A 136,424-nucleotide genomic window follows, 5' to 3' on the forward strand; every position below is an offset into this window, starting at 1 on the left:
TCTCTCGGCTCCATCTGCAATGTAAACACCATTACGTTTTAATTATCTGTTTGAAGAGGAGATTTCAGAGTGAATCCCGCAGGAACCTGGCCGGCAGAACAATGGGAATGCCGCAGGAGGGGAGAGGGAGGCACCCAAAAGCGCCGGCAGGGACAGGGCTGAAGGTCACAGCCATAAATCCCACAGAAGTGGGGCTGGAAGCTGATGGAGCTCCTCTCCAAGAGGGGTTTCTCCAGGTTTATTTGCATTTAGGGGAAGGGAGGTGCTGGCAAAGGCTCTTCCTGTGCCTTTGGTGAAGGATTTGTCTCCCATTCCCCAAAAAAGGGGACTGGGAAGGGAAGGAGCATGCTGCGGTGAGGGAATGGCAACGCCTCGGTTGTCATGGAGCCCATCCGAGACTCGATGAGGGCTGAGCTCCCCCAGGCAGCGCCTCTGCACACCCCCCACACCCCGGGATTCCCAGCCTTTCCCATCCCTTTTTCCCCTAAAAGGCCCCTAAACTTCCCCTCCCACACCCCTAAAGCAGCCCTGTGTTCCCCCTGTCCCGCCCTGCAGAGGGAACCGGGGCTCTCTGCGCTCTGCTGGGTTTCCTTCCCTCTCCTCAGCCTCAGGGCCGGCTCTCCACACCCAGGATTTGCCAGGATCCCCTTGGGCTCACCCAGGGAAGGGAACAGGAGCGTTCAGCCTTTGGCACAGGTGAGCAGAGGTGTGAAAAGGAATCCACGAAATGGAAAAGCTGCCAGAGGAGAGGGAGCGGAGCCGGATCCAAACCAAGACAGGAGGGAACTGGGGCAACACCTGAATATCGCCTCTCTTATTTCTTAAGCTTGACATAAACCCAAACTCTTGACCCCATTTTCACACCCCTGGCCCAGCTCTGTTTGTCAGCCTCACCCTGTGTTTAAAGTTCTGCATTTTCCATCCTCGCCTGGCTCACAGGAGAGGCAGAGCCCTGCCGTGCCAGAGCTGGGGGCTCCATCCCAGGTGGATTCCCAAATCCATCCCCCACCACAGGGAACACTCGATGCTCCAGAGCTCTTCTCCTCCTTCCCGTGCCCCAGGAGAAGGTCCTGGAACATCACAACTCCCAGGTGACCACAACACCTGAAAACTCAGGGATCCCAGAAGCTTGGGATGGGCCCTTCTGCTTCCTGCAAAGCCACGGAGCTCGGAATTCCTGAGGGAGGGATGGCGCTGGGAAGATGCAAGATGAGAACATTCACACCCCCAGGGTTCCCAAATAAAGGAATTGATTTTTAATAACTCCAACCATCTCTTCAGCTATCATTAGTCTCCTCCTCAGCTTTGTGGCGCTGGGCATGGAGAATATGAGGATGTGAAGAATTAACTGAATTAATGAGGGTTGATTATTAATGTTCAGAGCTCAATAAAAGAGAGAGAGAGAGAGAGGGAAATAAAACTCACCCAAAAATGAGCTGAAAATAAGGGCAATCTTTCATTCCTCCAAAATGATATACGCTGAGTTATTGCTGTGCTTCAAGCTGAAGCACCAAAGGAATGGAAATAAATCCCTCCCATCAGCTGGGGAGGACCTGGGAAACTCGCTGCGAGGAAATGTCCGAGTTGGGGCAGAGGACGGGGAGGTGAAACAGGAGCTGGAAACTCATCCTGAGCTGCTTTTGGGCCTGGCCTTGGAAAACTCTCAGTCCCTGCATCTCCAAAGGATCTGGTGTCATTCCTGCCCTGCCCGAGGAACCCTGGAGCTGGGACACCAGGGCCGTGAGGAGAAGCTGTGCAGGCGTTCAGCCCCTCCACAGGTTGTAAAATCACCTGTGAGTGGGTATTTGATACTCCCAAACACTCAGATATTTGAAAATCCCAAATTTCCCTCCATGCCAAAGCCCAGCTGGCAGGAAAAGCCGAGAGCCAGAACCGCAGGAGCTCCATGGGTGGGATGGCCCGGGATTGTTGGGATAACGGCGGTGGATGTTTCCTTTCCCACCTGCTGGCCCCAGGAACACTGCGGGAGCGAGCCCGGCCACAGGACCGCCCTGGCTGCTCGCTAAATTCCACTTGGAGTCTCTTCTGCAGTGATAAAGTGTCTGAAAGGCAGCGTGGACAGAGCTTGGATTTCCCCATCGTCACTGGGCGCTGGAATCTGGGAATGAACAGAGTTTAGAGCTCGCCGGGAGAGCCGGGACGGGCAGCGGCTGCTTGGGGCAGCAGGACAACTTTTATCGGAGCTCTTCCAGACCTGGAGCCCTCTCTAGTGCTTGAAAGGTTGGGGAACAGCAGCAGTTAAATGCTTTGCTATTTTAGCCCTGGGCTCACTTAAAAATTCCAGGGTTCCGTGTTTCCTTCATTGGCCCAGTCTGGGGAACTCTGAGGGGTAAAATCCTGATCTCAACGGCCCTACAGCCTCAAATCCTGTGGTGTTTTTGTTCCTGCAACTTCCAGGCTTCTCCCCTCGGCCTTCCCTGTGTGTTTTTCAGAGCCCTGAAAGTGCCCTGGGATGTGGGAGGTGTTGCTGCCCATGGCAGGGGTGGGATGAGATGGGATGTAATCCTTTCTAACCCAAACCATCCCAGGATTCCATGCCTCTCCTTACCCTCCCTCTTTCCGTCCATTTGTAGATATTTTCGGGTGAGAAAGTGCAATTTTTCTGCAGGGAGAACTCTTCCTCGTGGTGACCAAGGGAGGGACTGTGGGCCCTGCCTGTTCTGTAGGAAATGCCTCCCTAAGCCTGGGAACCCAGTAAACAATCCCAGCAGTGGAAGGATCCCGGAGCTGTAGAGATGCAGGAGTGCTGACAGAGGCTCAGCCTGACCCATTTATCTCCCAGCCCCTCTCAGCTCATTCAGCAGCAGCTACAGGAGCACCTCGCAAAATTGGAACCGGGGAATTTAAATGATGGTCTCTGCTGCCTCTGCTTTTTAATTTCGCATCCCTGGGATGCTCCCGTCCCCGCTTTGGAGTCCTCTTTGTCTCCAGTGATGGATTACAGGTGTCTGCCCCCACTCCTGGCCCTGCTGAGCAGCCGGGAACTGAGATTTAGGAGGTGCAGAGCAGCCAGGGCAGGGCAGAGGGAGGGAAGGGGAACGTCGGGGCACAGCAGGGGCTGTGCATGGGGGTTATGGATCACGGATCCCCAGGTCCATGGGAAGCAGCGGATCCAGCACTGCCCGGGTATGGGTGGGGCTGGGATGTTCCAGGGACACTCCTGGCCGTGCCCTGTCCCCGCCTGGCACTGCTGGGGCTGGATGTGTCCCCACGGGCCCCCCAGTGCTACCTGTCCTGCTCCTGACACTTCCCCGCCATTCCCACAATTCCTGAGTAATTCCAACAGCTCTGTGTTACTGTAATCCACATTTTCTCAGCCTAATCCTCCTCCTGTGGAATTCCAGGAGTTTGCTGATGTATTCCTGATGGTGCCTGGCTGGGGCAATGTGTGTATCCCAGCAGCTGCAGGGATTTGGGAGCAGAGGGAGCAGGGAAGGAAAGAGCTCCTCCAAATCCTTCAGCTCCTCACTTGGCCGCCGTGAATGAGATATTTAAATGTTTCCACGGCAACAATCAAAGAGGGGGTCCTTGTGAGGGTGTGTGTCTGAGTAATCCCAAAGGGGGACTTTAATTGGGACCAACCCCAGCTTTTTAACTGGGTTTCAAATAGAAGAGAACTAAAAAAAAGGAGAAGCTGCCAGAACATTGAATAAAGGAGGGGGGAAAATAAAAAAACCCATGAAACAAGGTGGAGGGAGAAAGGGGAATCAAAAGAATAAATTTACTGTAACTGGTGAGGGATTCATTAGGGTTACAGCAAAGCAGGGTTCAGTTCCCCTCCCATTGACAGGAGGGAGTTTGATGTAGGTCCAGCCTGAAAGGCAGCGAGGACGTCCCTCCCTTTTCCCCCTCTCCTTTTTCCCCCTCTCCCTGCTCCCAGGGCACCCAGCAGCTGGCTGGGAACTGCTCCTCACAAGGGAATGAGGTTTTCTTCTTCCCTCCTCGTGTTTCCCTTTGTCCAGCCCTCAGATTTTACCTCCCCACTGCAGTTTTGGGGCCTCTCCAGGCCCCTAATTAGCAATTAGCGATGCTAATGGTGAAATTGAGGTGGAATGAAGGACAGGAGCAACCTCAGGGTGAGCAAACTTGGGGAATTCGGGAGTTGGAAACACTCCTGGAATAAGGGCAGTGGGAGAGGAATGGTTGGGAGAGAAAACTTGGCAGGGCACGAATGAAATTGTGCCTCAAAGAGCTGAACCCCATGGTCCAGGAGGTCTTTCCCAATCTCCTGCTCCTGTGTTTGATGCTTTTTGTATTGAAATGAGGTGGCACAGGGTGGGAATGGCAACGCTGGGAGAGCTCATCCTGTGCCCACGGAGCAGCAGCAGGGCCTGACCCCCGTGTAAGGAGCCAGGGTGACTTTTTTGTCATCCGAAATTAATTCCACACGGCTGGAGCTGCCAGAACAGGCACATGAAGGAAGGGCCACTGATCCCAGATGCCAGGGCCGGGCTCTGCTGTTCCCTGCAGACAGAGCCGGCACGGAATTAGCATCGGGAGAAGCTGGGAGGAGTCCAGCAGAGGAAGGGAGTCACTCAAGGTCCAGTTTTAGGGTTATTTTTAGATTCTACACATTCTCTCCATGCTCTAGGAGGGTCCTGCTGCCTCCCTGAAGGCCTCAGAGCTCAGGTTTGGGGGTCTGGCATTATTAACAATGCCCTTTTGAGAAGCTGGGAATGCCCACGGAGGTGCAGAAATCAAAGCCTGAGCAAAACCGGCCCAGCCTGGTGTGACCCTGCAGGTCTGGCTCTGTTAAACCCGGCCTGGGAGGGAAGTGCTATACCCGTGGTGTGTCCCAGGTGGCAATGCCAGAGCAGGGTTCTGAGCCCCTGGCACACTCTCAGGGGCAGCTGCACCTCATGGGCCAGAAATGAGGCCAGGCCGAGCTCAAATCATTGCATTTTGTCACCATTCCTCCCTTCCCACACGGATTCCTGCTTCTGGATCTTCCATTTCTCAATTACAACCTCTCCAAGCTCCAGGAGAACCCTTCTCTGGCTTCTCCCCCAAACCAAACCCCTCCTGCCAGGCCTCCCCCTCGCTCCCCCATCCCTGCCCCCTCCCTGAGGGAGAACAGCCGGGAAGGAGATGTGGAGCTGGAGTAGATTCCCCCCATGGAGTGCACCTTGAACTGAAGGTTGGTCATTGAGGCACCTGGAAGCAGCAGCGTGAAACAATCCTTGTGAGGGCTGCCCTGAAAAATGGAGCAGGAGATGAGGAGTGATCGGGATGCAGGAGGGAGCTGCAGCTCTGAGCGTAAAAATGATTAATGGCCAATGCCCGGCGTCCTTCGTGCTCCTGGTGAGGGGGATAATGGCAGGGATGGTGCGCCTCCAGGAGCTTCCCAAGGCCCCCCGAGCACGGAATAAATTGCCGTTGTCACTTTTGGGAAGCTCACAGAGGGAGATCGGCAAAGCTGAGGGAAAAGAACAAAGGACTGAGCCCCAGGAGCCCGGCCCTGCCTGGGAGAGCTGGGCCTCTGCTCCACCCTCACCTCAGCAACGCGGGCTGGGAGTCCCGAAGGATCTGTGGGTGGCTGATGGCAGAAGGGCCAAGGAGGGCTCTGTGAGGGGCAGATCTGGATCTGTGGGTGGCTGATGGCAGAAGGGCCAAGGAGGGCTCTGTGAGGGGCAGATCTGGATCTGTGGGTGGCTGATGGCAGAAGGGCCAAGGAGGGCTCTGTGAGGAGCAGATCTGGATCTGTGGGTGGCTGATGGCAGAAGGGCCAAGGAGGGCTCTGTGAGGGGCAGATCTGGATCTGTGGGTGGCTGATGGCAGAAGGGCCAAGGAGGGCTCTGTGAGGGGCAGATCTGCAGGGCTGGGCCCGTTTTGGGGAGCCCTGGGGGCTGGGCTGGGCTGCCAGGCAGGTACCTGCCCTCAGGGTGCTGCGTTGGGCTCAGGAGAGCCAAACTTTTCACTTTTTCCTGAATTGGATCCCATTTCTCACAGGAATGCTGCAAAGCAGCCAATCTCTTCCTGCTTTCAGTTCTCTACCTGCAAAATAAAAGTGTTTCATTTCCAGTCTGCCTTGGCTGCTTAAATGGGGCCTTGGCTACTGAAATGGGGCCTCGGCTACAGGAAGTGGGGCCTCGGCTACTGAACTGGGGCCTTGGCTACGGAACTGGGGCCTTGGCTATGGCTACAGAACTGGGGCCTTGGCTACGGAACTGGGGCCTTGGCTACTGAACTGGGGCCTTGGCTACTGAAATGCCAATCCTTTGGGGCAGGCCCTGTGTCCCGCTGTCCCTGTGCATCACAGAGCTCCAGGATGTGATCCTGCAAAAACCCCGCTGCAGATCCCTGGAATGGGAAAGAGGGAAACACCTTCCTGGGCTCCTGAAAAGTTGGGAAAAGGAGTCACTGGCAGGAGGCTGAGCTTGAGGATTGGTTTCGCTTCAGCTCCTGGGATGGCTTTGCAGCAGTCACCGGGTGCTTTAATTTTCTCTCCTATTTCTGAGCATAATTTCTATTATTTTCTGTCTGGTCTATGCAAGACAGACCTCGGGATGGATTTTGGTACCTGCACTCTGTGACTGAACATTTCCCCGTGCCATGGGACGCTGATTTCATTTGGATTTCTAATTTATTTCACAATGCCATGGCATAATTAGAATTATTAAAGTCGAACTGCTCTCTGCTGCCTGTTTCCATTAGGCAAAGCAGCTCAGGCTGTCAGGGCTGTGGGGAGGGAGGAGAAGGTTTGGGTTTTACCACCTCCAAATCTTTTGTCCTCCGTGACCTTTCCCTTTTTTTTTTTGCTAAAATCAACGTCAGTGCAGAAAAACAGAAGGGGAAAATCAGCCTCTCTTCCCACTGCACCAAACATTCTGTCTGGGGAAAGGTTTTTCCTCTCCGAGGGTTCTGGAGGATGTGGGCTGCCCTTTCCCAGCTAAATCAGCAGCCCTGCTGTGTTCTCCTTCTTTTTCTCCCCTTGGCACATGAGTATTTCCATGTTGGCTGTACCAGATGGAAAACGAGGCTGGAAGTCCAAGTCCTGTTCCCATTTAGGGCCAGAAGGATGGGATAATTCCTAATGGAACCCTTGGAGTTGTTGACAGAGCTGTTCCTCAACAAAAAATAGTGAAAACCACCCGGAATTTAAAAACCCAAGGACCCTGAGGCACAGCAAAGCGCGCTGGTAAATCCTGCCCGTGAGATGTGCAGAGTTCTACAGCGGCCTTGGACGGAACTGGGAAATTGGAGCTTTTTATTGGAATAACTCAACCAGGCCAAGTGAGAGCCTCCCAGGGGATCAGCAGGACAGAATTTCCCATCTAGGGAACCAAGCAGCTGGATTTCCAGAGGGAGAACCATTCCTACAGTGGAACTGGAAACGTCGCTGTGGGGAAGGGAAGGGAAGGGAAGGGAAGGAAGGGAAGGGAAGGGAAGGGAAGGGAAGGGAAGGGAAGGGAAGGGAAGGGAAGGAAGGGAAGGGAAGGGAAGGGAAGGGAAGGGAAGGGAAGGAAGGGAAGGGGAAGGGAAGGGAAGGGAAGGGAAGGGAAAGGGAAGGGAAGGGAAGGGAAGGGAAGGGAAGGGAAGGGAAGGGAAGGGAAGGGAAGGGAAGGGAAGGGAAGGGAAGGGAAGGGAAGGGAAGGGAAGGGAAGGGAAGGCCCTTCCCCAGCTCCCTCAGCTGCTCTCCCACCCTGCCCTGCCCATTCCCACCATGGCCCCTCCTCTCCCTGACTGTCACAGTTCCCTTCCTTCCACCTCGTTTTGCTCCAGCTCCCTGGTCCCTCAAAGAGCTCCTCTGGATGAAACCCATCCCCTCCTTCTGTTTACGACCGAGTTTAACAAAACCCGGCTCCTGAGCCCTGGACACGCGGCACTGCCCGCGGGAAGTGATCGATCCCTGAACTTTCAACCCGGGCTTTGAAGCCCGCGCTGGATTTGCATTCCTGGGGAGTTTAAAGCCGGGAAAGGCGGCTCTGGAGCTGCCCAGCCTCTGCCCTTCCCTTCCCTGGGCTGAGCGGTGCGGTCTGACCGAGCTCGGAGGTGATTTATGTATAACCAGAGCAGCCTCCAGTGGCTGGAGCCGTGGAACTTTTCCAGCCGGGCTTTCATCCCATTCCCACGGGGTCCTGCAGCCCCCGGCCCCGCGGGACCCCTGCTCAGACCCTGCCCGTGCTCCCAAATCATCCGAATGCGCCAAGGAGCGGAGGGTGGGCTCAGGCGCTGGGGGGTGACACAGCTGGCAGGGACAGGAGGTGGCAGGAGCCCTCTGTGACCCGTCTTGCAACTGGAGGCTTCCCAGAGGGAACAGCTCCGAAGGAGGAGGCAGAGTTTGGGGTTGGCCTTTAAATCCTCCCCTGTGCCTCGGGGATTCCTTCTCAGCAGGGATTTTGCTGCCCAGGCCCCTCAGGACCCCCTCAGGGACCTGGCGGTGACCGGGACCAGAGCAAGGCGCAGGTGACGGTGACACAAAGCCCGGGGGGTGTCTGTGTGTCCCCCTCTGGCCCAGCCCCAGGCTCTGAGAGGCCTCGTGACTCCCCGGGCAGCAGCTCCAGGAGCTCCTGAGAGCGGATAAATCCTGCAGGGAGCAGCTCAGCGCTGCTGTCCACGGAAAAACGGGGACGGGGGAGGAAAGAGGTCCGGGCTGTGTCCCAGACAGAGAAATCGCTGACGCTGTTCCTCGATGCAGCTGCCCGGGCGTCTCAAAGCAGCTGAAATTTCATTATCCGAGGAGCACTCCCCGGCTTTGTTGGGGCCTTCTGGCCGCTTTACAAAGCAATTCCAGCACTATTATTGGAACAAAAACAGAACAACCACTAATCCTCCGCTTAAATGACCGGCGAGCTCCCTGCAGGCAACGCTCTGCCAAAACATTTATCCACCTCATTTTCTTTCGTGTGGGTTTGTTGTTTGTTTTTTTTTCTTTTTTTTAAATTCAGATTTAACCTTTTGTGCCGGGCTTTGTAGGCGCTTCTGTTCAGAGGCGCATTTTCCACACTGCCGGGAATGGAATTCCCTGGGGCAGGGGAGGGACAGGGCTGCTGCTGTCCACACTGAAAGTGTCTCTGAGAGCTCAGAAATTTCCTTTCAGTGCCTGTTTTTTTGGAGGAGTGTGGCCAGGCAGAAGTGAAAAGTTCAATTTTTCTGCAATTTCTCAATTTTTCACCCCGTTTCCCAGGGTTCAGGACAGGTTTTTCCCAAGCTGAAGCATCCCAGAGCTGCGAAATCCCGTTGGCTCAGTGAGGACACAGAAGCAGCCCCCACCCAGGACCTCCCTGTTCGATCCTTCTGGGATAATCCCGGGATTATATCCCGGGATAAACACAGGTTCAGCTGCAAAAAACCGGGAGAATTTCCTGCTTTTCAATCAAGCAGGAGTGGGGGAGGGCACGCCACGAATCTCGGAATGTGTCACTCAGCCTGGAACAGCTCATTTCCATCCTTCCTCGGGTTGTTTTTCCCACCACACTCCCACTTTCTGATCTGAGTCAAACTTTTCGCTGGGAAGGCAGCGCTTCAAAGGGAAAGGGAGCATATTCTGCCTGGAAAATGTTTAACTGAAACATTGCAGCACTTGTGAAATGAATGGTGGCGTTTAGAAGCTGTCAAAACAAAAAAGCTTCAATCCTGAATTCCTTTTTTTTTTTTTTAAATTTCTTTTCCCCCTGGGGAAAAAAAAAATCCCTGACTTTGACAGGAATTTGTAAATTGTCATAATTGTCCCCTGCCCATGGAACGAGGTGATCTTTAAGGTCCTTTCCAAGCCACGCCATTCTCTGATTTGTTATCCCCCATAAATCCAGGGTTTATTTTCTTTGCAAACCGAGAAAATCTCACCGAGCCCTGGATGTGCAAAGGGAGCGGGGGACGAGGTCAGCTGTGAAAAAAACCACGAAGAAACATGGCCTGGAGACAGCTGCAGATCCCCGGGGAGGGAAATCGAGTCCTCAGCACCGCTTCGGCAGCTTTTCCTTCTCTCCCCTGCGCGCCTGTGGCTCGGGGAGGGAGGCGGAGGAGGGAGAGCGGGGCTTGGGGGAGGATTTGGGGACGTTGTTGTTGTCGCTGTCGCTGCTGCGCGGCCACGGGCGCTTGTGCGGTGTCCGTGGCGTGTCCCTCGGTCCTCCCGCGCCCCTCCGTGCCCAGCCTGGCATTAAACAACCCAGCCTCTGGCCATGTCATGCCTTAAAATAGATGTTCCTACATCAGCCTCCCTCCAGCGGCGGCGGCAAGCAGCGAGACATGGCCGACTGGAGCTGATCCCGCTCCGATCCCGCCCCGATCCCGGCGCCGCATCCCGGCCCTCGCCAAGGTACGCTCGGGGGTGGCCGTCCCCTCCCCGCGGGTCCCGGGGTGTCCCTGAGCCACGGAGCTTCGGCACAGCACCCTCCTGCATCCCACGGGACCATTCCTGCATCCCACGGGATCATTCCTGCATCCCGCACCTCTCCCCGCATCCCACAGGACCATTCCTGCATCCCACAGGATCATTCCTGCATCTGGGACCGCTCCCCGCATCCCACAGAACGTCCCCTCCCTCCCAGCCGGGCACAGGGGCCGGGGGAGCAGCGAGCGAGCCCCCGGATCGCCTCCCAAACAAGGGGGACAGCCCCTGCCTGGGAGGCGCCAGGAGCGCTCCAGGGGCTGTTCCCGGCTCGGGATGTGGGGCAGAGCCTCTCCCCTGACCCCCGGGAAGCCGCTCTGGGCCGGGGTTCCAGCGGCTGCACCCCGGCCTGGGTGGGGACGGTTGTTTTTCCAGCCAGCTGTGGTGATAAGAGGGGCTGGAATTCGGCTGCCTCCAGCCCTCTCCATGATCCAGCCGCTTTTTCCAGCCCCTGCTGCTGCTGTGCCCTGGCGCTGCCTGGGGCTGGGGACGTGTGGCTGTGCCGCAGCCAAGGTCACTTAGGGTTTAAGGGCCCCGGCACTCGGCCCTGCCCGGCGCCTTGCCCGGGTGGGCTTTGCCAACCTCAATTCCCAGCCTGGAGGAGCCCAGGTTGGATCAGAGCAGGGGGAATGAGTCGGGCTGGCACCTGGCCCTGGGGTGTGAGCTGTGCTGGGGACCGGGGGTGACACTTGGGCAGGGCTGGCCCGTCCTGCGCAGGGCTCTGAGCTGCGGCCCTGGAGCAGGGAAGGGGCAGGGGGACACCCTGGGTCTCTCTGGGCTTCCTCCGAGCTCCCCCATGCCCTTGCCACATTTTCCTCTGCGTTGCCAACAAATGGGGGCTGGAGGCTCCTTCCTTCTGCTCCGCCGGCCGGAGCCTCGGGGCAATGTCACAGCGGAGGGACATTGGGTCGCTGTGCCCCCCCAGCCCCAACTGGGCAGTGCTGGGAGGGGAGGCTCCGGGGCAGCTCCGGGGCAGCAGCAGCGAGGTGGGACAGAATTTCTCCTCCTGAGGGAGGGGCAGCAGCGAAGGCAGCACAAAAAGGCCTCTCTGACCACATCTGGCAGCAGGAACCGCTGGGTCGGGCTGCCCGGGGGGGGAGGGTCCTTGCAGATGTGTAACAAGCAGTGAAGGTTTGAGAGCAGGGCTGTGTCCTGGAGCAGCTGCTGGGTAAAAGGAGCTTTCTCGTGCCCTGCAGTTAACTCTTCTCACCCCAAAGCGGCCCTGGATGTTCCAGAGCAGCTGCAGGGCCGTGCCCATGGAGGGGTTAACCCTGCCCCGCCCTCCCTGCAGGCTCTGGAGGAGGCTGGGCCCTGGCCAGGCTCCTGGTACCATATGGAATCCTCCACCTGTTCGGGGGCTTTTCCTCCCCAGCCCTGGTGCCGTGCCCAGACCTGGCCGCCTTTCCTCGCCTGCCAGCGCAGGTTGGCAGCGCCAGCCCCGAGCTGGCACCGTCCCCTGGCAGCAGAGCCACGGGAGGGGTCCTGTGCAGAGCACCTCCTGCCAAGGTGGCCGCAGCCCAAAGTCGCGGGGCTGAAGCGAAAGCTCGGCCTGTGGAGGCTCAGGGTTCTGGCTGCTCCCCAGCCCTGGCAGCAGGAACTTCTCCCCAGCAGTTTTCCTTCTTGGAATGCTCGGCTCACAGCGGGGAGCAGCGGGTTGGTGACCTGACATCAGCAGGGGGAGACCTGGCTGCTCTGGGCCGGTGTTTCCACAACAGGGATGGAGTTGTGAATCCCAGAACCCCCGAGGTTGGAAAAGCCCTCCGGGATCATCGAGTCCAAGCTGTGCCCGATCCCCACCTTGTCACCGAGTGCCACATCCAGGTGTTCCTTGGACACCCCCAGGGATGGGCACTCCAAAATTCCCTGGACAGTTCCAAGCCCTGAGCACCCTTTCCACTGAGAAATTCCTGCTGCTGTCCACCCTGAGCCTCCCCTGGCCCAGCCTGAGGCCGTTCCCTCTCCTCCTGGCCCTGTTCCCTGCAAGCAGAGCCCGACTCCCCCCTTGCTCCCTCCTGTCAGGGACTTGTGCAGAGCCACAAGGTCCCCCCTGAGCCTCCTTTGCTCCAGGCTGAGCCCCTTTCCCAGATCCCTCAGGAGTTCTCCAGCCCCTTCCCAGCTCCGTTCCCTCCCCTGGACACTCCCCTCGCTGAGGGGCCGTTTCTCCTGACAGCCTCTCCACTGCTTCCCAACAGGACCGTGGGTGGCAGCAGCAGCAGAAGTGACCCCCAGGCCCCTGTCCGGCCTCTCCGCCCCCACAGGCATGCCGTGTGGGTCTGGGCAGCTCCCATGGCTTTCCTGTCCAGGTTCTACAGGAACAGCAGCAGGTCCCCGAGCCGGGCCCCGCGGGACGAGCGCGGGAGCCACCCCATCCTCAGCGTCTTCGAGCTGGAGCGGCTGCTGTACACGGGGAAAACGGCCTGCAACCACGCCGACGAGGTGTGGCCAGGCCTCTACCTGGGCGACCAGTAAGTGTGGCAGGGCACAGGGACAGGGGTCATTTTGGGTACATGGGGAGGTGGGGAAGGTGAGGGAGCACAGGATGTGATGGGTGAGGGAGCACAGGATGTGATGGGTGCAGAGCACTGGGACGAAGGAGGAAGGAGGTGAGCAGGGCTGTCTGTGCAGGGAGGTCACAGCTCTGCTGAGCTGGGGTGGGCACAGGTGGGGTGTCCACAGAGCCAGGGCTGGGAGATCGCCTTAAAACCCAAAAACCTCAAAAATCTGTCAGGTTTTTGCCTCCAGCTCTCTCAGCCAGAAATGTTTGTCCCAGGCAGCCTTTCCACCGTGCTGGGACACTGTTCCTGGTCTGAAGTGTCCCCTCCCTGCTGTCCCTGCAGAGATATCGCGTCCAACCGGCGGGAGCTGCTGCAGCTGCGCATCACCCACGTGCTGAATGCCTCTCACTGCCGCTGGCGCGGCGGCGCCGAGTACTACGAGGGCACCGGCATCCGCTACCTGGGCATCGAGGCCCACGACTCCCCCTCCTTCGACATGAGCCCCTACTTCTACCCCGCCGCCGACTTCATCCACCAAGCCCTCAACGAAGGTCCCTGGGGAAGGTTCTGGGAGAGGAGAGGGAGAAAGGATGGGGGGAACTGCCCTGGGAAGGGGGGGAGCTGGGGTGGTGTCCTGTGGAGTGGAGGAGCTGCGCTGGGAATTCCACCATCAAACAGAAGTTTCTAGGCTGGGATGGTGTCCCCTGGATGGGATCACCCCAGTGGTGTCCCCTGGATGGGATCACCCCAGTGGTGTCCCCTGCACAGCATCACCTCCTCCCCAGAGGGCACAGGCTGGATGAGAGCACCGTCCCCCCAGGTCACAGTTTTTGTTCTGACCTGTTTCTGGGTCTCTTTTGGGCTCTCAGGACACGCTGACACCCTTTGCCATGAGGTGACCTCGGTGCCTCACAGCTGGGACCCCTCATGCCCCGCAAGGTGCTGCCCACCTGAGCCAGGGCTCCGGGTGCTCCGTGGCACAGCTGGGTGCTCAGCAGGTTTTTAACTGGGATGTTTTGGCTCTGCTGTGACGCAGCCGCTGTGTCCCCCCAGGGAGGATCCTCGTGCACTGTGCCGTCGGGGTGAGCAGGTCCGCCACCTTGGTCCTCGCCTACCTCATGATCCGCCACCACATGCCCCTGGTTGAAGCCATAAAGACGGTCAAGGACCACCGCGGGATCATCCCCAACCGCGGCTTCCTGCGCCAGCTGGTGGCCCTGGACAACGCCCTGCGGCTCAAGAGGAGCTCCTGAGGGAGGGCGGGCGCTGTGGGGGCTCTGCCCGCCCGGCCCCGTGCCCGCCCAGCTCGGGCTCTGCCCATGGGTCACCTGCAGCCCCCCCAGCTCAGGGCGTCCCCAGACCTGCGAGCCGTCCCCATGGTCCGGCCCGGGCCCTCCACCTGCAGCTCTGCCACCCAGGGAGGCCTGGCCATGGCCTCCTCCCCACCCCGCTCGCTCCAAGACGCCTCTGGAGGACTCGGCCCCACGTCACTGTCACCGGTCACTCTGTGGGCTCCAGGGAGCCTTCAAGGCTTTGTTGTCCCCCCGGCATCTGCCCAGGCAGTCGTGTCCCTCCCTGCCAGGACACTGCAGCTCCATGTGTCCCTGTTGTGTGTCCCGTGTGTTTCTGGTGATGTCAGTCAGCTCTGGGCTGTGGGCCCAGGCAAACTCCTGTCGTAGTGTTTGGGTGTTCCCCATGCCTCGTGTCACCCTGTGGAAATAAAGGCAGTGCTAAGGAAGAGCCTGGACACCCCTGGCGTGCTTGGGGACAGCTCAGGCTGGGATCTGTCACAGGACTGCGGGACAGAGCATCACCCGAGTGCTCGGGGTCCACGTGGACCCGAATCCCCCCAAATTCTCAGTCCAAGGATCAAATCTTTGCCTCCACTCAGTGCCCAAACCTGAGCCCCCGCTCAGTGCCTGTCCTGGGGTTCCCACTCTTTTTCCCAGCAGTGGGGACCAACTGCGGCTCCTGGTGGGAAGCAGAGCCGGGCTGGCAGTCCCAGGGTCACCGTCCCACACGAGGTGGCCGCATCAGTGTCCCAAAGGCAGCTCCAAGTGGCCACCCAGGCTGTGACAAACACCCCAGAGAGCAGCAGGGCTGGCTGGGCCGAGCCCAGGAGGGTGCCAAGGCCGGGAAGGAGTGGCCCGGTGGCCCGGGTGGCCCCAGGCTGCCAGCCCTCATTGTCCTCCCGCTCCCGTTATAGCTCCATTCTTCCTGCGCTTCCGGAGGGCCCCGGAGCAGCGCTGGCCTGCAGCTGTGCCGAGCTGGGATCGTGGAAACGGGGAGGGAGAGGGGCCTGGGGGCCGTGCAGGGACAGCGCCGTGGCTTGGGGCACAGCGGGGCCTGTGCCAGCACCCTGGCACCGCTGAGCTGACTGGTGACCCCGACCCCGCGCCGGGAGTCACAGAATCCCAGACTGGTTTGGGTTGGAGGGACCTTAAATCCCATCTCACCCCACCCCTGCCGTGGCAGGGATACCTCCCACCATCCCAGCCCGGCCTTGGACACTGCCAGGGATGGGGCAGCCACGGCTTCTCTGGCAATGCCATCCCAGCTCCCCCCAGGGAGGAATTCCTTCCTGCCTTCAAGTGCAATAGGGAGAGGAAAACCCTTTCCACGAAGAAATCTTCCCGAATATCCAACTTACGGTGTCCCAAACCTGACACCGAGACCCCCGAGGAGCTCCGTGCCCTCGGGGGGCTCTCCCAAAGGACTTCTGCGTGCCCGAGGATGGGCTGGGTGCCGCCTGAGTCGCCTGGTGCCACCCGAGGCAGGCGATGCCCTCGGAACGCGGCTCGTGGATGCGAGCGCAGCCCCGCCCGGGCAGGGACACGCCGGGGGTGCGGCCGCCCGGGGCCACCACCACCGGTGCCGGCGGGGCGGGGGCGGTCCGGGGGCGGCCCCGGGGGGGCTGCGGGGCTGGGGCGGGGTTTGCGGGCACGGCCATGGCCCGGCGGAGCAGCCGCGGCCCCGCGAAGCCGCCCGATGCCCCCGTTCCAGTGGTGCCACGGTGAGCGCGGGGAGGGGGCGGGTGGGTGGGCAGGGGCTGTCCCCTCCTTGCTGCCCGGGAAGGGGGCACTGACTGCGGGGGGGAGCGGGGCACCCCCCGGGCATCCCCGGGCACCCCCCGGGCACCCCCGGGCATCCCCGGCCGCTCCGTGCGGGGCGGGCGCTCGGTGCCCCCCCGCCTCCCTCCGCTCCGAGGGCTCCCGGGGTCTCGGTCCCCCCGTTCCGCCCCCGGCACGGCGCGTCCCGCTCGGCGCTCAGGGAGAAAGCACCCGGCGGAATGGATTGGCCACGCTTTGGCTGCTCGCACCAAAAAACCCCAACCTCAAACCGTCGTTCATGTGCCCGCAAAAGTGGAACAAAGTCATTTTTTAGGGGTCCCCGGACACGGCCCCGGCCCCTCAGGGTCGCGCTCGCCGTGAGGAGCTCTCAGGAACGTGGAGCTGGGTTTGCACATGCGAGGGGGGCTCGGTTCAAAGGAGAACTGGGTTATTTTTGTGCCCGAGGAGTGGAGGAGCTGCGCTGGGAATTCCAGCATCAAAGCCCTGCCCCGGCAACAAAGGCCGGGCTGGTTTAATTTATGGAAGGGTTACAGCCTTTGAAGCTAAATATAAAGCGAGCAGTGGCTTCCTCTCCTGTAACACATCCCTCGTGTGCCCTGGGGGACGTGGGGGACACGGAGCCACCGCTCCCCCGGGCAGTTGTCCCACACATGTGGCAGCGTGTGGGTGCAGGGAAATGCTCCGCAGCAGCTCCACGCTCGGCTGTGTCCAAGAAACCTCCTAAATAAGAGAGATTTTGCTTCCCGAGGCTCTGAGCAGCCCCAGCTGTCTCCAGCCTCCAGCGAGGCTTTGGGGACGGCAGGACAGAGCCCAGCCTTGTTCCCAGGCCGAGGCGTGGGTTGAGGGGACAGGGCCTGGGCACCCGACTTGTGCACTTTGGCTTCGAGCCCCAGGCTCAGAGATATTTGATAAATCAGAGCCCGGTGCTGTTAAGGGCCTTCACAGGGCTGGTGGAAAAATCACATTTTAACCTAAATGGGTTTATTCAGAATATCCTGACAGGCGGCCGCTGCCTGGGATTTCAGCTCCTCCTTCGCAGCCCAGCTTTCCCTGCTGCTGCTCACCTGGAGCTCAGGACTTTGCAGACCCCGGGAACTTCATTTGGGGGGCAGCTCCTCATCCCCCGTGCTGGACTTGGCTTCAGGGCAGCTTTGTGCAGGGATTTTTTTCAGCATCCCAGCAAAACCGAGATGGAAACTGTGTTCCATTCTCTGGTGCAGAGCCCACAGCTTTTGTGTGGGAGGAGAAGGAATGGTTTTATTTAATGACCTGCTGAGTTTCCCGTTGGTTTTATTGAACAGGAATTGGGGTGAGGGAGAAGCTCAGCTCAGCAAAACCCCTGCGCAGTGAGGGGGAGGAAACTTGTGTGGGTCCTGACTGGAAATGCTGTGGAATAAATCAAAATGTGGGGTCTGAGGGGCCAAACTTGGCTTTGCTGGAGCTCCAGGGCTTTGAGGAGGGGTTGGCTGTGGGGCTGTGGGGTTGAGGTCAGGCTGTCGGGTTTGGTGTGGGGGACAGGGCTGGGGTCACCCCGTTGGGGGGCTCAAGGCTCTGTGTCCCCAGCGCAGCTCACAGAGGGGGTTTGGGATAAATCTGTGTGGGGAGGAGGAGGAAGAGGGGCAAACCACAGCCCTGATGGGCCAAACTGTACCTGGGCTCCTTCTCCTTCCAAGAGGAGCTGTGGGAGTTCGCATGGAAAACGCTTTTCTGGCCAAACTGAAGCAGCTCCCTGTGCGCATCCTTCGCGCAGGAGTCCACAAAGGCACCGTGTGTCTGTGGCCACTTCCCCAGATGTTTGCAGATCCCTTTTTTCCCATTTTTCCACTCAACAATCGCCCCAGCCTTCAGGGGTTCTGGTTCGGGTGTCAAACCAGGAGCCAGGAGCTGGTGGCCGGGGTTGTTTCTCCTCGGTGCCCATCAGGTCCTCATCTCACGTCGGGTAAGCCGGGACTTGATCCGTTCCCCTGGAACTGAAAACACAAAGGCCTCTGTCGGGCAGGGGGGTTTAATCAAAACCATCCAGGGAAGGGGCTGGGAGGGAGAGGGGGCTGAGCTCCGCAGGGACCCCCTGCTCCAGGTTCTGGCAGCTCCTCCTCACATCCCATGGCCTCTCCCATAGCAGCAAAGGGAATTTCCCTGGAGCTGCACCCCCAGCCCGGGAGTTCCTGAAGGCCCATCCAGCAGGAATGCCCCTGGCTGAGCTGGTGAGTCCCAAAAGGGCCCTTGTGGGGTCAGAGACAGCATTTCACCCCATGGGATGGGGCAGAGCGTGGGGGCTGTAGGAGGAGAGGAGAGGTGGCTGGGGTGGTTTCTGGGGTCAGGAGCTGGGTTTTGGTGTTGTGAGCTGGGTTTTGAATCCCTTAAATGAGCCCAGAGGGATGTGCTGGGGCTCTCCAGCCCGTGCCCCACCAGCCGGTGCTCCAGCATTACCTCATGTCTTACTCAGTGGGTTTTTTTCAGAGCTGTAAGCATTTTGTTTTGTTTTGTTTTGTTTTGTTTTGGGGTTTTTTTTGGAGTATTTCTCAATCACTTCCAGCAAGGAAATGGCAAAAAATAATGAACCTTTCCTATTGTCTCTTCCTGCACCTGGTGGTCCTGGGAGCAGCAGGACCTGACAAACAAATCCTCCCTTTCCCGCTGTGGCTGAGGTGGATGACGGATTGTCTCCGGTCATTCCAGGAGGCACAGAGCGTGTGGCTCTGGGGCAGGAAAACCCCATTTCCTACAGCCCAGGCTCTCCTCTGCTGCAGCTGCGCGGCACCAAACCGGTGTCCCCAGTGCCAGGTGGCTCCTGGCCACGGTGGCTTGGCCGTGGCATCGATGGGACACGTGAACTCCCCCACCCAGCAGAGCAGATTCCTGGGAATGGCTGGAATTTGGGTGTCCCAGCTCAGAAGTGCCACCTGCCCACCCTGCTGGGGTGGTATCCTGTTGTCCCCTGTCACCATGGGGAGGACACCAGACAGACCAGCCCTGGGTGTCTCCGCTGGTGTAGGAGGTTCTGCTGCCCACTCCTGCCTGTCCCTGCAGAGCGAATTCCAGCCTCTCCTGAGGAACAGGCGGAGGGGCTGGGGGGCTGTAATTAAAGCCAGGAGCGCTCCTGGAGGAGCTGTTTGATGAGGAGCAGGGTGCTGGGCGGAAGGAAGGGGCCAGGGGAGCTGCTCCGTGGGGCACAGATGGGGCTGGGAGCTCCTCTCCTTTCAAGTGAGAGCCGAGGAGAAATCAAAGCCCTGACTCCAGGGGGGTCAGAGCCATTCCCAGACATAAAACGGGGCTCATTCTGTGCCAGAGCCTGGCTTTGCAGCAGCCCTGAGCAGTGTCAGGGGGCTGGGGCTCCGTGGGAGCCTCCCGGGGTGGCTGTGCTGTCACCAGCCCTGTGTGACACCCACGTGTCCCCCGTGGTGGCCCTGGGGTGGCACCCGTGGCTTTGCTGGGACAGGGGACTGGGTCAGCCGGTGCTCAGTGACCCCAGCGCCTCTCCCCACGCCGAGGCCGAAGCAGCCGCTTGCTCCTCCTGGGGCGATGGCAGCCGCCAACTGTTGCTGTTTTTCAGGCTGGTTTTTAGCTTCGTCCTTCCCTAAATCCCTTTCCAGCCTCCGTGTATTCCCCCGGAGATGAAATCCCGGGGCCTGCTGCTCCTGCAGCTGCTGCAGAAGGGGCTGGTGGCTGTGGAAATGCAGCTGAGCTGCTCTGAGGGGCTGCTGCTCTTCCAGGGGAGCTCTCACCTCACCGGGCACAGGACGATGTCTTAGTGCTGCTTTTTGCCCACTTGGCAAACTCCACAGGGGACGGAGCCAGCCCAGGCTCTCTGTGCTCTCTCAGCGCATCTTCTTCACCTCCTTTTCACCTAAACGCTGAATTTCTCTCATTTCTCTTCCTGCCAAGGGTGCTCCTGCAGCCTGGGGCTGATTTATCCCACTAAACCCTGTACGATGCCGCCCATCACCTTCCAGGACCTGCCCCTCAACATCTACATGGTCATTTTCGGCACCGGCATCTTCATCTTTGTGCTCAGCCTCATCTTCTGCTGCTACTTCATCAGGTGAGCCGGGGACTGCGCCGGCGGCTCGGTGTCCCTGGGCATCCCCAGATCCTCGTTTTTCCCAGAAAACCGGGACAAACCGCCGGTCGGTGCCGGGGCCCCGCAGCCCGGAGCAGGGCAGGAAGCGCAGGAAGGGGCTCCTGTTTTCCAGGGAACGTGCGAGGGCCGCACTGTGCGGGACAGGGAAGGAGCAGTGGAGAATGTGCCTTTCCCTGCGCTCCCTGCTCGGGGAGCGCTATTTTTAACCCCAAAGCCGAGGCTGCTGTTCCTGGAGGGCCGGCTCAGCCCTGCCCCGCGGGATGTCCCCCGCATCCCTCAGCCACTTCAGGGGCAGTGGGAGCGCGTTTTGGGGCCCGGCTTGGAGGAGAGGCCGTCCCGTCCTCCCCATCCCCGCGGTTCTGGGCCAGCCGCGTTTCCCCGGCCAAGGTCACGGCGGGGCCGGGAGCTGCCGGCAGCCGAGCGCTGGAAATGCGGCGCTTCCTGCCCCGTGAACGACTTCCGAAGGCAAACAATCGCCCCCGCCGCCCTTATCGCCCCCACTGCCCATTCCCGGGGCCAGCTCGGGCTGCTCCTGCACAAACGGAGCCACTGATCCCGAATCCCGGGCGGGAGGGGCGCGTTCCCCGTGATTTCAGGTGCCTCCCGAGCATTTTTGGCTGCAAAACTCACGGTGCCTTTCTCTCCCTGTCCCCAGCAAGCTGCGGCAGCAGGCGCAGAGCGAGCGCTTCGGGTACAAGGAGGTAACGCGGGGGATGTTCCCGCACCAGCCGGGCGGGGTTTGGGATGAGCGGGGACACAGCGGGGACCGGGGCTGCGCGTTCCAAAGCGCTGGGACGGGACACCCTGCCCGGAACCCCCCGGGCTCAACCCGCCCGCGCACGGCTCCCTTCAGCTCCTCCCGGGGCAAGATCCTTCCTGCAGTTAAATCCTCCCCTCCTTCTCTCCTTCAGGTGGTTTTGAAAGGCGATGCGCGCAGGCTGAACGTGCACGGGGTGAGCGGGACCACCTCTGGATCGGGATGGAGCTGGGATTAACAGGGACAACCCTCGGGACACATCCCCTGTGCTCAGGAGCAGGGCTGGGACAGGCTGGGGATGCGATGTGGGGATGTGTGCCCCAAAATCCCCCTCCCCGCGGGTGGTTTGGGAGCGGGACCGAGCTCCCGGCTGGAAACACCCGGGATTTCCCGAGCCGTGGCATTTCTGGCGGGTCCCACATGTTCGCACCCGCCCTCAGCCTCCGTCTCACCTCCCACAGCAGACCTGCGCCGTCTGCCTGGAGGATTTTCGGGTGAAGGAGGAGCTGGGGGTGCTGCCGTGCCAGCACGCCTTCCACAGAAAGTGAGTGGGGCTGGCAGAGCGGGGCGGGGAATTCCCTGCGGGAATCGGCATTGCCGCCTTCCTGCCCGCAGGTGCCTGGTGAAGTGGCTGGAGGTGCGCTGCGTGTGCCCCATGTGCAACAAACCCATGGCGGGGCCGGGGCAGCCCCGAGCCGGCATCGGGACCCTCCTGGATGAGCTGGTGTGAGCCAGCCCCGCTCCACATCCTGCGGGATCCGTCGGGATCCATCGGGATCCGTCGGGATCCACCGCGGGACCGCGGCTCCGCACGCCCGGCATTGCCCACCCCGCCTGCCCAGGGTCCCTCTGGAAGGATCCGGGGTTTCCCGGTTGGGATTTTGACCCCGCAGGCCGTGGCTTGGTTTGGGATTTGCCGCTGTCCGGGCTGTGCTCCCCATGGAGCCGGGACGGCCCCAGGCTTCCCTGCGGGAAGCTGAGCCCCAGGGCGCGGGTGGGCTCCTGTCCCCACTTCTGCTGCAGAGTTATTTTTGTACCTGAGCCCCTCCGGACCCCCAGGATCCCCACGGGGCAGAGGGATTGTACAGTTTTGTGTAAAAAAATGATTAAATGGATGATTTCTTAGTCTGTCTCAGCTGTGGGTGCTGCCAGGGGGCCCCAATAAAGGCCAAGGGGATGCTGAAACCCCCAGGTGCACGAGGAGGGGACACTGCTGGCCGTGACCCTTTAGTGGAGTGACAAATCACCCAAACTGCCCCGAACAGCATCGACGTGCCTCCCCTCCCCAGGGCCAGGACCCCCCGGCTGTGCCCAAATCAGGGCGGAACCCCCTGATCTCCCCGTTTTCACTCATTTTTGACATGTCCGAGAGAAGATGACATCAGCGGTGACATCACTGACCCCTCCAGGGCCGGGCACCCCCCAAGCTGTGCCCACATCAGGGTGGACCCCCCCCTAATTTGCCCATTCCCACTCATTTCTGACATGTCTGGGAGAACGCGGCGTCAGCGATGACATCACAATTTGCTCATTTCCCCCTAATTTGCCCATTCCCACTCATTTCTGACATGTCCGAGAGAACGCGGCGTCAGCGATGACGTCACAATTTGCTCATTTCCACCGATTTCTGACACTGAAAAGCGATAACGTCAGAGCAGCACCCCCCACGCATCACGCCGCAAAAATGACGTCACGGTAATTACGTCACAGCGACGCCACCTCCTTATTACCCCACTGCCGCTGTTCTTTGACGCCAAAAAGAGAAAGTGACGTCACGGTGACGTCAGGACCCCCCGGCGGTCAGATGGGACTGTGCAATGTCGTAACGCAGGGCGCACACGTCACGCAGCCGCGTGCCACTCCCATTCATCATCTCCATGAACCGGAAGGATCAAAAGCCTTCCTTCCCGCGCCGGGCCCCACAGTCACGCCACTACTCTAAAGTCACGGTGATATCGCCGTTCTCACCTAGCTCCCCCCCTTCCGTTTCAGCCCCCTCCGCACCACCGCCCGCCGCCCTCCCGTCCCGGTTTCTGCCCTCCCCGCCCCTCACGGCCGCTGTTCGCCGCACCGCGATTCTTAATTAGTAATGCTAATTTATTCACGCAACGCCACGCCCCCCTTCGCCCACCTGCTTTACGGCAACTGGGGGGGATTTGCGACAGCGCGCGCGCGTGGTGCTGCGGTGAGGGGAGCGGGGGCGCTCGGGGCTCTCCGAAGGGGTCCCGGGGGTTCGCGCTGCCCGCGGGGGCGCTGCTGCCACCGGCGATGTGTCTTTAGAGGGGTTTTAGGGCGGGGACGTCCCTCCGGGGGTCGTGCCAGGCCATGGATGTCAGCAGCCCGACGCGGGCGCTGAGCCCGGAGCGGGGGTCCCGGGCAGGCGGAGCCGCCGCCCGCCGCCCCCTCGGCCGAGCAGGTGCTGCTGCAGGCGCGGCTGGCGCTGTCCGAGCGGCCGGGAGCCCTCCGGGAGCTGGGCGCGCTGCTGGAGGCGGCGGATCCGCGCTGGCTCCTGGGCTCGGCGAGCCCCGCGGCGCTGGGCTCGCTGGCCGCGGCCCTGGGCGGCTTCGCGGCTCCGCCGCGCCGGGAGCAGGACGGGACCGAGCCCCCCGGGCAGGACGCAGCGCTGGCCGCCGTGGCGGAGCGAGCGGAGCGCGTTGGCGCCGTGTTCCTGCTCCTCCTCCAGAAGCTGGAAGCTGCCAAGGGTCAGGAGTCGCTGGGGATGGCCGTGGTGGGGCCCGTCCTGCGCCGGGTGCTGGGACACGCGTTCATCTTCGCCGTCACGCACAAGGACGAGAGGCCCTGGACCACGGCGAGCACTCGGGCAGTGGCTCAGGAGCTGCTGGAGCGGCTGCTCCAGGCTGCCGGCTGCGGGTCCGTGGCGGAATTCCTGCGGGGAAAGGAGGGGGATGAGGAAGGAAGATTCGGAGCAGTGATGGGGCTCCTGAAGCAGGAGTTAACCAAGTGAGTGCGAAGGGGAGCGTGGCGCTTGGAGGGTCTCTGTGTAGGAAATGCTGGGAAACGGAGCTCAGGCTCAAGAGATGCTAAACAGGAGGCCAGGAGCTTTACAAATGCCCAGCAGTGGAAGGTGCTGGGGGATGATTGTCAGTTTGCTGCCAGCTGAGAACCTCAAGTGCACGGGAAATGAGTACTCTCAGTGTTCCCTGAGCTGTGTTTGTCCCTCCAGAGACACCTGGAAGCGTAACCCAGGCTCCAAACACGTATTCTCCTGGACTCTGCTCCATGTCAGCCGGCCCTGGCTGTGCCCTCACCTGGAGCGGGTGCTGCCGCCCGCGCTGCTCCTCTCCGATGACTTCCAGGAGGAGAACAAAGTGCTGGGCGTGCGCTGCCTGCACCACATCGTCCTCAACGTGGTGAGGGAGGGAGGGCAGGGCTTGGAGCCCTTTCCGGGTGTTGCTGACAGAAGGGTCAATCCCAGAATGTCCTGAGCTGGAGGGGACCCACAAGGACCAGAGTCCAACCCCCGGCCTGGCACAGACACCCCAACAATCTCATCCCTGCGAGCGGTGTCCAAGCAGCTCCTGGGGAGCCTGGGCAGTACCCAGCACCCTAAAATCCAACCTAACCCTGCCCTGGCACAGCTCCAGCCATTCCCTCGTGTGGGTCAGGTTCCTAACTTCTCCTCCTGGCGCACGGCAGGGCTTACCCTGCGTTCACAGCAGTTCCTCACGCTCGGGGTGTCCCAGGGTTTGGGTGGGATGTGCTTTCCTTAGGTTTTAGCAGAATGTGCTGCCCAGGAACAACGCCCTGGTGTCTGTTGTTGCAGCCGGGTGCGGATCTGTGCCAGTTCAACAGGGCCCAGGTGGTGTTCCACGCCCTCTACAACCACCTCTACTCACGGGAGGCCCCTCTCATCCAGGTAGGACGGCTGGGCTTGGGTTTAACGTGCCTTGGGCTATTGGCAGCCGCGCAGTTTAAGGCAGGAGGAGGCTGAGCCTGTTGCCTCTCACAGTCCAGTCAGGCTGTCACCAGCCTGTGAGACAGAGTAGCTTGGGAGATTCCAGGAAAATGCCAGAGCAGAGGGAATCCTCCTGCCCCGTTCCAGGGCAGGTAACAGGTTTGAAGCACTCGGGCCTGTCGGGTGAGCAGCAGCGGCCGTGGGTGGTCACAGGGTTGGGATTTACTGGGTTTTGGAGAGAACACGAGCTCAGGTTCCCCATCTGTCCCCAAACCAGGCAGTGCTGCTGTGCCTGCTGGACCTGCTGCCCGTCCTGGAGCGAGGCCAGCGGCACCAGGGCCACGGGAGAGCCACGTCCCCCTGGGACCAGGTGCTGCAGCTGGTGCTGACCCACATGGAGGCCGAGCATCGGCTGGCGCTGCGCAGGGTCTCCGCGGGGACCCTGCCCGCCTTCGTCACCAGGTGAGACACAGGGGACAGGGGGATCTGGGGGCCCTGCCCACCTTCCTGAGGAGCTGAGAGCAGACCAGATGAGAGCTGTGACCCCACGGGGATGGGCCCTGGGCTTGCACCCAAGGGTATCCTCTGCCTCAGGGTGTGTTTGTGCCTCCAGACTCGGCATCCTCATTGTGAGGCACCTGAAGAGGCTGGAGCGAGTCATCCTGGGCTACCTGGAAGTCTCTGATGGTCCCGAGGAAGAAGCCAGACTGGGAATCCTGGAGACACTGCAGTGCACCATAGAGCACGCCTGGCCCAGGTACCTCTCTGGCGGGATTACACACAGAAAAGCTCTCCTGGAAGCCCGTCCTGACGTGAGTGCTTCATTCCTGTCCTGAATGTTTTCATAAGACCCAAAGCTACTTCTTCTTGAGGAAAAGGCCCTCAAATCCTAAGGGAGAATCTGTCCCAGGAAGCACTTGCTGGCATTACTGAAAAACCTGGCTCCAGAATTAAGCTGGGTTCTCTCTCTCTGGGTTTGACCCACCTTGTGCCTGTTCCAAAAGCATGAGTGGTTACAAATTAAATCAATGTGGAGTAAGCCCTGGGCTGTGCAGGGACAGCATTCCTGCCACACCATCCCGAGGTTCCTGTGTGTCCAGGGCTGTCCTGGCACCCTGACCGAGGCAGCTGCTTCCTCAGGCTGGCACCAGCCCTGCCCCACACCAGAACCAGGAGCTGCTCAGCAAAGCTGTGCTGTCCCCTGCCTCGGGAAGGGTTTGGGATGAGGTGTTGCCCTTGCAGGATGCCCTGCAGGCTCCCCGTGCTCCTCAAGGCCCTGCTGAGGCTGCTCTGGGACGTTCACACGGAGCAGGGCCCGACGCCGGCGCCCGTCAGAGCTGCCCTGCTCCACAGGGCCACCCAGTGCCTCATCCTGCTGGATCGCTGCTCCCAGGGCCAGGTGAAGGTGAGTCAGGGACTCTGTGCCAGTGCCCTCTTCCCTCTCAGCAGGATTTGGCATTTCCCCTCCCCAACATCAATAATCGATTGATCAGTGCCTCGATACCAATCGATGGGGATCAATCTGTGCTTTGCTCCACCCGAGGGCTGGGGGGGCTGGCTGACACCGTCACCCAAGCACTGCAAATGCTGCTTTTCTCCTTGCAGGTGCTGCTGGAAGGGGTGCACAGCAGCTGTGAGGAGAACCAGGTGCGGGAGTGCCTCAGGAAGGTGCAGGAGAGCAGCTGAGGTGCCTGACACTGCTCACCCCCTTTTGTACAGTAAAATTGTTGTATTTATTTAAAGTTCTGTCATTCTTGTCCCACCTGTGAGCCCCACACCTCCCCCAGACACATCCAGGCCACGTGTGGCTCCTCCAGCCTTACAGGAAGCAGCAGAGCCCCCCGGGCCAGGGCCCTTCCTGGAGCAGAGTCTGGGCTGAGCTTTCTGTGGTTGTAGAGGGGGGGATGTTCCTTTCCTTCATCCAGTTGTACAAACTCACTGCAGTTCCCTGGGGTCGGGACAGAAACCCTGCTGTTCTTGCAGAAAATGTGTGGAATATAAAACCAGGAGTCACTGAGGGTCCTGTCCAGGGGTGGAAGGTGAGGACACCCTGCAGTGCCGTTCTGGTGACACATCTGGAGCTCTGCCAGTCAGTACAAAACAGGATCAGGGAAGGTTCAGGCTGCTTTTGTCTTGGTGCTTGGCTCTGTTTCCTCTTCGTACTCTATTTCAATGTAGGGACGTTTTCTCCTGGCTGGGCCCTTCAGGGGAGTTTTCCCTTTAGATTTGGGGTGGGAGGTTTTCTTCTCTACTTCTTCCTCCTCTTCCTGCTCCTCTTCACTGCTCGTCTCCAACTTATCCATGTCCTGAGGAAGAATTGGGTGACGGGAGTGATGTCAGAGCAGGTTGTGTAACTAAACTTCCTCTTTTCCCCAAAATCGCCTCGTGGATGATCCCGTTCCACAATCCCTGGCTCCAGAGGAGCTGGGCTGGGGTCCCACTGTACAATTCTCTTCCACAACTCCGATTTGGCTGCCTCCTCCCCATCCCCAGAGACACCCAAGGCTGGAGGTGCCCATCCAGCTCAGCCTCAGTTTGCACCTGGTGCTTCACCTACCTCGAAGTCGCTGAGCTCGCTGTCCTCTGCTTCCACAAACTCCCTTTTGTCCACGTCCTGCAGGGAACAGAGGCAGGGACTGAGCACAGCAGTGCCACGACTCGTGCAAGAGCCACCGCAAGGTTGTTCTGAGCTCTCCTGAGGTGTTCTCAGCCAGCAGGTGGAGGCACCAGAGAGCACCAGGGCAGGGCTGAAAGCTTTACCTCATCATCATCTTCATCTTCTTCCCTCTCTGCATCCGACTCGCTCTCGCTCTCTGCATCTTGCTGTTGGAGGGCCTTGTCAAAGGCGTGGATGGGGAAGTTGTAAATGTCTCCATACTGAAAGGAAAATGGGGATTTTCCGTAAGCCACAGGAGGAAGATGGACTTTGGGCACGGGGCAGCATCAGACTGAGGTGAAAGCCCCTTGCCAAGTCTGACCCCACGCTCCTGCACAGAACAGGAGGGGAGCCCTCGTGTTTTGGGGCTCCCTGTGTTTTGGGGAGCCAGGCACCCCCTATCCCCCCCGGAGGCAGCAGCACAGGGGCAGCACTGTGAGCTCTGTGTGACCCTCACCGTGTCCTGCTTCAGCCTTTCCAGCAGCTCCTTCTCGATGGCATTGTCCAGCTGGGCAGCAATCAGGGCTTTCTCCTACGGGACACAGAGCAGCTGTGTGAGGCTGAGGGGCAGTGGGGACAGGGGCAGTGGCAGGAGGTGACACGGAGCCATCGCTACCTCTCGCCTGTTCTCGCGCCTCTCGATCTTCCTGCGCAGCGGGACGAGCTTCCTCCTGCAGGGAACGACAGCTCTGGGAATCTGGCAGCCTCTGGCAGCAACAGCCAGCAGCTCCAGCATTCCAAACGTGGCTGCAGCGTGTGCAATGTCCTGGGGGCAGCGTAGGCTGCCTCAGGATAACAAAGATCTACAGCTGTTGGAGAGGGTCCAGAGGATGGGGAAGGGTCTGGAGGGGCCACAGGAGGAGCAGCTGAGGGCACCTGGAGCAGCTCCTCCAAGGGGACAGCTCCGATCTCTGCTCCCTGTGACAGAGACAGGACCCAGGGAACGGCCGGAGCTGTGCCAGGGGGGTTGGGATGGATTTTAGGGAAAGGTTCTTCCCCCAGAGGGTGCTGGGCACTGCCCAGGCTCCCTAGGGAATGAGCACGGCCCCGAGGCTGCCAGAGCTCCAGGAGCGTTTGGGCAGCGCTGCCAGGGATGCCCAGGGTGGGGTTGTTGGGGTGTCTGTGCAGGGCCAGGATTTGGGGTCAGTGATCCCTGTGGGTCCCTTCCAGCTCCGGACATTCCCTCAGTGCATTTATACACCCGACTCCCTGCGGCTCATCCACGCCACACAGATCCATCTCAAACCCCTCAGGAAAACAGTGACCAGCTCCACGTCCAGCAGTGCCAGCAGCTCAGGAGAGGGGCAGCAGCTCCATAAGGCACCAGTGGTCACTCCATGGTCACTCCCTGTGTCCCTTACTGTCTCTTGAGGGTCAGCTTGCGGATGCGGATCAGGTACTGCGTGATCTTGGTGAACCTCTGCTTGCACTTGTGCCGGATGAAGCGGGGCCAGTAGATGAGGTTCTCATCGATCTCCTCCAGAGCCTTCTCGTAGTTCTTGCTCAGCAGCACCTGCGGGGACAGGGGAAGGGGTGGGTGACAGAGCAGGACAAAGCAGGGACGCTTGGGAGGGGCTGCATCGCTCCCAGAGTCACGGAGCCATTAAGGAAAAGCCCTCCAAGGTCATGAACTCCACCCTGTGCTCGATGCCCACCTTGTCCCCAGCCCAGAGCTCTGAGTGCCACCTCCAGGGATGGGCACTCCAAACCTCCCTGGGCAGCCCCTGCCAAGGCTTCAGCACCCTTTCCATGGGGAAATTCCTGCTGCTGTCCAACCTGAGCCTCCCCTGGCCCAGCCTGAGGCCGTTTCCTCCCTCCCGTCACTGCCGTGTCCCCGAGCTCACCCGCTCCCAGAGGCGCCGGGGAAACGCCGCCCGCTCGATCGTCTTCATGTAGAGATAACAGCGACCTGGAACAGGGAACAAACCCCACTGAGTGCCACACCGAGGCGTTCCCTCAACACCTCCAGGGGTGGGGACTCCAAACCCCCCCGGGCAGCCCCTTCCAAGGCCTGACTGCGCTCTCCATGGGGAAATTCCTCCCGCTGTCCCCGCTCCCACCTTTCTCCTCGCGGACAGTGGCGTACTGGCTGTTGGCCAGCGGGCAGGAGGAGCGGTTGCACAGCCCCGTCAGGTTGTACTCGTTCCGGCAGAAGTTCTGCGTTTTGGTGCTGGGAAAGAGGGGACAAGGAATTAATGAGGGAAAAGCAGCAAGACCCCACTGCCCCTCCAGCTCACCCCATCCTCTGTGACTCGCAGCGAGTGGTGGCACAGGGGGGACACTGTGGGGTTTGAGGGGTAGCCGAGCGTGTCCCTCCAGTTCCTTTCCCTGCTGGATCCCCCCAAAGCCCCACCCCGTCCCCCCAAACTCACGTCATCTTGTAGGAGCAGAACTGCCTGTTCCCCAGCATGCTCCAGACAACCTGCGAGCACAAACAGCGGGTGACACACCGCGACACCCCTCACCCGGCCCCCCACGTCCCCCGCCGGCTCCGGCAGCCCCCGGTGCGGCTCTGACGCCGGAAACCCCACAAACATTGGGGTTTTCTCCATGTTGCCCCAGCAGGGAGAGCGCGGTGCCCCAAGAAGCGCAGACACATCGCATCTGCTGCTGCCGAATGCCCGTTCACAGCCCCCGGCCCAGCTGCCCCCCTCGAGCCACCCCCGCGCCGGGGACTGGGGACCCCCGGCCACGTGGGACGGGCGCACGGCCGGGCCCAGCGGCGGGGCGGGCGTTTGACACGGGGCCGCAAGAACGGTCGGACTCACATCGTCCGAATGCATGGTGGCGGTGCCAGCGGTGCCAGCGGCGGCTCAGAGGTGCCAGTGACGGGGACAGCGGTGCCCGCGGCGGTGACTGACGGTGCTGGCGGGGCCGGCCGCGCGGGCTAGGGCGCCGCCATTACCGGAAGGGGCGGGGCGCGCGAAGTCTCGCGAGAGCGGCGGTGCGGGGGGGCGGGAAGGGGGCGGGCCCCGCTGTCATGGCGGCAGTGGCGCCTCCTCTCAGGGCGGGCATCGAAGGAACCCCCGGCACAAACAGACGCTGAGGGGCCCTGAGCAATACGTTTGGCGTGGGTTAATTCCGCACTCTGGAGCCGTGGGAGAAACTGCGGATTCTCTGCTAAACTCTTCCCTCAGAGCTTTCGAGACCCCCCGGCTGAAGCACCTGACATATCCCCATTAAATACAGTGATCTGACTGGCTTTGTTGGCTGAGTCTAAACCTTATTCCCACCTCAGTTTCTTTAGAGTTCTTCAAACGAATAAATTAATTTAATGTATGTTGGGAAGGACACACGAGCTCTGAGTAGCACAGACATAGCACAATACATCAAACTGTAGCAAGACAGAAACAAAGGTTTTTTAGCGTCCTCAGAGGAGCGGTGACATTGTAGTGACATCTTTATTGCCAGCTGCCAGCTGATTCCATGGTTCAGTCCCACAGTGGCTTCACTAAAGGCCTGGAGCCTCCAAATCCTGGTGGTTGGAGAAGAGGTTGGAAATTCAGCCTCCCACGAGTGTGGAATAGGCAGGTTTGGCTGTGGCTGCTCACACATCCGCGTTCTGTAGCCGGAATATTGGCTCCAGAGCAGGGCACGCATTCCTTGCCGTGGCTACTCCACATTTCCTGCCTCCCTGTCGCTCTCCTCCGTGAGGGGGAATTCCCGCAGGGCTTCCTTTGGGGTGTAGCTTTTGGGTTGCATGGGGCACTCCTGGCTCAGGATGGCCTGGGTGAAGCAGAGCAGAAATCACGCTTTAATAAAAACAATGATTCGTTTGAGCAGTTAACAGGAGCATTGTCACATTGGCAAAAAGCCAAAGCTGGCTTTTCCCCAGGGAATACGAGCCCTGAGCACAGGGAAGGACGCTCGAAACTTTCCTGCTTTTATCGGAGTTTTTTTGTTGCTTTTTGAGGGCAGAACAGAGCCCGCCAGGGAAGATGCAACCCCTGGCAAATTTATTCTTAATTCCCCCAAATCCCTGGGATATGAAACTCCAGGAAAGCATCCCTGACTGACCATCTTCTCCTCTGTGGCCGGGGGGCTGCGCAGGAGGCAGCAGAGCGGGGCGTAGGCCATGTTCAGCACCCCGATGATGACCATCAGCCAGGGGAAGCCGAGGGCTCGCACAATCGCCCCGCCCGTGGAGGGGCCTGCAAATTCAAACATCAAAAAGGGACAGAACGCCAGGGGGATACACCCTGAGTAGCTACACCGTGAGTAAAGCTCTCCTACCGATGGCAAAGCCCATGCAAAAGGCCACGTCGGCGATGGCGTACACGGTGCCGTAGGCAGAGGTGTGGCGCAGGTCCACCAGGTAGCCCATGATGGGCATCATGGAGGAGTCCACCATTCCTGGCCGGAGCAAGGACAGGCTCCTCAGTCCCTGCTGCCCCGGGGGAGCTGCCCGGGAGCAGCCGCAGTACCCCCAGCTCACCTATGGCAAAGCCCAGCCCGGCGTTGGGGCCGATCAGGCCGTAAATGTTGGTGGCCAGAGGGACCTGGGAGAGGAGAGAGAGGAGGTGTGAGGCCAGAAGAGCTGTGGGAGGTGGGAGGGGGGGACACAGGGCATGGAATCACAGAATGGGTTGTGTTGGAAGGTTAAAGACCACCTAACCCAACCCCCTCTGCCATGGGCGGGGACACCTCCCACTGTCCCAGGGTGCTTCAGCCTGGCCTTGGACACTGCCAGAGATCCAGGGGCAGCTGCAGCTTCCCTGGGAATTCCATCCCAGCCCCTCCCCACCCTCACAGGGAGGAATTCCTCCCCAATATCCCACCTAACGCTGCCCTCTGTCACTTTGAAGCCATTCCCTGTGTCCTGTCCCTCCATCCCCTGTAAATATTCTCTCCCTGTCTTCCCTGCAGGCTCCCTTCAGGTCCTGGACCGCCACCATTTGGTCACCCCAAAGCCTTTTCCAGGCTGAGCAATCCCAAATCTCTCAGCCTGAAGATCTGGAGACCTTTCCCAGATCTGCAAAAACCCATCCAGAGGTGCAACCCCTGAGCATCTGCTGTGCCAGGACCGTGAAAATCCCTGTGGATTCTCCTGCTACTCACACAGAGGAGGCTGATTCCCACCACAGCCATTCCAATCATGGAGCACAGCCACCTGCAAAGTGAGCAGAGGGCAGGAGTTCTCAGCCTCGAGCAGAACCTGCTGAAATTTGGGCTGGGCTGAGCCAAAATCTTTAATATCCCACTTACCTGCCCATCCTGTTAGCCAGAATCCCAAAGAGGTTGGTGCCAATGAGGTAGGATATGCTGGCAGGCAGGAATGCCATCCCTGGAGAGAGAAGGGATTAAAAAGAATGTTTCATGCCCAGAAAAACCCAGATTTGCACCAATTTTCATTCCCTAATTGCCTACTTTGGAGAATACACGAGCCAGGCCAGGCACGTGAACATCTCCTCTCATAATTTCTCCCTCTCCCACGTCTCCACATTTTCCCTCACTAAATAAAGAGGAATAACACAACTGCTTAAGTAAAAAGCTCGGGGATCATTATGTAGCTCACGATTAAATATTTGCTCTCCCTGCAGCTTTACCAGGTGTTTATTTTTCATATCCTCTCCTGCTGACAGTAAATAAAAGTGATCAGCTCCATTTCCCTGGGACAGCTTCCTTGTTGGAACACGCTGATTTGTGTTTGGTTTCCTCTCCTCTCTCTAACAGCTACAGAACATGGTTAATCCTGCGGATTTCGCCCGAATTTCCCAGAATTATGGGAGGAGACAAAATAAAGAAGCCCCTTGGGTCCGGAACAGCTTGTGGTGGGTGGGTTGGTGCTGAACTCTGAATCCAAACTGCTCTCACATCTCAGGTACCTGAACATCTTAGGGAATATCTTTGGGATTTTGTTTTGTTAAGTCACCTCAAAGCTCCTCTCGGTGACAGGGGAGCCCTGAGTGCTTTTTCCCTGCATTCTGTCCCTTCTCCCGCTCCCAGAATCCCTGGGTGCTGCTTTCACCTTGCCCATCCTTGCTCCAGAGAAGCAGCCGAGGCTTTTAGTGGCTGCCTGCCCAGAGGATAACTCGATCAGGAGCAATTCCAGCCCCCTGCTCCAAGCCTGCAATCCAATTTGGGATCTAAGTGCAGCCCGGGGCACCCCCCGGGTCATTCCTGCGCCAATTGGGTTTTATAACCATTACTGGTTATTTCTGCAGCGAACACAGGCGCTGTTATCTCCACATCCCATTTTCCGGGCAGCTGGCAATCAGCACAGCCCATCCTGCCCTGCCTGGGATGCTGGGAACGGCCTCGTTTCACTCGGAGCTGCCTCTGCAGAGCCCATCTGGCCTCCACAATCGCAGCCCAGCACGAGCCCATTGTCTGCCCTGCAGAAGATGGGCTCCCGGGGCACCCAACAGCCTCCCTGCCCCGTTACTGCTCTGCTGGGGAGCAAATTCCATACAATTTTTGCAATAACAGAGCAGAGCACACGGCACAGCCACCACTGAGGATGTTTCCAGCTGGAATTGGAGCCGTGCACAGCCTGGGATCGCTCGCTCCACAGGCATGAGGGCAGATGTTTCCTTCTTTTTATGGAGTGATATAAAAGATGATTCAATCCCTCCCGCAGTGCCCAGGCAGGGACAATTCTTGGTCCCTGGAAGTGTCCAAGGAACACCTGGACATGGCACTCAGTGCTCTGGGCTGGTCACAGGTTGGACTCGGTGGCCTGGGAGGGTTTTTCCGAATGATCCTGTGATCCTAAACTCTCTGAAGCTCAGGGGAAGAGGCTGCAAAGCTCGGGACCTACCGAGCTGCCACTGTGGGGAGCACATGGTCTGCAGCATCCAGATGGGCAGCGTGGGCTCCAGCATGGCCACCCCCATGTTGGAGAAGCAGAGGGCTCCTGGAAAAGGGAGAAGAGGGAGGAAAGCTCCATTTTAGCCCTTTTTGCTGCTGTTTCAAGCAGGCACGAGGGAGTCTTTAACCAGGGGACAAACGTCCACCTTTACCTGCAGCCACCAGGATGTAGGGGTCTCGCAGCAGGGTGGACAATGGGGTGGCTTTGGTGCTCTGCACAGGGGGCAAGGTGGGCTGGGGGCTGTGCGTGCCCTCTCCTGGTCCTGGCACAGCCCCCGGCCCTGGGCAGTGCCCACCTCCCTCACCCAGCGCCGCTCAGGCCCGTGCTCACCTCCGGGGAGATCCGGGAGGGCTGCAGGATGCACAGCTGCAGAGCTGGGGACAGAACACTGCTGATGGCTCCTTCCTGCAGGCACCACCCCTCCCAAGCACCTCTTCTTCCCCTCAGCCCGACCCATCCCAGCAGCAGAACCCTGGGATTCAGGAGCTGCTTGGGGACGTGGTTGGAGCGGGCAGGGCAGGAGGGAGCAGCAAAACTGCCCCGAGTGTGTTGGGAGGGTTTTGTCAACCCCTGAAGCAGTCAAAAGTGCAAATGCTCCCACCAGGCTGCCAGCTGGGGAGCTGCCACCGGAGCGTGACAGAGATGGGATGTGGAAAAGGAAAGGATTAAAGCAGGAAGTGTGAGAGGCACGAGGCCCACGTTTCATTTTGCAGCAGCTCTTGCACGCTCCATTATGGATATCTTGTTTTGCAGCCAGACAGGGACGGTAACTGGGGTTGTAATTTAATTAGCTCCAGGCTTCCCACTGCAAATGCAGTTCCTGCTGGCTGGAATTTTGCTGTGGCACTCAGAAGGCTCCCGTGGCCTTCGTCTGGGGGCAGGAACAAAGCACCATTTCTGCTGGCAAAGCCTGATTCCTTCACGGCACCAAGAGGCTGCACACAAGGGTGTCTTGCCAAAGAATTCACAGTTCAAAGAGCTTCACTAAACGTGCTGTTTGAGCCATGAAAGGAATCAGGGGGTTTATTAAGTAATGAGGGATTAATTCCTGCTCTGTTGCTGTGTCAGTCATCTGGAGACAGCAAACATGTGATTTAGCCCTGACAGAATAACCAGTGCTGATGGTACCACCCATCCGTGTTAATGGGCCTCTTCCTCCCCACAGACTCTGCCTGAAGCATCCATATTCCAATCTTTTCACATTTTCTGTATTTGTAGGGCTAAACCCTTTGGTTTCTCACCTCCATCCAGAAGGGCGAGGAAGGCCAGCACCAGGAAGGGCGACGCTTTCCCCACGAACTCGTACATGATGCTCCCGAAGGGTGCCCCGACTGCAAGGGAAGGGCTGGGTCACACCCTGGCAGTGCCACCGTCCCCCGAGCCTGGAGCTGCTCTGGGTCCCTGCTGGGTGTTTGGGAAGGTGTCGGTCCCACAGGGAATGGGCAGAGGGAGGGAGGGAGGGAGGGAGGGGAGCACCCAGCCCGTGGAAGGCACGGCCAGGCAGGTGGGATTGCAGGAGCAGGAGATGCAGTGGCCGTGCCCCGTTGGGAACAGGGGCTCCTTACTCAGCACTCCCAAGGCCAGGCCTCCCAGGGCAATACCCATGGCACTGCCCCTCTCCGAGTCGTCCGGGTACACGCTGGCCAGCAGGCCCAGGCCTGGGGGGCACAGGCAGAGCCCACCTCAGCCTGGGCCCACGGAGGGGGCTCCTCTCTGGAAGCCGCTGGGATTTGGGGGAGGTTCAGCTGCTCCCTGGCTGGGGTGGGTGCAATGAGAAGGAGGAGGAGGATGACGATAACCCAGCCGAGGGGAGCTGACGCAGGGACTGAGGTGTAGCCAAAAGCTTCACCTGCCACCGATGAGAAGGAGGAGCCGACGCCTTGGAGGGCTCTGGCGATGAGCAGCAGGGTGTAGGTGCCTGAGAAAGCAAACACTGCAGAGGGAGGGGAGAGCTGGGGTCAAACCCTGCAGCACAGGGCAAGGCTGGCCCCAGCTGGCACCAGTTTGAGGGCAGCGAGATGTCCTTGTCACCCTTTCCAGAGCCTGGGTGCTCTGCTCTGTCCTTTCTCACACAGAGCAGAGGAGTCTGTGCTGTGCAGTGTGGGGAGGGCAGAGGGGAGGGCGATACTCACTGACTGTGGAGAGGAACATGATGGTGAACCCAATGAACATGGGGATGTGGTATCCGATCCTGGAACGGGAACAAAGAGGCCCCAGCTCAGGAGGGCTCCTCATTCCCCCTGGGAAATGTGTGTGGGCTGGGGAGCAGCTCCTGAGGGGGAGATGTGCCCACAAGTGCTGGCCAGGGGGGCCCCCCGTGCCCCCCCAGTAACACTGCAGAGCCCACCCAGGGACACAGCTCTGCTCCGCAGCCCATCTGCCCACCCCAGCACAGCTCACTGTGTCTGCAGGAGACAAAGAAAACATGAAAATAACATTTTATCCACAGCAGACTGGGAAGCTGTGTTTGTTTATTCCGTGGTCGCTGGTATTCAACAGCATCTGCCAGCACCTGAGGAGAGCACGAGCGAGGTTTGTGCTGGGATATAAACTCACAAGCCACGTGCAGGCTGTTAGAAAAGGTAAAATTCCTGCCGTTTTCATGGCTGTATTCTCCCCCTTGCTATTCCCCCCTGCAATCCTTGTGATTCCTCAGCTCCTGGTGATTCCAGCAGCAAGCAGGAGCCGAGGAATCGCATGGAATTGCAGGAACCCCGGGGTCTGACCTACCTGTTGGTCAGCAGACCCACCCAGGGGTTGACCAGCAGCTGGACCAGAGCCTTGGAGGCGAAGAGCAGCCCCACTCGGGTGTTCTCCTGGGCCAGGAACTCCCCACCCTCCAAGCAGCCCCCGGGTGAGGTTTGGGGGGTGCTGGGGGGGTGTCCTGGGGTGCTGCTCCCCGTCCCGTTCAGCAGCTCCACGGTGGTGTTGTCAAAGGAGGAGAGCACAGGGGAGAAAGGAGGAGCCCTCGGGGCTGCAGGAGTTGGCTCAGGCAGGGCTGAGCTCACAGAGCTGTTGGCACCTTCGTACTCTGTCGTGTAGAGGAAGGTGGGGACGATGGGTACTGGAAAAAAAGCCAGGAGAAGGATTAATTTGGGATTTTCCTCCATTTTTTAGCTCGGCATGCAGCTGAACTGAGCGGTGCTGGCCGGGTGGGGGGTCCTGGAAGGTCCCCTGGGCAGGGAACCCCTGGCATCACCTGGGACTGATGGAGCAGACTGTGCCCCCAAAGAGCCCCACTCTGTAGCCCTGAGACAGACCCCACAAAACCCCACTCTGTGCCCCCAAGCAGCCCCAAAGAGCCCCACACTGCACCCCCCGGCAGCCCCAAGCCCCGTACCCACGACGGTGAGCAGGATGTTGTCCAGCAGCAGCGCCACAAACACCACCACCAGCACCAGCCTGGGCGAGGCCCTGCCCGTGGCCAGCCAGTGCTGGGACCCGGCCGGGGACATGTCCAAGGTCCTGTGGGCTCCTGGGCTCAGGGGTCAAGGCCTCCAAAAACCTGCCAAGAGAAGATTCCAGGTTAAACCTCCCTCGGATCAGGGCTTCTCCCTGGGGAACGCAACTCCTAGGGTCACTCAGTGCATCCCCAGGATCTCTGTGCCTTCCCCAAGATCTCTGTGCCATCCCCAGGAGCTGGGAGTTCTGGGATCTGGCTGCTTTTTCCAGGACCTGTGTGCTTTTTTCCAGGAGCTGGGAGCTTTTCCCAGGATCTGAGTGCCATTCCCCAGGTGCCATGTGCTTTTCCCAGGATCTATCTGCTTTCCCCAGGATCTGGGTGCCATTCCCCATGGTCTGGGTGCCCTTCTCAAGATCTGGGTGCTGTCCCCAAGAGCTGAATGCTTTTCCCAGGATCTGTGAGCTTTCCCCAGGAGCTGGGACCACCAGCTCTGCTATCAAATGACGTGTTTTCATCAATCCTGCTTTTAAAATCCCAGCTGGAGCGTTCTCAAACCATTCCCGAGGCATCTTGTACCTGCTTCAAGGCATCGTTTAAGCCTCCTCACAGAGACTCCAAGCACAGATCAAGCCTCAGCTTATCCAAGGTAATCTTGACATCTTTTATTCCCTGTTTGTTCTTTGGAGATTCGATTGAGCCTCAAAGGAAATTCATTTACGTTCCGTGCCTTTCGATTGAAATGTCAGGGCCAGACACGGCACTTCAAAGCCTCACGGATGTGATTGAGATCGAAGCTTCCACGGAAACAACACTCCAAAAATATCCCTCCGAAATTTGCATTAAACCAACCAATTGAACCCCCCAGCTCCTGGGGACTGAGTGGCAAAATGGATGGAGCTGAGTCCGAGCTCTCCCTCTTCCCAGTAATCCTGGGCTTTCCTGAAATCCCAGGCAATGGGAGTTGCCAGGCTTTCATTACAAAAAGCAAGCACTCCAAATGCTTTGTCATCACGGGGAAGTGCCACACGAGGTGGAAAACTCTCACTGCACCTCCAAGGAAATCCCAAACACCAGAATTCATGCAAAAGAGTATGAATATAAATAAATTTAAGAGAGAGAAAGCAGAGGCAATAAAGACACGTAGTTTAAGCTCTCCCTGTCCCCTTTCTCTGCTGCATGGAGCAGAGGAAAATGTTCTCTTACCCCGGCGCCCATCTGGGAGCGTGGAGCTGCTGCCGCTGCCTCGCCGAGCTCTGCTCCCCCGGGATTTACGATTCCCTGTTATCAGGAGAGGAGAGGAGCGTCCCTCGTCCCCGCAGGTTTAATTGGAACCTCACACGAGTGTCCTGGAGCTCTCTGTGCGTCAGCAGGGGTGGGCTGAGGGCTGGGAGCGGGGCAGGAATGTTTATCCTCACTCCCAGCTTCCAGCAGGGCTGATTCCTCCCCAAGCACCAGAATTCCTGCCTGGATCTGGGCACCTGGCCTGGCATTTTGGAGCTCTGGGGGATGTGGGTACCAACAGGTTGTGGTCCCTCCTCACCTCAGTGCTGCCTCTGCCCCATGGGATGCTCTCCATGGCTTTTCCCGGTGCCGTTATCCTGCCTCCAGGGACAAGGAGATCTTCCTGGACCAGGCAGGCTGGTTCCTCACAGGCAGAGCGGGATGGAAGATCCCCCCAGGCACGGCGAGGTTCTGCAGAGGCCGTTGGCAACGGGCTCTCTTTTCCTCCATCATTTCTGCTTTCTTAAACTTTTGACACTTGGCTCCATGATTTCTCTTTTAAACCCCAAACCGATACCATCCTTCATCCAGGACGCAGAGATTTACTGCAGGGAGAGGGAATAAATCCTGAACAGATTCACCTTTCCTCCTCTGGCATGTAAATCTGCCGCTGGGGCCATTTGTCTGCCTCCTGCCTGGTCCCAAAACCATTGCCAATAACGGCAGATGAGAACATCCTGCCCAGGAATTCCCTGGGTGGGCATTAGAGCAGGAGTTGAAGCCTTTAAGTGGATTTCACGAGCGGAGAATTGAATGCCCGGGCCTGGAAATTGCTTTCCCGGTGTGTGGAGCCGAGGCAGGGCATGAGCAGTGCAGCAGCACCATCTGCTGAGAGAGCCCGGGGAAGGATCCAGACTCTCCTCCAGCACGTGGGGACCTTCCTCTTTCTCTTTTTTTACTTTTTACTCCCTCTTTTTCTTAATTTAATCCTTTTCTTAATTTAATCCTTTCTCTGGAATTATTTATTCTCTTTGCTCCCTCCTCGGGAGGTTTCGTTTCCCTCAGCACCTCGGCTTGGCTGCTCCCCCGAGCAGCACAGAATCACCCAGATCTCTTTGCACTCGTATTTGCCCCAAATATTTGCAGTTCTGAGCCAGCAGGAGGGAGGGGATTGGCTTCTGACCCCGATCCGTTCTGACTCACTGCTGCGTCTTTCTCACTTTCTTTCCCTTTTTCTTCCTTTTGTTTTTTATTCTTCTTTTTCTCTATTTTTCCATCTCTTATTAGTTTTACCTTTCTCTCTTTTTCTCTTTTATTTTTCTTCTTTCCTTTCCCTTATTTTCCTCTTCCTCTTTTCTCTTTTCCTTTTTCCTCATACCTTTCCCCTTTTGACTATTCATTTTTTTATTCTTATCCATTAACCTCTCCCTCTCTTCCTCTTCCTCTTCCTCTTCCTCTTCCTCTTCCTCTTCCCCTTCCTCTTCTTCTTCCTTTTCCCCTTCCCCTTCCCCTTCATCTTCTTCTTCCTCTTCCTCTTCCCCTTCTCCTTCCTCTTCCTCTTCCTCTTCCCTTTCCTCTTCCTTTTCCTTCTCCCCTTCCCCTTCCTTTTCCTCTTCCTTTTCCTATTCCCCTTCCTCTTCCCCTTCCTCTTCCTCTTCCTCTTCCCTTTCCTCTTCCTTTTCCTTCTCCCCTTCCCCTTCCTTTTCCTCTTCCTTTTCCTATTCCCCTTCCTCTTCCCCTTCCTCTTCCTCTTCCTCTTCCTCTTCCTCTTTTTCTTCCCCTTCCCCTTCCCCTTCCTCTTCCTCTTCCTCTTCCCCTTCCCCTTCCTCTTCATTTTCCCCTTCCCCTTCTCGTTCTGTTTCCTCCTCCCTTTTCCTTTCCTTGTCCCTTTTCCTTTCTTTGTCCCTTTTTCTTTCATTTTCCTTTCCTTGTCCCTTTTCATTTCCTTGTCCCGTTTCCTTTCCTTGTCCCTTTTCGTTCCCTTTCCTTGTCCCTTTTCCTTTCCTTGTCCCTTTTCCTTTTCCTTTCCTTGTCTCTTTTCCTTTCCTTGTCCCTTTTCCTTTTCCTTTTCCTTTTCCTTTTCCTTTCCTTGTCCCTTTTCCTTTCCTTTTCTCTTTTCCTTTCCTTGTCCCTTTTCCTTTTCCTTTTCCTTTTCCTTTTCCTTTTCCTTTTCCTTTTCCTTTCCTTTTCCTTTCCTTGTCCCTTTTCCTTTTCCTTTTCCTTTTCCTTTTCCTTTTCCTTTTCCTTTTCCTTTTCCTTTTCCTTTTCCTTTTCCTTTTCCTTTTCCTTTTCCTTTTCCTTTTCCTTGTCCCTTTTCCTTTTCCTTTTCCTCTCCTTGTCCCTTTTCCTTTCCCTTTCAGGACCCGGGACAGCTCCGGCCCCGCCCCGGCCGCGGTGGGCGTGGCCAGGCGGGAGGGGGCGTGTCCTCCCCGCTATAACCGCGCATGCGCGCGCGCCCCCTCAGCAGCCGGTCCGACATGGCGGCGGTGCGGGCGCTGCGCGGGGCCGTGAACGGCGCCGGGCCCGGCGGGCCCCGCGAGCAGGCGGCGGCTCTGACCCGCGACTTCCTGTCCCAGCCGCGCCTCAGTGAGTGCGGGGGACCCGGGGGGCTGCGGGGAGGGGGGGGTTGGCCCTGCTCGGGGGCCGCGCACCGGCCGGGCCGCAGCGCTGGGCCCGGGCAGGCCGCAGCCCCAGGCTCGCCCATCCCCTCAGAACAGTCTGGGGTCGGGCTGTTAATTAACAACCTTAATTACCCCCGGCAGCGCGGGGAGTTGTGCAGCCCAGCCCGCTGGTGACACGGGCTGTCCCGTGTCCTTCGTAAAAAGCCGGCCTTTATACCGGGAACTGGAAATGGTGGCGGTGGGATGGAGTCTGTTCCTTTAACACTGAATTGAGAAATCGGGTGAAAAAGGGGAAATGCAGGACTTTGGTAAACTCCCTTTATTGCAGCGCGGTGGGGAGCAATCAGAGTGTGTGAAGACGTTTTTTCTGGAACCAATTACATAAAATGACTACCTGTGCCCTAAATAGCACCAGGACCTGCAAGGTGCTGCCCAGGAGCTTCTGGGTGATGGATCCTTTGGAAATATCCGTCAGGTTTGGAAGCCAAATCCACCATTTCAATTCCAGCCTCCCTTTAAGTCTTTACTGTGGAGCGGAGGCTTCTGTCAGGGTCGGAGCCAAGGTGACTCCATCCTCAATCCAGGTTTTTCCACGTAGATTCTAGCTTTTCCCTGAACTGGCATCAAGCTGGGGATGGAAAATGTTTCAAGTTGTTTGGTTTGTCGTGGAACTGGTTGATCCTGGTGCAAAGGGGAATTCTGAGGGGCTGCTGAGCTGCTCTTGTGGGGAGCTGGTGCTGATTGGTGCCCAGGAAATGTTTTCTCATGGACAGAGCGGGAAGCGAGAGGCTGCTTGAGAAAGAAGCGCTCATGAGACAGTCATGGGACGAAATGCTTCACTCAGGGTCAGGTTTTCCACTTGCTGTGGGCTGCAAACCCTCAGGCTCTGAGCTGATTCTTCCTCCTGGATAATGCCTGGGTGATCTCCCTGCTCAGGGCACAGGAGTGGCCCAGCTGCTGCTGCTGATGAGGAGTAATTAAGGGACAGGGTTCTGTCTCAGGGTGTTTAGAAGGATTTTAGGAGTAAAATTGAGAAATTCAGGTTTAATCCCAGCTCCCCTGAGCCCGGAGCTGATGCAGGTTGGTTTTTGCCCGTTAAGATCTCACATTGCAACAGTTTCAGCTGTTTTATTGCAGTGTAAACACAGAGCTGTTGACAGTGCACACAACACCTGGGGAGCTGCCAGGCCTGCAGCAGCCTCCGTGCCTCCCTGGTGCTGATGGAATTGGTGATCCTGGCTGGGGTCTGGATGGCTCCACTCCCCCACTTCCCCTCCTGGGGACCAGGGAGGAACAGTCCCAGCTGCTCCTCGTGACCCTGAGGGAGCTGTGACTCAGGGTTTCCTTCATCAGCAGGTCAAGTGATGCTTTTTCCCTGGGCTGGCAGCAAAATCCTCCCTTGGAATCATGGAATGGTTTGGCTTGGAAGGGCCTTAAAGCCCATCCAGGGCCACCCCTGCCATGGGCAGGGACACTTCCCACTGTCCCAGGGTGCTCCAAGCCCCCTCCAACCTGAGCAGGGAATTCCTGTGATGGCCAGGAAAACACCGGGATCACATCAGTGTCCCCTGCAGGGCTTTGTAGGAAGCAGCAAAAATGCTGGACACCCAATCCTGCACCTAATCCTTCTTGTGGAGTTCAGAATAAACAGAAATCAGACCCCAAAGCTGCTAAACCCGAGCCCGGTGAGAGGGATGAAATGGAGAAACGGGATCTGGAATATTCCTGAGGAAGTGCCTGACTCATGCCTTGTGTATTTTCCAGCTTACAAAACTGTGTCGGGTGTGAACGGACCCCTGGTTATCCTGGATCAAGTGAAGGTAAATCCCAGCTGTTAATGAAGCTTTTTGAGGGAGAGTTGACAGGAAAAGCTGGGAAAGGTGAAATCCACACTGCTGGGAAATTCCATGGAGCGATTTCGACCCATTTCTGGCTGCTGGGATAAATGGGAAGGTGGGAATTGCTCTAAGGCTGGAGGAAAGGGAGAGGTGCTGGGGAAAGAAAGGAAACAGAGTTTGAGTTTTACCAAACCCCCCAGAATGCTGTTTAAATTCCAAGCTGAGATGAACCTGTTTGCTTTGTTCCTGACCTTTCTGTTTCCACATCAGTGCTCTGGAAAAGGAAGCTGTGGACAGCTCTGGCTTCTTTTCACGCTGCTCTGGAGGGCAAACAGCTGCTGCAGGTTTTTCTACTTGTCAAATGCTGCACTGGGGCTTTCTGTCACCATTTGGGACTCCCAGGATCTTCAGAACTGATTCTGACAGCTCCTTCTGCAGCTCCAACCCTGCAGATGCTGCTTATTCCTATAAAAATAGCTTTAGCCTGGGAGATCTAATACCTTGGGAAGCAGTTTTGTTCTGATGCTAAATTATTCTTAAAACTGAGGAGTTTCTAGGCTCAGAGGTGGTGATTTTTGTTTGCTGGCTGCTGCTGTGCAGTTTAATGCCTTCCCTCCTCCCTCTTTTTCCCCTGAAGTTCCCCAGGTACGCCGAGATCGTGCACCTGACCCTGCCTGATGGCACCAGGAGGAGTGGGCAGGTGCTGGAAGTCAGCGGCTCCAAGGCTGTGGTTCAGGTAGGAGCAGGAGGCTCTTTTTCCATATTTCATTAGTCAGGGTGAGCCCTGGACCGAATCAAACCTGTCTGGTGATGAGCTCTTTTTAAATGGAGACAGTAAATCGCCTGCTTATTCCACGTGCAGATGGCATCAATAATTTTAGGGGATTTCTGACGGTGCACAGTGATTTTTTTATTTCCATCCCACTGGATTCCTCTGCTGCTGGATTAAAGGAATCCCCTGGAGTTTGCAGTATTGGGTTCCAGATCAGCCCTGTGCTATGTGGGTGCTGGTATGTCTCCTGAAAAGCTGTTTCTTGTTCACATTATTTTACCTGAAGAGCTTGGCAGAGGGAAACACTTGAGATCAAAGGAATTGCACCATGTTTGGTGGTTGTTGCTGATACAATTCATGAATTTTGTTAAAAGCAGGGTTTTGTGGTGTTTTGTGCCAGCACTTTGCTCTTGAAGCCCTTTCCAGAGCAGGAAAGGGGGCTCCAGGTGAAACAGCATTCAGGAGTTATTTTGTGAAGCTCAAAACTTCTGCCCTGGGGTTTATTTTTATTTTTTCTGCTGTATTTGCAGGTATTTGAAGGCACTTCAGGAATTGATGCCAAGAAAACCTCCTGTGAGTTCACCGGGGACATCCTGCGAACCCCGGTCTCAGAGGACATGCTTGGTGAGGATTCACACATGGGTGTGAGGAATGAACAGATTTATCCCAAATTACCTGATTTTCACAAGAGTTTATGTTTTTATTGTTGTTTCTGTAGGCAGAGTGTTCAATGGATCAGGAAAACCCATAGACAGAGGCCCCATTGTCTTGGCTGAGGATTTCCTGGACATTATGGGTTCGTTCTTAATCCTTTTCTGGTTGGGGGTAAATGCAACCCGGGTGTTTCAGCTTTCTGAATTTATATATTTGGTGTAGCACACAAGATCTAACTTAGGAGGAGCTTCATCTTATTTTTGATTGTGTGTGGCATCAAATCACCCAAGTGCAGGGACATGAGGTAGCAGAAGATTTTCTGTAACGTTTGGAAGCTGTTCTTTATTATTTATAGACTTAGTTCTATGACATCTAAAGATGAAAAGCTGATAACCTGGCGGGGTTTTAAATCATTCTTACCCCTGACATGAACATGTAACATCAGAGTCTTGGGGGGTTTGAAAGGCTCAGGTGTGATCAGGTGCAGCTGAAGATCTGTTGGTGTCACAGTGGGGCTTGTACCCCTTTATCAGGGGCTCTTTGATAAAGCTTCCAGTATGTGCAGGGAGTAACATTGTGTTCTCTTCAAAAATCCCACAGGCCAGCCAATCAACCCCCAGTGTCGGATCTATCCCGAGGAAATGATCCAGACTGGAATTTCGGCCATAGATGGCATGAACAGTATTGCCAGGGGCCAGAAAATCCCCATTTTCTCAGCTGCTGGGCTGCCCCACAACGAGGTGAGGCCTCAGAGCTGCTCCAAGCCTTGTGGGAGTCAAAACTAAATCTAATTCTGGGCTGTGGAACAGCATCAAATGCAAACCCTGGAGTATTTCTTGCCTAGATTGCAGCTCAGATCTGTCGCCAGGCTGGCTTGGTGAAGAAATCCAAAGATGTGATGGATTACAGCGAGGAGAACTTTGCCATCGTCTTTGCTGCTATGGGGGTGAGCCCACAGTGCTGGGGGAAAACGGGGCTGGAGGAATTAGGGAGGGTCCTGAGAGTGGCTGGAGTCTGAGTGGGTTTTGTGTGTACGGAATTAAAGGATGGGTGAAAATCCCAAAAGTCAGAAGTGCTGGAATCTGGCTCTGGCACAGGGTGCCCAGAGAAGCTGTGGCTGCCCCATCCCTGGAGGTGTCCAAGGTTGGATGGGGCTTGGAGCACCCTGGGATAGTGGGAAGTGTCCCTGCCCATGGCAGGGGGTGGCACTGGAGGGGTTTTAGGGTCCCTTCCAACCCAAACCATTCCCTGATTCTAACAAAGCGTGTCTGATCTGGAGAAAGTGCCTCAAACTTGATCTCCAGCCTGGAATTCCAGAAGCTGCTCACTCTGGGAGCGTAGAGGAGGCTTCCTGATGGAGATCTTTGCTGTGGGTTATTAATGAGGCCATCAGCCCTTAACAGGGTGCAGAATGTGCCAGGGCAAACCCGGAACTGAGGCCTTGGCGCTGTGCTTTAGGTGAACATGGAAACCGCTCGGTTCTTCAAGTCAGACTTCGAGGAGAACGGCTCCATGGACAACGTGTGCCTGTTCCTGAACCTGGCCAACGATCCCACGTGAGTGGCCACTCCCTGCGCTGGGGGAAAGCTGGGAAGAACAAACCAGCTGTGGGGGTGCCACTTGTGGTGGGCTTTTGTGGCAGCAAAGGTGCAGAGGAAATGCTGGTGGTGCTCCAGGTGGTGCCTGGAAGCTCCATGTGGCTCCCAAGTGTCCCTGGCAGCCCCCACTGAGGGCAGGGTTGTGTTCCAGCATCGAGCGCATCATCACAGCCCCGCCTGGCCCTGACCACGGCAGAGTTCCTGGCTTACCAGTGCGAGAAGCACGTGCTGGTCATCCTGACAGACATGAGCTCCTATGCTGAGGCCCTCAGAGAGGTGTGTGGTCATTAACATGTTAATTAATGTGTTTGTTACCAGGCTGGGTGCTGGCAGAAAGGGGTGGTGGTGAGAAGTGAGAAGCGAAGCTGCTGCTCGAGCTGTTGTGATTAATATTCATTGGAATGTTTGGGAACAGCCGGTGAGGATGAGAGTTAATCCTCGATTGGCTGGGATTTATTTCACTGGTGGCAATTCCACTCCTGGAAGTGCCCAAGGCCAGGTTGGACAGGGCTTGGAGCAGCCTGGGATAGTGGGAGGTGTCCCTGCCATGGCACTGGATGCTATTTTAGTTTCCTTCCAACCCAAACCACTCCATAATTCCATGAATCAGCAGTTTGATGCCCTAATTTTAGATTTGTCTTGTCCTGTCACACATGGCTGCGCTGACAAACACCTGAGGGGGATTTGTGGCTGCACTTGGCAGGAAGAGCTGCTCGAGGTGCCTGGTGCACAAACCCGGGGAGGCAGCGGCTGCCTGGGCGGGATCTGACTCCTTGGGAATGTTTTTGTGGCTGTTCCAGGTGTCAGCAGCTCGGGAGGAGGTGCCTGGGCGCCGTGGCTTCCCTGGCTACATGTACACAGACCTGGCCACCATCTATGAGCGTGCCGGGCGAGTGGAGGGCAGGAATGGCTCCATCACCCAGATCCCCATCCTCACCATGCCCAACGACGGTGAGTTTTGGTCCCTTGTTCTCAGGAGCAGCACTTAGAGGGGCTCCCTCAGGGCACCCTGCCTTCTTTGGGGCACACAGCAGCACAGCAGTCCTGTGGCCTTTAGGTTTCTTTAATATTTCACTTTTTGGCTGCTTCTACTAAAAGTGCTTTGCCTTTGAGGCATCAGGCTTGGTGCTCATAGCCCCGATCCAAGAGCACTCAAGGAGTTGTGGAGGGGAATAATTGATGAAGTCACCTGGTAACAAAAAGCTGCAGCTCAGTGCTAAAATGAATATAAAAGGGCTAAAAACTACTGAACTGGTTTTTTTCCACAGATATCACTCATCCCATCCCTGACTTGACTGGATACATCACTGAGGGCCAGATCTACGTGGACAGGCAGCTGCACAACAGGCAGGTGTGTGCCACGCTGCTCACAACGTGCAGAAGGTTGCTCTCATTTTTTAAGGCTTCATGGTAATCCCTGTGTGGTTTTCCCCCAGATTTACCCCCCCATCAATGTCCTGCCCTCCCTGTCCCGGCTGATGAAGTCGGCCATCGGCGAGGGGATGACCAGGAAGGACCACGCAGATGTGTCCAACCAGCTGGTGGGTAAAACATTCCTCTGGCAACAGGGGCTGGTTTCCAGCACGCCTTTGGCTGCCCAGCCTGGAAAGGCCAGGAGTGGTTGGGATCCAGAACATTCCTGAGGCTGCTTTAAAGCCTTGGCTGAGTGTGCAGTGAGGAGTTTTGAGTTTGAACAGGAATTGTGGGTGATTAGAGAGGAGGGAGCAGCCAAGCTGGGAGTGTTCACCTGGAGAAGCTCCAGGGAGACCTTAGAGCCTAAAGGGACTCCAGGAGAGCTGGGGCAGGACTGGGGCCAAGGGATGGAGGGACAGGACACAGGGAATGGCTTCCCACTGCCAGAGGGCAGGGCTGGATGGGATATTGGGAAGGAATTGCTGGCTGTGAGGGGCTGGGCTGGAATTCCCAGAGAAGCTGTGGCTGCCCCACCCCTGGCAGTGTCCAAGGCCAGGTTGGGATAACCTGGGACGGTGGGAGGTGTCCCTGCCATGGCGGGGGGGGGGGATGAGGTGATGTTTAAGGCCCCTGGCAGATGTTCCATGGGTTCCTGAGCCGGGTCAAGCCCTGTTCCCATCCCAGTACGCCTGCTACGCCATCGGCAAGGACGTGCAGGCCATGAAGGCCGTGGTGGGTGAGGAAGCCCTGACCTCGGACGATCTCCTGTACCTGGAGTTCCTGCAGAAGTTTGAGAAGAACTTCATTGCCCAGGGTAAGGATCCCAGCACCTCCCTGGCTCGTCCCAGGGCTGCCTGTGGCATTCCCTGCCCCACATCCCCGCCGTGGCTGTCCCCCCAGGGCCCTACGAGAACCGCACCGTGTACGAGACCCTGGACATCGGCTGGCAGCTCCTCAGGATCTTCCCCAAGGAGATGCTCAAGAGGATCCCCCAGAGCACCCTGGCTGAGTTCTACCCTCGGGATGCCAAGCACTAGCACGACTCCCTGTGCCCCTGCCCCGTGCAATGCTGGTTTGGTTTCCTTTTCCATGTGTTGGTGTTCCCCTGTCGCCCTCCCAGCCCGAACCAGCAGCAGGTGACACCTGTGGCAGTGTTCCCACTGAGAGCAGCTTGGAAAATATCCCTTCTCCCAAAGCCTGGATCTTCAGGAGGATGTTTAGGCCAGCTCTGAAAATGTGCAATAACTACCACGGGGTTTGGGCTTTGAACTGAGCCTTTTGTAGGGTTTTCAAGGCTGAGCATGAGCAGGAATTGCAAATCTTCACTTTGAAGCCGTGGGTTAGAAAAACGAGAGAGGAAATGGGGCTTGCAGGACAACATTGCTCTGTGAAAATGCCGGTTTTTAACCAGGGCTGCACATTCTGGAAGGGTTGTGTGAACTGAGCACACAGGGAAGTGACACTGGGGACTCTCCCAATGGCAAAGGTGGAAAAGTCCTTGTCCTTTCCGAGGACAAAGGCCAGTGAGGCGCTACCTGACAGCAGCAGGATAAAGCTTAATTACTGAATTACATTTTAAATTTTGAGTTTACAGAGTAAATTTCCTCCTTAACCCTTCTTTGGTTGAATTCTGGAGATGCCAGACAGAACCAGCAGCTCAGCAGTGTCACCACAGCTGTTGGTAATTCAGGGCTTTGTGCTGCTGCTGAAGGGGATCCTGAGAGGTGAAAACCAACCTAAAACCTGGCCCAAGTGTGCTGGAGCGAGCTCAGTGGCCTGCACTACACAAGGTAACAGGAGTTAACCAAAAAGGCAGCTTTCAGTGTGAGAAAGGATATTTTGAACCTGCTCGAGGTGTGCTGGGCCTGTGCCATGGCTGAAGCTGTTGTGGTTTGCACTCCAGGCACAGATTTGCCTCAGCCCTGAGCTCAGCATTCCCAAACTCTGCAATCTTGGCTGGGCAATTCCGTGTTGTTCCTTTTCCGACGGGTTCAGCCGAGGCTCTGGGCCCACTGCTGCTGGCACAATTCCATGCTTTTTCCAGGCTTTCCTGTAGTCTGAGCTCTGGTCTGGCTCACCAGAGCATGTTGCACCTCCCTGCACGCCTCCAGTGCCGTCTGGGAAGGTGCTAACATGACTGGAATGTGCTAATTCCAGCTTTCCCTGACGTCTCCCGTGTGCAGTTCTCTGGTTTGTTCCGTGTTCTCTGTGGCTGCAACAGCAACTTTATTCCAGTGCATTCCACCCAAAGCTGTGTCCAGTCTCTTTTTCCTGAGCTCAGGACGGGAGGGCGGAAAGCGTTGGCATGAAAATACTTTAATGTAGAGAACCTCTAAATAAATTAAATATGGAAGGTGTTGAACAAACGGGAGCTGCGGTGATTGCGGGGTTGGAAAATCCCTTTGGCTGTTCAGCAGGGCCTGGGATGATCCTGGGAATAGGAATGGAGCAGCTTTGTTGTGGACTGAGGGTCCCTGGAGCTGGGGGCTGAGGAGGAGGAGGAGGAGGGTCTGACCTTCAGCCTCGGCCGGCTTTGCAGGAATGCACAGGGGCTGTGATCCCTCTGTCCCCACATCCCTCCCTCTCCACGGGCAGTGTGTGCTGGAGGAAGCTTGGAAACCTGAAACTCCTGGAAAACGAGCTTTAGGCCCGAGTTTGGTTGGGATTTTTGATGTGATCAGCACTGGGGAGGGGGGCTCAGTCAGTGACCCCAGCCCTGTTCCCTCCCCTGGGCACTGCTGTCACCCCGGGCAGGGCCCAGGGTTAGGACAGGCCCTGTCCCAGGTGGGAACAGCTCAAGCCTGGCCCAGGGCCCTGGAAAACAGGAATAGCAAAGCCAGCTTTGGAAAGCCCGGGAATGGCAAAGCCAGGAATGAACAAACCCGGCTTTGCGTCCCCCCTCGGCAGGCCCTGGGGCTCAGCACTGCGCTTCCCCCCGCGCTGCTCAGCGTTGTGGGATGAACAAAGGCTGCTCAGGGCCGGCTGTGGGGCTGTCCCTCTGTCCGTCTGTCCCCTGGCAGTGCTGTGCCAGCTCCTGGCACTGTCCCGGCGCGGGGACAGCGGGACAGCAGGGTACCGGCTCCAAGGGCCGCGCTGCTCTCCCAGCTGCCGCCGCCTTTTCTAATTCAGCTCTTTATCCCCTAATGAGTAACGAGCAGCGCCCGGGGGCTCAGCCCTCGCCGAGGGACGGCAGCCGGTCCCTGCCACGGGCACGCACCAGCTGTCCCCTCGCTGGGGAGGGCAGGGGACAGCGCCGGGCGGGTCCCTCCCCGCCCCGGGGGCTCCGCGCCGGTGGCAGATGCGAGGCAGGGCCGGGGCCGGGCTGGTGGGCAGAGCTGCGGGCTCATTTGCACATCAAAAGCGGCTCTGCCTCCGCGCCCCCCGGCCCTGCGAGCCGTGCCGTTCTCTGTCACACCAGCCCCGGTGGGCGGAGGAGGTTTGGGGCTGGCTCTGCCCCCACGCACAGCCAGGCACCGGGCCCGTGGCACCCGGCGTTTCAAGGAGATGCAAATCGCCTTCTTGCCGCCTCGGGGCTCATTTGCGTGCGCTCATTAGGCCGGCGATCCGCGCTGCTCCTGCGGCAGCTGGAGCGGGGCTGGCCCAGAGCGGGGACCCCCGGCCGGGGGATGCTCCAGCTGGGCTCCTTCTCTTTGCCCCCCCAGAACCTCCCCCAGGTGCTTCCGGAGCCACCCTGGTCCTGCTCAACCTGCCCCCGAGGGAGCTCTGGCTGTCCCCAGGAAATGACTTTTCCCTAGGATTATCCGGCCTTGCTGCTCCTTGCTGCTCGAGTCTCCTGCAGGAGCAAGGTCTGAGATTTCCTGGTGCCCTCCCAGCATCCCGGCACGGCTCCAGTGCCAGGTTTGTGCCAGGGAGAGGGCAAGGCAGGCACAGCTCGTCCTCAGCAGCAGTTTCGGGAGGGGTTTGAAAAGAAAACGAGGTGGAACCATCACCTGCTTTAATGGCAGGAGGGGCCCAGGGCTGGGCCTTTGGGCCTCCAGGGATGAGGTTTTGACTTCCCTGGGCATTCCTAAGAATTCCCTGGGGTGTTTGTGGCCTCAGGGATGCTGCCCTCGCTCTTCCTGGTGCTGCTGAGCTCGGCTGTGACCTCTGAGGGACAGGGATGTCCCCTGCGAGTTCTCCCGGGCACAGCTGGGAGCTCAGGGCTCTCCTCCTTGCTGCTCCCTTGTCCTGGCTCCCTGGGCAGGGCTGGGCTGCCCCCCCAGCCGGGGTGGGATGCCTGTGACAGGAGGGACCCTCAGGACACCGAGCCCTCACGCGGATTTTCTGTCCCTTCCCTTCTCAGCAGTTCCAAAGGCTCTAAAAATAAACTTCCCTCGCTCCTCAGGCAGTGGGAGCACAGCCAAGATTTCCCTGGAAAGCAGCAGCAGGTGCCAGGTGCCATTTTGGGGTGCCCAGATCACCCCCCCAGCCCTGCAATGGGGCAGGATGAGCAGAGTTTCCTGAAATTAGAGTGTTTTCCCCATTTTCTGCTCCTCAACCTCCCCCTTTGCCTCTCCCTCCACGCTGTTTATTCTGGAGTTGATTTGGTTGGGAGCAAAACAGCTGAAATAGTCAAAATACAACCTTGGGTTTGTCACAGCGGCCGCGCTTCATCTCTCCCTCGGGAACTCCTCAGGATTGGGACCTGCCTGCTCAGGGGTGGTGGGAATGGGGTGAAAATCAGGCTCAGCTGCAGGGCAGGAGGGCGAAGCTGCTGGGCTCAGGCTGGGAGCGGGGCTGGATGGATTATCCCTCCCTTCCTAATCCACCAATCCCTGCTTTTCCATGCCCGGTTTATCCCAGCTGCAGAGCGGAGATAACGCTGGGCTGGAAGCAGCAGGGCCAGGTGGAAGGATGTCCCCAGAGGGGACCCTGGTGGGCCGTGATAAACGGGGCTGGCTTGGGCAGGGAAAACCCCCGGAACGCCGCCAAGCACCCGGAGAGGCTGGGGGAGTTTTAAAAAATTTATTTATAAATAAAACCATAAAATTAACCAGTAGTTTACATCAGTCACCAGAAAGAACATCCAAAAAAAAAAAAAAAAAAACCAAAAAATAAAACCAAAACCAAACAAAAAGAAAACCTGCAGAAAAATAATTCTCTGTCCAGGCTGGGGCCGGGCGTGGCCACAGCTCCCGGCTGGAGCGACACACCTGGAATGCGACGGGCACACACAGCGGAGTTGTGCAAAGGCAGCACGGCGAGGCCTCTGGAGATCACATCATAGAGCTGGGGGCACACGGGGCCGAGGGCACGCGGGGCTGGGGACAGGGACGGTGCCACCGAGGCCGGCGGGAGCAGGAGCAGGGAATTGCTGGGACGGGGCCTTGGGAAGGGCTCTGCTCCCCTCGGCACCCGGGGTTGGCTCTGGAAGGCTCCGGGCGCAGAGCCCTCGGCGCGGGGCTGTGCCTTGGGGGATGCACAAAATCCCTTCTGGCCTCGCCAGCCCTGATCCTTCAGTTTTCCAAAACATCCTTCAGCAGGTCTGGGCAAAGGCTCGGCCCCGGCTGGCCCCGGATTGCACCTGCGGGAATCGGACGTTGGCTTTTTCCAGCGGGCCAGGGCTGAGGATCGGCTGTGCCGGCACCAGGACCGGCTGGGGAGTGCCAGGACCGGCTGGGGAGTGCCAAGCCCAGCCAGGAGGACTGGGGCTCAGTGGTTTGGGGTGCTCAGGGCCGGGTGCAGAAGGCACAGACTGGTTCCCGTGTGTCACCTTTCCAGGCTGGAATGGCGCGAGGGACGCGGAATTTTGCGCAGCTTGGAGCCCTTGGCTGAATTGGCGGCGTTGGGACTCTGCAAGGCCCCCTCCCCCCTCCCCTCCCAGACCCCTGGAATGGGGCAGTGGGTAAATAATTGCAGCAAAAAGATCATTGCACTGGCACAGAGGGGTCCCGGCTGGAGCCCCCACCCCACAAACTGGACCCTACTGGTTGGCTCCCCAGTCACGGGGACACGAGGGTCACCAGCAGCGCCAGCTCTTTATCCATGGAGCCACTTGCTGGTGGCAGGAGGAAATTTTAAGAGCTGGGGTAGAAATTAAGGTGAGAGTGGTCGGTTTGGGGTTTTTGAACCAGCTTCCCTTGGCGGGATCCCGCACGGGAGGAGATAAGGCAGCCGGGGGTCCCGGGAGGGACAATCCCAGCGAGTGCGAGGGGCTGTGGGGTGAACACAAACCCCACTCCTTGGTCAGACCGTGGCTGGGACATTTCTGTGAATTCTTGGATCCAGCTGCTGTCTGGCAGCCGGGAAAAGGGACAGAGTCCGTGGGAGCTGGGAATGGTCCGGGCAGGGGGAGGGAGTGAGGGCAGGGCAGGGTGGGTTGTGCTTGGACTGGGCGGTGATTTCGGGGGGTGTGGGCTGTGCCCAGCAGGGCGTGTGCAGGTGGGGAACCTTCCTGAGGCCCTCACGGGCTGGGAGGGGTGGATGTGGCAGTGGCAGGAGGTGGCTCTGTGCTCCCACGGCGCCCTGGGGTTGGCACCAACGGAGGCTGAGGAGGAGTGGGAGCTTCCTCCGGGGAGCTGGGGCTGATTCCCGTCACGGGCAGTGGGCAGGACTGTGCTGTGCCATCCCCGGAGCTGTGCCAGGCCGGGTTCCCTCGAGCTTGGCGCGGAGCATCCCCTGGGCACTGGGCACGGATGGCAGAGAATTCCCTGGAGTCCTGATCCCTGCCCGCCCCGCCGGCGGCTCCTCGGGGGGCAGAGGGGGCAGTGCCGGGGCGGTGCCGGGGCGGGGGAGCTGCGGGCACGTCACCATTGGCACGAGTGGCTTGGTCACCTCTGGAACACGACGGGCGGCGGAGGGACAGGGGGGACACGGCTCAGCTCGGCTGTACAAGGGGCCGAGCGTTTCCCCGGGCTGCGAGGAGGGGACAGCGGCTCAGATCTCAGTGGCGATGATGTCCTCGTAGGGGACGTCGGCGCCGGGGATGTCCAGCTCGATGGGCTCCTTGCCGTCCTCCCCCGCCGCCAGCTGCTGCAGCATCTTCTCGAGGCTCTGGTTCCTCTTGTACATGTGCAGGTAGCTCTGCTGCAGCTGCTTCTGGTACTGGATCACCTTCTCCTTCTCCTCCTTCCACGTCTGCCGCTCCTGCTGGAAGCTGCAGCTCATCTGCTCGTTGTTGTCGCGCTCGGCCTTCAGCTCCGCCCGCAGCCGCTCCAGCTGCCCCTGCAGGGCCTGGGCATCGTCCCCCGCCGGCCGCGGCCCCTCGCGGGCCTCGCTGAGCTGCTCGCGGAGCACGGCGAGCTCGGAGCGCAGCTCCAGGATCTCCTGCTCCAGCAGGTTCACCTTCTCCCGCAGCAGCTCCGACTCGTTCTTCTTGCGCTGCAGCTCGTTCTCGCACACCTCCAGCTCCATGGCCTTGGTGCGCAGCGACACCTCCAGCTCCTGGGTCTTCATCTCCAGCCCCTCCATCTTCAGCCGCACCTCCTTCAGCTGCGCCTTCAGGCTCAGGATCTCCGTGGTCTTGCTGGTGAGCTCGGTCTGCGACTCCTTCAGCTGCTGCTTCAGCAGCGAGATCTCCCCGGATTTCTGGCACACCTGGGAGGGGGGGATGAGCACCTGAGTTAGGGCTGGGCCCTGGGGGAAGCCCAGGGCACCCACGTGAGCTGGGCACAGCTGGGGCTCAGCATGTGGAGACCCTGAATTTAGTTTATTTATGATTATTTATTATTCATTTAATTATAGTTACTATTTATCATTAATATTACAAACACCTACTATTAAACTTTGGAATTTCCAGCAGTTTAATGCTCTTTGCTCAGCAATACCAAGGAGTGAGTAAATCAAGCTGGAGCAGAGAGTGGACGGTTTTACTGCTCCCAAGCAGACGGCCGTGGCAAGCCTGAGTAGTTCCTATTTCCTTGTGGCAAGGCAGCTTTACTGCTCCTGGAGGGCAGGAGCTGGGAAACCTCACGCTGGAGGCCGGGAATGCCGAGGTGTTTTAATGACTGAGGGGTTTTGTGCTGTGGTTGTTCCCTTGGGTGAGGGGCAGGGTGAAGAGGGGCAGCGAGAACCTCAATCCCAGCTCTCCATGGCACAGCCTGCGGCTCTCCTGGGGTTTGATATCCCTTTCCTACAGCCTGGGATGCTCCTGCTGGGTGTGGGAATGGAAATGGGGAAGGGCTGGGGCGTTTGGAACTCTCCCCCTCCACACCCCCTTTGCTCTGGGCCCCATTTTGCCCCTCACCTCCCACTGCGTCTCCTCCAGTGCCGGGGCAAAGCTGGTCTTCTCCTTCTCGTAGGACCTCAGCTTGGTCTCCAGCAGGTTCTGCTCCTTCATGAGTTTCTCAAGCTCCTCCCGGAGCTGCTGCTTCTCCTGCTGCAGCTGGAACACCTGCAGGTGCAGCACCTGCTGCGTCCGCTGTGTTTTCTGCGAGGTTTGCTTGAGTTTGCTGTTGCATTTCTGCTTCAGCCCCTCCAGCTCCTCCTTGCAGCGCCGCTGCTTCTCCTCGTAGGCCTGGCATGAGCTGATTTCCTTCTCCTCGAAGCTCGACTGCAGCTCCTGCAGCTCCCCCTCCCTCTCCAGCAGCTTCTGCTCCAGCTCCTGGATGGTGGATTCATCCGTGGAGATGGGTGAGCGCACGCAGGTGGTTTTCTCCACAGCAGGGTGGTGGTGGGGGGCTTTGCCAGGGTTCAGGATCTTGTTACCGCCGTCGGAGAAGGACATGGCCTTGAGGCTCATCATGTTGCTGTCCTGGATGATGGCGCACTGCAGGATGTTGTGGGCAGAGCCCCCGAAGCGGCTGATGGGGCCCATGGGCGTCACGAGGGGCTCGAGCTGGTAACTGCTGCTGGTGCTGTGCGTGGGCAGGCTGGACATGGAGTTGCGGCCGGAGTCGGACAGGCCCCCTGAGCACGGCAGCGGCCGCAGCTCCTGCTCCTTGGCCTTCTCCGGGGGGTGCAGCTGCTGGGACAGGGGCCCCCCGCTCTCGGGGGACGAGTGCAGGATGGCCCCCGAGCGCGGCAGCACCGGCTTGAAGGCCGTGGGACGAGGGAGCGGCTTCTCCCCGCCCTGCGAGGGGAGAGCAGAGCCCGTCAGCACCCGCCCAAACTCCTCGCGTGTCCTCCCGCCCCTTCTGCCCCCCGGGACCACACCCCCACGGTGGGACAGCTCCGGTGTCCCCCGAGGGCTCGGGAGGATGCTCGGGAGGATGCTGCTGGCTAAACCTGCTGGGTTTGGAAATTGAAGGATCCAGATCCTTCGGGTCACGTTGGCGATCCAAATTCCCAAAAGCAGAGGGTGGCAGTGAGTGCCCCCAGCCGCCCCTCTCTTCCCTGAGCTTCCTCACGGACCACGACCAGGACAACCCTGGACCCGCTCTGAGGACAGAAGGGCTCCCGTGGGACATCCCCGCACTCCCAGGGCCACTCTTCCCTACTCACCACCTCCAGCTGGCTGGGGAAGGGCATCAGCTTCTGCGGCGTGGGCGTCCCGAAGTCCAGCCCGCTGGTCCCGGCGGGCACGCCCAGCTCCCCGCCGGCGAGGGCGGTGTAGTCCGGCCGGTGGGAGCCGTGCGACTTCTGGCTGACCTTGATGTAAAAGAAATCCTCATTCTTGCTGCTCTTGGAGCCGGACTTGTGGCCGGAGTCCTGCGAGAAGCCGAAGCGGAGCAGCCCGTCCGAGTAGCGGTTGAGCTTTTTGAGGTGCGAGGACTTGCGGAGCTTGTACTGGGACGCGCGGCAGTGCTTGCTGTGGAAGCTGTGGCCGGAGATGAGGCTGCTGACGCTGCCCATGCTGCTCCCGGCGCGGACACGGGGCCGGCCAGCGCGGCCAGATCATAGCAGAGCCCTCGGTGCGGCCGGGAGCGGCGAGCCTGGGGACACGGGGACACGGCGGGAGTGAGGAGAAGCCACCTGGGGGGTGGCAAAGCTCCCCGGGATGGGGGTGTGAGGGTGGGAACTGAGAGGAGAGACGGGGGGGGACCTCAGCCCCCTCATGAGGGACAGCGCCGACCTCTCCGTGACAGGGACAGGACGCAGGGAGCGGCTGGAGCTGTGCCAGGGGGATTTAGGTTGGATACCAGGGAAAGGTTCTTCCCGCAGAGGGTGGTGGGGCACTGACCCGGCTCCGGTTGGGATCATCCTGGATAAAGCCAGGAATGTTCTCTACGGGAGCCTTTAAAAATGGCAAAAGGGCGGAAAAGGGATTTGTGGCGGGTTTTAGGTGTCTAACAGGCGCGATCTCAACGAGCCCCCGTTCCTGGATGGATCCCGGCTCCTCAGCAGCCACGACCTCTCCCGCATCCCTGGCACTCCCGGATTCCTCTTCAATTCCCAGTGCTCCTCTTAACCTGCCCGAAAAGGGACGCCTCGAGGCTTAATTACCGTTAATTAATGCGGCCCTCGAGGGGACAAGAGGCCCTATGTGCGCTGAGTGCTGATCAGCGATCGGAGGCACGCGGGGCTCTCTGCTCGTCCGCTTTGTTGTGGGGAGAAAAAAATATAAATAAAATAAAATCCTGGTAGCCTCTGTGACACTCGGCTCTAACGGGGACGCAGACCCACCTCGATAATTAGGGGGGAGCTGGGAGAAGGGGGGAGGCACGTAAATAAAATGAGCTGGATCCTGTTTGAGCAGGAGGAGGAGAGAGGGAGCGTTTCTGCTCCGTGCTGTGCCTGGAACAGCTCAGAGCTCCCACTGGGTGCTCCAGCTCCGCTCCAGAGCTCCCCAGGCCGAGTTCTCATTGTCCAAGCAGGAATCTGGGGTTAAATCGGGGGTGGGAGAGGGTTGGGTGGTGGAGGGGGTGCAGGAACGCTGTGCCGGGGCCTCCTCGCTGCGCCATCCTCAAGCCCAGAGTCACTCCTGTTTTCCCACTCCTCTCTTTTCCCACTCCTCTTTTCCCGTTCCCTGTCACACCCGCTCGGTGCCGGCGGCTCCCAGGCAGGGCAGCACCACCCGCGCTCATCCCTCAGCTTTGGCCGCGTTCCTCTCCTCGAGGACCGGCGTTGATGAAGCGCCGGAGGAAAATCCTGGGCGGGCGGACAGACCATCCGCGCTAATCCCCAAATCCTTTCCTGGGAGATGGAGCGGAGTCACGAAGACCCGAGGCCGGAGCGGCTGCCGGGGTGCTGCTGATACGGCACCAGCGATAAACGGCTTTGGGAAGAGGCGCGGGATGAGGGGAGGGATCGCTGCAGGGACGGGATAATCGGCACAGGAGCCCCCACAGCGCCCGTGCCGGTGCCCGCGGGGGACAAAGGCGATGTGACACCGACAGCGCTGCCACCTGTGGCCACAGCGGCTCCAGACAGCGGCCAGCGGGAGCAGGGGAGCAGCCCCGGGCTGTGACCCAGCTCCGGGCGTTTGTTTTGCACCCAGGTGCGTTTACACCGCACCCGCGGCGGGGCTGGGGGGGGGGGTTGATCCCCTAAAGAGATCGCGGGGTGCGCGGAGCTGCTGCTCCGGGGGTGCCAGGCTCGCTGGATGCGCCCTTGGATTTTTGGGTGCTTGTGGGAGATGGGAGTAGCGGGGAGGCAGCGCTGGGACTTCCCAGCCTCTCGGCAGGAGGCGTTTCCATCAACCCCAGCCCTCCCACACGCGCCCGGGAGGGTTGGGCACGTTTTCCTTCTCTTTCCCTCTTGAAAATGAACACTTGGAAAGCCGTGGAGGAGTTGGAATTCATGGACAACGATGGCAAAAAGAGACAGCAGAGCTGGGAGGGCACAAGCTCCTGCTCCAGCTGTGGGGACCTCCAAAAAGGGGTCAGGCTTGTCCCCCTTTTTTTGTTCAGCCTCTCCCCTGTGTGAAATACGGTGATGCTGCGGCTCTGCAAGGAGCCAGAGGGGGTTTGCTGAGCCGCCAAACCCCGTCACTGTGGACATTCACACGCAGTAACTGCGTGGATATATCGGGGTTGGATATCTAAGGGGGTTTCGAGCTTGGCTGGGTCAGAGCAGGAACATTGCAAAGCGTAAAATGGGGAAAAAATAAATGCGAGTGACACTGGGAATGCAGGGAGTGACAGTGGGGGTGTCCCAGCTATGGGGAGCACAGCTGGAGAGGGGGAGCACAGCTGCAGAGGGGGAGCACTCGGTGCCTGGGGGGTGTGACATGGCTGGAGGTCACAAAATCACAGAATTAAAAGAAAAGACCTTTGAGATCATCGAGTCCAACCTGTGACCTAAACGTGCCCCCGCAGTGAGAGGGGATCTGCGCGTGGGGTGTGGGGCAGTGCCGGGCTGTGGGGTCACGGTGTCCCCGCTGGGCCCCGCGATGTCACCGCACCAACCTGGCTGTCCCCAGAGCCGCTCTCTGAGCCCGCACTCCGCCCGCCGAGCTCTGGGCGCTGAGTGTGATTCCCCTGAGCCGGGTTTGCGCTGTCACTCATCAATTAGCGGGCACAGAGAGCCAGAAAAGGCACGAGCCTGTCCCTGGCGCTCTGTGCCTGCAGCAAATGAGCCTTTCAAGGGTCTTTTGTCGGCACCGCGGTGGCAGCAGCACGAGCCCCGTGTCCCCTCCCTGAGCAGCACAGTGTCTGTGCTCTGCGACCCTTCCAGGGCCTTCCAGCACCCTCTGGATCAGGGAATCCCGGAATGGCCACGGCTGGAAGGCACCTGCTGAGATCACCCACCCTCAGGTGGGGAGCGCAGGGGTCCTGGGGGACAGACCCTGACAAACAGCGCGGACTGAACCCGCAGGATCGGGCAAAACACGTGGATTCACCCACTCGGGCTTGTGCAGGAAAAGGGGGAAAAAATGAATGGCATCTCATCATCCCAGTCATGCCTCCCCTGCACGTGGGAGCGCCGCTCTCCCATCGCCTCCTTCCCCACGGGTGGCAGGAATTTCATCTTATCTCCCTCAGCGCGGCGCCTCCGAAGCTTCGCCCCCTTCCCCGCCGAGCTCTCGCAGGCAGCAGCTTTCCCTGCACCTTCCCGAGCAGGTCACCCTCGCTTCCTCCCAGGCCTCGCCGTGTTACTCTGCTCCCTGCCGAGCCTGTTCTTCCCCCCCTCTGGAATGCCAGCGCTTCCTTCTTCCCCGCGAGCTCTCGCCCACTCCTTTTCCCTCCTGGATTATTATTCATCCTCGCTGTGCAGATGCTCCCACACGTTTGGGTGTTTGTTGGGAGATGCGCGGATAACACCGAGCGGCTGCCAAGAGCCCGGCTCAGGGCTCAGCCTCCTTCCTCTTTCCCTCGAGTGCTGCCAGGTGCTGTGCCCCTGTCCCACTCGGCGATTTGGGGCTTGGGGACGCCGGGAATGTGGCCCTGAGAGGGGAAACTGGGCGTTTCCATGGTGAAAAGCCCCGCAGGTGCTACCTGCAGCATCTGAGTTGTGCTTTAATGAAGGCATGGCTCAATCCGGAACCTGGAGTGCAGCATTCCCACTGAGCTGGGTTTGGGAGCTGAACCAAACCCGGACGGAGCCTCCAGGATCTCCAAATGCTGATGGACCAGGCTGAGGAGCAGGAGCCGTCCTGGGCTGTGTGAGCACCTGCCCAGCTCTGCTCCAGCTCCTGCTGCTCTCCCCGGGCCCAGCTGAGGCCTGGCTCCCCAAACCCTGCTCCCTTCGCTCCCCAAACCCTGCTCCCTTCACTCTCCAAGCCCTGCTCTTTTTGCTCTTTTTTCTCCCCAAACCCTGCTCCCTTCGCTCCCCAAACCCTGCTCCCTTCGCTCTCCAAACCCTGCTCCCTTCACTCTCCAAACCCTGCTCTTTTTGCTCTCCAAGCCCTGCTCTTTTTGCTCTTTTTTCTCCCCAAACCCTGCTCTTTTTGCTCTTTTTTCTCCCCAAACCCTGCTCTTTTTGCTCTCCAAGCCCTGCTCTTTTCGCTCCCCAAACAAACAGCAGCCGCCAGGCCTTGGAGAGCCCCCTCAGCGGACCCGACCTCGCCCCCACCCGGTCCCCGCGCCCCTCCCGGCGCTAACGGGGCTGAATTCAGCCCCTGCCCGGGCAGGCGCCGGCCGTGCGGTGCTGCATTGTGGCTCGGGGCCCCACAACAAGGCTTTCATTCACTGCCACCCATTGTCCCCGCGCATTCAGCGACATTCGCCGGGGTGGTTTTGATCGCAGGCCGGCAGCGAGCCGAGCACAAAGCGCTCACCATGTGTTCCGCCCTGATTTGCCATTAGCGGGAGGGGGGGGACACTCGTCGAGAAGAATAACGCGCCTCAATTACACGTTCCAGCCACTCGAATGGACTCGGGAGTCCATCACACTCAGCGTTCTGTCAATGAACACCGAGAGAATTCGCGCCCGCTGCTCGTTAGGGGGGCCCGCGGTGCCTCTGCCAGGGGCTGCGTGGGCTCCGTGCCAGCGCGGCAGTGGCAGCCCGTGGCTCTGCCGGTGTCCCCTGGCAGCCGGGCATCCCGCTGCAGGCCGGGAGGTGAAGGTGCGGTTACTCAACAGCAAAAAAAGGCCAAAAAAAGGGGAGGAGAAAAAAGAGAAAAAAAAAAAAAGAGAAAGGAAAAAAAAAAAAATCAAAAAAAGGGGCAATTTTCATCCCAGCAGCAGCACCAGTTCCTGCGGGAGGGTGGCTCAGGTCGAGGTCACTTGTGTCACCCTTCCTCCTGCTGGGAAAGCCAAAAATCAACGCTGAATTCAGCGCCAGCTCTGGGAAGGGCTTTGGAGGAGCTGCGGACACCCAAGGAGGGATCGAGGCGCGGATCCCGCCCGGATGTGTCAACAAGCGGCTGCACTGGGCGAGCAGGGTGGAATCATCCCCGGCAGGGCAGGGTGGAATCATCCCCGGCGGGACGCGGGCGGCGCTGGGGCGACGGCTCCGAGCCGCGCTGGGGGAAGCCAGCGCCAGACCCGGAGGGATTTCTCCGGTTGCCGGTGAATCACACCCAGGACGAGCTCTGGGGTTCACCCCCCCGCTTCCACCCCAATCCCCCGCGGGGAAGGGCAGCGCTTCCCCGGGGCCGAGCGGGGAGAGGCTCCCGGCCCTGCCCGGGGACGATTGCTCAACCCACAGAAATCGGTGTCGGCAGCGTCCCGTGACTTCCCGCAGCTGCTGAGCCTCCTGTTTGCTCCCTGCAGCCTGAGCCCGGGCCCAGCAGCAGCAAATCCCGGGCCTAGAGAAGGGATCTGTTCTTCTCCTCTGTGTCTCACAGCCCCAGAGGGACGGGGAAGGGACACAAACCCTTGGTGCTGGTGGCTGAAATGCCCCAAGCGCCGCCAGCAGCTGTTTGTGCCCCTGGGAGCCCGCAGGGAGTCACAGCCCTTGGGAAAGGTGGGTGTGAGGAGGGGGCTGGGCTGGGGAATGGGACTGGAAAAGGTTCTGCCCCCAGAGGGTGCCGGGCACTGCCCAGGCTCCCCAGGGAATGGGCACGGCCCCGAGGCTGCCAGAGCTCCAGGAGCGTTTGGACAGCGGGATTTTGGGGGGTCTATGCGGGGCCAGGGCCTGGTTCAATGATCCCTGCGGGTCCCTTGCAGCTCAGGACATTCTGTGATTCTACGATTGATCCTCAGGCTCAGGATGTCACCAAATGCTGAGTGACGAGGGACTGAACCTCCCTCGCTTCACCTCTCCCACCTGCCAGCCCGGCCAGCCGTGGAATGGTGTCCATAAAAGCTGTTTTGGGGATCTGCTGCTCCCAGGCCAGCCCTGGAGCTGACCCTGTGCGTGTGCCCTGAGCGAGGAGGGATTTCTGGAGCTCCCCAGCTCTGCCCACAGAGCTGCAGTTTGTGTCAGAGAGCTCCAGAGCCCAGAAAATCCGGGCATTATCGGGAGCTGGGCTTGAGAAAGCCCTGGCCCCTCTCCTGCTGGCCCCGTGTCCCTGCCTGACCCCGGGCAGGGGCAGTTCCCAGCCGGCCCCATGGGATGGACGCTCCCTCCCGGATGCAGGCAGGGCAGGGCAGCCTGGGAATATCCCAGGAGCTTGGTCCTCCCTGTTCTGTCCACCTCGGCTTGGTCTCCAGCTCTTTCCCATCCTCCTGACACCAAAACTTGCGTGAGTAACCCTCAGCCTGTGCCGTGCCCAGAGAGCAGAACCCGAACCCTTTCTCCCTCTGTTTTGGGTTAAATCCACTCCAGGCCCCCAAGCCCGGCTCCACCACGTGCCAGACCCTCCCTGTGCCACCCAGAGCTCCCCAGTTCCATTCCCACTCCCGTCACCGGGATTTGGGAGCTCTCAGTGACTCACGCAGCACCCACACGAGTCACATCAGTCATGCTCCCGGCACAAAAGGAACGCGTGTGAGACACCGTTAAATATTCCTGGGGCGGAGAGAAAGATCCTTTCAGCTCCTCTAATTCCTCCCAGCATCTGGCTTCTCGCACTAATGAGCGGCTGAGACGGCAATTAAAGCCCTGCTAATTGGGAGCGCAGAAACGCTGCTCCCTGCTTTGGTCTTTTGCAGGTTTGGGGACACCTGAAGGGTGACAGTGGCACCACCTGCAGCCTGGGCAGTTCGCAGCCCTCCCGTGCCAGGCACCCTCGATCCATGGGGAACAGCCACCAGCACAAGGGACAAGTTTTGGGGACAGGTTTTACCTCCTGGGGATGCTGTGGGGGACAGGGACCCCCCTGTTCCCCCAGGGGACACCTTGCGGGAGGTCCCATCCCTGGCAGGTGTGGAACGGCCCCTCCTGCCCGGCCCCCCCGGCGCGGTTTGGGATATTTTGGGAGCCGTCTGGGGCTGGCAGGTGGTGCCGGGGTGGTGACAGCTGAGCACGGCTTTCACTCGGGAGCCGCCAGGCCCCTGCTCACACTTCTATTCCCGACCCTGCTCCGCACAATCTGCCGGGCTGGGAGCTGAAATTCCCGGCTCCAAGGGGCCACTTTGCCTCGGGCAGCTCCGGGAGGGTTCGGGGATGAATCCCTGAATTCCTGCCCGTGCAGCACCGGGCTGGGTGTCCCACACACCTCCCACGCGCTGTCCCCGGGGTCTGCTTGATGGAAAGGCTTTGTCTGTCCGGCTAAAAATAGCAGGAACTTCGTGCAACTCGAGATGAGCCCGAAATACTTTTCCTCCCAGCTTTCCGCTCGCACGGGCTGTGCACGTGGCTCCATCCCTGAATTATGGATAAAACCGGGATGAGGGACAGCAAACCCACTTCCCTCAGGGTGGAACAAGGTGGTGGCACCGAGGGCTCCTTCCACAAGCCGCCGAGTTCCCCAAAATTCCAGGAAATACCTGGGCCGAGGCTCTTTGTGCTGCACGACTCCCCCAGGCACACGGAGGGGAGCAGCATCCTCTCCATGTACAGGCAAAATTTAGAAGCGGCGCTCAGGCTGCCATGGAGACAGGGCTGTGTTTGCAATCTCCGCGCTTTTCATTGTCTCTCCCCCTCTCCCGAGCGGCTGAAAAGCAGCCAGGAGCAGCAGGGCTGGCATTGTCCCCCTGGCACTGTCCTCCTGGCACTGCCCCCCCCCGGCATTGTCCCCCTGCTCCTTGTGGCCACAGCACCCAGCCCACCCCCCTGGGTCCCCTCTCTGGTCCTTCTCCCCCTCTCAGTGCCACTTTGGGCACCTCCTGGCCATCTCTGGGGACCAGAAAGCAAATTTTGGGCTGCTCTCGTCTGAACCTCGTTGGGTTCAGACGGGCACCGTGAGGGGCACGGAGCTGCCCTCTGCGGTCCCCTCCTCCTTGCCCATTAGGAATGGCCAGGAAGGGGGGATGAGGGCTGAAATTGGGCTGGTTTGGGGCTTTTTCCTACAGTCAGGGGCTGGAGGCTGCCTGAGAAAAAGGAGGGGGAATCACTGGCCCTGGCAGCAGCTGAAACCCCCAAACCTCTGACCCAGCCTGAGCAAAACTGTGAGGGTCAGAGGGAGAACGTCCCTCAGGTAGGGCCTAAAGAACCTCCTCAAACTAAACCCCACGCCACATCTAGGCTTGGCTTTACTCTGATTCCTCCTGAGCCATTTGTGGTACCAGTTACACCCTGCTTTGTCTAAATTTGGGGATTTTTGTCGCCTGCCTGGTGCTCAGAGCTGAGAAAAGGCAACTTGTGCTCGCTGACGGGGAGCCAAGCTCAGTCCTGGCTGTGAGCAGCATCTGCTGCCGCTGTCTCCTCAGCTGCAGCTCCTCTCCCGCTTCCCAGAGTGTCACATCCCCTCCTCGCTCTGCTCAGAGCTCCAATGCAGCAGAAGGGGGAAAAAAAAGGCAAATTCAGTCCTCGCTTCCTATTTTCCTCTTCCTCTCTTTCCCAGACTTGGCCCGTGGTGAAATCCACCCCTTGAATGCCTGGCTGCCAAACAGAGTGATTCTCCCAACAGGGAAATGTGCATCAAAGTTGCAGGGAATATTCAATTAACCTTTAAAGGAGCTCTTCCCTAAGTGGCTCGAGGAGATGTCACTTAATCGCTTCGAGAACTGAACGCAGGATTTGGGAGGAGCAGGAGGAGACAGCTCTGGCTGCCGACAAAGGGGGCAGTGAGAGATCCAAATGTTCCTTCCAGCCTGGATCCCGAGCTGGAACCTCTGATCCTGGCTTGGGCAAGGGGCCAAATCCACGGCTCTGCGTCCAGGAAAGCTGGGAGAACTCCGAGGGAACATCTTGGGATGGCAACACAGACCCTTGGGAGGCTTTTCCTTTCCCAGCTGCATCCTCTCCCTCTCCCAGGCCTCGGGGAAGGATTCTCCCTTCTCCAAAAGTCAGTGGCTCGCCCATAAACAATTAAAAATGCCCTTCTGGAAGGAGCTGCCTTCCACTGAGGCCTGGTGCTGCCACGAGGGGATAAATGGGAATATTTTAGCCCAGGAGGAAAAGTTCTGGCTGTGAGGAAGAGGAGGAAGAAGAGGAAGGCCTGGCTGGGAACGCTGCAGTGGAGAGGAGCCGGTGGCTGCTGCAGAAATCCCAGCAGTGCTTGTACAGCTCCTTCCCCAGGATTTGGCTCCCCAAATCCAGGCCACATCTGGGCGCACTCAGGGCTTCCCATGAAAAATTCAGGAATCGCTGGAGCATTCCTGCTCTTGGGGGGCTTCTCCCAGTGAAGGGAGTGAGCACAAAACCCTGGCAGCAGCGGAGGAGCAGCGCAGGGAAAGCCTCTGTGACCCACGTGCCAAATCTTTGCACATTCCCGGCTATTTTTAACTAATCCCACATGGAAACCCTGCACGGAGCTCCTGCTCACTCCCGGCCTCGCTCCTTCCCTGCTGTTCTGCCTGACCCAGCGCTCTGCAGCCTCCCCAGAAAGCCCCTCCAAGGGCAGCTGGCAAACGTGGAACACCGAATAAATCAGGCAGGGGGTGGATTTCAGACCTCCCAAGAGCCAGGAATATTTATAAACACGAGAATCAGCGGTCGGGGGGGACAGGAGAAAAAACCCTCCAGGTTTCCTCCTCTCAGGGCCAAGCTTCTCCTAAGCGCTGCAGGATTAAGGTGCCACAGCTCTGCCACAGAGCCATGTGGGGCCACAGCCGTGTCTCTGCCAGGCTGGGCTGCTCCAGGAGCAGTTTTAGGAGCAGTTTTAGCAGCGGTTTTAGCAGCAGGTTTAGCAGTTCCCGGAATAGCTGCAGTGCTACTACGGTTTCACACTTGGCCACGCAGCGCAGGCACCGAGCTCTGCCGGTGGCCGTGGGTGACTCGGTGTCCTAGGAAGGGACTCTGGAGCTCGGCTCCGGCTGTCAGGGATTTTTTGGGATGGTTCCAAGGATCAGATTCCTGCCCCGGCCTCGGCTGGGCCTTGCTGCCTGTTGCGGCTGCTCTGCGCTGCCCATCTCTGCGTGCCGCGGATGCCTCACCTGAGCCTCACCTGAGCATGACTGGACCTGCCCACTGCAGACAGAGCCTTCCCAAGAGGGGGGAAAGAGGGATTTGGGGCCCAGGAGACAGAGCAAGGGGTGCAGGAGGAGCGGCAGCTCCCCGGGACAGATCCCCCCCCTCCACAGCGGAGCACCCCCCACTGCCGCCGTGGGCTCTCCGTTCTGCACGGGAGTCCTGCCCTGGCGGTCCCCACGGCCGCTCCGGGGCTCCGCAGGGCCGCTGGGCTCTTCTGGAGCTCTCATTTTGCTGCCTGAGCCTCGCCTCGCTTCGCCTCCCCCCGCTCGGCAGCGCTGCCTGCCAGGGAACGGTGACTAACGGGTGGGTGGGACAGAACGGCTCCGGCCCGATTTAGCAGCGCTGCCGTGCCAGGGAGGGGTCACCCGGGCACAGCTGGGGGCTCCGAGGGCGAGGGAGTCCCGCAGAGCGAGCCGGGAGCATCCCCGGAGCCGCGATTTTGTTCCCGAGTGCGCTTTTGCAGCTGCCATTAATTGCCCCCGACGCTGATTGCGGCGATTTTGCACTTCCAACTCTTTGTGCCGCTGATTAATGGCCCTGGTGATTAATGGCACGGGCGGAGCGGCCTCGCGGCCCCTGGAAAAGCCGGGCTGTGGGCGCGGGGGTGAGCTGGACACGCGGAGGCGTCCGAGGGGACAGCGGGTGACACCGGCCGGGACTGGCGTGGGAGGCTGGGCCGGACAGGAATCCCTGGCAGGGCTTCCCAGGGCAGGTTAATCAGAGTCTGGAGCGATGGTTGATAGCGGAGCCTCAACCAGGAGTTTTTTCCCTGCTCGTTTTCCGCTCGCCGCAGCCTCCGGTGAGGAAAACGAGGTCTGGGGAGGGATTTGGGCAGCCATGGGAACTCCTGCGGGAACGCTGCTCCCAAAAATGGGGCCGGTGCTGATCCCTCCTGGCTCCCCGAGGCGCACGGGGGGGGAGGAGGAGTCGCGGGCCCACAGAAACCCCCTCACTGCCCTGGCCGAGGAGGTGCCCAGGACTCGGCACTGCTGGAAGGGGCTGCCAGGGAACCGGGGGGTGGTGGCAGAGGGGGACAGCAGGAAACCAAGCCCAAACTCCCCGGGAGAGAGGGACGCACAGCAGGGATGCACAGCAGGGATGCAGCGGTGCCACCAGTGGGATCGAGGGATGGGGGCACATCCCTGCCTGTCGGGGGGGCGGGAATCAGCACTGGGGGTCCCACACACCCCCGGGCCCTCTTCGGGGTCTCGTGGGAAAGACCCCTGAGCCAGGAGGAGAAGCCCAGGCAGTGTCCGGCCCCTTCGGAGATGTCACAACGCTCAGGCGGCCCAGCAAGGACGGGAATGCCCCGTGCCAGGACCTGTCCCCACGCTTGGTCCCCTCCCTGGAGCTGCAGATCTGTCCGTGAGCCCTGAGTGTCGCCGGGGGTGCGCGGTGACAGCCCCGCGCTGCTCCCGCCGCGGCCGTGGCCGCTCTCCAGCGCTGCTTTCCCAGGCGAGCTTAATCCCCGGCTTTCCAGGAGCTGCGCGGGCACCCGCGGGCGCTGCGGGGCCTCCGGGCAGCGCTGACCTCCCGCCCGCGCCTTCACCCGGCTGCAGAGCCCGGCACGGAGCGAGGGCAGCACGGCCAGACCCGTCCGCATCCCAGGAAAGGCCAAACCCCTTCCAGAGGCGCCGGGATGTTGCCGCATCCAGGTGCGGTTGGCATTTCCCGCACGGGTCCCCGGTGCCCACGCCGGGCGCAGCCCCTGCGCTTGTTCATCCCCCGCCACCCACCCGCGCCTGCCCGCGCAGCTCCAGCGGCAAAAAATTCCTGCAGGAGCAGGAAAAAGAAAATCCCCTTTTCCGGGATGGCTCCGAGCTGATGACAACAAACCAAAGGCATCCGCTCCTTCCCTTCCCGTCCTTCCCGGGCCCTTCGGGGCTCTGTAACCCGAGGCAGCCCGCACCGAGGTGCTGAACAGGCAGAATTTTCTCGCTGCCGTGTGAAAAGAAGTTTTCCAGACTTCAGAGGGAACCGAAAAGCCAGAGCTGAGCCCCGCGGGAGCCGCGGGCGGCTCGGAGCGGGCAGAGGGATGGGAGCCGGGGACGGGGGCGAGTCCGGCCGCTCTCCCGGGGCGATCCTGACCCTTTGTGCCCGAGCCCGAGCCCTGTCCCGCGGTGCCGGGGGAGAGGGGCGGTGCGGGCATCCCCGGGGCCGCTGTGCCCAGCGGGGGGGGGTCACCCCAAAGCGATCTCACTGAGGGGAGCCCCGACCGCGCATCTCAGCCCCTCCGGGTCCCTTCGGCCCCCCGGTGCCCCGTCGGTGTCCCCGCAGCTCCCCGGGCAGCGTCCCCCGGTGCCGCCGGCGCTTCCCCCGCGCATCCCCGCCGTGCCCCTGCCTGGAGCCCCCCGGGCACGGCCCCCCCGGTGTCCCCCTCGTGCCGCCCGTGCCCACCTCGGGTGGCCGCTGGCTCCTCGGCGCGCGCGGGGCTCCGCGGGGCTCCCGGAGCCGGCCCGGCCGCAGCATCCCCGGCGCGGCGGCGGAGGAGGAGCCTCGACCCCGCGCCCGCGCACCGGGCCCGCCCCGGCGCAGCCCCCGGCTTTGTGTGCCGGCCCCCGGCCCCTCCTCCGCGCCCCCGGCCCCTCCTCCGCGCCCCGCGGCCGGGGCTGGGGCAGGGGGGGTTCTGCTGCTCGCTCTGGGGCAGATGCTGAGGGAGAAGGGAGAGGGGCGCGCGGGTGGATTTGGATTCTCCCGGCGCTGGGATCGGGTCTGGCGCCTTGGGAAGCTCTGCGGGAATGGAGCCGAGAGCCCGGGGGGAGCAGCCAGCAGCGGGGAGCCCGCCCGGCCGGGAAAGGTCCGGGCTGAAGTTCCGGTTTTGCCTGATTCGGAGCGAGGACTTTGAGCGGAGGCTCCAATATCCCGGCCTGGGGTGAGCGCCGGGGTGTGCCCGGCTCATGCCACAGCCGGTCCCGGTGGCACCAACAGGGACACGTTCCCAGGGCCTCTGAGCACGGGGAACTCACTCGGTGGGGCTGGGAACTGCTGGGCCAAGGGGCGGATCTGGGGGGACCTGACCCCTCCTGAGCTCACCCGGGTGCGAGGGATGCTCTGAAGGAAAACCCCGAACCTCTCTGCTGAATCACCACAGGCTGGGCCCCGATTTCGGTAGCCCAAGCCGGTTGTGCTTGGCCACAGGTGAGGCCCATCCTGCTGCTGCACATGGGATGTTCCAGTGCCAGGAGGAATCCGAGCGGGCTCCGTGGCGTTCCTGTTGCTCCAGCCTGGAACCGGGCTGGAGGTGCAGTGACGCTCCCACATCCCTCCCTTCCCTGCACATCAGCCCCTGGGGGAGTTCGTTCGCCTCCTTCTCCCTCACCTGCTCGGGAATCTCTTCCTGCCCCGAGTTTTCCTTTCCTGCCTGCGCCGCGCGGGGCCAGCGGCGCTGACGCAGCGCTCAGGAATTCTCCGGGCAGCCGGCGGCACATCTGGGCTTGTCCCGGGCACGGAGCTGCGGGGCTGCGGCCGGGTCAGGTATGCGGGGAGGGAGGGTCCCCCGAGCCGGAACAGGATCCCCTGTTCAGCACAGGATCCCCATCCCGGCACAGGATCCCTATCCCAGTACAGCATCCCCATCCCGGCTCAGGATCCCCACTCCAGCACAGGATCCCCATCCCAGCACAGGATCCCCTGTTCAGCACAGGATCCCCATCCCAGCACAGGATCCCCGTCCCAGCACAGGATCCCCGTCCCAGCACAGGATCCCCTGTTCGGCACAGGATCCCCATTCCAGCACAGGATCCCCATTCCGGCACAGGATCCCCATCCCGGCACAGGATCCCCATCCCGGCACAGGATCCCCTGTTCAGCACAGGATCCCCATCCCAGCACAGGATCCCCATCCCAGCACAGGATCCCCATTCCGGCACATGATCCCTATCCCAGTACAGGATCCCCATTCCGGCACAGGATCCCTATCCCAGCACAGGATCCCCATTCCGGCACAGGATCCCTATCCCAGCACAGGATCCCCATTCCGGCACAGGATCCCCACTCCAGCACAGGATCCCCATCCCAGCACAGGATCCCCATCCCGGCACAGGATCCCCACTCCAGCACAGGATCCCCATCCCGGCACAGGATCCCCATTCTGGCACAGGATCCCTATCCCAGCACAGGATCCCCGTCCCAGCACAGGATCCCCATTCTGGCACAGGATCCCCACTCCAGCACAGGATCCCCGTCCCAGCACAGGATCCCCATTCCGGCACAGGATCCCCTGTTCAGCACAGGATCCCTATCCCAGTACAGCATCCCCATCCCAGCACAGCATCCCCACTCCAGCACAGGATCCCCATCCCAGCACAGGATCCCCATCCCGGCACAGGATCCCCATTCTGGCACAGGATCCCCGTCCCAGCACAGGATCCCCGTCCCAGCACAGGATCCCCATTCCGGCACAGGATCCCCTGTTCAGCACAGGATCCCCATCCCAGCACAGGATCCCCATTCCGGCACAGGATCCCCTGTTCAGCACAGGATCCCTATCCCAGTACAGCATCCCCATCCCAGCACAGCATCCCCACTCCAGCACAGGATCCCCATCCCAGCACAGGATCCCCAAGACCCGTGTCTGCTCCAGGCAGGAGGGAATGGGCTGGGGAGCGCTGGAGTCCCAGGACGAGCCGGCACAGCACAGAGTTCCTGGCAGCCGTTCTCTCCCCAAAATCCGCCTGGGAAACCCCGCTGGGCGCAGCCAGCCCTGCACGCACACAGGGAGAGGGGGGCGAGTCCATCAGGACCCCCGGCAACGAGAGGATTCCAGGCCTCAGGGACAGGGACTAAACCACACCGGGCTGGTGGGTGCCCGTGCGGTTCGGATGGTGTCCCATGGGATTGGGATGGTGTCCCACGGGACCGAGATCCCGTCCCATGGATGGAGCTCCAGCCTTTGGCACGGCTCAGGAGCGCAGCCAGGGCCGGGCACCGGGATTTGCTCCGCTCCCCCGTGGGAGCCGGGCCAGCAGCCCAGGAACGGGCGGGAGGCGTGACCCAATCCCGGCCCTCCGCTCCCGGTGATTGCCAGGAGCGGGAATGGTCCTGCGGGGGTGGAGCGGCGTTGGAGCCAGGCACGGAGCGCAGGCTGTGATTTATGGCGCTGCGCTCGGCAGACGAGATCCGCCCCCTGCCTCTGCTAATGCCGGCTCCTGGCAGCTCCCGCGGCCTCTGCTGAGCTGAGCAGCGCTCCCACAATCCCGCGGCTGGAATCTGCTATTTTGGGAGCTCCGAACTGAAGGGAGGAAGAGGAAGGAGAGAGGAGAGGGAGAGGGAGAGAGAGAGGAGAAGGAGAAGGAGAAGGAGAAGGAGAAGGAGAAGGAGAAGGAGAAGGAGAAGGAGAAGGAGAAGGAGAAGGAGAAGGAGAAGGAGGAGAAGGAGGAGGAGGAGGAGAAGGAGAAGGAGAAGGAGAAAGAGGAGAAAAAGGAGAAAAGAGAGGGGAAAAGGAGGAGGAAGAGACGATGGAGGAGGAGGAGAAGAAGAAAGAGAAGAAGAGGGAGAAAGAAGTAGAAAGGGAAGGAGGAGGAGGAGGAGGACAAGGAGAAGGAGAGGAAGGAGAAAGTGGATTTATGTGAGCACAGAGAGGGTTTAGCTCAGGGGGAAAAGGCACAGAAGACGATGATTCATTTTCAGCAGAGTTCGGTGTTTCTATGGTAAGTCACAGCCGGGGAGGCCCAGCCAAGGAGGGACCCGCACCAGCTGGGCCAGCGGCCGGAGCCGCAGCTTTCCAGGAATCCTCTGGGCTTGGGCAGGGCCAGGAGCTCAGGAGCTCCGCCACCATGGGAGGGCAGAGCCCTGCGGTGTCCCCTGGCTGTCCCTGAGGATGTGCTTGGCTCCTCCTGGGCTGGAATTCGCCCTCCCCGGCTGCCCCATCCCATCCCATCCCATCCCGGTCGTGTCCACACTCGCCCTGGGTGCCGCGTCCTCCCCCGCAGCTGGCTCCGACGCCGCCGTGCTGCTTCACCTCCCGAGTCACCTGGAAGCCTTCCCAGGGCAAGGGAGCCCCGGAGAGAAACTGGAAAGGATCGTGGTGGAGGTTTGGGTTCTTGAGCGTGGGGCGAAGGCCAGGCTCTGAAATGCCCCCCAGAATCCTCTTGGATCTCCCTGTGGTGGGAGCCGACCCGTTGTGAAAATCCCCCTGCAAACATTCCCAGCTTTTAAGAGAGCCTAGAAATCCGTCCAGCAAAACCCAACCAGAAAAATTCCCAATAATCCACTTTTTGTACTTTCGCTGCAAAGAGGGGGTGGAACACCCGGGATTTGCTTTCCTGGAGGGAGCTCGGGCAGGGAAATGTTCCCCGGCCTCGCTCACGTCCGGCGCCTCCAGGAGCGGCCCAGGTGAGTCCCTCCCTCATCCCTTCCACCCCTTCCTTAATCCCCCTGGACACAGCCCTAAGTGGATTTGCATGGATACATGGAATAAAATCCCTTATATTTAAGGATAAAGAAAAAAGCAGAAATGACAAAGCCAGGATTTCCCCCCCCCTCCCTTTTTTCCCCCCTTTTTTTCCCTACTGCCAGATTATTTACAAATCCATTGAAATTGGATAGAACTCGGTCCATGCTCGTTTGCTGTTCGGGAGGGAATTACAAGATAATCAGATCAGTGATAAAAGCGAGAAGTAGGTGTGTATTTAATGACTTTTTCCCCCCACAGAGCCATGAGGGAAGATTGGAGGAGCAAGGAAAGGCTGGAAAAGGAAACGGAGCCCTGAGAAGCAGCTCTGGTTCCAACCCCAGCCATTCGAGCAGCAGAAAAAAAACCCCAAACCTTCAAAAGGTCATGAGAAAATCCAATCCCATCCCAACTCAAAGGCAGATTGATATTTCCTCTTCCACTTCTGGGATTCATCCCTGCCTTTCCTATTAAAATTAATGCTGGGAGCGCGTCCCGGCTCCTGGGCAGCTCCTCAGCCTCTTCCTTTGATCGGTGCTGAAGCAGAGACAAGCCCCAAACACGTCCCCAGAGCTCAGAGCAGCGTCGGCTCTGCGCTTTGACAGAGCAGCTTCCTCCGGAATGGGAACAGGGATGAGCTGGGTGCTCCCCGGGATCGCTCTGGAGACCCCCGGCACCCCTGGGAGTGTTCCCCATCTAATCCAGCTCCAACCCAACCAGGAATTCCTCCCGTCAGAAAGAGGAGATGGAAAATTTGGGGCAAAAGGCAAACGCAGAGCCCGGATGTTTTATCCGTGAGAGGAAATGCTCCAAATGCTGCTCCAAAATCGTGCTCCAAATGCTGCCCCTGGTGTGGGGAGGGAGCTGAGGGGTGGAGCAAAGGGGGAAGGTGAGGAGGGGTCCCAGAGTGCAGGAGGGAGCTGGAGTCACACCTGGGGTGAGAAACGGGAATATCAGTGGATGGAATATCCCAAAATCTGTGTGTCCCCATCCAGGCGTCACATCTGGGGTCAGAAACGGGAATATCAGTGGATGGAATATCCCAAAATCTCTGTGTCCCCATCCAGGCATCACATCTGGGGTCAGAAACGAGAATATCAGTGGATGAAATATCCCAGCCCTGGTGCTGTTCCAATCCAGGGGCTCTGGAGCAGAAGTTTTCTCTCCTTTTCCTGCTCAGCCTCCTCCTCCTCCTCCTCCTCATCCTCCTCCTCCCATTACTCACCACTTACGCAATGTTTACCTCCCAACCAGTTGGGCAGCAGAAAACTGCTCTGTTCTGCTGGAAAAGCCGAGCCTGGCTGACTCTGCCCACCGGGGATTCCCCCCCTGGAAGCCACAGGCCGCCTTCCTTCTCCTTTCCAGGGAAAAGGGCCTGGATCCCCCCTGGGCTGTTCAGTTCTCTCCCCAGCTCCGTTTCCTCCTGCTCCATCGGCCTCCAGATCCAAACCCTGCTCAATAATTCAGCAGAGCTGCTGAGCTCCAGCAGTAAATAATTCATCCTGGAGTTGGAGGAGGGAATTGTGCTTCCATCACCCTCCGGAGCGGGGCCGGGGCTCCGCCAGCGCCTCCCAGGGCAAAGCTTCTCTCTGATCCAGGGTGCTCCCGGTGGGAAACGCGGCCGTGCCGAGGGCTTGGGAGGGAGGAGAATCCCACCAAGGGTCCCTCACTCCTCCCTGTCTGTGGTTTCCTGAAGGCCTCACCCCAGAATTCCCAGGAATGGGGGGAAAAGGGGAAAGCGTGGGGGTGTGGGGGGTGGAATGTGCCCCAGGAGGGACAGCACCCCTCCAGGACAGCCGACATTCCTGATTCTCCCCCTTTCCCTTGGGATATTTGGGATCTTGCCGTGGGTTGGGCGGCCTGGGTGGGGCTGGGGGAGGATTCTCGGGGGAAAGGGGCCAGGGTGGCCGTGGGGGGGTCAGGGCTATGTGGAACCCCCGGTGTTGGTGTTTTCCAACCCCTTTCTCGGCCCTGTCTCCCGCAGGGAATGGTGCTCCAAGCCCTTCTGCCTCTCCTGGAATATCCTGCCAAGAGATTTTGGGCAGCAGCATCCCCCAGTCCTTCCGCCCCAACCCACACCAATCCCTGGAGAGGAGCACATCCCGCTGGCATCCCACGTGCGGAGCAGGAAGGGAGATTTTCCCTGGGTTGTTTTTTTTTTGGGAATGTTCCCCAGGGAATGGCTCACACCCTCCCAGGACCCCCTGAGCCCCGGCGGGGTGACGCCGGTGTCGGCCCAGCTGCCACCGTCCCCACCCGGCTGCAAATCCCGGCCTTTATTGTGATAATTCCCAACGCTGAAAATCAAATTATCCCGGCCCAGATAAGGCCGAGCCCCACACTGGGGAGGAAGGATTTGGGAAAGGAGCCCTTTATCACCGGGATGCAGAGGAGGAGGGACAGGGAATGCAGGGATTTGGGGGGGTTTGTGCAGCCTGTGGAGAGCGGGATTGCAGCCTGGGAAAACAAAGAGGGCCTGGGCAGCGTGAGGGGATAATGAGATTTATTCTCCTTTTTCACCCCCATTTCCTCCACTCTCAGCCCAGTGTGAGCCTCCAGCTGCATTTCTCACCCTCCCTGAGCCAGGAGCTCCCGGCACATTTTTGGGAATCAGTTTAACTCCGACTGCATCCAGAGTCCCGCAGGCAGCAGGAAAAGGGTTGGGATTGGGATTGGGGTTGGGATTGGGATTGGGATTCTGCCCCTCTGCCCCCTCAGGTGAGGCTCCACCTGCAGAGCTGCCCCAGGGAGAGGGGCACAGGGAGGACCTGGAGCTGCTGGAGAGAGCCCGGAGGAGGCTCCGGGATGGGATCCAAGGGATGGAGCAGCTCTGCCAGGAGGAGAGGCTGGGAGAACTGGGACTGTTCACCTGGAGAAGGGAAGGCTCCAGGGAGAGCTCAGAGCCCCTTGCAGGGCCTAAAGGGGCTCCAGGAGAGCTGGAGAGGGACTGGGGACAAGGCATGGAGGACACAGGGAACGGCTTCCCACTGGGAAAGGGGAGATTTGGGTGGGATATTGGGAAGGAATTCCTGTCTGGGAGGGTGGGGAGGGTCTGGGCTGGAATTCCCAGAGGAGCTGTGGCTGCCCCTGGATCCCTGGCAGTGCCCAAGGCCAGGTTGGAGCAGCCTGGCACAGTGGGAGACATCCCTGGGTTGGAACTGGATGAGTTTTAAGCCCTTCCCACCCCATTCCCAGCTCTCTCCGTGCGGGATGAAATCCCAGTGCCGCTGAGCCCAGCAGCCCCAGCCCCTGGAGCACCCGCTGAGCTGGAGAAGAGCTCTGGAAATGAGCTTTCATCCCAGCTCAACCACAGGATGTGGAAATTGGGTTAAAAGGCCCCACGGGGATGATTCGGGGGCTGGAGCAGAGCTCGGAGCGGGAGCATCCCGAGTTTCCTGTGGGAGAAGCGGGAGCTGGAGCCGGCAGAGTCTTTTTGGGGGGGGTCTGGGAGACTCCGGGGTTTGTTTACTTCCCTCGCCCGGCTGTGAAAAACCCATTTGGCTGCACTGTTGCAAATCCGAAGCCCTTAAAGCGACTTAAATCACTCCTAAACAGGAGCAGTAATTCCGGGATTTATTGAGCCGGGGGCTGCATAAACACGGATTTGAGCCGGTCCCACTAAATCAGAGCAAAACCCCGAGCAGATTTAATTCCCTGCTCATTCTCCAGAGCCCTTTAAGCTGGTTTCTGGTTGATTTAAGCCCAGCCTGGGCCGGGGGAGGCAGGAGAGCTGACACTCCCATCCCTGGGAATGGGGCATCTCCCAAAGTTCCTGTCCCAGCCCAATCCCAACACACCCGGACCTGCGCCTTTATTAAACAAACCAGGCCCAAAATCTTCCAAGGAAATGCCGTTTTTCCCCCCAAAATCCCATTCCAGCAGTCCCAGCTGCCGGGGCAGGAGGCTCAGAGCTGCTTTTTGGGGGATGCCAGGGGTGGGCAGGGTGGGGAGAGGGCAAGGAGGGAATTCCCGGCACCCGGAGAGCGCCCAGGGCAGTGGGATGATCCCATAAAACGGCTCCTGGGGTTTGGATTCAGGGGGAGAAGCGGCTCAGGGGATGTGTCCGGGAGCTGTGCTCCGCTCGGGATGCCACAAAAACAGGGATCTGGGAACTTTTTAAAACCTGGATAAGTGGATTTTTTACTCTGGGTAAGTGGGGGTTTTATTTACCCGGGAAAAATGGGGGAGTTTTACTGGGGAAAAGTGGGGGTTTCACTCTGGAAAAGCGGTTTTTACTCTCGAAAAGTCTGGGTTGTTTTTTTCTATTAACCTGGAAAAGGGGCTTTTCACTCTGGATAAGTGTTTTTATTTTTACTCTGGACAAGTGGGGTTTTTTAATCTGAGGAAGCGGTTTTTTACTCCGGAAAAGTGGCAGCTTTTCCCTCTGGACGAGCAGCTCTTTACCCTGGAAAAGCGGATTTTCCCCCTCTGGCTGAGCGGTTTTTTACTCTGGATAAGCGTTTTTCCCCTTGTACACCTGGGAGCAGCGGGAGCCGCGGGTCCGCCCGCGCTGCCTTTCCTTGTGCAGGCTCTTCCCGGCTGGAAGGAGCTGGGACGCAGCTCCCGGGATCCCGGGATGCAGGACCCGCCTCGCCCGCCAGAGGCTGCTGGTGCCGTTTGGAACGGCCCGGAATTCCAGCCCCATCCTCTCCCGGATTCTCATTCCAAGGGATTCGCGGCGGTGCAACAGAGCCGGGACCGCGAGGAAAAAGTTGTTTCCCCCTCCAGGAGTGTGAGCGGCGGGTGTTCCCCAACGGAATGCTGCGGACAATCCCCGATCCCCTCCCGGGATCCCCCGATCCCTTTCCAGGATCTCCTCAATCCCTTTCCAGTATCCCCTGATGCTCTCCCAGGATCCCCTGATCCCATTCCAGGATCGCCCGATCCCCTCACAGGATCCCCTGATCCCTTTCCAGGATTCCCCGATCCCTTTCCAGGATCCCCTGATGCCCCCCCAGGATCCCCTGATCCCCTCCCAGGATCCCCCAATCCCATTCCAGGATCCCCCGATCCCTTTCCAGGATCCCCCTGATCCCTTTCCAGCATCTCCTTGATCCCTTTCCAGGATCTCCCCGATCCCTTTCCAGGATCCCCCAATCCCATTCCAGGATCCCCCAATCCCATTCCAGGATCCCCCAATCCCCTCACAGGATCTCCTCGATCCCTTTCCAGGATCTCCCCGATCCCTTTCCAGGATCCCCCAATCCCATTCCAGGATCTCCCAATCCCCTCCCGGGATCTCCTCGATCCCTTTCCAGGATCTCCCCAATCCCTTTCCAGGATCCCCTGATGCTCCCCCAGGATCCCCTGATCCCATTCCAGGATCCCCCAATCCCCTCACAGGATCTCCTCGATCCCTTTCCAGGATCTCCCCAATCCCATTCCAGGATCCGCTGATCCCATTCCAGGACAGATTCGGAGCAGTGACCTCAGCAATGTCCCGTGGCTGCCGTTGTCCCTTTCCAGCCTCGGGGACCCCAGACCCAGCAGGGGCCACCTCTGCTCCTTCCACGGGGATTTGTGGGATCACTCTTCTGGGGGCGAGAGCCCCAGATTCCAAACGCCGCTGGATTTGGGCTGATTTTCGCCATTTTCTGCCAGGTAGGGCCGGGCTGTAATTGCCGGGCCGTGGTTGATGCATTGCCATAGTTACCGTCGGCTCCGCTCCCTCAATGACGGGGGCTCCGTTCCTTCTCAGGTGGGAATTCAGCCCTGGAAACGCCGGATTTGTCCTGCCAGGGATTCGTCCTGCCAGGGATTCATCCTGCCGGGGATTCATCCTGCCGGGGATTCGTCCTGCCAGGGATTCATCCTGCCAGGGATTCATCCTACCAGGGATTCATCCTGCCGGGAGCCAGGGTGCTTTGGCAGAGCAGTGCTTGGTGTTAATGAGTTTTCCCCCCAAGTTTTCCGCCCTCCCTTCTCCATTTCTGCACGCTTGGATCCCGCTTTTCCTGTTATCTCCAGAGGTTCCTGGGCAGAACCCACAAGCAGTGGGGTTATGGATTCCTCCTGCCCGGCAAGGAGTTCTTTTGGGGTTTTTTATGAGGTTTTTATTCCTTCAGTAATAAATCAAACTCCTGGTTTCGCTCCTGCTCACTCCCTGCCCTTGAATTCCCCCCTTTTCACCTGAGCTGAATTTTCATGGAGGTGTTTAATGCCCCTCTAATCCCTGGATTCCCAGGGGGGCACGAAAGCAGCTTTACAAACCCATAAATCCAGAAGGAGAAAGTGCGTTTTTATTATTCCTGTCGCCGTGAAAGTCCGAAAAAACCTGGCCTGATGTGAAGCATTCAAGAACAAATTTGCCCAGTGGTGCCACTTCCCGTGGAAAAGCTCTTGGAAAGGGATTTCCCGGGATGGGAGGAGCATCCCGAGGCTGGGGATGTCATGCAGGGGTGTCAGTGGGGGTCACCCAGCCGGGCTGAGGGGTCACCCAACCGGGTTTGGGGTCTCTCATATGTATTTGGGGTCACCCAGCCGGGTTTGGGGTCACTGTGGCCTCTGTGCCGGGCAGAACAGAGCCCCTGTTCTCCACCCCTCTTCCTCTGCCCTCCCGTCTGCCCTTCCTCGGATTCCGCCCCGTCGGGAAGAGCCTTTCCCGGGATCTCTGGGGGGTGCTGGCGCTCGGCCCAGGGGCAGCCGGGGTTTTTGGGAAGCCGGGAATTGCGGGAATTGCGGGATTGGGCCGGGAGCAGCGCTAGATGGCAGGAGTCAGTCGCGCGCAGGGAGGGATGAGCTCCTCTGCCCCTGGAATCGTGCTCCGGGCTGGAATTCTGCCAGCTCACCCCGAGGATGCGCTGAAGCGGCCAAAATCCCTCCTCCAGCCGGATTCCAGGACTCCGCATCCCGCCTTTGCCTCAATCCGTGCTCGAGGATGGGGGGATTTGGGAGGCTTTGCAAGCCGGGGTTGTATCCACGCGGAGAATCCGGACTGGGATCCGGGACGTGCTCGGGCTGCTGCTTGGGGTGGGGGTGCTGTGGGTTTGGGATCATCCGGGGCATGTTTTAGTCGAGATCAGTAGCTGGGAATGCCTGGAGAGCCTCAGCTGGGCATTCCCGAGGGTTGGAATAACAGGAATTTTCACAAGCAGCCCCAACCTCCACTGAGCTGTCCTTCTGCAGCTCAATAAATTTAGGGATTCAATCCTCCCCTCTCCAAGTTGGAGAAAAACCAGGATCCAGAGTGCTGGATCCAGGGCCGAGTGCATCTGAGGCATCCCCAGCCCGTTCCCTTTCCTCCCCAGCCCACGGCTCAGCCAAGCATCCATTTGAGAGAGGCCCAGGGAAGCGTTTCCATTGCTCTGAGTCTCGTTAGAAGTTCTTCCTGGCTGAGGCTCGGCTTTTAGGGCTGCTGGCAGCAGCTGTCACTTTTCCCAACCCTAATGGTGCTCCCTCTGGAGCCTGAGCCGCCGCTCCGGAGCTCTCCGTGGCGTTTGTGTGATTTTATCGGGCCCCAGAGCAGAGTGAGAGGCAGCTGATGCAAAATCAATCTCTGGAACACCTGAAAGACAGCGGAGATCGGTGCCAAACGTTGTAGCGACAACAGAAGAAACGATTCCCACTCCGGTTCCTCGCCGTGGGAATCTCTGCTGGGATGGGGATGAGGAGCGGAGGAGATTGGAGGATGAGGGAAACAGGGAGAGGGAAAAGGCCGGGCTGGGCTGGGATTTGGGGGAAGAACAAACCCCAGAAAGCTGCTCCGGGGAGGCTGAGATCCCACAGGGATGGTGCAGAGGAGGCACCAGGCGGTGATTGCTCCTTTCATCGGTGATTGCTCCTTTCATCGCCGCACAATCGCTCGGGAGCTGATCTGGCCTCTCCTCCCAGCCCTGGGAATGAGGGGAGACATCCCAGTGCTCCCAGTCCAGGCTCTGCCCCCTCTGGATGCTGTCTGGTCTCTGGTAATGGTAGAACAAGATACTCCCAGTTCCCAGAGCGAGAAACATCCCCCAGTCGAGGCAGCGTCAACTTCCATCGCTCCAAGCTCTTCCCAAATTCCCAGATATTTCACCAGGGCCTAAACCAACACCTGGTACCCGACCCAGGCATTCCAGCTTCCCCCAAACCTCCTGGGCACTGATATTCCCAGAGAAAACCAAGCCAGGACGGTTTGGAACCCTCTGATGGTGGAGGCACACATGGAAAACCTGAGGGATGAGATTAAAGCCGACAGGAATCTCACTGCGGATTTGGGATTATCCCCGCTGCTGAGGGGGTGTTGATTCCCAACAAGGCACATTTTTCCTCTGGGAAGGAATTATTCCCACCACAGGCTCTGATCCTGCTGTTTCCCCACGAGATAGGAAGCTCTGAGTGCTGCTCTGGTCAAAGGGTGATGGAAAATCAGGGAGCAGCCACGGAATCACTCCTTTCACACAAAATGTTATCCCGAAGGTCCTCCCTGAGTGCGGTGCGAGGCGGATCCCTCAGCGCCTCCCCAGGGACCGCCCCGCTCCCGGAGGTGCCGGGTTCAGGGGGGACGGACGAGCCTGAGCAGCCGATTCCTCCTGATGCGCTTCTGGGCCCGGGAAACAGCCGCTGGAGCTGCCCGGGGACAGGGCGAGGGGCTCTGGGGAGGTGACCAAGTCCAGCGAGTGTCCCCACGCCAGGGACAGCAGCTCCGGGCCCGCGGGGTCACCTGAGCTGCGCCGCTGTGGGGCCGGATGCTCCTCAGCAGATCGGGTCCCTGATGTCTCTGCAGTCATTACCCCGCTCCCAAAGCACCCCAGGGTCACCGGGTGCCGGGGCTGGGAGCCTGCCTGTCCCCTGGCTGATGTCACCGTGTCACCTCCCAGCCGTGCCGGGGGATCCCTGCCCTGCCCTGCCCGCGTTTGCTCCGCGCGGAGCTCAGCGCAGCCGAGGCAAAGCTGCCGCTGCTCTGATTGACTCCCGGATCAATTAAAGCAGCGCGCGGGCAGATGGAGGGCTCGGATCCTGAGTTTTCCCCCCCGATTCTCCTCCACTCTCGCTCTCCAGGGGCCTTTCAGGTTAATTGTCCTGATCTCTCGCTGCCTTTTTGCGCCGGCCCTCAAGGACTGCCCTGCAAATCCTGTCCTCCGCGCGCGCCGCGGCGCTGAATCCGGCCCGGGAGGAGGAGGAGGAGGAGGAGGAGGAGGAGGAGGAGGAGGAGGAGGAGAAGGGGAAGAGGAGGAGGAGGAGGAGGGAGGGAGGGAGAATTGATTTGCTCCATCAGGCAGCAGCAGCGGCTGCTGCCACTGTTTAATTCTCAGTTCAAGCCCCGTGGAGAATGCAAACGGCTCCGCTGCTCGGCCAATTTACAGCTCTGACAAGCTGCTAAACAACGTCTTTGTTAGCGCCGGGCGGCCCCGGGCTCTCCGCGGGTGGCGGGGGAGGCACAGGTGAGCAGCAGGAGGAAAAGGAGGAGGAGGAGCTGGAGGAAGAAAAGGAGGAGGAGGAGGTTGTTTCTTTTGTGCATCCCTCGCTGCTCATCCCTCTGACCGCGCTGCCTCTCCCAAGCAGCCCCTTCTGCCTCCAGAACCCATCCCGCCCCTTCAGAGCCCGTCCTGCCCCCAAAAGCCCCTTCCGAGGGGTTTTGGAAGAGGTTGAGGGGTGGGAATTGGCCTCGCACGGAGCTGGAGGTTGCGATAAACGAGGGCACTGAGAGGGAGCTGCAGGCACCAACCACCCGCACAGCTCTGGGAGTGAGCTGCGAACCGACCTGAACTGAGCAAAACCCAGGTTTAGGTCACTCCTTTGGGATTTGGAGCGTTGGAGAAGAACGTGGATGCTCGGCTCAAGGAGGAATCCTCCCAGCAGCCACCCAGGGAGTGAGGAGGGAGGAGCTGGGGAACCGTCCCACACTCGGGGCCGATTTTTGGGACATTTCACACCATTTTTACACAAAACCCTTTTTCCCCGAGGCGCCAGCACGGGAGCATCCAGGCCTGGCAGAGTTCCCACTAATCTGGTCAGGCTGCGCTAATCCCAGGCTGGAACCAGGTCCTGGTACCGAGTTTAAGTAAATGATCTCCCTGATAATGACAAATCAATTATGGGTGCTCCCCACGAGGAGGACCCAGCTGTTCCACAAAGCACCGAACCTGCAGCAAATGTGGCCAAAAAAACTCAGGAATAATCCGAGCACGGAGACAGCAAATGAGTGAATGCTCGTCCTGCTGCTGGTGCAGCACAAAAGAGAAACAAACCCAGAATCCTTCCTGGGGTTTATTAGGAGATTTTATTAAGAGATTTTGCTTCTTTTTACTTTTTTTTTTTTACCAGGAGTCTGGCTGGGAAGCGCGGTTTGGGCCTGGGATCTGCTCCCAGCTCACAGAGCTCAGCCCTGAGCTGGGGCTTGGTCTAGGGAAGCTGGGGAGGACTGGGAGGGTGCTGTGACATTTGTGACATTTGTGACATTTGTGACATTTGTCATCCTGGCAGGACACGCTGTCCCATGGCTGGGCTGAAACAGATCCATGGGGAGGCTGGAGAGGGTCCGGGAATTGCTGCCAAGGACAGGGATCCTTTGCCTCCGGTCTGATGCTTTTCCAGCACTGGAGGTGGCTTTAGGGGCGTCCCCTTGTGCCCCCCACCCTCCCCCTGCCCCTCTGGGGGCTCAATTCCTGCTGTGCCATTTGGGTGCCAGGTGGGCGTCCCTTATTTGGGGACATCACTGGTCCTGGCAGCGCTGATGGGACTTTTCATCAAGCGATTAAATTAAAAAAAAAAACAACACAAAAAAGGGCCCAGCTTGTTCGGAAACACAAAGGCGGCAGCCGGCATTAATTACTGTGTGCAGCTTTGGAGTGTTTACTCCGGCTTTTCCCAGGGGGGATAATTAGGGAAGAGGCTTTTCAGTGCTCCACGAGGCACCAGGAGACGCTGCCACATCCCCTGAACCCGGCCGGACCCCCCTGGATCTGACAGAGGATCAACTCAGCGAGGGGAGAGCAGGGACTGATTTCTGCTCTGCTCCGAGTTCAGGCTCTGGGATTTCCCGGATGGATTGACCCCCGTTAGCTGAGATCCAAATTAGCTGCCCGTGATCAGGGCTGGAGCGGTTTGCTCTGATCAGGAATTGGGATCAGGGCTGGAGCGGTTTGTTCCGAGCAGGAATTGGGATCAGGGCTGGAGCCTGATCAGTTTTTCTCTGGAAAACCCATTCCCGCAGAGATCCTTCACAGGGTTAAACCTTGAGGCAGGAGGGATCTGAGCGCAAAAAGCCGAGTGGTTCTCAGGGTTTGGGTTTGTTTTTTTTTAATTACCGTCCTCCGGCACATTTTAATTTGAGGCATCAAAGGTGTGAGGAGACAAAGCCGTGCGGATCTGGAGCCGTACCTGCGGTGGCCGCGTGTCCGTCTGTCATCTGCTGGGGACAAACAAACCCCCCCTGCTTTGTTCTCCGCCGGCGTTTTGTTCCCTGCATTAATTTCTCCCCTAAAATAAAAAAAATAAAAAAAAAAAATCCACGAGATTTGGCTCTTTGCAGAAGGGGAAAAAAAATCATATGAAAAGGTGCCGTTTGGGGGATTAAAAAGAAAATACCTCTTTTCTTTCAACTAAATTACAAAGCACTTGTGCTGCTTTGTATCTGAGGAGCCGGAGGAGAGGAGCAGGTGGGGTTTGGCGGCAGATTGGAGGCGGAGACGGAATGGCTGAGCTGTGCTCGAAAGGAGCGGGAAGGGAGGCTGGAAGTGTGGGAATGTCACTGCTGGGGGTGACTGTGGCTATCCTGAGGCTCCGACACGCGGCTGGTTCCACTCCTGGTCCTGAGCACAGCCCGCACAGCTCCCGGAGGGGAGGATTGTGGAATTTCGGAAGGGAATGGTGGAAAAAGCTCCAAGGTCAGCGAGTCCAAGCCCAATCCCCACCTCGTCCCCAGCGCAGAGCTCTGGGTGCCACACCCAGGGCACCTCCGGGGATGGGGACTCCAAACCTCCCTGGGCAGCGTTTAACAGCCTTTCCCATGGAGAAATTCCTGCGGATGTCCCACCTGGCCCTCCCCTGGCACAGCTGAGGTCGTTCCTTCCTGTCCTGGGAGAAATCAGCGGATTCAGCCCCAAACCGAGGTGCTGAGCTGCGCTTGTGCCCCGCCGGACTCCCTGACCTCCCTTTGCTCTGCTGAGCCTCTCCCGAGCCTCTCCAGAGCTTTTCCAGGGGCTGGGATCCCGCGTTTCCCCCGGAATGAGCCCGGGGCGATGTTCGTCACCCACCCCAGCAGCTGCTGGCTCAGGTTTGGCTGTGCTGAGATCCCGATGCTTCCCAGCACATCCATCCCATGGAACGGCTTTAACGGGAGCAGAATCCAGGCCTTTGGGCTCGCAGTTCCCACCGCGCTTCCCAGAGCGGGGCCCGATCCCTCCGAGCCTTTCCCACAGCACGGAGCGAGGCCGAGCCGCTGGAATTCCGCCAGCGCCGGGATGGATCATCCCCTTTATTGCTGTCAAGGTGCTCGTAAGTGCCTCCATCCATCATTCCCGGCGTTTTCCGAGCTGGAATGAGCGCCCAGGTGCCGATCTCAGCTCCCGGAGCCTCTCCACGAGTCCCTTCCTTCGCTGCGCTCTCATTTCCTCCCTCCCGTTCTGTTTTAGTGCCACCTTAACGAGCGCTCCTTGCAGAGGGGACCACGAGGCCACGGCCAATTAAGCGGAATTAAGGAAATTAAGGAAAGGCCCCTGTCAGGTGTCCAATTCCAGCAATAAAAGGGATTCCAGCTGGAGTGGCCGGCTCCAGGAAACTCCCCCCTGCAGCCAAGAGGCGTTCGGGGCTCTCGGAGGCGCGAGGAGGGAAGGGGAAGGCTTTGAGCGTCGCGCGTGGGATGTGCTTAAAATTCCTCCTGGAAGGGGTTGAAGCTGAAGAAGGGGAGATTTCGGTGGGATATCGGGGTGGAATTGTTCCCTGTGGGAACAATGGGGTATTTGGGATATGGGATTTGGGATTTGGGATACGGGATTTGGGAGGCAGGATGTGGGATTTGGGATGCAGGATTTGGGATCTGGGATGCGGGATGTGGGATTTGGGATGCGGAATTTGGGATTTGGGATGCAGGATTTGGGATCTGGGATGCGGGATGTGGGATGCGGGATTTGGGATGTGGGATTTGGGATGCAGGATGTGGGATGTGGGATTTGGGATTTGAGATTTGGGAAGCAGGATGTGGGATCTGGGATGCAGGATGCGGGATTTGGGGATTTGGGATGCGGGATTTGGGATGTGGGATTTGGGATGCAGGATTTGGGATGTGGGATGTGGGATTTGGGATCTGGGATGCGGGATGTGGGATGCGGGATTTGGGATGTGGGATGCGGAATTTGGGATTTGGGATGCGGAATTTGGGATTTGGGATGTGGGATTTGGGATGTGGGATGTGGGATTTGGGATGCAGGATGTGGGATGTGGGATTTGGGATTTGGGATGTGGGATGCAGGATGTAGGATTTGGGATGCGGAATGCGGGATCTGGGATGCGGGATTTGGGATGCGGGATTTGGGATGGGGGATTTGGGATGTGGGATTTGGGATGTGGGATTTGGGATGCGGAATTTGGGATGGGAGATGTGGGATTTGGGATGTGGGATGTGGGACGCGGGATGTGGGATGCAGGATGTGGGATATGGGATGCAGGATCTGGGATGCAGGATGTGGGATTTAGGACATGGGATGCAGGATTTGGGATGCAGGATGTGAGATTTGGGACACGGGATGCAGGATTTGGGATGCAGGATTTGGGATGCAGGATTTGGGATGCGGGATCTGGGATGCAGGATTTGGGATGCGGGATCTGGGATGCGGGATTTGGGATGCAGGATGTGGGATGCAGGATTTGGGATCTGGGATGCAGGATTTGGGATGCGGGATGTGGGATTTGGGACGTGGGATGCGGGATTTGGGATGCGGGATGTGGGATTTGGGACGTGGGATGTGGGATTTGGGATGCAGGACGTGGGATTTGGGATGCTGCAGGATGTGGGGACTCTGCGGCGGAGCCGGCGGTGATTATCGATGCTAAACGCGGAGCATCCCCCGCCAGCCGAGCCCTCAGATCTCCGAGCCATCAAATCCCCGCCCGAACCTCATTGTTCCGCAAGAAACGCTGGAGAGGAAGGGGAGAGAAGAACCGGGATGAAAGGATGGAAATCGCTCCTGGAGCTCCTCACCTCCGCCTCAACCTTTCCGCTTTCATGTCGCGCCTGATTTGTTTTGATCGCTCCGAGCCGGGCTCGGTTTGAATCCGATCCCGGGGAATTCATGGAAATGAGGAGCCGCTAATGAGCGGCGGAGCAGCTGCTGGAGGGGGAACGTGGCTCCCCAGGGATGCGGGATTTGGGATGGGGGATTTGGGATGTGGGATGTGGGATGCGGGATGTGGGGTGGGGGATGGGGGATGTGGGATGGGGATATGGGATTTGGGATGCAGGATCTGGGATGTGGGATGTGGGATTTGGGATGCAGGATTTGGGATTTGGGATTTGGGATTTGGGATGTGGGATGTGGGATGTGGGATTTGGGATGCGGGATGAGGAATTTGGGATGCAGGATTTGGGATGTGGGATTTGGGATGCAGGATATGTGATTTGGAACACGGAATGTGGGATTTGGGATGCAGGATGCGGTATTTGGGATGCGGTATTTGGGATTTGGGATACAGAATTTGGGATACAGGATTTGGAATGTGAGATTTGGGATGCAGAATTTGGGATGAGGTATTTGGGATGTGGGATGTGGGATTTGGGATGTGGAATTTGGGATACAGAATTTGAGATAGGGGATTTGGGATGCGGGGTGAGGGATGTGGGATACAGGATTTGAGATTTGGGAAGCAGGATGTGGGATCTGGGATGCAGGATGTGGGATTTGGGATGCGGGATGTGGGATTTGGGATGTGGGATGTGGGATTTGGGATTTGGGATGTGGGATTTGGGATGCAGGATTTGGGATGTGGGATGTGGGATGAAGGATTTGGGATGTGGGATTTGGGATGCTGCACTCAACTCCCAAATGCTGCGACCCCAAAGCGGTGCCAACGGGACCTTCAGCTCCCGGGAACCAGGGCCAGACACCAGAAGTGTGGAAAATCCCATGGGAAACTCATCAAAACAGCAGTTTTTAAATCAAGGTGTTTCACATTTTGGTGTAGAATTGAGACTTTTTTCTTTAATATCCTGATTCTCATGGAAAAAGGGGTGGAAATCCCATTCCTACAACTCCCGAGCTGCTCCACGTGAGAGCTCCAAGAGGGGCCAAGGGATTCTTTTGGTTTAATTTGATTATAATTAACCCCAGACCCATCCCTGGGAAGGCCTTGTGGTGTTGGGGTGGCATCCTTGCATGAGGAGCCCCAAATCTTCCAGGAAAAAGAGAGGAAAACTCAAGTTTTATGGTAAAAAAAAAGAGGAAAACTCAAGTTTTATGGGAGAAAAAGCCCAGTTTGGAGTATGTTGGAACCATTTTCCCCAAGGACGCTGTCCAACATTAAATAGGAATTAAATTCAGCTTTCTCTCAGTGCGGTATTTCAAATAAAAATGCATTTTTACCCCTTTTAGGGTCTTTTTTTCCCTTCTTATTTTAATAATTCCCCAGTTCCTTGACTGTCAATGCACCCAAATGGAAAGAAAAGCTCATTTCCATAAATCCATCCATTAAATCCATCTCAAACGAACCCATTAGGAGCAACCTTCATCCAATGTTTATTTTGAGGAGAAAAACCCCAATTTGGGGCATCTCCCACTGCTGAAAAATCCCCTTTCGGGCTTGTCCTTCTGTCGAAATTGTCTTTTTTCGGTGCAGATGTTTCCAATTTCTCCCCAATTTGCTGGAATTGTCCCTGATGAGCATTCCTGCCAAACAAAAAAGGTTGGGAAAACTCAATTTTCCCCAGGAAAATGAACAAAATCTGTTCCCGGCTCGCGCAAAACGAGATCGTTCAAATCCGGGGGCCTCTCCCAGGTTCTGGCCTTCCAAAGACATGGATTTGGGAATTCTTTTGGGGCCAAACAGCCCAATCTGGCAGCTGGGAGCACTTCCAGCCTCCAAGAGACCTGGGAGAGGAGTCGATGGGATCAGGCTGGGAATGGGAATTATTTTCCCTGGAACGCCGTCATTTTTCCCGGGATTTTGGAGCAGAGCCGTTACGGCAGTTTGGGGCTTTAACTGGATTTTTGGGTGGGGAATTCGGTGGAGGAGGTGACAGCCCGGGGACTCTGCAGCCCGAGGGCATCACCTGATGATGTCGCCTGATGATGTCACCTGAGGGTGTCGCTTGATGACGTCACATGATGACGTCACCTGATGATGTCACCGGAGGGAGTCACCTGGGGGGTGTCACCTGATGATGTCACCTGATGGTGTCACCGGAGGGTGCCCTTGACTCCGCCCCTTCCCAGCGGGAGGGAAGCGCCGAAAGCCGGCGGGGAAGTTTTGGGAAGCTCTGGGGAGAATTTTGGGGGAGGCCGCTGAGCTTCCACCCCGCCACGGCTCCTTTTTGGGGTGTCCCTGACAGTCCCGTGGCTGTTTCCCAGCTCTGCGAGGAAACAGAAGGAAAAAGGCTCCGTGGAATTCCCTATTCCATGGGAGAGATGAAGGCGTTGGAAAAGGCAGATTTGGGGAATAACCTCGGCGCCTGCTTTGCTTTTATTTCTTTATTTTATTTCTTATTTATTTATTTCTTCTTTATTTCTTCCTTTTATTTCTTTCTTTTCCTTCTTGCACTGCATCCAAAGTGGGGAGAGCGCGAAAAGAAAAAAGTTAATTTATTTAATATAAATAAAGCAGCCAGAAATTCGGGCTTTCGGTGCCGCCGAACATTCCCAGCACCCATCTCCACATTCCCATTGCGCCGGGCAGGGGTGGGGGCTGAGCCGCGGCTGCTGCTTCCCGCGAGGTCTCGAAACACTCAATTAATTCCGATTTCAGCAGACAGCTCTGTGTTTGTTAAATTAAAACCAGCTGGTTATTGAAAGAAACGTATTTATTGGGAATTAGCAGCCGTGTGCCGGATGGATATTTCCCACCTCGTTGTCAGGGCTCAGACACAAAGCTGTGGTTAATAATCATTTTTTTTCCTCCCCCTTTCAATTATCGCGGGTTGGGGGGGGGGGTGGGGATCATCCCATTAATTCCGAATTAAACGCGCATTTGGAAAATCTCAATTCCGAACGCTGCTGGCGTTGCTGGCGTGTTCCAGCTGGCTCTGGGGAAAGATATTCTGAGATTTTCCACTGCTTGGATGATCCAGGCAGGGCCGGGACCGCCGGCGCCTCAGCTCTGCCCTCTCCAAGCCGAGCCAGGTGTGGGCCCGCCTGGGGACCTGCTCCTCTGCTCCTTTCCAACGAAAACTTCCAGGAACCTCAATGTTTAGAAGAAAATGGGGATAATTGGGTCTTCCTGGAGCAGGCAGGGAGGGCCATGAATGATTTAGAGGGAGCTGGATGGCGATCAGAGATTTCTCCTGCTCTGCCTCCTCTCCTCAGCTTTGCTGAAACATTTATTGCGGCTTCCTCGAGTGCCCAGCACCGGGCCGGGCTCGGTTTTTGAAGAAAAGCTGTTTATCCACACCGAATTATGGGATGGGGGAAAGGAAGAACTTCCCACTGGGAGCCCAGATCCAAGATTTGGGGTGATGTTGTCTCGCCCCTGCATCCCATGGGGTGTTTTGGGGTCAGAGCGGTGTCAGGGCAAGACGCGGCCTCGTTGCTTGTGCCCTTGGATGGGTTATTCCCTTTTCTGAGTGCCCTTGGATGGGTTATTCTTTTTTTTTTTTTGTCTTTGGATGAGTTATTCCCTTTTTTTCCGAGCCTCAGCTCCTCGTCCGCACCACGATCCTGCCCTGCTGCATGAGGCCTTTGTTACCCGAGCACAGGCACCCTTTGAAAGGCGGCCCCGGTGCCCCGGGGAGCGGGGTTTGTGTCTGGCTGTCCCGATTTCCCCTCAGTGGTGCCTTTTTTCCCTGGAATCCGAAGGTGTCTGCGCGCTCTGCCCGGCTCCAGCGCCCGGGGCAAAGCCTGACCTTTGCTGCTCCCTCTCCGCTCCAAGGAGGGGGGAAAAAAAAGGGGATTTTTGTGTGGAAAACAACTTGTGAGGAGCGAAGGAAGAACAAAAACGCTCTGAGGGTTCGCTCCGGGCTCTGGCTGAGCGGGTTGAGCGGGGAGGGAGCCTCGGCATTCCCGGATCTGTCCCGGATCCAGCAAATCCCATCCCCCGGGAGCGGTGCCAGGGTGGGGCCGGGGCCGTGGTGGCTTCGCGGCGGTGGCATTGAGGTGGCATTGCGGTGGCAGGGACGGAGGGGCCGGGCAGAGGGCACCCCGCTAGGTGGCAATGCTAATCTGTGCCGCAGCCCCGCATTTTGGGAATGTGCCGCAGCCTGGGATCCTTGGAATGCTGTGCCCTGGCCCTGGCAGGACGTGGCACCGCGGGAGGGTCGCGATGGGTGAGGGAACCCCGGCGCGGGCACGGAGCTCTCCCCCCGCACGGATTCTGCTCCCGCTGAGGGAACGAGCTGCTCTCCGCATCCCAACGATCCCAAGGATCCAGGAAAGGCGTTTTCCAAACCCAGCAGGGCTGGGATGGCGCCGGGGTGTGCACAGACTGCGGAGCACCTGTGCCGGGTGTGAGCTCTGCCCTCCCACGCTTCCCCCCGGCGACAGCGACATCCCCGCGTCACCGACAGCTCCGGCGACAGGGAGGAGCTGCAGGTCCTTCCTGGGCTGATCCCGCTCCATGTGCTTTGTCAGGATCCTTCCTGGCCTGATCTCACTCCATGTTCTCCTGCAGGATCCTTCCTGGGCTGATCCCGCTCCATGTCCTCTGTCAGGATCCTTCCTGGGCTGATCCCGCTCCATGTCCTCTGTCAGGATCCTTCCCGGCCTGATCTCACTCCATGTCCTCTGTCAGGATCCTTCCTGGCCTGATCCCACTCCATGTCCTCTGTCAGGATCCTTCCTGGCCTGATCTCACTCCATGTCCTCTGTCAGGATCCTTCCTGGCCTGATCTCACTCCATGTTCTCCTGCAGGATCCTTCCTGGGCTGATCCCGCTCCATGTCCTCTGTCAGGATCCTTCCTGGCCTGATCTCACTCCAATGTCTCCTGCAGGATCCTTCCTGGCCTGATCTCACTCCATGTTCTCCTGCAGGATCCTTCCTGGCCTGATCTCACTCCAATGTCTCCTGCAGGATCCTTCCTGGCCTGATCCCACTCCCACTGGGAATTTCCTTCCCCTCCTGCTCCCTCCTGCCTGCCCCATCCTGTCCCTGCTGGGGACATGGATGAGAGGTGGCCTTAGCTGGACTCGATGATCTTAAAGGCCTTTTCCAACCTAAAAGACTCCATGATTTCCTCAGGGAATGGGGTTCCTGCAGGATTAATGCCCCATGGGGTGGTTGCCTTCCACCAAAATCCTTAATCCAAAATCCTTGCGCACCAAAATCCTTGATCAAGGCCAGCAATTAGGTTTGAGAACAATCAATAGAGATCAATAAACAGCCTGTGATGTTTGCTGGAGTCATTTATGCTCCTCGGCCGGATTGTTCCCACCAGCCAAAGAACAGAGCCATGGAAAGCAGCCCCGTGGATCAGGATCAAGCCTGAGGCTGAGGCTTTTCCCAAACCCTGGCTCTGCCCTCCCCACCCTTCACCCATTCTGTGTTGTTTCAGCCCAATCTCCGAAGGAAAACACGGGCCCTGGCATCAAATTTTAAGAAGGGAAGCATTCCCAGCAGCGAGGGACTGCTGGAGAGGCTGCCTGGAAGGCGAGGGGGGGAGGGAGGGAGGAGGGAGGAGGGAGGTGCCTCCCACCCCCAGTCTGGTCCCTGCCCTTATCTCCGGTTTTATGGCACCATCTGCAGCGCTGCCTTTAGATAAGGGAGGAGATAGCGAGGGGGTGGAAAGTTTAGAGCCTCGTTTTTCTTCTTTCAGGCAAAGGCAAAGGATATAAAATGAAGAGTGAGCCGCCAATAAAAGGAGAAAGTTTTATTTCTTTAAAAAACCACCCAAAACCCCAACCGTGGCTGCCTGCGCTGGTTCCCACGGCCTCAGCACCGGGATAACGAACCGCAAACCCCATTTGAGCAGAGCCAAAATCCTGGAATGCTGCTGCCGTTCTGCTCGGGAATCACGCCAGGTGGGGCAGATCCCTGCCTCCCTTCCAGCCGTAAATCCGGGATAACGGCTCTGGATTATCCCAGTAAATCAGGGATGCTCCAGTAGCTGTCCCAGTGCCACCATTCCCATCCCAGCTGGGGACACTCCTGGCTGAAGGAACAAAATAATCAGTCCCTGCTTGGCTGTCGGAGCCACGGGCAGGTCTGGGATGAGGCTCGGCAGATCCAGGAGCGCAGAGCAGCTCCATGGACGTTCTCTTCCCCTTTTTCCCTCTGGTTTACAAATAAAACAGCCACAGAAATGTAAAAAGCAAAACTGATTTTTTCCTGGTCATTCCGGCCTGTGCCATGGCTCAGGCTGATTTAACGGTCACAGGGACATCCCTTTGTTTACAAATCAATATTTCTCCAAGGAACAGCAGGACCTGCCATAAATATCCTCATAAATATCTTCATAAATATCCTCATAAACACCTTCCCAAACACCCTCACAAACACCTTCACAGACACCTGAACCCGATCCACAGACTCCCGTGGTGTGGATCCCACAAGGAGCCACAGCACGGCTGTGCCAGGCGGGATTTTTGGGACTGGGGGATTCAGGGTGGCCTGGACAACGTTAAAATTTAAAAAAAAAAGGCCCAGGGAAAGCACAGTCCTGCTTATAGTTCCTGATTCTGAGCGTGGGAATCGCCCCCGCTCGTTATCGAGGCCGGAATGGGATGGGTTTGGGAAGTACAGGGAATTTCTTTGCACTTGCAATGGATAATCCAACACAGATAAATTTACAGCTAAATAGGAACACTCCGGGGCTCTTGAGTGGGATCGAGGCGGTGCTGGAGCGGGCAAGGGGAACTCCAGGGCTCCGGCACTTCCAGGAACCCCGTTGGATTTGGGAATGTGCTGGGCCTGGCACAGCTCCCTGCTCCTGCTGGGAAATCCTTTGGGATCTGGATGGTTTTAACCCCTGGAAGTATCCAAGGCCAGGCCGGACGGGGTTTGGAGCACCCTGGGATGGTGGGAGGTGTCCCTGGGTGCAATTTGAGGTCCCTTCCCACCCAAACCATTGTGGGATAATTCTGTGCTTGGGGTTAAATGGCTCAAATTCAATCCCAAATCTCCACCCCTGCCCTGCCTGGGCTCTGGGACTTTTCCTTAGCACAGGGAGGTCCCAGATGTCCCCACTGAGGTGGCAGCAGCCCCTCCATGGCACGAGGGAACCCCAAACCCACCTGTGCTGAGCAAACAGAGCCCGGAGAGGGAAGAAGCAGCACTCCCCTGGCAGCAAAACATCCCCATCACGCAATTATTGCTAGAACACGATATCTTATGATCCTTCAGAAATAAAAAAAAAACCCGAAACCAACAAAAAAACCACCAAAAAACCCCCAACCCTGCAGAACAAGAGAGGAGGAGGCAAAGTGAGCAATCAGGGAATCATTCTCCGCGTAAATTGCCCTGGGGAAAGGAACGTGTCAGAGCAGATTGAGGGATGGTGTTATCCCAGGGGAGGCGAGCAGACACGGAAACAAACCCAGCCAGGGAAGCCGCGGGAGGATGGGGGAAGACCCCGCTGGGTCCTGCCCTGCTCCCCCCGCCCCTCCGCTGCCCTTTACTAACAATAAATCCCTAAATAGCACGAGGAGGGTGGATAAACGGCGGCGAGGCCTTCAGCGAGGGGAGAATTGGTGGCTGGAGAGCCCCACGGCTCCGTGCAGCGCTGCTGGGCTGCCCCCAGCGCTGGGCTTTAATTTGTCACCGCACACCGAGGTGTGCCAGCTCCTGGCCCCCGGCCCGGTGCCCCCATGCTGTCCCCAGAGTGGCTGGGAATTGCAGGTGTTCCCTATAAATCCCTGAGGAGTGATCCAGCCCTGAAATCAGCACCCAACTCCTGCTTCAGGGCTGGGCTTGCCCTTGCCAAGAGCTGTTTTTCCCCTTTCCCAATGCCCCCTGGAGCAGGGAATGGGGTCAGAGCCCCCCCGGGATTCACGCCTGAGTTGCAGGAGCTCCGTCTTCCCGGAAAGTTGGGATTCAGCTGGAAACCCTGGAGCAGGGAATGAGGGTCAGAGCCCCCCAGGCTCCATCGCAGCTCTGTCCCACCTGTCCAAGCGCTCCGGAGCTGGAGCAGAGCCTGGGCCCTGACAACAGATATTTAATGATTTCCCCGAGGGCGATGCTCAGGCAAACAGGGTTCGTCATTTATTTCCGTGGATTTCCTGGAGTATCATTAATTTCCCAGGATAAACTCCATTAGGAGAAGGCATTAATTTCTGGGATATAACTTATTCACAGCTCTGCAGACAGGGATTCCACCGGTTAAGAATTACTCAAATATTGATCTGGACATTTCTAATTAACTTTGCCCGTGTGTTAATGCACACACGCCCCCAAATTGATTTTGGACGGGCCCAATAATGAGATTTAATACCTGAGGTAACGCATATTTATGTGTTTAATTATTAGATTCATTAGCAGTTTTAATAAACGCTCTCGGCTCGGGAGTGAAGCACCGCACTTGACACCTGTTGACTTTCCCCGTCGCTGTCTCAGCAGAGGAAGGAGAGACAAAAGCCCTGCCTGGGAAGCAATTAACACCTTGTGTAATTATTAATACATTCTCCGTGCCTGCAGCGTGGTTGGGTTGGAAACCGAGGCCATCTGTGAGAAACACAAAAATATCTGACGGGTTCCTCGCTCCTGGGGGGGAGCAGGGAGTGCGAAATCCGTGTGGGAAGCAGCAGGAGGATGGCACGGAGAAGGACTGGCAGTGACAGAGCTCCTGGGGGGCTGCGGGAACGGGATCCCAAATTCCCATTGCGTTCCCAAGGCAGACAAGGAATGGGGTGACCCCAGCGTGGGGATGCTGGTCCAGGAGGTGGGCTGAGGTGGGGGTGTTCTGCCCCAAATCTTGGCCTCTCCTTCCCAAATGTCCAGGTTTTCCTGCAGCATCAACCTCGGAGCGCCCCTGTCCTCACCCAGATCCAGTCCTGGAACGGTTTGGTTTGCAGGGACCTGAAATCCCACCTCAGATGGGACTTTCCTTGTGCAGGAACACCTTCCACAGTCCCAGGCTGCTCCCAGCCCCGTCCAGGCTGGATTTGAACAATCCCTGGGATGTGGTATCCCCCAAAAATGGTGGAACTGGGCCCTCTTGGAGCTCTGCAAAGCCCGCCTGGATCCCCTCTCGAGGTATCCCAGGAACCATCCCCTCTTCCAAGCTGGAATTGCTTCCCAAGTGACTGAACCAAAGTGACCTTTCAGTCCGAGCCACTGCCCCGATTTATTTTGGGATCCATTTCTATTTTGCCATCCTGAAGCCACAAATTTCCTGCAAAAACAACCCCTTTCCCGGCCATCAGGGGAGATTTATGGTGTTGTATCCCAAATCCATCACAGGAACGGCCTCATCTCCCCCCCTCCGATGACTCCAGGCCCGAGATGTGGCCGCTAATAACCCAAAAACCCATTTTTGAAAGGTTTGTGTCCAGCTGCTGCCACCTCATCCCGACATTCCCCCCTCCTTCCCGTGCCCGCGGATGCCTGGGCGGCCTCGCAGCGTTTCCGAGCACTCAGTTATAATTTGGTGCTGGGACCATTGGGAAATTGCCGACAATTTGGATGAAAATGGTTGGAAAATTGCAGTGTTTAGGCCCATTTTGCGGGGCCGTGTGTGCAGAAATTGCAGAGGAAACACTGGAAGAGGCCAGGTTGGAAACAGGCACTGGAATGCTGCGGGTGCCAGCATCCCCCCCAAGCCGTCCTGGGTTTGTAAATAAATGTGTAAATCCGGGTGAAGAAATTGTCCCTGAGGGAAGAAGAGGACAGGGGAAAAGTGGGAAAGGGGAATGGGAGTCCCTGGGGGGCTGTGTCTGATCCCACATCATTCCCAGATAAAACTCAGCTTTGTCAGGCTGGGCCCAGCACTTGGAGCTGCTCCGGCATCTTTTTGGGAATAAAACATCCCAGGGGTTGTTTAGGTGTTTGCTCACTGACAGTTTGTACATTTCTCCCAGGACTTTATCCCAAATTTTGCCTGTTGGGATTATCGGTGCACCTCAGGGAGGACAAGAAAGTCTTGGGGTTTTTCCCACCCATTTTTAATGATTCCATGGTTCTCCAAAAGGTCTCTTCCAACCCAGACAATTCCATGATTCTATGAAAGATCTTTTCCAACCCAAACATTTCCATGATTCTCCAAAAGGTCTTTTCCCACCCAAACAATTCCTGATTCTGTGACATCATCACTGCACAAAGAAACTGGAAGAGAAACCCAGACTCATGCAAAGCTGCAGCTCACCTCTTCCCAAATCCCGCTTTCCCCCTTTTCCCAGATCCCTCTTTCCCTGCTCCCAGGAGTCCCATGATGTCCATGGTGGGTTTTGTTCCACCCCAAAACCTTGCCGAAGCCCCAAGAAATGGGACAGGTACGTGGGGAAGAGCGGGATCCAACCGCTGATGGAATTAGAGGAGTTCTCCCAGCCTGGTTTCCATGGCCGGAACGCGCTGCTAATTAACGAGCAGACAAACAGCAGCCGGGCTCTCATTTGCATAAATCTGCATTGTCAGCCTGGGAGGTAAACAATGGCAGCACGAGGTGGATTCGTTCCTCATTCAGTGGGAATTGCAGCCTCGGAAATCGGAGTTTGGATTTTTTCCCAAATTTCTCTTTCTGTCTCCGAGCCCATCCACAATCGGCACAAACCACGGCACAGAGGAGCCTTTTCCCGCTGTGTCCCTCCCCAAGGAGCACGTGGGGACCGGGAACAATGAAAACTCGGGATTTTAATGGGTGGTGTAAACATGGGGATTCGTTATCATCTTTAATTACAGCTAATTGGGAATGTCGAGTGTTGTGAATGCTGGGAGATGGAGCCGGGGATGTCCATTGGATGTTCAGAGGGTAATTAAACACTCCGGAGTTAATTAATCACTTGGAGGTTCCTTCTATTCCCTGTTGATAATGGGAATGATCCCAGTGGGAACGAGCCTCCCGGGAAGGGGGGATTTGGGCACTGGGGCTGCCCAGGCGGGTTTGGAATCCCCATCCCTGGAGGTGTCCAAGGAATTCCTGGACGTGGCACTCAGAGGTCTGGGGTGGGGACAAGGTGGGGATCGGGCACAGCTCGGACTCGGTGACTTTGGAGAGCTTTTCCAAGCTCAGGGATTGTGGGATCGTGCCCAAACCTGATTTCATTTTATCTCAGCTGTGGCCTGCAGAGGAACATCCCAAATCTGTGAGGAGTTTCCATGGGGGCAACGGTGCCCATTGTCCACTTGAGGTCAGCGGGATCGGGGAGGGCAGTGGGAGAATGACGGATCAGCGCCAGGGGTCCCAAAAATGTTTGATGGGATCAATTCCCAAGCCCGGGCAGGGCAGGGTTCAGGGTTTGCATTTTAGGGAGCCATAAATCAGCCCCAAATCCTCGCGTCCAGCCTCTCGCCACCCGCTGACCTTTCCCCGTCTCCAGTGAAGGTTTGGAGCACAAAGTGTAAAACTGAAAAATGAGAAGGATTTGGCTGAATCGGAAGGAAAATGGGCAGCGATTCCCGGGAAGGTTTCCAGGAGATGTGTGGAATGTTGCACTCCCATCCTCAGGAAAGCTCTCTGGTCCCGGGTTGGCCTCAGCCACGGAGGAGCTTCCAGGAGATGAGGAGTCAGAGGAATCAGTCGGCTCCAGACAACCCCTCCGAGGTCTCTGCAGAGTCAGGATTGTCCAGGAGCTCTTTTCCAGCTCCATGGTCATTATTTAGATTTTCCGGTGCTGTTTTTTCAGTGCAGACTCCAGGCTTTTAAAAATTATTTTTCCCCCAAGAGCCTCACTGTTACTGTGGATATTTTCCCCTTAATACTGCAAGGATTAAATGGAAATAATTCTCCTTTTGTGCTTCATCCCTGCCTGGACGCCGACCTGTCCGGGGATGGTGCTGAGCTCAGCTGGCCTCAGCTGGGGCTCTTTTCCAGGCCAGGAAAAGGGAATCAATCCCGTCTCTCCATCCTTCCATCCACACCCCTTCATCGCTGCCCCAGGATGGGGCTGCGGGTGGGAAATCAGGAATTATTTGCCCCAAAATCCACATCAAACATCTCTGGTGTCGCTGGTGATCCATTTCCTGCCAGAGGTGGGACCTGCCTGGATGCAGGGATTCGTTTCAGGCGGAGCTGGGAGCCCCAGGGCTTGGCAGCATTGGAAAAAGATTGAATTTCTTTGTGTTCCCAGGGATTTTGTGGCAATTCCAGGATAAATGGACCCAAATGAAGCCAAGCCACGGGAAAATTCAGGAGAGACCAGAGGGAATTTTCCTCTGTGGGACACGCTGGTGGCCTCATCCCCTGGGAAATCTGCAGCCATGGGAATCGAGGGAATCTCTGGTGGGTTCAGATCCCGAAGAGTTAATGAGCAGAGCGATTAAAAGCTGTGAATCACATCTTCCTCGAAATCCTTGAAGGACTTCCAAAGGGAAGGAGGGAAGCGCTGGATGGGCTCTGATCCCCCTCCTTCCCCCAGCGAGGATTTGTGATGTGCGGGAGGCGGATGAGAGAATTCCTGCTGGGCAAAGAGCAGGGACGGGAGATTAAATCAACCTGCTCGGCCCCGCTCCCAGTGCTCCAGAGATGCTGAAATATTTATTTAAAGGAGAAGGAAAGGGGGGGAATGGGAAGAGGGGGATACATGGAATTAAAATGTTCATTAGCTTCCAATGCATAATTAATAGGGGCCTTGTTACGGCTGGGTAAAGGACTCTGCTTTTCCCCCTTTCTGCCTGGCCCTGGGAAAGGCTGGGAAGGGCTGGGAACATCTGGGGAGGGCATGGAGAGCTGGGAGTCAGGAGCAGCTATCCCTAAATCCATCAAACTCTGGCTTTTTTCGGATTGTTTCACCCCGTCCTGCTGGAGGTGCTGGGGTGGAATTGTTGAGCTGCTGCTGCGAGGTTTGGGGTGCTCCGGGTGTTTTTTTGGAGCAGAGGGAATGTTGTGGGCAGCAGAAGGAGGTCGGCGAGCTCTCAGCTGCCCGTTGGATCCATATTCCCATTTTTCCCTTGGGATTCCTCAGCTTTGCCCTGGAACAAAAGGAAATTCCCACATCCCTGGGCTCCAAGGAGCAGCAGCACGAGGGTCGTTAAACATTAACACGCCACAACATTGGGAAAACCCAACGGAACTCCGAACGGGAAGCGCTGAGCAGCGGCTGGAGGGGATCGTTGAGGAGGGAAATGGGAAATAACCCCGGAATTGCCTGATAAGGATTGATCCCAGGTCCCTTTTGCCCGGGAAGGGCTGAGGAACCCTGGCCCTGCATCTGCTGCTGCTCCTTCTCTCCGTCAGCTCAGCGGAAACCCCTGGGTAGGGAATAGCTCCAAACGGGATGAAGCCGTGTTGGCCAGTTTGGGAGGATTAGCGGGAATGGAAGGTTTGAGATTCCTGTCGCGGCCCCGGGGGGAGCTTTGGGGCTGCTCCCGCTGGATCCCCATCCGAGGAAGCTGCAGAACGGCCTGGAATGCTGAAACGTCTTTTTCAACCCAAGTGATTCCATGGCTCTATCAAAGGGCTTTTATCCCAACAATTCCATGGCCCTATGGAAGGTCTTTAATCCCAACAGTTCCATGGCCCTATGGAAGGTCTTTTATCCCAGTGATTCCATGATTCTCTGGAAGGTCTTTTATCCCAACAATTCCATAGCCCTATGGAAGGTCTTCTATCCCAACCATTCCGTGATTCTCTGGAAGATCACCCTGGGATACCCCGAGCTGCTCCAACCTGGGCACAGGGAAGCCAAGGTGCTTCAGATCCCACCCCAACTGCCCAAAATCTTAGACAGAGCCTCAAAAACCATGGGAAAACTCCCTGAGGAAAGGCAGAAAGGGATAACGCGCTTCCTGGCCTCTGCTCCAAGGTTTTCTGGTTGGGAGGGATGAAGCTCCTGGGCCTGGTGTCTGTCTCCAGGGGGAGAAAGGACCAGGAGGAAGTTTGGGATGAGAAGCTCCAGGTGCTTCCTGGGAGCTTTGGCTCAACCCAGGCCAAATCCAGGGCGGGGATGGAAAGGCAGGAATTGCGGCAGCTCTGGAATAAACGTCCCTGGCGGGAGGGGCCTGTGACGGGAATTTGGGAATTCCAAGCACGGACGGCGGGATTTGTTTTACCCCTGGTTTTACCAGCACCCATCCAGCCCGAGCTGGAGATCCCCTGGATCTGCATTCCTGAAATCTTCAGCTCTTTCCCCCCAGAGCAGAATTCCAGGCCTGAGCTTTCCAAGGGTTCCTGCAGGAAAAGCTGCCCTGACCTTCCCGCTGCCTCCAAGCTTGGAAATAAAACCTGGAGCTGCAAATTTCCCTAAAACACCAAGAAATGAGAGGAGAAAAAGATCCCTCCAACCCTTTTTGTGTCAGGGAGAGTCTGAAAAACCCTTTAAAAGAGATTCCTCCCCCTCCTCCTCTGCTCCCTTATCCCAACACCTCCCAGCACGGAATTCTGCTGTTTTCCCTCCCATCCAAGCTCTTGCCACTTGGAATTCTTCCCTGATGAGGTTTTTCCTGCCTGGGGAAGGTGGCAGAGCCCAGGGTGCCCCCAGGGCCCCTCAGGGCTCCTCTCAGACTCGGAGTTTGTGTCCCCTGCAATTTTTTTTCCAGGAGCAGTCAGGCTGGAAAAACGTCTTACACGGAGATCTTTATGGAATGGGAGAATGGAAAAAGTTGAGTGGGTGGAAATTCTGGGGGAAATAAAGGGGTTTATTCTCGGTGCCAGTTAATGAAATTAGAAAATGGAGACGAGCGGGGCTGATATCGTGCAGGGAAAGATAAAATACATCGGAAAAAAAAGAAATCCACAATGCTGCAGCTCCTTGGAAATGTCAAAATATTGCATTTCCCGGGATGATAAAGATGGAAGAAATAGCCGGGTTTCAGTTTCAAGTGCCACATCATCGCTCTTCCCCTCTATAATTTTTATTAAAATGGGAATGTGCCAGGAAGTCGTTCTGGAGCCGTTACGGGGCTGGCAGAGGGAATCGAAGGTTTATCCCGGGAAAGGGCGTGGGAATGAGGGCTGGGAGTGCCACCCCCGGGCAGGGACGCTGCTGCTGCCACCCTGTCCCCCACTGGGGTCTCCATGGGGCTTTGGGGGCATTTCCATTGTGGTTTTCCAGTCTACATCCATTTTTCCAGTCTACATCCATTTTTCCAGTCTATCTCCATTTTTCCAGTCTATCTCCATTTTTCCAGCGTGTATCCATGAATTTTTCATCAAAGGTGGCAGGACCACTGTCCCAGGGTTTTATCTTTATCTTTTATCTCTGCTGGAAGGCCCAGAGCCAGAAAAATTCCCTGGAAGAATCTCTCCCCCTGGCCTGGATGATTTATACATCTGGAAAAAGGCAGAGCACAGGTGGGAAGAGCCAGGGAGGATCCCGTTGATTCGGAACATCCCGGATCTCATCCGTGTTCTCCGCTCCCAGAGTGGCTTTGCTCCTCCTTCTCCCCCCTTGGAATGATTTCCACCCTTTTGCCCTCGTTTGTAATCCACAAAATCCCAGGCAGCACCAGGGAAGGAAGTGAGGGAAATCAGGGATTTATAACCCACAATTCGTCTCCATTTGCATTTCCGGCTGGGAGTATTTTTAATGTGAGACATTCCAAAGTTTCCTGTGGACTTTCCCCTCATATTTCTATGGGTGTTTCCTGCGGGGACCAATCCCACTTCAGAGAGGAGATCCACGGATACCTAAAGGTGTCCTGAGGCCCTTGGTGGCCTCCCGAGTGCCCCTTGCTCAGAGCTTGGATTCCCAGTGGGAATCCTTGGAAAACCCAAGGCTGGAGTGCTGTGGGACACTCAGCTGATCCTCCTTTCCCAATTCCTCCTGGACACCCCCAACCCTTCCCGTTTAATCCCCCAGAAATCCCCATCCCATCCCTGAGCCCAAGGACCAAGCAAAGCCCAGTCATTTTGAGCTCCCTCCTCGCAGCCCCTCCAGCCAAGTGGGACCAGGAAAAGCTTTCCCAGGTCCGTTTTTCCCTTTAGACCAGGGATATCATTCCCAAGGAGGCGGACGTGGCGCGGGGAGGGAGCGCAGCACAAAGGCCGTCACTCGAGCGCAGCAGAATGGGGCCAGCAGCAGTGGCAGCTGAATTTCCTAAGCAACAAAGCTCCCGTTTTCATGCAAATATCCCAGAGAAATGAAATCCCGGAGAAGAGAAAGGCAGATAATGTGTTATATAAGCGGAATTATCTCGGCACAGACGGATTCTTCCAAGGGTTTGGGGTTTATCCATCGTTTTTTATAATTTTTTTGGAGGCATCAGCGCCTCGGTTGGGGCCGGGGAGGCGATGGCAGAGCAGGAGTTTTATCACCCACAAAGCCCCTCTGGACTGAGCAGCGAACGCGGATAGAAGTCGGGAAAAGATTCCGCGCTCCGATAGCGCGGCCTCGCTTCCCGCAGGACTCCGGAGCGCTTGGCAATCATCCATTAATGAGGCCTCAAAGGAGCTCCAGGCCCCGCGTTTTTTGGAGATGAAGGCTCCGATCCAGCGGGAAGGGAAACGGGATTGGGATGTGCTGGGAGCTGAGCCTGGCTTCTCTCCCCCGCTGGCCCCTCCGTCCCTGCGGGAGTTTTACCCGCACCTTGTCAGGATGTTCCAACGCTGCTGCCCCGTGGGATGATTGGAGCTCTGGGAGAAGCGGAGTCCATCCATTTCCCATGGAGCTGGATCCATTCCCAGCAGCTCCCACCTTCTTCTCCCTCCGTTTCCCATTTTCCTTAAGGTTTTTATGGATTTTTGGGGAGTTTTGCAACAAGAACAGCCCCGTTTGTGTGTCCCAATTTGTGTCCCTAGGTGTCTGTATATATTTATACATATTTATAATGGAATTACAATTAATTAAGCCCTGGATGAATCCAAGCTAACAGAATTCCCACTGCTTCCCAAATCCCTGATGATCAATCCTGGGTTTCACTCCCCTGGATGCTCTAGGGAGTGCTTGGCTCAATTCCCACTCCAGCAATTCCCATTCCCAGCAGGTCCCATGGAGATGATTTCCCTGGCAAACCACGCTGAGTTCAAGTTCTGGAGCTCCCAAATCCCTCTAAAATAAAGAATTTTCAGCCCAAGTGTGGCAGGGGACATCCCGGGATCACCCTCTGGCTCTTCCCGGCATCCTGTGCCCATGGAACTCATTCCCACCCAGGCAGGGCTGGAATTTGAACAGAACCCACCAGATTTGGGATTTAAAGCTGATTCCTGGTGCCTGGTGACCCCGTGGATCCCAGTACTGGCTTCAATGACCCTCATGATCCCGGGAAAACATCCCAGGAGAAGGATCCCGGATCATCCCATGGCCTTTTCCCCTCGTTCCCACCAGGAGACACATCCCGTTGATCCCAGGAGATGCCGCATTCCCAGAGCGGAGGCGCAACCCCTCCAATTTTGATTTCAAAGAAGGGCCGGCGAAAAAATCGGAATTTTCCCTGCGTTGTCACTGCAAAGCCACTCCGGGCTGGAAAATAGGCCAATTTCCACCTTATCTGCTGCCTCCAGCTGGGATGTGAAAAGCTCTGAGGAAAAAAAGCCCATCTCGGCTTTATCTCCTCACCGCAAAGTTTAATTATCCGCGGCCGTTCCGCCGCATTGTGGCCGTGCCCGCACGGGGACAGCGGCGGTGACAGGGGCTGGCACAGCCGGAGGTGGCACCACCCAGGCACTGATACCTGGATTTTAGAGCTGGAATGGGTCAGGCAGGAATATTCTCCTTTTTTTTCTTTTTCTTTTTTTTTTTTTTGGCTTTTCTTTATCTCCCGTCTGTGAGGAGCTGGAATTTCTCAGCTCCTGCTCGTTCCGTGCCCACGTGCGCGGGACCTGTGTGGGATCCGTGAGGAGCCGCGGTGTCCATCAATTATTTATAGCAGGAACGGCTTCGTTTTGCTCCTTGTTTATTCCCTATTAGCTCCGCGGTAAATACAGGGAAAAAAAAGAGGAAGGAGGCACCGAGGAACTCCAGGAATAAATCCGCTAAGGAGGGGGGCAAATGTTAGGGAATGTGGAGGGGCTGGGAGTTGGAGGGAATAAAAAGCTTTAATCTAAGAAGGGTTTAAATACTCTTCTAAATGTCAGCTCCTTAATAGCTCGTCCTGAGTCCCGGCGTGCTGGGAAATGGAAATGATGGAGAGATCCCGCTCCCATTCCCATCAGGAGCTTTCCCCATCTCCACCTCCTCTCCCCGATCGCTCTGATTGCATTTAATTCATTAATTTCTGTTTGGGTGAGGGGAGGTTTTTTTTATTTCCTCCTCCATCCTTCCCCCAAACTCCTCTCATTTCCCTCTGGGATGCAGCCAGAAATTAAATTCCTGCGTTGGGAAGATCTGGGGAGCAATGGGGGGTGGTGGCTTTTTGTTTTAACACCTCCTCCTGCTTTGGGGACTTGGGATGTTGTATTAATGGAATATTTAATGCAAAAAGAGGGAAAAAATGGAGGAATTTTGCTCCTGGATTTCAATTCCAAACCCCTCTGCCCAGAGGGCCCTTCCAGAAAAATGGGGGCAGGGCTGGAGCCTGGCAGAGCTGCTTGGACCTCCCAGGGCGGGGAAAGGGCCAGAAATTCCATAAAAAAGGCAAGGAAAAGCGAGGCTGGTGCCCCAGGTTAGGAGGGGATGCTCGGATGGGTGTGACATGCCAAGGGTTTATCCCGCTGAGCAGGAATTTGGGATTCTCACCCCTTGGGATCTGTCTGGGTTGGTTTATTTCTCTTTTTTCCCCCAGTTTATTTCCCTTTTTTCACCATGCAGGCTGGAATTCCCTCCCTGGCTCCGAGGCGGTTTTTTTGTTCGTGTTTATTTATCAAGGACACCGTGGTTCAGGGAGAAAAAACCCCAAAATCCACCAAAGTTGAAAGGCAGAGAGATCAAGATCCATCATTTTAGGAGAAAACCAACAGTGACTGCAGCGATTCCCGGGAGGATCTGAGCTGTCACCGCTGTCACTTCCCGCTAAACAGCCCTCAAAGAGCATTTACACGGAAAACGCATTTACATGGAAAAGCCATTGCCTCTCCGAGCAGGGGAAGCCTGATCCCGCCAGCAAACAGAATTCCAGGATGGAAAGGGCTGGGAGGGGTCTTTGAATTGTCTCATCCCACCCCTGCCATGGGCACCTTCCATGATCCCAGGCTGCTCCAACCTGGCCTTGGGCACTGCCAGGGATTCAGGGGCAGCCACAGCTGCTCTGGAATTCCAGCCCAGCCCCTCCCCACCCTCCCAGACAGGAATTCCTTTCCCAATATCCCATCCAGCCCTGCCCTCTGGCAGTGGGAAGCCATTCCCTGTTTCCTGTCCCTCCATCCCTTGTCCCCAGTCCCTCTCCAGCTCTCCTGGAGCCCCTTTAGGCTCCGGAAGGGGCTCTGAGCTCTCCCTGGAGCCTTTCCCTTCTCCAGGTGAGCACCCTCAGCTCTCCCAGCCTGGTTCCAGAGCTGCTCCATCCCTCAGATCCCTCACTCGAACAGCTCCAGCTCCTTCCTGCGCCGGCATCCCGGAGCTGGAGCAGCACAATCCAAAGTGAATTTTGGGGCCAGTCCAGCCTTTTCCAACGGAACAGGATCCATTCTCTCCAGCCTTTCCCAGGGGTCAGAGCTGCAGGAACAGAGGCTGAGCCCCTTCTCCCTTCCCTGCCAGCCCCAGCCAGGGTTTGGCATCCTCTGGGAAGAGCCAATTCTCCTTTTCCCAGTCCCACAAACTGCGAATGAGGCTCCGACCATCTGCTGACCCCAAGCCTGTTCCTAATCCCCAAAGCGGTTCCTTCCCCTTTGGAAAAGGGCTTTGGATCCTTGTCCAGGGAATCAGGAGACGAGGAATGGTGCAGAGGCTGGGAGGGACGGGAATTCCGTCCTTAACATCCGCGACATCGGATTTTCCAAAGCAACGCTCATCCCAACAATCCCCACTCCACGGCCCCCACGAGGCTCTCAGCAGCTCCAGACCCTGCTGGATTTTAATCTCCCTGAAATCCATTTCCAACCATTCCTTGGGATCCTCTTCCAGGCCCCATGGCTCTGCTTTGGGATGTTTGAACTCCTGGCCTCAGAGTGAAGCTCTGGGACTTTTGTCAAATTAAATCGAGGCTTTATAGGGTTAAATCTATTTATTTTATAAAAATATGGGGTGGGGAAAGCTCAGCTTAATTCCTTGGAGGAAAAACTCTGCCAGGTGAGGGATTGTGGGATACCTGGATCAGTTTTGGTGGATTTAAAAGCAAAAGGAGCAGTGCCTGCTCTGGATGTCTGGAAAATGAAGCCAACCAAGGTCTGGTTGAAATGAAACCTGACCTGGTCATTAATCCTGGGATCCATTTCCAAAGGTCAGGTGTTGATTTAAAACCAGCCTCGCTCCATCCCCGGCCAGCTGGGAATTCCTGGGTGAATTTCCATGGCTGTCATTAGGTAAAATGTCAGGTTCAGTGTGGGAAGCGGCAACTTCTGTCCTTAAGAATGACAAATTTGGGCAATTTCAACAAATTCTGCTCTGAAACCCAACCTGTTCCAGCTCCGGGCACTGCAGCTCCTTGTCCCTCACAGTTCCATGTTGGGAAGGGATGGAAAAAGGGGAAAGATGGGAAAGTTCTGTCAGTGTCAGAGCAGGGACAGCCCAGCCACAACGAGGGGACAGAACATTCCCAAACCCCGCTCCTCCCTGGAATGTGCCGGAGGGAAGAGCCAGGATGAGCCCAGGGACAAAGGAAGGGGCTCAGCTCCTCCCTGGCAAAGCTGGGATTAAAATCCAGCTTTTCACAGCACAGTTTAGGCAGGGTTTCATTGCTCCCAGGTTTTTTTCCATAGGCAGGGAAGAGTAAATAATGAAGTGTTGGTTTGGGTGTCTTGGTCCCAATTAGGGATAAAAACAGCTCCTTGCACGAGGCAATCCCAAATCCTCCTTTTCCTCGGGAAATGATTTAGGAATCATTTAGAAGGATAAATGGGGCACTAATTCCATCAGGGAGGGAGGTTCATTCCCACCCCGCAGCCAGGGAGGGATTTGGGATGTAAAATTGAGAGATCCCAGCCCCATCCCCCATCCCCTCCTGACAATCCAGGGAGAAGTTCCCGTGTCTCCAATGAATCCCGTGTCATTCCAGAGCTCACAAATTATCCCAAATGGCTCTGGAGGAGTCAGGCTGGCAGATGTTGGAGCACATTTCTGAGGTGCTGCAGGGGGAACGTGCAGGAAGCTCTTCCCTGGAGGAAATGCTCAGAAAACTGGGAAAAATCTGTGAGAATGGGGTCAGGTCAGAGAGTCTGACTGGGTAATTCAGCAAAAATCCAGGGCCAAATCCTGCTCCAGGAAAACGTGGGGAGGTTTGGCACCGGGGGAGCCGCTGGGGTTTGGATCGACCTCAGGAAAGACCCAGGATCAACCACGGAATCGTGGAATGGTTTGGCTTGGAAGGACCTTAAAATTCATCTCATTCCATGGACAGGGACATCTCCCACTATCCCAGGTTGCTCCAAGCCATTCCTGGGTTAAATCCAACCTCAAAACCATCCCAAGAAATTTGCTGGATCTGTGGAGGACTCATGACTTCATCCCAACAAAAACATTCAAGGAGAAGCTGAGATCTGCTGGATGAGGGACTCAGTCCTGCTGGAATCAGTAATTCCCTGGTTTACCCCCATAGTTTTTGTCCTGTTGGACTCAATCATTCCCTGTTTTCCTCCTGTCTTTTGGCACTTCAGGATGCTCCCACTCCACGTTTGGCACCAGATTTCCTTTCTCCAGGAGAAAATCCCATCATTTCCATGCGTTTAATCACAGAAACTCTTCCCTGATTAACGCTCCGGGTCCTTGGGGAAGGAGGGAGGGAAAAAGAGAAGGAAAACAAGCAGGAATTGGAGCCGAACTCTTTCCAGGAGCCAAGCAAATAAAGGATGATGGATAAGGAAAGGGAGGAGAGGGAATTGGGCTCTTCCCCACCAAATCCCATCCCTCTGTTCCCTGGTAATTCCCAGCCTCTGGCAGGGGTTTCCCGATATTAATTAACTTTATTTATCTCTGCTGGCAGAGTGACTCCAGCAGTAAATCAAGCAATTAAAACCTCGGGATTGCCCTGGGAAGGGAAGGATCCAGGTGCCAGGAAGGATTTGCTTTCTGCTTCATGTTTTATTCACGCAGTTCTGTCCAGAGTGGAGGAGTTTGGCAGCCAAAAAAATGCCGAGGAAAAGACGAAAGGGCTCCCCAAAATCTCCCTCAGCCTTGGCATTCCCAGCTTGGCCAAGGAAAAGGATTCCATGGCACTAGCACGAGGGCTGGAGAGGATAAAGCTTCTCGGTTTGTCCTGGTGGCGACGTTAAAAGCTAAAAAAGTTGTTCCAAAAAATAGTAAAAACTTAAATGAACTTTATAAAATTTATGACTTGTGAAATTTATTCTTTCTAAAATTCATTTTTCCGAAATTATTTTTTGCTTCGAAATTCCAAAATGGAAATTGAATTGTTTTAAACAAGAAGGAAAAAGGGATAAAATTGAAAAAGGAACTAAAAATGGTTAAAGCCGCTCCTGCCAGTTGTTCTTTCCCAAAATCGTGGAATCATCAAGGCTGGAAAAGACCCTCAGGATATTGGATCCAGCAGAGTTGTTCCTTTCCCGGGGGGGTGATGGGGACACCCTGGGGGCTCCGGAGCCGGGGGAGGAACCAGAGCCCGCCTGGGGAGGGTTTGGCTCCTCCGAGGGATTTGTTGGCAGCGGGTCTGGATTTAATTGAGTGTGGTGAGAAGAAAACACCGGGAAAAAACAGGGGGAAAAGCCCGAGTGGGATCCGAGGGAGACTCTTGGCTCCTCGCAGCGCTCACACTTCGCTGCTAATTACAGGGAAAAAGCAGCAATCCCTGGGGGAAGTGGTGAGGGAGAGACTCCAAACCCTCAGCGAGAGTGGGAAACGTTCCCTGGTTTCAGGATTGTTCTTTTTAAAATTTATTTTTAATTTCATTTTCTTTTCCCTGATTGCTGGAGCCTGGAAGCTCCATCGCACTTTGCTCGGAGCTTGTCTGGGATGAGGAGATGCTGGAAAAAAGAGGGATCAGCGGGAATCTTCTGGATCTCCACCGACAGGAGGGGACAGCCGGGGGGGTCAGGCTCTGCTCCAAGGGGACAGGGACAGGAAAAGCGGACACGGGATCCTTCCAAGCTTCCCGAGCATCCCAAATAAATTCCAGCCTCCTGAGCAGTCTGGGCTGCCTCCTGGTGCTCCTGAGGCTCCTCCAAGCCCCATCAGGAGGTTGGAAAAGCCGCGTTTCCAAGGATGTTTCCATGGGAAGGTCTTAGCCTAAAAAAAATAAAGGAAAAAAAAGCTGAACAAAACCGTGGTGTGAAAATGACAGATTTCGTGGTAAGAGGTAAAATCTCCAGCTCATGGCAGAATTCCCGGAGAGGCTTTTCCAATGGGCTGGGAATGTGTTTTCGGTTCCTCCACCACTGGAATGAACAGGTGGTGCTTTTCCTTCGTTAAAAATCAATAATGGAGTACCCTGGGGTGATAATTGGTGATAATTGCCCCCACTTATCTCTGCTTTGGGGCTGTTGTTGTCTCCATGGGCAATTCCCAGATTTCGGGGCAGAGAAGGGAACTTCTCCAACAGAAAATAGGGAAGAGTATCCCAAAGGTTTGAGTATTCCAAAGGTCCTGCAGGCAGGAGTGGGGGCAGAGGAGAATTTGGGATGCTCCTGCTCCCTGGATCTGATCCAGACGGCTCCAAAATCAACGGAGAGAGAAGGAATAGGAGTGATTTTAGTAAAGCCAAGCTTGGCCAAGCTGCTGAACTGCAAACTGGGAGATTTGAACTGGAAACCAGGAAGATGCATGCCAGGCCTAGATTTTTATTCTGATTTATTTGCTGCTGGAATTCCAGACGAATCTGAGCCTGCCCAGCAATTAAATTACATTTAATTGGATTAGATCGGAGCTGAGGGGAGCTTCCCTCTCCCTCCACAATGCCAGGGAAAGAGAAATTAAACATTTCAAGGAAAAAACACAACTCGGGCTCGGAAAAAGCAGGAAAAACCAGGAATTTATCCAGGTGAAGAAAGGGAAATGTAATGAATTCCCATCGAGCAGGAAGCCTGGAGAGAGAAGCCGAAGTTGGGGGATTCATCGAGGTCATAATTGCCCCGTGTTTATTGATTTTCCAGAGATAACAAAACAAATGTTTGTGCAGATTGGGCTCCGTTTATTCCATTTATTTCCCCGTGGAGTCGATGTTTCTCTCTTGGAAAAAAAACACCACAAAAAACGAAACAAAAATCCCACCCTGATGCTCTTCAATTCATTGTTGTTTTTCCGAGCTGGTTATTAAATTATTGCCGGATCCCACCGGCTCCGTCTCCCTGCAAATTGGTTTGTTTGGAAGGAGCTTCCACTTTGCAGCCGTTTATGAAGCAGCTTTTTATTTCTCCCCCATTAATTGTTGGCATTAAAGGAGCCGGATCTGGCTCTGCCTGGTGGAATCCCAAAATCCTGGAATGCTTTGGGTTGGGAGGGATTTAAATCCCATCCAGCTCCAACCCTGACACCTTCCACAAGACCGAGTTGATCCAACCTGGCCTTGGCACTTCCAGGGATCCAGGGCAGCCACAAGCTGCTCTGGGGAATCCAGCCCAGCCCCTCCCACCTTCCCAGCCAGGAATTCCTAATTCCCAATATCCCATCCATCCCTGCCCTCTGGCAGTGGGAAGCCATTCCCTGTGTCCTGTCCCTCCAGCCCTTGTCCCCAGTCCCTCTGCAGCTCTCCTGGAGCCCCTTTAGGCCCTGCAAGGGGCTCGGAGCTCTCCCTGGAATTTCCCTTCTCCAGGTGAACACCCGCAGCTCTCCCAGCCTGGCTCCAGAGGGGCTCCAGCCCTCGGAGCAGCTCCGAGTTTCCCTCTGGACTTGCTCCAGCAGCTCCAGCTCCTTCTGCCATTGGTGGCCATGGAGCTGGGGGCTGGAATTCCATCTGATCATTCCATCTGGTAATTCCATCTGATAACTCCACCTGATAACTCCAGCTGATAACGCCCCGCTGCCCCCAAGGCCCCCCAAATCCTGCCCCTTTTCCCTGCGGAGAACAAGGACGCGGCAGGAGCGGGTCAGGAGCTGTCCATGGTACCCGACCCTTGGAAAAGCTCATCCCGAAGTTTTGGCTCAGTCCCTGCGCTAATCCCACCCATTGCCAGGGCTCCTGGAGCCTTTCCCGGGATCACCAATCCCTTGCTTTAATCACAGCTCAGGCCCCACTGTCTGCGCTGCAGCAACACTTCCAGCTCCAACTGATTGGGATTTAAGTCCTGATTTTCTCTCTCCAAGCATAATCAGGCCTGGATGGGGAGATTTTCCCAGCGACAATTAAAATAATGAAAATGAACTTTAAGTGACATTCAAACACCGTCACCTGCTCCCAGCTCCGCTCTACCCCTGGCATCCCGGGAGCTGCAATTTGGAGCATCATTCACCGCAGGCTGATTGCAGCTGCAGCCATTCAGCTCGAATCCTGCAGCAGCCTGAAAAGAAGCTGGGGGTGGGAAAGGAATTTTCAGGTGTCAGGACCTGCCCTTGCACCGGGTTTCCAGGAAAGCTCAATGCTGGGATACTCACAAAAAGCTGGAGTGGGTTCTGCAGGAGTTTTCTTGGTGTTTAGGGATGGGGATGAGTTCATTGTGTTTGTGGGGCGCGATTGCGAGCGTTTATCAATTCCCAGATCGTTATTTCCTGATGCATCCAGATGACAGAAATCCATGGAATTACTCATGTGAACGGGGTCAGGGGCTGCTCCAGAGCCTCAGGTTATCCATCCTGCTGCGATCCAGGACTGGATAAATCTGAGCCCTGCACGGCCCAGCTCGTCCTGCTCCAATTTTTGGGGCATTTTGAGGCTTCCACCTCATCCGGGATGTGAATTCCCGCCCCTCACTGGTGGTTCTGGAAGGGTTTTCCTGCCTCTCTGTCATCCCAGCAAGGAATTATTCCCTCCTGGGCCTGGCAGCTCCTGGAGGAATTCAAAGGGGTCAGGGGGGTTGGGGAAGGGGTTCTCGTTCTGCAGTGCAGGGAATTCAGTGAGTTCTGGAAAAAAAGAGGGATGGAAATGCCTCACCCCCCCATCCCACCCCATTCCAGAGCTATGTGGGAAGGGATTTACCTCTCCAAAGCAGCTGCAGCCGCCCTGGCACTGGGATTCTCCCAGGCTTGGCCGCCTTCTCCATGGGATCAGCTCCAGACTGGGATCTCACTCCCTCATCATGCTCCAGGAAAGGAAAGCAAATCCTGCCATCCACCCCCCATCACTCCAACCCTCCCAACACCTCCCAGGCTGGCAGGGATGCCAGGACTGGGAGTTTTCCCTCTGCCTCCCTCAGATCCCAGGTTTCCCCCCGAGGTGGCGGTGCGTGCACCTCGTTGATAAGGAGGGGCTGGGAGCAGCTTTCCCGAGCCAGGGAGCGCTGCCAGGAGAACTCTGCCGAGGGATTGCGGGGATTGAAGGGTGGCTGCAAAAGCTGCGAGAGCTGGGACTGTTCACCTGGAGAGGAGAAGGATCCAGGGAGACCTCAGAGCTCCATCCAGGGCCTAAAGAGGCTCCAGGAGAGCTGGAGAGGGACTTGGGACAAGGGATGGAGGGACAGGACACAGGGAATGGCTTCCCACTGGGAAAGGGAACAGGATTAGATGGGATATTGGGAAGGAATTCCTGGCTGGGAAGGTGGGGAGGGGCTGGGCTGGAATTCCCAGAGGAGCTGTGGCTGTCCCTGGATCCCTGGAAGTGTCCAAGGCCAGGTTGGATCACCCTGGGATCGTGGAAGGTGTCCCTGCCCATGAGCTTTAAGGTCCCTCCAACCCAAACCATTTTGGGACTGTGGGACTCTCCGATCTCCCAGCAGGAGCAGGATGCAGCCCAAGGCCCTGTGACACTCCGGATGTGCTGTCACACTGATTGTTCTCAGCCATGTTTCGTCCCTGAGCTCGTGCCGTGTGTTCTCCCAGAGCCTCTCCCTGTCCCCAGCTTTATCTCCGACTCAGCAGGAGCGTCGGGAGCTGGGAAGGGTTGGGAAGAGCTGCCAGGCAGGAGCTGTCTCGGCTCTCTGGAATGCTCCCATCCATCTGCTGAGGGAGGTGACAAAGCCTTGGCTCGGCTCTTCCCAGCACAATTGTGTTTGGAGCTGGGAACTGCGAGGATGTGAGAGCCCGGGAATGCCACCAACCCAGCAGATCATGGGGAGTTTGCAAACCTCAGGAATGCTGCTGGGACATGGAAAAGGGGCTCTGAGGGCTCCAAAGCCGCAGCTCAGCTGACAGGGACACGCTGTCCATCGTCCCTGCTTCCGAACGTGTCACCTGCCTTGGCTTTGGGGCTGAGGGACCCTGCGCTGCTCCTTCATTCCTTTCCTGGTCATCTCCAACTCCTCCTTCCCCCAGCTCCGGCTGCTGCCTGGGAATCCCCATCCCAATCCAGGTGGGCTCCTGGCTGTGCTCAGGCACAGGTTTCGACCAGTTTATCCCAGCTGGTCTTGGATGTGATGGGAGAGGGAGGTGCTCGAGGAGTTCCGGGAGGAGGGGACAGAACCCACAGCCAAAGGCAGAGCCATTCACGGGAAATCATGGCTGATTTCCACAGGGCCTGAGAAGCCCTGGAATTCTCCCAAAACAGAATGCAGAGACTTTGGGATGGCATCTGTGGAGGGAATGCAGGGAAGGAGGGGAAGCAGGAAATGAGGGACAAACCCCAATCTGTGACATCAAAAATCAAATTTCCATGGTCCCTTATCAGCAGCTCTTCACTCCTAATTATCCACGGATAATGAGCGAGCACAAGAGTGGGAGATACTGGGATAATTTACTGCTCATCAAAGGAAAAAAATACTGGAAACGTTCTCCTTCAGCGTCTCCGGTTCCTTACCAAGGATCCTGCCCAGGAGACCCTCCTGACAGCCCTGCCAAAAACCCGTCACAGCCATTAGCAACAAAGCGATTAGCTGGTAATTAACTCCGTAATTAACTCCAGCAATCAACATGGAGATCTAACGTGAACTCGAGTTAAATCAAGGGCCATTAATGTGCGCCAAGATCTCTCCACGGTGGCTGTGCTGACAACACTGAAGGTTCCCGGGAGGAGCCTTGGGAGCTGTTGGGATCATCCCGATGGTGCCGGGGCTTGGTGGAGCCTTCTGCTCCCTCCTTCCCACGCTTCCAGCATGGGAACCCCGTGTTTCCAACTTCCAGCCGCTCCGGATGCTGCTGCACGCGGTTCTCGAGGAGGTTTTGAACTTTGATGAGTTTTTGAACCTTGATGAGTTTTGGAACCTCGTGTGAAGCACCAAATTCATTTTTCCTCCTTCTCTTCACAAAGGAATTGTCACCTCCTGGTCCTCAGGCTGCTTTTCTGTCGCCTCCTGGTCCTCAGGCCCCTTTTCTGTCACATCCTGCTCTTCAGGCCTCTTTTCTCCCTGCTCTGCCCTGCAGCCACTCCAGCTCCAGTGGCTTTTATCTCTCCAGCCTCTCCCATCCCCTCCCTGTCCCTGAAAAAGCCCCTCTGGAGTGGCGTTCCCGGCCCTGCTGCTCTTCCCTCTCCATGTGGAGTACCTGGATCTGGCATTTCACAGAGCTCTCCTCAAGGACACTGAGGCGGCTCTTCAGGAACGATCCAGTGCCAGCCTGGAATATCAGACAGTGGCCCTGGCAGCCGGCGCCTGGCGGATCTCCTGCCTCACATCCGAGATCCTAATCCGGAATGGGAATCGGGGGGAGGCGCAGCCCTTTCCAAGGGTGGTTTCTTCGTTTTTTATAATTTCTTTTTTCCTTTCCTTTTCCTTTCCCAAAAGTGAGCGGCGATTCCGGGGGATCCTTTATCTCCAGCGGCAATCAGCTTAAACGCGGCCTCTTATCAGCTGCCAGCGCCGGAGCATCCGCAGGACACGCGGCTGAGCGTGGATAACACGGGGTAATTCCATTACTTTCCGAAATAACCTCAGCTGGTGGGGAGCAGGGAAGAGCAGAGCAGGGAAAAGGCATGGAAAAAGCACGTGGAGGGCAGGGAGTGGCCGGGAAAGAAGAATCCCTGGCTCCTGTGCAACGGTGTCATCCCAGGATGTCCCAATCCTCCTGGCTCCCACCATCCCAGGACATCCCACTCTTCCTCCAGCCTTGGAATCCCCCAAATCCTGAATTATCCGCAGGCAACATCCAAGCAGCCGCCAAAAATCTGGTGAAAGCTTCACATTGCCCATGGTTCTCCCCTGTTTTTGTAAATCCCCCTCCTGCTTTTCCCCGTGGGATGACATTCCCAGCAGTTCCCACTGGAGTTCGGCAGAAAGAATCCTTGGAATGCCCTGGAGCAGAGTCAGGCGCCACCACCTCCCTCATTTCCCCAACCTGAAAGCAGGGCCGAGCCTCTCTGTGTAGATTCCTTGATATATCACTTAATAAAACTTTATGGAGCCAGGACGAGGAATCCACGTGGAACGGATGAACTGGGATTGAAATATGGCCCAATTAAGGCTGGAACCGGCCTGGCTTTGCTTGGAGCATCCTCTGGCTCGAAATGAAATCCTCGCCCAGGGAGATAAATCAGGGAAACCCCAACCCCGCTCCGCTCCTGAGCAGGGATCAGCCAGGCCCGGGATTGTTGGGAAAAGACGGATTCCAGTCGGGATGGGGATGTTTGCAGCCTTCTTTCCAGGACTGGGCTCTTCCCCAGCTTTTCCAGGCTCGTCCCTGACGGAGGAAAAACAAACCCAGCAAATTGTTCTGCTGTGGTGCTCCCACAGCTGCAATTAAAGCCCATTCAGGCTCCGGGTTTATTTCTCCTCCCTCCACGTCCTCTTTTTTTCCCCTTCAAAAAAAGGGGATTATTTTTAATTACAGTTTTACACTCCATTAATGAACCTCAACAATGTGCTAATGAACAAGGCGGAGGCACCAGGACATGAGGAGCTTCCACGGATTCCAGCAGGGATGATTTATCCCCAGGCTGCCCCGTGGAGATTGGGAGGTGGGGATGGAAAACGGGCAGGTTGTGTTCTCCTGGATTCAGGCTGGAATATCCCAACTATCCTCCCAACGTGATGCTGGGATGGCTCCGAGCATCCTGGGGGTGCTGAGGGGCATCTCAGGAGTTTTTCCACCCCATCCCACACAAATATCCCGGTGTTAATGCAAATTATCCCGGTGAAATTCCGAGGAGTCAAAACCCCCCGCGATTCCCATTTTTCCGGTACAGAGGGATCTCACCTGTGGCGTCGCAGGCTTTGTTTTTCATCAAACCCAGCTTTAGTCTCTCCCCCTCCGAACGCAAGGAAAGCTTTGGGTTTTGTGCATGTGGAAAAGGTCACTCCAGCAAAAACCCGGAGCCTGACGTGCGGCTTTTGTTGAGGTGAGGAGGATTGAAATCCTGCCAAGCTGAGGGAAAAGGGAAAAACAAACGCTCCAAAAAACCGGAGCAAACCTCCAAAACCCCAACCAAACCCTGCCCACGCCTTCCCGCAGGGATGAGACCACGGGTTTGGGACAGGATTTGGATTGGGTCAGCTCAGCCTCTCCCCAGCCCTTCCCATCACGTTGTTTCTGCGGGATTTCCATCCCGAGGGGAAACTGGGTTTAAATCCCAGTGGAAAATATTCCGTGGGCATCCCGAGTGCTGCTGGGGCTTTATCCATCCTTCCTTCTGGTTTTTCCTCCCCAGATTCTCCTCAGAAGCCTCTTTAGCTCCTGGATCCAGAGCTCTGGGTACCTCTGAGTGGGAAAGAGGGAATGGGAGGAGTTTGGGAGCGGGAGCGGAGCTGTGGGAATGGGTTGGGTGGGAAAGGACCTCAAAGCCATTCCAGGTTGATCCAACCTGGCCTTGGGCACTGCCAGGGATCCAGGGCAGCCACAGCTGCTCTGGGAATTCCAGCCCAGCCCCTCCCCACCCTCCCAGCCAGGAATTCCTAATTCCCAGTATCCCATCCAGCCCTGCCCTCTGGCACTGGGAAGCCGTTCCCTGTTTCCTGTCCCTCCATGCCTTGTCCCCAGTCCCTCTGCAGCTCTCCTGGAGCCCCTTTAGGCCCTGGGAGGGGCTCTGAGCCTTTTCTCCTCCACGTGAACATTTCCATCCATCCATCCATCCATCCATCCATCCATCCATCCTTTATCCCCTTAAACCCCAGACCTGTGCCCACAAAAAAGAACAGCTGAGCATTAAAATCCCTTTCCCAAGTTTTCCTGGAATTTCCTGGTATTTCCTGGAATTTCCAGGTTTGTTCACCTTTAACAAACACTCCACGATTTTGGGATTTATTCCCACAGCACCCTCCACCCCTTAACCCAGGGATGCGCGGAATTCCTGCAGTGCCAAATCCCAAACCCTGCCAGCTCGGGCAGGGATCCCACCCCTCCTAAAAAATATAAAAACAGGGAAAGGAAATGCAATTTCCCGAGGGAAGAAGCAAAGGAACCCCTGTGGATCGGAGGCCCCGCTCTCCCCTATCTCCAAGGCTCCACGCGCTCCTGGCCCTGCCGTGATAAGGCTCCTTTGAATCCCTTTTCAATCCCTGTCCTCCCTTTCCATTGGCTGCCGCCTTCCCGAAAATCTGCCATGAAAGGGAAAGCGAAAAAAAACCCCAACCCTGAAAGAGTCAGGGCTGAGTGAAATCTGTTTGTTTGGGATTCACGGAGCGTTTTCCCGGGAAGGGAGGGGGACATCGGCTCCGGGCTGGGAATGGGGGGGTTTGGGGTCCCCTTTTCCCACAGGGAATGGGGGAATCAATAAATCCCTTCAAAATGAAGGGTGAGGGATGGGATGGGGGAATTTGGGTGAGGCTGGGGATGGGTTGGGATGGATGATGGATGGGATGGGGATGGATGGGATGGATGGGATTGGGATGGGATGGGATGGGATGGGATCCATGGGATGGGATGGGATGGGATGGGATGGGATGGGATGGGAATGGGATGGGATCCATGGGATGGGATGAGGGAATTCAGGTGGAGCCAAACCTGCAGCAGGGTGTGGAATTCCCATCCAGGCCTCATCCCTCCCTCTCTCCAACAATTCTCCTGGAGGGATATTTGGGGTTATTTAGAGCGTTTTAAGGTTTATTGATTATAAACAGCTTTGGAATTGCATTCCCAGGATTTTATTGGCTCCCTCTTGGCTCCAGCAGATGGGAGCTGCTGCCTTCATGGCCGTCCCGCTGCTGGAAAATCCCTGTTTCCCAGGAAGGGACAATGATCCATGTCCCTCTGGAATGGCAGAGGGACAGGAGGGAACCCAGGGAACAAAACACTAAAAACACCCCACAGAACCCATCCCCATCTCTAATGAAGAGTTGTGATTTTCCAACAAAAACCCTGGAATGGGGCCTGGGGGGTGGCCTTGGGTTTATGAACATCCAGGGGAATCCATGGATCCGCAATTCCGTCCACCCTCCTGGAGCAAAACTCAGCTGGATTTGTAATTTTAGCCCCAAAATTGGTTTTTTAGAATGATTTTTTCCATTAATTTCATATTTTCAGGTCTGTGCTGTCGTAAATTTTGGCAAATCCATGTCCTGATTTTCCATGATTTTGGGAAGAATTTTCCCAGTTTTGTGGTCCTGCAGCCCCCAAATTTTCCTCCTCTTCCTCCTTTTCCTCCTCCTCCTCCTCTCCCACACCTCCCCAAGTTCCAACAGAGCAAAAACCACCACCGGCCCCTTGGAAAATCCAATTTGTCCTTAAAAATTGGAATTTTCCTTAAAAAAAAGCCCCAACCCCGTAACTCCTTGAATTCCCGGCCATTAATTCCATTAATTATGTTATGATGCAATTAATTCATTTCATTTCCTGCCTATTAGCGCCTCAATTATTAATTAATAATTACAGATCATTAACTGATAGCGTTCTCCTGGCAGCTGAATGATTCATCTCCCACGATGGAGTTTTTTTTCTTGACATTTGTCACTCATTTTTCCTGGGAATTTGGGCAATTCCCAGCTCCGGGAAGAGTCAAAACCTCCGGGAAAGTCCTTAAAAAAATTCAGGAGGGAATCAGCCCATTCCCGGGAATCTTCCCTGATCCATGTGCGAGGAAATTTCTCCTCTCCTTGACGGAGGTGAAGAAGTGGCTGCTCCAAGGGGTCCCCAAATCTTGGGATCAGTGGGGTCATAAACCTTGGGAACTGGGAATCTTGGAGTGCTCCAGGGCCAGGAAAAAGTGGGAGAAGGACACCGGGAATCCTGGAGCTTTCCAGGGTCAGGAAAAGGTGTGAGAAGGACACTGGGAATCCTGGATATTTATTTGCAGCCGGATATTTATGGGATAAACACGGAAGAGCCGATTTTTTGGGAAAACAAAGGAACAAACAAAGAAGCTCCCGGCCTTATCAGCGCTGAGCTCTCCTTATCTGCTCCGGAATCTCCATAATTTCCTCCGCTTCCCCTCGGAATGTTTGTGGCTCTGGCACTGTTTGAAGGTTGTTTACAGCAATTATGGAAGGAGGGAGGAAAATTCCATAAACAGATGGAAAGTCCTGCAAAACAGACACTGAAACAAAGAAAGAAAAAATCGGGAGCGGGTTCCTGCCATCCAAAGGGGATTGACGATGGAATATCAGGGAAGAGGAGAAAGTTGGGGCATTTTCCGTGGGCAAAAGGTGGTGGGACAGGGATGGGAACGGGGAATTCTGAGGACGCAGGATGGGTTTTGAGGATTCAGGATGGTTGTTTGGAACACGGGATGGGTTTGCAGGAATTAGGATGGTTTTTGGGGATGCAGGACCTCCAGATTTTGGAAGGTTTAGGATGGTTTTTAGGAATCCAGGATGGTTTTGGGGGTGCAGGATGGATTGAGGAGAATTCCGTGCCTCCCCAGGATGAGTTTTGGGAGCGGGAGGACATCCAGGGATTTTGGGAAGCCCCAGCCACTGCCAGGCCCGGCTGGAAACGGCCTTAAAGAAAATTCCCAGTGAATCCATGGGGGCTCCGTTCACCGGGAGCAGCTCCAGGGATGGATTCTCCTTCCCCCCATTCCCCTGAGCTGCAGCCCGGGAAGTTCAGGGACTGAAGACAAAAAAGGAGATTTTTTTTCCCCCTTTTTTTTTTTTAATTTAAATGAAGTTTTCTGAGTCACTGCGGGCCCTTATCAGCCCTTCCCAAATCCCGAGGATCCCATTCCCTTCCCTGTCCTCTGCCAGCTCCAGCCCAGATCTGAGGAGCTGTTCCTTATCAGCTTTGCCTCCTGATAAGCTCCTGTTTATCAATTCCCCTCCCAGAGATCTCCATTTACTCCGTGGGGTTTTTTTGTTCCTTCTGATTTTTAATTTATTTATTTGCCTTTAAACCTCAGATAAGGAATTTTCCTCCTTTCCCGGCTCCTTTCCAGCCCGATCCCTCCCGACTCTGCTCCAGCCCCTCCGGCCGCGCTCCCAGCCCCGGCATCACCTCAGCAATGAGATTTTTTGGGGGGGTTTTGAGGAATTTCCTTGCCTGGAGAACACCCAGGAGGGGATTTCCCCACCCCGACCTCCAGCCCTGGGTGGGAACTTCGCATTCCAAGGGGTGCAGATCCCAGGGAGATGCAGGGGGATGCTGAGGGATGATGGAGGATAGAGGAAGATGCAGGGGGATGAAGGGAGATGCAGAGGGATGCTGGAGGGTGGAGGAAGATTCTGGGGGATGCAGGAGGAATCAGAAGGATGCAGAGGGAATCAGGAGGGTTCAGGAGTGTGCAGGAGGATGCAGGAGGATTCAGGGAGATGTAGGAGGACTCAGGGGGATGCAGGAGGATGCTGGAGGGTGCAGGAGGATTCAGGAGGATGCAGGAGGATGAAGAAGGATACAGGATTCAGGGGGATGTAAAAGGATGCAGAAGGACACGGGGGATGCAGGAGGAATCAGGAGGGTGCAGAGGGAATCAGGAGGGTGCAGAAGGATCCAGAGGGATGCAGGAGCATCCAGAGGGATGCAGGGGGAAGCAGCTCCAGGGAGCTGAGGCAGAACCGCCCCTGCACTGCCCGCTCAGCGATGTCCCCACCTGCCCCAGCAGGAGACGCTCCCAACCCCCATTTCCTCCCAGTCCATCCCTTCCTTAAGCCAGGCTTTGTTAAACCAGACCTCCCGGAGGAGGTGACAGCTGCGTCCCCCCGGGAATATTTACCGACTCAAAGGCTTCCCGGTAATCAGCGCGGGCAGGGAGGGCCCATCCGTCACCGCTGTCACGTCAGGGCCTCGCTGCTCCCAGATCCATCTCCCTCATCCCGGCAAGGACACCCGGCAAGGTCCCTGCCACCCCCCCTGCAGCGCCCTGAAATATTCCAGCAGCGCCAGGGCCACCCCGGCCGGGGACCTCACACAGTCCCGGCTTTTCCTTGCGGTTATTCCCGAGGGTTCCATCCAGGGGAAGCTGCAGGTGCTCCGGCCAGGGACACCCGGGGGACACCCAGAGGGATCAGGGAACACCCAGGGGGCACCCAGAGGGATCAGGGGACACCCGGGGGGCACCCAGAGGGATCAGGGGACACCCAGGGAGGGACAGGGGACACTCAAGGGGCACCTGGAGGGACCAGGGGACAGCCGGAGGGCACAGGGCCCCTGGGGTGGGTGCGCGAGGGTGCAGGAGCAGCAGGAAGGCGGCCGGGAATGCTCCAAAGAGGATCAAGCCTGGATCCACATCCCGGGGGCTGGGAATGGGGCAGCACCGCCCTTCCCAGGGCTCGGGAATCCCGGGATGGGGATGGATCCGGCCGGGCGCGGGGACAGGGAGCGCAGCCCGGATTTCGGAAGTTGTTGCCATGGAAACCCATCCCGTCCCTTTTTGACCGCCGGCGCTGAGGTGGGAGATCCAGCAGGAGGGGGACGGTTATAAACCGGGAAAAATCGGGATAAATCGGGGGAAATTGGGATAAACAAACCCCTGACACAGAGAAAAAGCCTCAGGGAGGCTGGGCCTGCTTATCCCGGCTGCTCCCTGGATGTGCCAGCCCTGGGAGCGTCCTGGGGGCTCTCCCTGCATCCCACCCGGGATATTCCTCATTTTTCCAGCTGCCTGGCATTGAACTTCTCTCACGGAGCCCCCTGATCCCGAATTCCTGCTGGGACAAGCCCCAGCTGTGACATTTTCTTGGAGGAAAAGGCTGTTCCAGAGGGATTGACCCCGACGGCAGAGTTAAAACAGCCTGGAAATGGTAAAGAAAACCAATTCAATTTTCCAGCAAAGTCTTCCTGAGACTTTTCTTCTTCTCCCATTTTTTTTCCCTTTCCTGGCTCACAGGCAGATTTTAAGGTCACGGAGCTGCCCGGCTGCGCGTTATCCAATCATTCTCACAATAAATTCCTTCCCTCTGTGGATCTCCCCCTGATAAGGAATCAAATGCCAGGGCAGGGACAGGAGGATTCTGGCCGGGTTTTTCGGGAAGCAGCAGGAGCTGAGCGCTCCCTGGAAAAGGCAGAGGGGAGAGCAGCCGGGGAGGGGTGGGAGATGAGAAATCCCACAAGAAACCCTGGAATAAACCCTTGGAAAATCCTCGCTTTGGGATTTTTTTTGGATTTATTTTTCCCTGCGCTTGACTCAGAGCTGCAGGATGGGGTTTTCCAGGCTGGTGCTGCCTCATGGTTTGCTCCTGGATCCCACCCTTCCCCTGGATCCCATCCCGGTGCTGGGTCCCACCCTTCCCCTGGATCCCATTTTCCCCAAAACAGGCAAAGTTTGGAGCATGTGAAGAGCAATCCAAGGCTTCAGACCCTTTATGGATTTGCCATAAACCGGGAGCTGTGGGGTGGCTGAGGATGGATTTTCCGTGAGGTGTTAAAATAGCCGGGAGAGGGAGAGGGATGGAGGGATGATGGATGGATGGATGGATGGATGGATGGATGGATGGATGGAGGGATGGGTGGAGGGATGGATCCGTGGATGGATGGATGGATGGATGGATGGATGGATGGATGGATGGATGGATGGATGGGTGGATGGATGGAGGGAGGGAGGGATGGATGGAGGGATGGATGGATAGATGAAGGGGTGGATCCATGGATGGACCCATGGATGGATCCATGGATGGATGGAAGGATGGATGGATGGATGGATGGGTGGAAGGATGGATGGATGGATGGAGGGAGGCAGGGAGGGATGGATGGAAACCAGGAGAGGGAGAGGGATGGATGGATCAGAGGCAGCCCCTCCTGAGCATCCCTAATGAGCCCCTAAAGGGACAATGGTGGCACTTGTGTGGCTGCCATGACACAAACGAGCTGGGAAGGGCATTCCCGCTCCATCCCTGTTTTTAGGGATCTTTCCGATCCTTCCCAGGGGCTGAGCAGAGCCGTCCCCACCCCTCTGTCCCCACCCCAGGCCTTGGGGACACCCACTCCTGTGGGATCCCAGGCAGCGACTGCCACTCATTAGCAATTCCTGCAGCCCCGCAATCCATCGCGGTCATTTCGGGATCGCTCCACAGTCCGATCCCATTTTTTATCCATGTTTTATTCATGGAGGAGGGGTCGGGTTCATATCCACGGATCGATAAAAGCCTCCATCACGGCGCATTATTAATTAATCAGGAATCCATTATCTGCAGCCAGCTCGGCCTCTCCCTCGGATTCTCTCCCTGGAGAAGCTTTTTGGGGGCAATTCCGAAAATTTACGGCCTGGTCGATCTCCGTCCCTCCCTCCCTCCTCCTGCCCAGGGATAATGGGAACTTTATTTAGCACTGCCTGTCCTTTGTCCCCGCTGATGTCCCTGCCCCGCCTGGATCCTCCAACAGCCCTAAATCTGTGGGAAAGGCGGGGTGGGAATCTGGGAAGAGCACCCCGAACTCCAAGGGGTTGTGGTCTCCATTTATTTGGGATCATTTGGCTTTATTCCCTCATTTTTTTATGTTTTTCACACTGTGGCTGGACAGGGAATGAGCCTGTGGCCACTTCCAGGACCGGACAGTGATGGGGACATCGCCTGTGGGAGGGAGAAAAGCAAGGAGTGACACAAATTTGGAAAATTCAGGATAAAACCATCCACTAAATCTGTGGGAAAGGCAGGAGCATGGGAAGAACATCCCGAGCTCCGTGGTGTTGTGATCTCCATTTATTTGGGATAATTTGGCTTTATTCCCTCTTTTTTTTGTCTTTGTTGCACCGTGGATGGTGATGGGGGCATCCAAAACCCAGCCAGGAGGGTTTGGGAATGCTGGGGCAGGAGATAAATCCGGGATAAGGGTTTGGATGGGTACTCCTGGAATAAACGCCGGCTTTGTGTCAGCTCCTCCCGGCCCCGGAGTCTGAACAAACCCAACCGCCAGGAATTGATTTTCTAAAAATGTCAAACGCACACAAAAAAAAAAAGAGAATAAAAACCCCAAACCCAGCGCGGAAAAGATCCGTGGGTTTGTGGGGAATAATTGAGCTCCTTCCCTGCCTCCCCAAAAATCGATGGGAAGAGGACATGGAAAAACACAGTGGGCTCTAAAGTGTAAATAACGAGAGGATCTGATTTCGAAACGGCTCCGCACGACGGGGCCGAGGCCAAATTTCCTCGGAAAAAAAGAGGGGAATGCGGCAGCTTCCAGGTGAGGAGGCTGAAAATGCAGGAATGAAGGGGAAAAGGGGAGAAAATGGGGCTGGGAATGAGGAGGGAAGGAGAGGAAGCAGCACTTGGCCGGGGTTATTTTGGAGCAGAAAACGGGGGAAGGAATGAGGGGAAACCATGGAATTAAATCAAAGTTTGATTGTGGAATAGGTGGAAAAGGATGAGCTCAGGGTTTGGGGTTTTCCAGGGGGTTTGGGAAGGGAGGAGGTGCCGGGAGCAGAGGCAGGGATGGGAAGGAGCAGAGATCATCCCATCCATCCTCCCTTCCCACCTCCCATGGATGCAGCTCATCCCAGATGATCCCTCCAGGTCATCGAGCAGCAGGAACAGCTGGGAACGCGCTCCCCTAAAAGCCGATCCCATCTCCATGCAAATGTCACCTCCATAAAGAACCGGGAAGTTCAGCACAGGCTCCGGGCTGGAACTGCCGCGGAATATGTCGCGTTTGGGAATAAATCCACGTTTTTTCCATAGTTTTGAGCTCCCTGGTGCTCCAGCTGCTCCTTTAACCCCCTCCAGAGCCCGCTGCTCCCGTCGGCTCCAAATCCATGAGTGAGGGAGCTCCAGCTCATCCGGCAGCGGGAATTCCCAGCCCTCATCCCTTCCTTTTGCCCGTTGTCCCTGGAATGCCACCCTTGGAGCATCCCGATGGCCACCGGGAGCTGTGGTGGCAGTGCCACCCTCCCTGCCCAGCCCCATCCCCCCAGAGCATCCCACGACGGCAATTCCCGCATCCCATTCCCACTGGGATGAGTTCTGGAGAGGACCAGGAGAGAGGTGGGAATGGGGCATCCAGGACTGGTGGAGAGGGAGCAGTGGAGCCAATTCCATCGGGATTCCAGTGGGAGGACCTCGCTAGCCCATCCCAGGATTTGCCTGCAGGCAGCAGGATGAGGATCCTCATCCCTCATCCCTCATCCCTCATCCCTCATCCCTCATCCCTCATCCCTCATCCCTCATCCCTCATTCGTCCTCTCCATGATCTACTTTTCCTTGGTCATAAAATTATTCCAGCTGGGAGGAGCCCCCATCCTATTCTCATTCTCATTCCCATTCCCATTCCCATTCCTATTCCCGCTCCCGTTCCCATTCCTATTCCCATTCCTGTTCCTGTTCCCATTCCCATTCCCATTCCTATTCCCATTCCTGTTCCTGTTCCTGTTCCTGTTCCCATTCCCATTCCCATTCCCGCTCCCGCTCCCATTCCTGTTCCCATTCCCACTCCCGTTCCCGTTCGATTCCCTGCCTGCCCCAGTTCGATCCCCCTGGTGCAGAGCAGCTGTTCCCAAACCTCTGGCACAGCTGTGGAAAGTGCTGGGAATATCCAGAGGGAAGGGCTTGGATCCAGGGGGGAAGCAGAGCCCAAACCTTCTGGAAAATTCCACAATCAGCTGGAAAACGCGAGTGGGATCCCTAAATCCATGAGGGGGGTGCACAGGGATGCCCTGGGAAACGCTCTTATCCCAAGGACAGGCAGATCCCACACGGATGCAGCAGCTTCCCGATGATCCCACCCGGACTCGAGGGTGGGAGCGGAAAAGCTGCTCCCACAGGAATTCTGCCGTCCTAAAACCAGGAATTGTCACTGTCACCGCCCCATTCCCCCTTTCCCAACATATTCCCACACTCCCAAGCCACGTCCCTGAGTGCTGTGGGAATGGGAAGGATCCCAGTGGAACAACTCGGGGATAAACGGCACCACCGGGCCTTTAAGCGAGGTTTTTTAGGGTTTGTTTTGATTTTTTTATCCCAAATCCCCCAAGAGTCGATCCCAATCCCCCTTTAAACGGGCAAACCATAACATTGGGAATACGCCACGGATCCAAGATGGATCGAACGCCTCCATCCGGCGGCAGAGCCTCCTTGTGCAGGGAATTTATCGATGCCATAAATTCCCCCAGACGGGATTGCTGGGAATGCCATAACACATCCTCCAGCCAATCTTTTCTACATCAGGCTTTGTCCTGCTTTTTTTGGGAAATATTTATGGACTGGGAGACATTCTGGGAAGAGGGATTGCTCCTGAGGGTGTCTCCTGCTCTCCGTGGCTACGGATAATTGGCAGGATTGCTCCGGGCTCTGTTTTCGAGGATTTTTTGAACTTAATTCAGGCTCAAAATTTGATTTTAGGGACTCCCGGAGCTCCTGTTTTCCCGCCAAAAAAATCACTCCATGGAAAGGGGGATCCTAAAGCTCCAACCAATCCCAGCAGGAGCCCTTCAACCCCATTTTCCTGCATTTTCCTTGGATGGGAAAAGCACCAAGGAAATGCACTTGGAATGGGTGAACAGAGAGAGGAATTCTCCCAGATCGCAATTCCCATTCCCATGGCTCTGCCCCAAAGGCTCCTGGCTGGGAAAACGAACGGAATCCAATCCAAGCGTGGCTGCTTCCATGAAAAGGAAGGAGAAATCCGGCTGGAAAAACACCCAACGCTCCCAAAATTGGAATTCAAACTTCTCCTCACAGCCCTGTCAGCAGCCCTGGGAGCTCCATCTGCTCCCGAATCCTGCCCGGAGTCAGCTGGCAAATCCCACCTTCCTTCTCCACGGGCAGGTGCCAGGGCTAAAAATATTCCCAGAAATGACCCTTTCCTTGGCAGCCTCCGGAAAAGCTGGGAACTGCAGCAGGACGAGGCCTGGGGAGGAGCAGAGCCGAGTTTTTAGTGGGATTGGGGGCCTGGGGCGCGCAGCAAATCCAGGATTTTCCCTGCTCCTGGATCACTTTAATTCAGCGAATCAGCAAATCCCATCAGGAAAAAACCCAACCCAATCCCAAGCCCAGCGTGGTATTTCCAGTGATCCCAGAGTGTTTTCCATGTTCCCATCTGGAATTAAACCTGGATGGTTGCTGAGGGGGAAAATCCAATTTGGGATGAATTGATTTGAAGTTTGGGGGAAGAAGCTGTTCCCACACGGTCTCCATATGATCCCTGGAAAAATCTGGATTCTCTTCCTAGCAGCACAACCCAGCCAGGCTGAAATAACTGGGAAAAGTGGGATTTCCATGGCAAAATAAAATAAAACATGGAATAAAACGGAATAAAATGGAATAAAACGGAATAAAACGGAATATAACGGAATGAAATCAAATCCCTGGAGTCACCGCTGCCGGAACCATCCGCGTTTCCCGGAGTGAGATCCCTATCCAAGGAAAGCAAGAGGCTTTGGCTGCACAAATTAGATTTCCCCAGGCAGCAGCTTAATTAAAACTATCGAGTGTTCCCAGCTTTTGGAAATTAACTTGGAAAGTGTTTGGATAAAAAAAGCCTGAACAGGGTTTTTTGTTCCTTTTCTTCTCCCTGGAGTGGAAGGAAAAGGAGGAAAAATGGGATTTTTTTCCCTCCTGGATTCTTTGGAGGGCAGGAAGCAGCAAGGGGGGCTGATTTTCAATGGGATAAACCTGGATTTATCGGGATCTTGGGTCAAACTTCTCCTAAATTTCTGTTGGGGGGGCGTTGCTTGGATTTTTTGGGATGGTTCCTCTGGTTTCAATCCCAGCCCCGTGCTCCGAAACGCCGTGAAAATCCCTAAGGAAAAATAAAAACCAGTGGGAAAACTCAGCCAACACCTGATCCAAACAAGAGGAGACGGGAATAAAAGGAGAGAGGGAAAAAGCACTCGGAGCCGTTAGGGAGCATCAGGAGGAATCAGATCCGCTGGGATGAAGAGGCTGCTCCAAGGAAACAGGAGCGGGATGATCCCGAGCGGAGCCGCGGCCTCCTTCCCGCGGGATCCGTGGGAATTCCCGGCAGGTTGGAGGTGAATTCTTCCCAGCTGCGCTTCCTCGGCTCCGATTTCACGGCCCGGCGGTGATGGAGCTGCTGATATTCCAGAAGGTGCCGTTCCCACCTGGAGACTCCGCAGGAATGAGGAGGTGGGAATATCCCATGGCTGAGCACTCCATGGAGGCATCCAGGTGGGGATTTATGGGATAAAACACAGCCAGGGGGACCTGACATATGGATGTACCACTGGGAATGCTGATCCCGGCGGGATCACCCCGGGAATGACCCGCCAGGCTTTGGGACAGCGCTGGAATCATCTCTCTGCCAACCTGGATGAGCTCCCTGAGCCTCGGTTTTCCCAAAATCTCACCCCGTTCCTGCTTTTTGGGATGGGACACTCCGGAGTCTCCGGCTGTGCCTCCATCAGCATCCCTAAATCCCAGCAGGGGTGCAGGGAAGGGGCTGGAATTCCCTCCTGGGGGGGGCCTTTGGTGATCCCACCCAACCCCTCCATCCCATGCCAATCCCAGGAAACAGAGGGGTAAAATTCCATCAGTTCTGCCTGATTTTCCACGGGGAAAAGTGCCCAAATCCCAGGGTATTAAACCCAAACCCCCTCCAGTGCCCACTTTCCGTGGGCATCCAGCTGGAAAGAGCCCCAAGATTCCAGGGAAAAGATAAAACCAGCAGCAGGGCCAGACAGAGGGAAGAGAAGGCAAAGAAATATTAATAAAAAATCCTTGGATAACACAAAATCTCCTCTCGGGAGGAGCAATTCCAAAGGCATTTTTAATTAACTCCACGTTCCGCCAGACCCTGGCACGGAATTATCATCCATTAAATGAACTCCGGCTGAGCGTTGGGAGCGCATTCCCGATGCTGCCGGTCACAAGTTGCTCCCGCCACTTGTTCCTGGGAATTTCTTGTTTGCTTCACATTTATAGGGAAAAGGAGGCGGTTTAGGGGGAAAAACCATCCCTGATCCCGGGAAAACTCAGGATCTCCCCCTGACGCAGGGTGTTGGGTGGAAAAGGAGTTGGTTTAGGGGGAAAAAAATATCTCTGATCCCAAAAAACCTTGGGAAAGGAGCAGAGCGGGAAGAAATGTAAATTTAGGGCAATTTCCAGCCAACTCCCTCGATATTCCATAATCCCGGATCCCCGGAAGGTTCAAAGTTGCCCTTCCCAAAACAGGGGAGGAATTTTAATGGAGAGAAGCCACCTGAAGAGCGGGAATCTCCCTTCCCTCCATGGATTATTCCAGGAGATCCTTATTTAAACGTCTCCCGTTTTTTAAGAATAACGGGAATATTCTTTGCCTCCGCGGCGTTTTTCCACGAGCCAGGGAAGGGATTTTTTTCCCCCATAAATTGCAATTGATTTATTTTTTAATGGAATATCATAATGGAATGTTGTCCACCGTGCACAGAATCCTTGGATAAATTATTCATCGGCTCATTTTTAAATAATGCAGCCGCTTCTGCTCTTCCAGCTTGGAGTTCCTGCTCCGTAAATCCCGGGATGGGAAGGAATCTCCACCTCTGGAGTCTCCATTGCTCCATACTCTGAGTGAAGCTGTTGGGAATTAATGACTGGAAAGGTGAAAGTTCATTAAAGTCATTATCCAGAGCCTGGATTTACTCCTTGCTCCCACAGGATGGGAGTGGAGCAATTCCCGTTTTTCCGGGTGGATGCTGGATCCAGGTGTGGAGGAAAGATGGAAGTGGAGGAAAATCCAGGCAGGCTCCGGGTGGGATCCGAGTGAGGATGAGGTGATCCATGGGAGAGGGAAAATCCCCAGGCAGGAATTCCTGAGTCCTTGAAAATTGTTGTTATTCCCGATTCCCGTCCGTTATTCCGTGAGGAGCAGTGGGAAAAGGGGGATTTCCATACATCCCTTGGATGTTCTGGGAATGCTTCGCTCCCTCCTTCCCAGCCCCTTCCTCAGAACTTCCCAGAAATTCCAAAGCCAGGGCCAAACCCCCCCCCCCCCCCACAGCTGCCTAGGGGGGGGCAGATTCCTGTCTCATTCCCAGCTTTTCCTGGCTATTCCCAAGATCCACGTCTGCCTCAGTTTCCCCTCTCCATAATCAGGGCATTTCCAGTGATCCCTGGATCCAGGTGCCACCATTCCCACATGGAAGAGAGCTCCAGGCTGCTCCAAAGGCTCTCCTACATCCCAGCAGGATCCCTGGGGACAAGGCCGTGGCACAGTCCCAGGGAATTTGCTCCGAGCTCCCCAAATCAATGGATTCAATCCCAAATTTTCCTGCTGGGACACTCCGAGCTCCAGCACATGCCACGAGCTGAGCTCTCCTGCTCGTTCCGCTCTCCTTCCCTTCCCAAATCCAATTAAATCCCCTTTATTGGTTCCCTTCGGACACAACTCCTGGCACAATTAGGGAATAATTTCCAAGCACAGAATAATTGCCTCGTTCCATCCTCCCTCTCCAAAGATTTTGGCTTTAATTCCATTTTCACTTTGTTTTTATGGGGATCAAGAGGGAGGAGAAACTCACCCAAATCCCTTAAAAGAAAGGAAAAATCCCAACTGGGAGCTCTGGAATGGGGCTGGAGCCTGGGGAAGGGAAAGATTCCCACAGGATGCGGGAATGGGGCTGGGATCCCGGACATTCAGGAGCTTCCAGAGCTCCTCTCCTCATCCTAAGGGACAAATCCCGCATTTTCTCAGCTCCCAGGGACCTGCCTTGGCTTTGCTTCTTTGATTTGAAGCAAATCCCAGCTTTTGGTTCCTTAGTTCCTTCTCCATCCCTGGTTTTGGCTCCTTTGGGATCATCTGGATCCAGCCCGGCTGCCCTGGATGGATCAGGGATGGCACAGGGATCCCTGCTCCTCATTCCCGCCACGTTTTGCCCATCCAGGCACTCTCCAGCTGCTTTTCCAGCGGGATTTTCCCTCATTACCACCCTGCATCCGCCGGGATTCCAGGTTGGACACGGAGGTCGATGCCACCTGTTCCCGCTGATGGATTCCCGAAGCTCCGGGGACCCAATCAAGGGAAGGGACATCAATCACGTTAATTAAAGAATTCCCAAGCCCCTCCCGCAGCCCTCGGGATCCGGCCATGGAGTGGGAATGTGCCCTCGGTGTTCCAAGCGCTGCCTGCTGGCTCCCGGAGGCTCCTCGGCACCGACTTTGGGATCAATGAGTGCCTGGGCCTGTTTTTTATGGATGTCACAGCCCTGGGAGCAGCGGAGCGGGGTCGGTGACTTCGGATGGATCTGCCACCGAATCCCAACGAATTTGGATGGATCTGCCACCAAATTCCAATGAATTTGGATGGATGTGCCACTGAATTCCAACAAATTTGGATGGATCTGCCCCCAAATTCCAATGAATTTGGATGGATCCGCCACCAAATTCCAGTGAATTTGGATGGATCCGCCACTGAATCCCAACGAATTTGGATGGGTCTGCCACCAAATTCCAATGAATTTGGATGGATCCGCCACCGAATCCCAGTGAATTTCAATGGATTCACCGCTGAATTCCAGCAAATTTGGATGGATCCGGCACTGAATCCCAGTGAATTTCAATGGATTCACCGCTGAATTCCAGCAAATTTGGATGGATCCGGCACTGAATCCCAGTGAATTTCAATGGATTCACCACTGAATTCCAGCAAATTTGGATGGATCCGGCACTGAATCCCAGTGAATTTGGATGGATCCACCACTGAATCCCAGTGAATTTGAATGGATCCACCACCGAATTCCAATGAATTTGAATGGATCTGCCACCAAATCCCGGTGCTGCTGGAAGAGGCAGGAGCAGCCCCGCTGGAAAACTGCACCTTACGCAGGAATTCCGTGAACTCGGAGCCAAAAACCTCCCTGCTCCTGCAATTCCTCTCCGGAGCGGGAATTCCAGAGCCCAGCAGGAATTCATTATCCACCTGCCGGATATCCATGGGGTGAGGAAGGTGAAGGGCTGATCCCTCCCGGAAAAAAACCATCCACCTTCTCCTGGTGGGAAAAACAAATCCCAACGCATGGAAACAATCAGGGATAAACACCAAATTCCCACGTTCCAGCCGGATTTGGCTCCAGAAGGACAAATTCCCATCCCCAACATCCAGCCCGGGCCATCTGGATATGATTTTTTCCTGGAATTCGTCCTTCAGCACATCCCAGGAGTAATTTTCTCCTGGCCCCACAAGCTGCTGTTGCTCCCAGTTTCCCTCTGACCTATCCCTGTTTTTCCAGCTTATTCATGGAATCAGCACACCACTGATTTCCCGACAGCTGCCCTGACCTTCAGGATTTTATAAAATCCAGATTTTTCCGCAGCTTTTTCCGCAGTTTTTTTCCTCCTGGGCCTTGGCAGCCCGGCGAAGGTGACGCAGGGAATTATTGTGGATTTTTCCGGCTCCTGGGAAGCGACAAGATCCGTGTGGGAAGGGGCTGGCAGCAGGAACAGCATCCATCACCTTTTCCAAGAGAAGGGCGAGCGGCAGGAGGTGGATGGAGCCCTGCTGGGATGCTGGTGACGCAAGAAATTCCCTGGAAAAACAGCTCTCCACATGGAATTAACGGGGATGGCGGCAGCAGATTGGCCGGGTGGTTTGATCCCAAAAAAAGCCATGTCCAGGCCCCAGGAAGCTTTGTTTGCTCCCACTTCTCCTCTCCAGGAGGAATGTCAGGGATTCACAGGGAATTTTGACCCTCAGCTCCATCCTGGAAAAGGGAAAGCAGTGGAAGATTGAAGGGAAAGCAGAGCCAAGGGAAAAGGAATTAAATCAGCTCCGTATGGAAAGGTTTTTTTCCAGAATTAGGATTCCAGTGAAAACACATGGAAACAGCCACAATTCCCAGCCATGCGGAAAACCACTGCGTGGGAGGAGGGGGAAAAATCCCCCAATCCCACTTTCCCTGCTGGCAGGAAATCGGGAATGATGCCAATGCTGGGATGATGGACAGGGAAGGAAGGGGGGCTTTTCCAGGCTCTGGAATCCCGGCTCTCCTGGGACGTTCTGGGAGCCTCCAGCTCTTTGGGATCCCCAGAAGCAGCTCCAGCAGGTTGGAAATCCCTGGAGTAAATCAGGATGGCAGCTCCAAGCAGCAGGAATTAAAATTCATGCTCAGGTCCCAGCTCTGGGAGCTGCCTTGACCCACTTCCAGCCGGGAAAAATCCCGGGAAAGGTTTGGTGGAGGTTGGAATTCCGGCCACACTTCCCCATGGGGAGGGGATCCATGCCCGATGTGCCCCCAGTGCCACCAGCCCCTCCAGACAGCCGCGGGCCCGGCTGCGCTCTCCCTTTGAGCCCAACCCCGAAATTCCTTCCCAGACTCCCCCTCTCCTCCAGCTTTGCCCTTTGGATCTCTCCAGGATTTTTGTGGACCATCCCCCTCCCCTCCCCCGATGAGCAGCGTTAATTGCAGCGCTAATTACGGAGCTCCATTAACCCCAAAGGGCCGGGGCCAGCTCCGACCGTGCCGCTTTTCCCTCTCGCCAAAATCCCGTTTTCTTCCCCTGCTCGGCAAAACGTCCACGAGCGATTCCCGACGCCCCGCGGAGAGCGCGAACCTTCCCGTAATTGCCCGTCCTTCCCAGGGCTCTTAAAAGCTTTTCCGAGGAAGAGAACAGAGGCTCCTTGTCAGCCACGAGCCATTACCCGGCTGAAAGGATCCTCCCCTCCCTCGGCCGCTGCTTTTGGGGTTTGGAAATGTTGGATTTTCCGTGATTTTCTCCGGGTGAGGCTCAGGGCGGCGCTGGGAGGGGATTTAGGGGATGATTTTAGGAATATTCCGTGTAGGATTCACACCCAGAGCCCTCCACAGTCACGTCAGACCCAGGCTGGGCTTTCCCGGTGTGGATTCCGAAGGAGCTGGAGCAGCTCCAGGTGGGGATGATGGCATGGGATGGCTTGGGGTCACTCAGCGCCACCCCGAGCATCCCACAGGCTCGGGAATGTCAACCAAAGGGTTTGGGATGCTCCGTTTGGAAATGGGTTCTGGGATGCTCTGGGAGCCTCATCTGCAATCGCATCCCGTCCCCACCCGTGGGATGGCGGGGCTGGAACAGCTCCAATCCAAACCCTTTTCCAACCGCTCCAATCCAAACCCTTTTCCAACAACTTCAATCCAAACCCTTTTCCAGCAGCTCCTTCCTCGTGTGCCCGAGATCAAACCGCTGCTGACTCACAACGCCTCATTAGCGATTCGCCGGTAATTAATTCATCTCTTGATGCTGCTGGGTCACTCCTGGGTGATTTTCATCTCTGGATTAGCGCCGATCGCAGCCCCGCACCCCCAGCCCTGCCAGGAACGCACCGAGCAGCCAAAAATCCGCATTTTCCCACATTTTTTCCAAATTTTTTCCACATTTTTTCCAGATTTTTTTCAGCATTTTCCTGGTCCCCGGGGATGCTCCAGCCCCAACGTTC

The 136,424-nt window shown here is 57.0% G+C and overlaps 7 protein-coding genes, 2 long non-coding RNA genes and 1 other non-coding gene across 12 annotated transcripts; 6 read left to right on the forward strand and 4 right to left on the reverse strand.

The window, feature by feature from the left end:
• Positions 1-10,021: 10,021 nt before the first annotated feature.
• On the forward strand, positions 10,022-14,586 carry DUSP26 (dual specificity phosphatase 26). The gene is made up of 4 exons (XM_039564460.1): positions 10,022-10,279; positions 12,544-12,816; positions 13,189-13,397; positions 13,900-14,586. The coding sequence occupies exons 1-4, from the start codon at positions 10,143-10,145 to the stop codon at positions 14,097-14,099; spliced, it is 819 nt and encodes a 272-aa protein (XP_039420394.1). The 5' UTR covers positions 10,022-10,142; the 3' UTR covers positions 14,100-14,586.
• Positions 14,587-15,778: 1,192 nt separating this feature from the next.
• On the forward strand, positions 15,779-21,880 carry RNF122 (ring finger protein 122). Of its 2 annotated transcripts, none has more exons than XM_039564420.1 (6): positions 15,779-15,859; positions 19,803-19,959; positions 20,654-20,699; positions 20,910-20,951; positions 21,217-21,299; positions 21,371-21,880. In XM_039564420.1, the coding sequence occupies exons 1-6, from the start codon at positions 15,835-15,837 to the stop codon at positions 21,483-21,485; spliced, it is 468 nt and encodes a 155-aa protein (XP_039420354.1). In that variant the 5' UTR covers positions 15,779-15,834; the 3' UTR covers positions 21,486-21,880. The 2 variants fall into 2 exon arrangements, with proteins under 2 accessions (XP_039420354.1, XP_039420355.1); XM_039564421.1 differs by having other exon boundaries at positions 21,220-21,299.
• Positions 21,881-22,553: 673 nt separating this feature from the next.
• LOC120411184 lies at positions 22,554-22,647 on the reverse strand. Its single transcript, XR_005603575.1, has one exon. It is a non-coding gene; the product is annotated as a small nucleolar RNA U13 (small nucleolar RNA).
• A 464-nt stretch (positions 22,648-23,111) lies between these two features.
• On the forward strand, positions 23,112-26,407 carry TTI2 (TELO2 interacting protein 2; the record flags this gene model as incomplete). Its single annotated transcript, XM_019291172.2, has 7 exons — positions 23,112-23,716; positions 23,940-24,126; positions 24,540-24,632; positions 24,949-25,133; positions 25,285-25,428; positions 25,914-26,076; positions 26,277-26,407. Coding segments are annotated over 7 exons (1,458 nt in total), but the record flags the coding sequence as incomplete, so codon positions are not given.
• Positions 26,408-26,413: 6 nt separating this feature from the next.
• MAK16 (MAK16 homolog) lies at positions 26,414-30,243 on the reverse strand. The gene is made up of 10 exons (XM_039564419.1): positions 30,096-30,243; positions 29,700-29,749; positions 29,388-29,497; positions 29,172-29,236; positions 28,689-28,840; positions 27,944-27,998; positions 27,785-27,859; positions 27,432-27,548; positions 27,229-27,285; positions 26,414-26,977 (listed from the first exon to the last, which is right to left on the reverse strand). The coding sequence occupies exons 1-10, from the start codon at positions 30,108-30,110 to the stop codon at positions 26,789-26,791; spliced, it is 885 nt and encodes a 294-aa protein (XP_039420353.1). The 5' UTR covers positions 30,111-30,243; the 3' UTR covers positions 26,414-26,788.
• Positions 30,244-30,616: 373 nt separating this feature from the next.
• On the reverse strand, positions 30,617-37,638 carry SLC18A1 (solute carrier family 18 member A1). Its single transcript, XM_010408358.3, has 15 exons — positions 37,479-37,638; positions 36,869-37,202; positions 36,271-36,329; positions 35,988-36,071; positions 35,704-35,796; positions 35,380-35,469; positions 34,469-34,512; positions 34,290-34,350; positions 34,088-34,183; positions 32,533-32,611; positions 32,386-32,437; positions 31,763-31,826; positions 31,561-31,680; positions 31,345-31,478; positions 30,617-31,053 (listed from the first exon to the last, which is right to left on the reverse strand). Exons 1-15 carry the CDS (start codon positions 37,591-37,593, stop codon positions 30,940-30,942), a joined length of 1,539 nt encoding a protein of 512 aa, XP_010406660.2. The 5' UTR covers positions 37,594-37,638; the 3' UTR covers positions 30,617-30,939.
• A 3,586-nt stretch (positions 37,639-41,224) lies between these two features.
• Positions 41,225-50,024, forward strand: ATP6V1B2 (ATPase H+ transporting V1 subunit B2). Its single transcript, XM_039564244.1, is given in 15 exon segments — positions 41,225-41,348; positions 43,148-43,203; positions 43,859-43,957; positions 44,524-44,617; positions 44,712-44,789; positions 45,248-45,387; positions 45,492-45,593; positions 46,106-46,203; positions 46,397-46,415; positions 46,417-46,521; positions 47,046-47,196; positions 47,514-47,596; positions 47,682-47,786; positions 48,343-48,472; positions 48,559-50,024. Coding segments are annotated over 15 exon segments (1,506 nt in total). The 5' UTR covers positions 41,225-41,239; the 3' UTR covers positions 48,696-50,024.
• Positions 50,025-53,878: 3,854 nt separating this feature from the next.
• On the reverse strand, positions 53,879-69,817 carry LZTS1 (leucine zipper tumor suppressor 1). Of its 2 annotated transcripts, XM_039564242.1 has the most exons (4): positions 69,719-69,817; positions 57,040-57,470; positions 55,844-56,668; positions 53,879-55,194 (listed from the first exon to the last, which is right to left on the reverse strand). In XM_039564242.1, the coding sequence occupies exons 2-4, from the start codon at positions 57,388-57,390 to the stop codon at positions 54,535-54,537; spliced, it is 1,836 nt and encodes a 611-aa protein (XP_039420176.1). In that variant the 5' UTR covers positions 57,391-57,470; positions 69,719-69,817; the 3' UTR covers positions 53,879-54,534. The 2 variants fall into 2 exon arrangements, with proteins under 2 accessions (XP_039420176.1, XP_039420177.1); XM_039564243.1 differs by lacking the exon at positions 69,719-69,817 and having other exon boundaries at positions 57,040-61,351.
• Positions 69,818-72,805: 2,988 nt separating this feature from the next.
• LOC109145838 lies at positions 72,806-74,221 on the forward strand. The gene is made up of 2 exons (XR_002047501.1): positions 72,806-72,969; positions 73,974-74,221. It is a non-coding gene; the product is annotated as an uncharacterized LOC109145838 (long non-coding RNA).
• Positions 74,222-76,862: 2,641 nt separating this feature from the next.
• LOC120411182 lies at positions 76,863-79,933 on the forward strand. The gene is made up of 2 exons (XR_005603573.1): positions 76,863-79,313; positions 79,411-79,933. It is a non-coding gene; the product is annotated as an uncharacterized LOC120411182 (long non-coding RNA).
• Positions 79,934-136,424: the final 56,491 nt, after the last annotated feature.

The sequence above is a fragment of the Corvus cornix genome, chromosome 22 (assembly GCF_000738735.6).
Source record: "Corvus cornix cornix isolate S_Up_H32 chromosome 22, ASM73873v5, whole genome shotgun sequence".
Classification (NCBI taxonomy): domain Eukaryota; kingdom Metazoa; phylum Chordata; class Aves; order Passeriformes; family Corvidae; genus Corvus; species Corvus cornix.

Bases quoted from the DNA above. Each gene is read 5' to 3' on its own strand.
- DUSP26 (XM_039564460.1), top strand. From the start codon at position 10,143: ATGTCATGCCTTAAAATAGATGTTCCTACATCAGCCTCCCTCCAGCGG. The intron at 12,817-13,188 runs GTAAGTGTGGCA...CTGTCCCTGCAG, and splicing joins GGCCTCTACCTGGGCGACCA to AGATATCGCGTCCAACCGGC. The intron at 13,398-13,899 runs GTCCCTGGGGAA...GTGTCCCCCCAG, and splicing joins CCACCAAGCCCTCAACGAAG to GGAGGATCCTCGTGCACTGT.
- RNF122 (XM_039564420.1), top strand. From the start codon at position 15,835: ATGCCCCCGTTCCAGTGGTGCCACG. The intron at 20,952-21,216 runs GTGAGCGGGACC...CACCTCCCACAG, and splicing joins GCAGGCTGAACGTGCACGGG to CAGACCTGCGCCGTCTGCCT. The intron at 21,300-21,370 runs GTGAGTGGGGCT...TCCTGCCCGCAG, and splicing joins CAGCACGCCTTCCACAGAAA to GTGCCTGGTGAAGTGGCTGG.
- MAK16 (XM_039564419.1), bottom strand. The intron at 27,286-27,431 runs GTAAAGCTTTCA...TGTTCCCTGCAG, and splicing joins AAGATGAAGATGATGATGAG to GACGTGGACAAAAGGGAGTT. The intron at 26,978-27,228 runs GTAGGTGAAGCA...ATTCTTCCTCAG, and splicing joins GCGAGCTCAGCGACTTCGAG to GACATGGATAAGTTGGAGAC.
- SLC18A1 (XM_010408358.3), bottom strand. From the start codon at position 37,593: ATGTCCCCGGCCGGGTCCCAGCACTGGCTGGCCACGGGCAGGGCCTCG. The intron at 36,330-36,868 runs GTAGGTCAGACC...TTCCCGTTCCAG, and splicing joins GTGGGTCTGCTGACCAACAG to GATCGGATACCACATCCCCA. The intron at 31,827-32,385 runs GTGAGTAGCAGG...CTCCTCTCCCAG, and splicing joins TGGGAATCAGCCTCCTCTGT to GTCCCTCTGGCCACCAACAT.
- LZTS1 (XM_039564242.1), bottom strand. From the start codon at position 57,390: ATGGGCAGCGTCAGCAGCCTCATCTCCGGCCACAGCTTCCACAGCAAG. The intron at 56,669-57,039 runs GTGAGTAGGGAA...CTCCCCTCGCAG, and splicing joins TCCCCAGCCAGCTGGAGGTG to GGCGGGGAGAAGCCGCTCCC. The intron at 55,195-55,843 runs GTGAGGGGCAAA...CCCCCCTCCCAG, and splicing joins TGGAGGAGACGCAGTGGGAG to GTGTGCCAGAAATCCGGGGA.